The following is a 122,006-nucleotide window of genomic DNA, read 5'->3' on the forward strand; positions in this document are numbered from 1 at the left end:
CGACGTTTTAACTACCACAGAGTCCAAGAAAACTGACAAAAAGGTCATTGGATTTGGCAAATAAGAGATGACTGGTCATTTTCAGAGGGCAATTTCAGCTGAATGAGGTAGGACTTGAAACCAGATCTTTCTGAACCTCTGGTTATCTCTGTCCACCGTGCCATGCTCCCTCTCCAAGCAGGGGTTACATGGTTCTGTATCAGTCAAGTGGAACCAGGTCACATTGTGATCCTATAAATGGAAGTCTGGCTAATGAGCCTTATTTTTAATCTCCCTTCAATATAAACCCCCTCTTTTTACTTCTTGTTCTCAGACTTCATCTGCATTTCAGCTCCCTCCAAGAATCAAGCATTTTGGTAGTGCAGGACTGCCTCAGTCACACCAACTTGCACCCAGGTTAGAAGATCTTCTGGCAGATGTGCATGTCAGTAAAGGGAGAAGTATCTCCTACCCTCTGAGTTTCTTTCTGTAGTGTGTCACGAACCAATAATGTCCCCTCACCTCTTCGGTGGCATGCATGAAATCTGCCTGTCATTGTAAAGATTCTCCTGCAATGTGAGATGCTGTCCTTGAACGTGTCTCATATGCAATTGTCCGCGTGCTGGAGATGCTGAAAAGTGATCCCTCTGCAGCATGGTCCTATGTACAGCCAACACCACCAAACAAAATGGACCCTTCAGTGAGCCTGCTGACATGTCAGAGGTGAGAGAGGACTTGGAGACCCACAAGTCTGGCCCAGTATTTTAAAGGCAAGGAAATGAATGCCCAGAGACTTACCCAAACTCACACAGAGAACAGGTAGCCAAGCTGAGATTTGAACCCAGTGCTTCTGACTCCAAATCCAGTGCTCAGAACTCTAAAAGAATCACAGAGAATTGGAGCCTGGGAGATCATTCTGTCTAGCCCCATTATTTTACAAATGAAACCAGAGCCCTGACAGATTAAGCGCCTTTCTCAAAGACACACAGCTCATTAGTCAGGACTAGAACTTCCAAATGAGAACACTTTGATTAGGTTCTTTAATAGTGTGACATCTCAATGCTAGCCTGCTAAAGGTGAGCTATTTCCTTTAGAATAATATCAAATTTTAAAAGAATTTTTTTCAAATGATTACCTATAGGCTGCCTGTTAGCCCTTAATAGTATCCAGGAGTGAAAGAAAAAAAAATTATGTGAGCAATGACATCTGCAGTTGCATAAGAGACCTAGTATCAAGAATAACCTTGGATTGTGTTCCTGTCTTTCTACACTCTTTGCAAAGGAGGTTGTCTCAGCTGTTTTTTTTTCTATTTGGTTAAAGTATGGTGCTAATGAGATAGGTTGCAGATGTGAGAGTCAGGAGGAAAATTGGGTGAGAAAGTATGGATGCCTCAACACAAACCCATCATCTCATCACCACTGCAAAAGCAGCTCCAGCATGTCCCAGACTCCAGGAGCAGACTCCTGGGATCATCTTATCCTGCCCCCTCTCATTTAACAGAGGAGGGGACCAGGCCAGAGAGATGAAGTCACTTAGCCAAGGTCACACAGGTAGAGCTGTGGAACCAGCCAAGTCCCATGATGCCAAATCCCCTTCTTTTTAATTCTCATCAAACAGAAAAGTAGCTTCCAAGCCTTTTGCTGTGGGCTGTTCCTGCAAATGGGCAAACGATTTCAACTTACTGTTTGTGGTTTACTGATCTGTTGTTCCATGAAAACTTTCTAAGGAATTAACTGGTTTTGAGTAGGTTTGGCACATTCCTAAAAAGCAAAGATGTTCAGTTATATTTTAAGGTAGACTTGTGTGTACTTTTGAAATAAAACGGTGAGAGACTTTCCATATGTTTTTCTTTGCCAGCATTTAGGTAGTTTAAAAGTCTCTGTAGGAGGATGAATGGAGCTAGGTTTATGTCTACTTTATCCTGTCCGGAGGAGACAGTAAAACCAAGAATTCAGCATGAACATTTAGTTCGACTTCAGGTACCTTGTGGAAAAATAAAAATTATTATATGATAGAATAGTCAATTGTTAATGAAAAGCTAAATGAGTATGTAATTTTATCAAAGTTATTCCCTGATTTTTTATCTTGGTGAAAAAGCAAAAGTTTCTATTACACTAGCAAGAATCTGTAAACTATATGGCAAAATCTTTTGATTTCTGAGCCTGGTGAGGGTGAGAAGTAGGTTGAGGGAAAGAGAAAGGAAGGGGTAGGGCAGAGAAAGATTGAGATAGAAGGAGAGAAAGAAAAAGGAAAGAAAAGAGAGAAAGGAGAAGGGAGAAAGAGAAAGAGTTGAAAAAGAAAAAAGGAGGAGAGCAAAGGGAGAAAGAGCAGAGAAGAAGGAAAAGAGTAGACTGGAAGAAAGGAAGGTAAGAAAGAAAGGAGAGAGGAGAGTAAAAGGATAGGAAAAAGAGAAAGAAAAGAAGGCAGAAGAGAGAAGGGTACAGAGAAGAAAAGGAGAGAGAGAGAGAGAGAGAGAGAGAGAGAGAGAGAGAGAGAGAGAGAGAAGGAGGAAGAAGTAAAGGAAGGAGACAGAAAAGAGAGGAGGAAGAGGGAGAGAAAGAAGGAGAAAGACAGGATTAGAAAGAAAGAGAGAAAAAAGGGAAAGAGAAGTGAGGGGAGAGAGAAAGGAGGGAGAAAGAGAAGAGAGGGAAAAGAGACAATAGAGGGGAAAGAGGAAGAAGGCGGAAGAAAAAAAGGATTGAAGATGAGTGGAAGAAAGGAAGGAGGGAGAGGGAAAGAGGAGAAAGAATGAGAACATGCAGCTGTAGCTGCTGAATTTAGAAAGTTAGAGGTGCTCTCTCTCCTCAGCCACATGAGCTGAAGTGGAGATTCCTTCCAATGGTAGGGAGAGCGCAGAGTGCAGACAACAGATGTGAGTGAGCGAGGCTCCCATAGCTGTCAAGTTCCAGCATCTCTGCACGGTGGACAGAGGAGGCGCCAGTGTGATTGAGTGCCCCAGGCCATATATAAAGCCCAGGAATTCTCCCCATCTGCTTGTCAAACTGACCAGCAGCATCTCTCAGCAGGCCTTGGGGTCTCCATCAACCAGCACAGGGAAGAAGAAAGCTCTCCACAATGCCAGAGCCCACCAAGAAAGAGGGTAAGACGAGTCTCTCAACCTTTTCATTGCATTTTAAAGAAAGTCAAAGGTCTTTTTAAAAAAATGCCTGATAACCTAGGTGTCATCAGTGTGGCTTAGGGAGGAAATGTTATGTCAGGGAATTTAGGTCAGATAATTCTGTTGTAGTGAAAATCTTGCTCCCCAAAAAGATAAAACTGAAATAGTCCTGACCTTTGGCATTTTATCCAGTAGAGGGGAAAAGCTGATTCCCAAAATTTGTAAAGGGATTTTGTTTGGAATAACCAGAAGTTTAATCTTGTGTGTCCATATAATTTGGAGCATTTAAATTCTTTATAGTTGGAAAGTTACCTTTTCAGGTGTATTGTTTTCAGACTGCCACCACTAAAATCATTCATCAGAGACATTTCATGTTTATTTGTGATGTTTGAGGTAAGACTTGAAATGCCTTCTTTTAACAGATTGAACTAGTAAAGGAGATAAGGTTTCAAATGAAGAAAGTTCAGGGCAGCCAACTAGACATGCAATATTGTTTTGCTAATGTCAGAAATACAAGGCTAAGGCATTCATGGAAAACTATCCAAATAGAAATCTTTGACAGATTTAAGTTTATTCACAATTTATGAAATTGTGATGTCCACTAGATTATTAAATTCTCTTGGTTGTCCACAGGATATATCAGATATGTAGAAAAAGACTATACCTATGTGGCACACTAATATGATTTGTTTGCTTGAGGATTTTATTGGACATTTTATTTGGTAAATTTATAGTTTTTAGATGACTTAATGGAGAAGAGTACATATATCCAGCAATGAGGAAACATTTTCCCATTATGCAGAAAAAGATTTATCAGCAAAAAGAGCATTCTGGGAATTCATTTCATATATTGGTAAATATTCTCTTCTCCCCCTTTTTGAACTTCATCATTTAAAATGAATAAAAATGATAAAAATTAATAACTTGCTTTAATGTAGCATGACTAAGTTTGGCTTTACATTATTCACATTTCTCCAAATTAATAACACATATGCCAGGCTTAGTTTTGGAAGGGAAATCTTCAAAATGAAATAATTTCATCCAGTTAATCTTTCATTTACTGCTTACTATACCCTTAAAATCTGTCTGTGCAAATTAGAATAGAACTTGATTAGAAGAGACCATAAGGGACAAATTAAGAAGCATCCAGTTCTCGTTTTAAAGTTTCTTAAATGCTTCCCAGTCATTCCTTTGTAGGCCCTTGGGAAAGATTCTGCATGTCCTTGGGCTCCAGCTTAAACTATGAAGGAAAATGCATGATTTGAAACATCTTTTCAATATATTTTCTTTATGTCATTAAGCCGGGAGTGTTGACAGGCTGGGGTGATCAGTTTACTAGTTGGCCTTACTTAGTACTGGAGGACAATGATGGATGAAGTATCCCACCCAAAATAGCTGCACCAAATGCATGCATGAATATGGTAGCTTAATCCAGAATCTCAGGCTGACAGTCCAAACCCTTCTAAAGTGTCTGATTTGTAATGCAAATGATTTGCATGTGCATTAAGTGTCCTCTTTATTTGATCTGTCACTTGACTGGCTACTCCAAGGCTTACTGGTGGAGGAATGCCTTGTGCGATTTCTGACTAAAACCAAAATGTTACTTCTAGCATTTTTAACTGTCCTAAATTTATAGAGGACCAGGCTGGGTTAGTTCATTTCAAGCCCAAAGGAGCATGATTAGCAGACTGAGACGCTCACAGACACCAGTGTTTTTATGTGACTTTCCCTGGTTTTGATTGCAACAACACCCTAGCCAGGGCTGCCTTGACCCCTGAATTTTCTGACCAATGAGAGGGGCTGGTTTAGCATTCTTCACTGACATCTGCACGCACAGTCAGGTTTTAAAAAATATTTATTGAACTGTTCGGGAGTTTGTGGTGGGAAAGAATTCTGAAAGACTTCCTTTTCCCCCAGTATAACTGTCAAGGTTCTGTTATTAACATAGATCTCTATCCATATAAAGAGAAAGATTTTATGCTTTACCTCTGTAAGTAAGCTCATTTCAAATAGGAATTATTTCCTTTATTGCATCTATAGCTACAACATCAAGCACATGTAGCACGTAGTAAGTGGTTAATAAATGCTTGTTGATTGATTGGCCTCTTATGATAGGCTTTCTCATATCCCATAATATGTAGGTAATATGGTGTAGATGGCAGAGTGGATAGAAAGCCAGATTCGGAGCTGGTTTGGAGCTGGGAAGACCTGGGTTTGGGGCAAGTCTCTGCATCCCAGTGCTGGAGGTGGAAGCTTTCTATTGTGTGTGGTTTGTCCTTTGTTCTCGAAGAGGACCATGATGTTAGGAAAATGGTGCAATTAAATTGGATTTAAGTGAGGCAGGGCTGTGCAAAGTCACCAGCTTCACTTTCTCCTCCAGAGCCATCTGGGTCCAGTGGCCAGATATAGATCAGGACAACTGTAGATGGCCCATCTCTAAGATGGCAGCTCTCTAAGACTTCAAGTGGCAGAAGAGATCTCAACCAACTTAACTTGGTTGAGCTATTTCCCTGTACCAATCAAATCAGAGGTTCAGTTCCTATTCCCTAATATAGTATATAGTACAGGACCAGAGGCAATTCCTGTTTCAAATGAAGTGATTAACAGCAGCTAGAATTTTTATATCACTTTAAAGTTTACAAAGCTTTACATGTCTTCTCTTATTTGATCCTGTGAGGATCAACTATTATTAATATCCCCATTTTACAGATGAGGAAACTGACTTAGAGGCAAAGTAAATATTATTATGACTACATTAGAAGATCACAGTTAGTTCTTATTATTTCAAAGAAAGTACAGTGTGGCAAAGCTTCACAAAGTAATTCCCAGGTTATGGAATTAATTATTTGATTTTGATCACTGTGTGATAGAAAATCTCGCCAAATCACTGGCAAATAGCATGACCGGATACATTCAGAATCCTTTTATAGAATCTCAAGACTTAGGGGCAGGGATCTTTAAGGTCAACTAGCTTTATACTTTTTTCCTTTCTTTATTTTTCTTGGGGTTTTTTTGTGTTTTCTTTTGTAACATGGCTAATATGGAAATGTGTTTTGTATGACTTTTACATGTATAATCTATATCATATTGCTTGCCTTCTTAAGGTTCAGGAGAGGGATGGGAAAGAGGGAGAGAATTTGGAACTCAAATTTTTAAAAAATGAATTAAATTTTTTTAATGTAATTGGGAAATATTTAATGAAATCAATAAAAAAATTTTTTAAAAAAGAGGTCAACTAGCTTAGCCCTCTAATGCACATACTTCACAGAGGAGGAAACTGAGGTCTGTTAAGGTTAAACAACTTCCCCAAAGTCACACAGGTAATGAGCAGCAAAGCCAAGCCCTCTGACTGTACACCCAGGGCCTTTTCCACCCACCTGCACCGCCTCTATCCTCGGGAGCCGTAAGGCAATGTTAGACTACATCGAGGCAGTTCAGAGAGTGCAACAGACAAAGCTGCCTCTTGTCGAACAGAGATTTTGAGTTTTACATTTGGTGGAGACAGAAGTTCTCATGACCTTCTACGTGTACTGGCCCTCCTGGGGTCTGCAGGCTTTGTATATGTGCCTTCCAGCTGGCTAGTTCTCATTATTCAGAGAATTTGGTTTAAAAATTGTTTATGTAAAGTAATAATACTGGTAGTGCTAATAACGAATAATAATAATAATGAGAAGCAGTGTAGTATAATGGATAAATAGCTAGTCTTAGAGTCCGGAAGACCTGGGTTCAAGCCCTACCCATACCATGTCCTGTTTGTGTGACCCCAGTAACTTCTCAGGTAATCCTCTAAGATCTCAAGTTGCAGACTAGTTCCTGGCTGGCATTGGTAGAGGGAGTTACCTTATGGGAGATATTTACACCAATAAAATTAAAGGTCCTGTCTGAAAAAATTATACCAATAATGGCTAACTTTATACAAGCTTTAATGTTTGCAAAGCACTTATGCACACACACACACACACATACACACACACACACACACATATAATTTATTTAATTCTAATTTAATTCTAACCACCACCCTATGAGGTCTGTGCTATAGCTGTTATTATCTCTTTTTTGCAGATAAGGAAACTGAAGCTCAGGGAGCTTTAGTGACTTACCCTTGGTCACACAGCCAAAGTCCATGAATAATCAGACAAGATGTTTTTCTTCAAAAGGTTGAAACAGTGATCAAATAAATTACAGAGCCCTTCTATTAATAAATCTACATTCTAGTATTTTGTCCTTGGGAATGCAGAAACTCATTCAATATCCCAGACGATCTTTTTTTTTTTTAATTTTCCAGTTGTGATTTGCTGGCACCGGCATCGATCATGTTCACCATGAACCACTTCCTGAAAGATAGCCGCATGAACCCAGCAGGCCGCCAAGCTGGTGGCCTTTGGCAGCCTTCCCAAGCTAATTTCACACCATTTGCAGAAACCCTCCCACCAGGGCAGGTGTGCTTAGGACTTATAGATTTTGGGTTTTTGTTTGTCTTTTTTAGCTAGAATAGCATTCTACTGTTGACTGCTTCCTGTGACTCAGAAGGGAACCATTGGTCCAATCCAGCAGCCCTTGTCTGTTTTAGAGATCCAGGGACCATCCCTGAAGCAAGACAGAGTTAGTAGCTCAGTAGAGAGAGTTTTCAGCTTTTTCAGGTGCCCCAACCAAAAGGATGTTTCACATGGCTCCCCATCAACCTAGAAGGAGCTAATTCTAAGAGTTTGGCAATGGGCCTGAGTCTTAGGGTGCAGTAGAATTCCAATGGAGGTCTCATTAAAGACAGACAGATCCTAATCCACTGAAGACATTCTTAGTGCCCTAGGGAGCCCCTTTGGAAAAGAAGGAATATTCTTTTTGAATGTCCATTGTTATCTCCACACACATGGGCAGACACTGTATTTTATTTGATATCTGGGAGCCTCATTGTTTGTAATGTCCCCTACTTTCCACTCCTAATGCCCAACCCAGACCAGAACAACAAAAACAAACCCACAAGTAGAGCCTTGCTCTATTAAGAGCAGGATTTGTGGCTTAGTGAAGCCAGTAAAGAATAGGACTTACACTCTCAAGAATAAGCCTTGAGATAGGCTAGAGGAAAGAACTTCAAATGCGTGTAATTCTGTTGCTGTGAATTTGGAAGTTTTATCTCATTGCTCTAGAAAGGATCCTTCCATTGGCCATTTCTGCTCCTCCCATCTCAACTCTGCATTTTTAGAATTATGATACGGGGGGCAGCTAGGTGTCACAGTGGATAGAGCACTGGCCCTGAAGTCAGGAGGACCTGAGTTCAAATCTGGCCTCAGACCAAACGCTTGACACTTACTAGCTGTGTGACCCTGGCAAGTCACTTAACCCTAATTGCCTAAAAAACAAAACAAACAAAAAACAAAACAAAACAAAAAGAATTGTGATATGAAACTGGAACATTATAGCCACTCTTTTCTGATGGTCTTTGAAAGATTGTTAAAATAGGAATCCTCATACATCAAACAAATCTCATTAACAAGCATTTATTAAGCACCTATTATGTGCCAACCACTATGCTAGGTGCTAGGGATACAAATACTTTGTTTTGAGGTGGGCTTTTTTTCCGTGTTTGTTTGTTTTTGCTAGGCAATGGGGTTAAGTGACTTGCCCAGGGTCACACAGCTAGTGTCAAGTGTCTGAAGCTGGATTTGAATGCAGGTCCTCCTGACTCTAGGGCCAGCTTTATCCACTTTATCCACTGTGCCACCTAGCTACTCCCTCCCCCCATACAAATATTTTGAATGAAAGAATGGCTACCCTAAAGGAACTTAATTTCTAATGGAGAATGTCATATCTTAATGAGAGAGACATTCCTAGGTAGATAATCATGCTGCTTTTTTTTTTATATATGTGGAGAAATGAGCTTCCAAGACTAGTTTCTACAGAACAGGCTGGTGGGATGCATCAACATTTATTTTGGAATTAGAAAAGCTTGGTTCAAACCCAGGCTCAACCCAATGAACATTTATTAAGCACTTACTGTGTAGGAAAGGCTTCAAGAAAGAGGTGAAGTCTGAGCTAAGTCTTGAAGGAGCAAAGGGTTCTGAGAGATGGACAGAATACATTCCAGACACGGAGGAGAGCCTGCATGGACACAGAACCAAAGATGGGATGACACGTATTGAAGGGAACATTGGAGAGTCCAATTGACAAGAAGGTAGAGTACATGAAGACGATTAATATGATGCCTGGAAATTTAGGTGTGAGCCATATTATAGAGGATTTTAAGTACCAAGCCAATGAGTCTGAGTTTTGTACTAGAGGTAATAGGGAGCCATTGAAGATTTTTGAGCAGAGAATTGACTCAGACCTGTCTTTAAGAATGTTATAAATTTGGAGCAACTAGGTGGCACAGTGGATAGAGCACCAGCCCTGGACTCAGAAAGATCTGAGTTTAAATTTGACTTTAGATACTCACTAGCTGTATGACTTGGGATAAGTCACTTAACCTGGATTGCCTCACCAAATACATACGTGTGTGTGTGTGTGTGTGTGTGTGTGTGTGTGTGTGTGTGTAATAAATTTAGTCAAAGCTCTTAACCTCTCTGTGCCTCAGCTTCTTCACGTATAAAATGATGGGGAGAACTAGATGACCTCCAAGTCCTTTCCAACTCTAATGTTGTATGCCTGTTGTATTGCATTGCATTTTGTTCTGTTCTGTTGCTTCCTTTTCTTTTCTTTTTTTAATCCAGCATATTGCTTTGATCTCAGGTCTCTTTACATAAGGTCTTTTTTGAGAGCAGGTGGTCAGGCCAGAGACAGTTAGTGGATTATTCTTGTGCCTTCAAAATTTGAAGTATTGGCTTTTTGTTCCAGTTCCTTTGACACTGAGTTTTATGTAAATTTCCTTTTTTGGAAATTTGGATCAGAAGAGTTTCCATAAATTCTTTCCTTCTTGGGCTTTTAAAGATTTAACGTTCCAGTTTGGGGCAAGCATGAAAACTGGGTGTTTTGTGTAGCAGCCTTTGTTACCTCTCCCCTATTTCTAAGCATGGCTCAAAGTTTTGCTAATGGGCCAGGGAAGGAGCCAGGGCCATGCCATGCCCTGTCATGCGAACCCTCCTCTCATATTTACTCTCTGACCTTCATCCTCCACCCTAGTGACACAGGACGATATCTCACTTCCAAAAGTATGAAGGCATTTCTGAGGGAGAAAAATCTTTCTCCATGACTCAAATGGGCCAAGAAACGCTGTTGATTTAAAGGAGTGATTTTGTTTTGGGGGGAAGAAAATATTTTCTTCCTGACTTTGGTGGCAAATCGTAGCCAACATGACCAACATGTCATCTTTTTTCCTCCCATTTTCTCCCCCGAGAAAATTCGCTCTGCTATCCTAACAATCCGTGGGGTGGGTTTCGTATGTCTCTTTACGGGAATGCCCAGAAGGGAACTGTACGCTAGAGGGGGCTTTGCACTTGGCAAGAACCGTCTCCTCAGTAGGCTGGCTGTCTTTCTGGAGCTCCACGCTGCACCTGTTAGGAAGATAAATAAAGGACTGGCCAATTCTTTCCCCTCATAGGTCCTAAATATATCACTTTGAAAAAGCTTTTGAAAAACAAGCTACATCCTCGCTTCGCGTCCAGCATGTCTTCGGAAGAGCCCCTCTCGTTCCTGGGTCTCTCGGAGCTGCAACTGAGTCCCGAGCAGGACTGTGAGGGGCTGTTTCAAAGGCAATGAAAGATGACACCCTGGTTGCAGTAACTGGTCTTCTGGTTGTATGTGTAAGACCGAAGAGAAGGGGAGAAGCAGTGGAGGGTCCTGGGCTTAAAGGCAGGAAGAACTTGGTTCCGATTTCACCACCGACATCAGCTACGCGGCCGTGGGCAAATTACTGATCTCTCCAAACCTCGGGTTCTCTTATCTGTAAAATAGGGATGATGTTGTATGGCAAAGGTAGCTCCCACCTCATGGGGCTGTTGTGAGGTTTCAGTAAGATTATGTAGGTAAAGTCCTTGGCCTACTTGAAGATTCTCTCTGAGCCTCAGCTTACCATTTTCACCTTGTTAGGGAGCTTCCTAGTGCGTGCTTTGTCTCATTTTTGCTATCGGGGATAGGAGAGGAAAGGAATAAATTTTATAGACCGCCTACTATATGCCAGGCACTTTACAAATATTATTTCATTTGATCCTCACAACAATCCTGTGAGATGGGTGCTGTTATTGCCCCCATTTTACAATTGAGGGAACCGAGGCAGGCAGCAGTTAAGTGACTCCCTAGTCAACGTCTGAGACTGGATTTGAATTTGGCCAGGCTCGCTGCTCTCCCTGTGCTTCAGAAACTGCCCTAGGACACAGTTCAATGGCTTCAGGCTTCAAGTGCATCAAGGTGCTGAGAACATTTTCTTATTTGAAGGATTTTCAAAGCAGCCCGGCCAATGAGAGGAATACTGAGATAGATATTCTAACCTGGAAGAAAATCACCTGGGCAAATGTTGCTTTAAAAAACCTAGAGTGTAATTATATGTATGTGTGTGTGTGTGTGTGTATGTATGCTTACACACATATACGTATATACACATATATGCCTACACATATACATATATAGATCTGAAATTTATAAAATTCGAATAATTCAATTCACTTGGATTTCATTTCAATTCAACTAGCACTTATTAAATTACTGTGTGCCAGGCGCTGTGTTCGGTTGTGGGGATACAAAAAAGCAAAAACTAGACCCACCCAGCCCTCAGAAAGGTTACATTCTACTGGGAGAGATACAACGAGATACAACGTATATACTGATAAGTAACTACAATTTATGTACAAAAGAAACACAAAGTAATGGGGAAGGGCATTAACTACTGGGGGGATTGCCTGGGGCGTGGCAGTGCGCAGGGAATCCAGAAGGGTTTCCTGTAGGACGTAGCCCTTAGACTGATCCTTGAGAAGAAGCATGGGCTCTGAGAGGCAGAGCTAAGAAGAGAGAGCATTCTAGCACAGGCAGCAGAACACCCAGAGGCACAGAGGACAGAGACAGAATGTCACCTACAGATAGAGCAAGTAAACCAGTTTGGCTGGAAGAAAGAGTTTAGGGATGTGTGTGTGGGGGGGGTGATGGGGCATAGAGTTATAGTGTAATCAGCTTGGGAAGAGTGGCTGCAGCCAAATCAAAAGAAAAAACAGCTCTTACCCTCAGGGAGTTGTCTTTCAACAGGTTTTGTCTTCTGGAGAATTGTGGGTACATCCAAGAGGGGAAATCATTCATGTCCTCATTTGAGCCTTGAAAGTCTATTACATTTGAATTTGGTTTTTTACAATTCACTTACCAAAGTTAATCATTGAAGTAATTTACCTGTACTTTTATGAATACTTAGAATAATTTGTTTATTCGTTAGAGATTATTTTTGCCTACCCTCCTCTTTAATATGTGAAGTCTATTTTGAGGAGGCCAAAACACCCTTCCCACCCAGGAATATCAGGCATTGTCACCTTTGGTACATCCCAGCCCTTACTGTGTTGAATGGCAAGGGTTAAAATCTCTTTAAATTATTTTTAAAAGTGGCTCAAATTTATAGAGTTCTTATTATTTGCAAAGTACTGTAAGGAAGCTGTTATTATTATCCCCATTTTGTAGATGACAAAACTGAGGCACAAAGAGGTTAATTCAGTTGCCCAAGTCACCCAGGAAATGTCAGAGTAAAGCATTGACTCAAGACTCCTCCATTGCTCTCACTACCATGCAATACTACCTCTCTACTGCCCTGATATTGAAACAACTGAAAATCAAAGCCTCCTCTCCTACTTGAATATGGAAAGTGACTTACCTGCCTTTGCCTTCTCTTTTACCCAGTTTTCAGTACATCCTAATAATAGACAACACCCACTGAGGCACTGCACTCTGTATGGGGCATGAAGGCTACAAAATTTATGGGATGGAACAATGCTCGAGAAACCTTCAGTGTGTTACTGTGGGAATGGGTCAAATATGCAAGAACTTCTGTTTAGTAGAGCCATAGTCTCTGATTGAAGGGAAATTTAAAAAGTGAGTTTCATACCAAAAATAATGAAAAGTGATCTGAAGTTCTGGCCTATTTTATTTTCTGCATGCATGAAAATGACCTTACAAGTCCTGAGACTGGTACGTCTACATCAACAGCTCTTCAATTGTTGGGGGACCATGAAGGCAATATCTGAAGTGATTGAATTTTCTAGTTGCATCAAAGTTTGTGGTGCTCAGATAGATACAAGTTTAGTTTAAAATTAGCAGAGGACTCAGAATATTAAGGTTTTCTACCCTTGCTTTGGAAAGAATAGAATGAAACAAGGAGTTGAAATGGAAACTAGGAGAGAAAATGGAAAGAAAGCACCTACCTTTCCTAAACACATTCACAGTCACTAAGGCTGTCCTGAACAGACAGTACCCCAGAGTGAAAAGATTTATGGATGTGATTGCTGGGCTACTACCACTGAGCTTTGAAAAAGCATTGCCAGTTGGAGAGAGGCCACAGGATTATACATAGGTAAATGCCTTGGCATTCATAAAAGGATGGGGTCTGGAATTTAGAAGCCAATGAGCTTGACTTTGATTCCTGGAAAAGTTGTAAAACTCATTACTAAAGCTTTGATTGTGAGCATTTAGAAAAGGAAGGTATGGACTCTCATGAACAGGTCATTCCAGACTAACCTATTTCCTTTTTTGAAAGGGTGACTAGACCAAGTGATCAGTGAAATTCCATGGACGTAATATACCTAGATATCAACAAAGCATTTGACAAAATCTCTCATTCTATATGAGTGTGCCAGACAGAGATGTGAGCTAGATGAAAGTGCAGTTAGGTGGGTTTGGGTTCTGGTTGAATGACTGGACCCAATGAGTAGTCATCAATTGGGGGGGGGAGATCTCTAACTGAGGCCCCTAGGGATCTTGGCCCTGCTTTAGTCATCATTTTTTATCAATGATTCTGTTGAAAGCTTAACTTAGATAGCATGCTTATCAAATTTACAGATGACATTAAGCTGCAAAGGACAGTTAACATGTTGGATAACAGTCAGGATCTGAAAAGATCTCAACAGGTTAGAATTACAGGCCAAATCAGATAAGGTGAAATTTAATAGGGATAAAGGTAATGCTCTGTCCTGGAATTTAAAAATATTCACTATACAATTGCAAAACTGTCTTGACAACAGTTCTTGTGAAAAAAATAACAAAATTTCTGGGGGCCTTAGTAGATTGAAAGTTTAATATGAGACAACCATGCGATGTTGTGGCCAAAAAAGCTGTTGCAGTCAAGCTGTGTTAAGATCAATTATCAGCAAACATTTATTTATCTATTAGGCAATTGGGGTTAAGTGACTTACCCAGGGTCACACAGCTAGTAAGTGTCAAGTGTTTGGTCTGAGGCTGGATTTGAAGTCAGGTCCTCCTGAACTCAGGGCTGGTGCTCTATCCACTGCGCCACCTAGCTGCCCCTAGCAAACATTTATTAAGTGGTAGACACTGTACCTAAGCACTGGGAATATGAAGAAAGGCCAAAAAACAAAAACCAGTCCCTCTCCTCAAGGAGCCTCATATTCTAAAGGGGGAGACAACGTGCAAGTAACTATGTATATACAAGATTTAGACAAGGCACGGGTAGGAGGTAATCCAAGAAAGAAGCATAATGTCCAGAATTTGGACTGTATTTGAATTATTGTGAATACTACAAGCTGGAACATGCCCAGAGGAGGAGATACAAGGCTGTGAAGGCCTAGACACCATGCCACATGAGGATTAGCTGAAGGCTGTTTAATATGAAGAGGAGACTTAATGGGTGCATGAGATGGCAGTAGTCTTGAAATGGTTCAGTGGTTCTCACATGGAAGAGGAATTAGATTTGGTCCCAGGAGGAAGAACTAAAAACCATGGACAGAAACTTCAGGGGTAGATTGTAACTCATTGCAAGAAAAGCTTCGTAATGGATAGCACTGTTCCAAAATGGGCCTTGAATGTTTCACCATTGCTAGAGGTCTTCAAAAAGTGGCAGAAGGTCTACTTGTTACAAATGTGACAGAGAGGATTCTTGTTACCTTTGATGGCCACTGAAGCCCTTTCCAGTTCTGAGCTCCAAATAATCTGTGACAGTTTCATAGACAAGTTACTCAGCACAGTGTCAACAATGCTATGTTATATAAATGTGTGTGTGTGTGTGTGTGTGTATACACACATATACATATGTATATGTGTGCATATATAGTATGGACTATCTGGCATATATATGTATAGACATATATACATATATATATATGTGTGTGTATATACATATATATACATATATAGTGAATTTCAACTATGAAAACTTGCAATTCATTACACTGAGGCAAGAGGTTAGTGGCAGGCATGGCAGGAGTTGTTTAGTCATTGTAAATGGAAAGTGGTTTCCTGTTTCTTAATTCTTTCTTCCTCTTTGGATCTGGAATTTGTTAATGAGTTCAGAAATAGTTTCTGCTGTTATTTTATTTTCTTTGTGGCTGAAGATGTACAGGTCACTTTCTATGCCACAGTAGGACAGAGCATTGAGGAAAGAAACTCCCTTTTGCTTATACTTCAGTTAAATACAAACTATTACTAATTTATATTAGACACTGAGCTAAGGATTTTAAATCTCTGTTCCCTCTTTCCCCTAGAGCTATTTTCTAAACAGCTAATATTTTTTAATATTGGGATCCATAAAAATTTTTATCAGAAAAACAGGACTTTCTGCTTTAAAAAGTCCATTGACCAAAGAAAACAGAAAAGCTAATTATTCATTCAATTCCTTCTCATTTCAATTCCTTTTTGAAATATATTCTGGGAAGGCAGGGTCTGGCTAAACTACTATTGATTGTTACAGCCCTCTTCTAACTCCCTGGGGTGATTAACTCCCTCCTCTGTCAAGGGAATGAGCTCCGCTTTCCCATCTATTGCAAAATTTATTTGCCGGGTGTCCTTAGGCAGGTGAGTGAATCTCCCTGGGCTTTATTTTCCTCATCTGAAAAATGGGGAGATTGGACTAAATGGCCTCTAAGGCCCCTTCTCTCTAGGCCTCTGGTCTTATGACTAGTCAGAGATTTTCAGCTGTTAAATGGGTAACAGCCTGTCCTTTTGTGCTGGGTACAGTTAGTGACAGGATAGTCCCCTTTTCTAGAAGCTCAGAGTTAGAAGGGACCTTAGAGGTCATGCACAGAACAGAGCCTCTCCTAACATCTAGGCAATTGCTTCAAGATCCCCAGGGAGGGAGCCCCCACAGCACTTCGTGGAGCAGCCTGTTCCACTTCCAGTGGTTTCTTATTGCTAAGAAGCTTTACCTTATAAATCGAGCTTCCATTTGCCTATTTGCAACTTCAGGTCCTTGCTTCCAGTTCTGCTCTTTGGGGTCGAGTGGAAAAAAATCTAAGCCCTCTTCCATGTGAGAGCCCTTCGAGTATTTTAACATGAATTAATTAGTTCTGAGCAAGTGAATGTATATTTCTCTTTCATCATAGCTGATCGTAGGGGTAAGAGCATAGGATTTTTTAATAGACCTTAGAAATCATCTAGTCCAAGGGTTCTTAGCCTTTTGGTGTGTCATAGACCCCTTTGGCCATCTGGTGAAGCCTAAGGACCCCTATGGAAATACTGTTATCAAAATATTTTTCCCTTCCAAGTTCATGGAAACTGAGGGATCTGTAGACAGCAGATTAAGAAACCCTGAGCTACATAAAAAAGGGGAAAGGACCTACAGATGCAAAAGTATTTATAGCAGCTCTTTGAGTGGTGGCAAAATTTTGAAAACTGAGGGGGCTGCCCCTCAATTGGGGAATGGCTGAACAAGCTGTGGTACATGAATGTAATGGGACACTATTGTGCTATAAGAAATCTTGAACAGAAAAACCTGAAAACACTCATACAAACTGACACAAAGCGAAATGAGCAGAACCAAGAAAGCATCATACACAGTAGCAGCAACATCAAGTGATGATCAACTATGAATGACTCAGCTCTTCTCAGCAACACAGTGATCCAAGACAGGTACAAAGGACTCAGGAAGGAAAATTATAGAGAGCTGATGAACTCAGAATGCAGATCAAAACATTTTTTTTCATTTACTTTATTCTTTCTCATGTTTTTTTTTCCTTTTGATCTGTTTCTTTGTCCACACCTGTGATGAATATGGAAACATGTTTCACATGATAGCACATGCAAAAACTATATCAAACTGTCTACCATTTTCAGAAGAGGGGAGGAGAGGGACAGAGGGAGGAAAATTTGGAACTCAAAATCTTGTAAAATTGAATGCTAAAAATTTTTCTTAATATGTAATTGGGGAAAAAATAAAATACTATTTTTTAAAAAGAAACCATGCTCTAATCCAACTCCCTCATTTTACAGAGGGGGAAACGGGTATAGCTAGGAGAAGCAGTTTGCTGAAAGCCACTCAGAAGCATGGCTGAACAAGGATTTAAAGCAGGGTCCTCAGAGTGCAAATCCAGTGCTCCTTCCACCATACCCTGCTCCTCTTTAAATGAATATAATATACTTGAATTTGGGGAGTATGTAGATTTTATCCTTACTGCAGGAATGGCTGAAAATGCCTTAAAGTAATTAGAGTCATAGTATCACGTAGTCAGTCTTCCAGATTCTTTTCTCAGTGGGCACAAGAGAGACTGGGATTTCCTGAGTTAAGCAAATGAGGAACATTATATATAAACATATGTGGATGGGTCAGTGATTGACAGCCACTGTGTTCACTGCTGGCGAATTTTCTTTTTATGGTCACACCTGGCATCAGGCATCTCCTCCCTCTATTTTTAAAAAGGAACCTAATAAGAAGCCCAAAGAAGGCTCGGGGCAAGAGCTACATGGAATCTCCCATGCCTCCACCCTCCACCTTGTTCCATCCCCCTGCCCAGCAATGTCCTTATGGAATAATGTGAAATGAATATTACTTGGAGAATGGTCAAGAGCTCATCTTCTAATCTGGGGTGTTTTTTTCCCCCCAAATGTTGGGCCAAAGCCAAGAGGCTGAGCTACCAATGAAGTAGCTAATGTCTAGGGGCCTGGATCCAATGTAGGTTAAATGAGAGAACAAACTAAATCTTGGTAAACGACGATAATCAGCTTCTGTAGAGTAGAAGCTCCCCAAGGGCAGGTACTATTAAATTTTTGTCTCTACCGACCGCCAAGCATAACTGGTGTTTCGGAAATGTTGAACTGAAAATTCTCTTCCTTGGACTTAGACATAATAATGTTTTTTTATTTTTTTAAAGTCTGGACTCTATACCTATCAGTGTGACCCTGGGGTCACTTCTCTGTCACTTCTGAATTTCTCCATTTGTTATTCTTGGTGACCCTGAAGGTGTGTTCCAGTACTATGGAATGGTCTGCTCCTAACGGGAATTAAAAGCAGCATCAATCCAAAAAGCCGCGAAGCTGAGGATGGCCTCATTTACAAAGGTCTAGTGTTTTTCTTCCATGTGACACTCCATTGATCCAGTATGCTGGACATTTTCTGTCTCACTCCAGGGAGGAGGAATAAACATCAGTGACATTTTTTTCTTTACTTTACATACAAACTGATTTATTTACTGTGGTCCAACGAAAAATTTTAATTTCACAATGTAACTTTTGGGGGGGGAAGCACTTTGTTTGTTGTCTAAAGACCTGGGTTTCTGTACCTGGTTCCAGTGTTTCATAGCTCTGTCATCTAAGCTGTCCTGGAAAAACACCTATAGCTCTGACTTTGTTAGAATTGTAAAACACATTAAGGTTGTGCTCGATGCACATTTTATTATTTGAGCTTTGCTGTGGCACTGTGAAGTAAGAAGAACAGATATTACTATTCTCATTTTACAGAGAACTGAGACTCTGAGAGGTTAAGTGCGTTGCCCATGGTCACACAGCTAGTAAGTGTCAGAGATAGCATTGGAACCTAAGTCTTCCTCCTGATAAGTCCAACGCCCTATCCACTGTGCCATGCTTTCTCTCTCTAGGCTTCCATGGAGAGGCAGAGCAAGGCTTTTGGTTGCTTTTGTGAACAAGAGTAAGAATACTATCAGGTTTGCAAGTGCTTTCCATGTACTATCTCATTTAATTAATGATTACTATGTTCACATTGAGTCATAGAATGTTAGGATTTTAGTGATCATGTGACTCAATGCCCTTGTTTTACAGATGAGAAAGCTGAGGCCAAGAATGAGGCAGAGACCTGCTCAGGGTCTCCCTAAGCCTAACTCCTGTTAGTGGTGTAGGTGGAGCGTGGAGTAGAACCCTGGGCTTCTGACTAGTCTTCTTTCCATGACGTTGGAAGGCACTTTCCAAAAGGCTTATGCAAGGTTTCTTTCCCTTTAAATGACTAATTATGAAACCCTTGACTACTGAGAGCAAGAAGTGGGCTCCCCCTGGAAAGGAGCCAGGCCCTTTATAGAGCTGCAGAAACACCATGTCCAGTCATTCCACTTGAGAGCTGCCACCCGTGTGTGTCAGTCAGGACCCCATGGCACATGCCATGCAGCAATGCCATTGGTGGCATACCTGGGCCTTTTTACAGTAGGTGACCATACGGAAAAAAACAGCCACAAATAGATCCAGCCTTTCGAAAGTATTTAGTGCTGCAGGGTGAGGGAGAGTCTATCCTGGGGAAGTGGAAAAGATGACACATGGGCAGAGGCGCCAACCAAGCAATCTGCGGGGGCTGGGCTCTCCTGCCCCACACAAAGACAATGCAATGGAGGTGGTTCTTGGGACAGCTCAGTTCCCTTCGTTTTAGTCGTTGTTTGGTCGTTTTCCGGTAATCTCTAACTCTTCACGACCCTATTTGGGGTTTTCTTGGCAGAGATACTGGAGTGGTTTGCCATCTCCTTCTCTAGCTCCTTTTACAGATGAGGAAACTGAAGAAAACAGGGTTAAATGACTTGCCCAGGGTCACACAGCTAGTGTCTGTGTCATCTTAATACTTCTAAAATAATCCTTAAAGATTTGTCTTCTTGCAATCTTATTAAGATTAAGAAGGCCTGAGTTGACATATGCACTTTTGCTCCTTGAAGGAGGACATGTTTTGTTTTTTTGTCTCTATATCCCTAGTGCCTGGCACATAGCAGGTGCTTAATAAATGTTCATTGAATAAAGAGCCATAGATTTAGAGCAATGAGGAATTTTAGAAATCATAAAGTGCAACACCCCTTATTTAAAAAATAAATTTTTTTTCAGCAGACAAGTGTTGCTGTAGTTCTATTTATTCGAGGTCCAGAGGATAATTCCATGAGAATTTTTTTTTTTTTTGCTGCCAGGTAAATTCTCCCCCATCAATTCTACACTAAAACATGCCAAAGAATGAAATGTGCATCCATTTGAGTAGTGGGTTTTTTACTTACTTTGATCTGTGATCGCATATCAGTGCATGACACATAGTAGGTACTTAGTAAATGTTTATTGGTTGACTGATAGATAGATCATTATGTTCCCTCCAACAATGCTCCTCAAATATATTTCATCTGCTTGCTTAAGATCTAAGGTGAATTTATATTGCAATACAGAATGCAACCAGCATTCTAAAATGAGGTCGATTTGCTAAGGAAATAGTAGAGCAAATAGGTTGGTAAAGCTACATTATAAGCTTTTCATCCCCAGTGAAAGAAGCCCTGAAAAGCAAGGAATGTCTCATCACAGAGCCACAGCTTGTGCTTTAATCTCTGTCAGACTCTTGTTAAGACAAAGATGGCATGTGGCGACAGTTAAGAAGACACTTAAATGATGTGGCTTGGGAGAATGCATTCAGCCAAAACCAGGGTCATCACTGGAAGACACAGTGTTCCCAGAAGGTAACACAGAATGAGAAACTCGCCCAGTGAACTTTAGAAGGCATAGCTTGCCTTCTTGACAGCTGAAGAGACGAAACTGTTGTATTGAGACAGTCTGTCAGCAAATTGTAAAGGACATTTGTTGTGTGCATAGAGTTATTCTAGGTTTTCTTTGGAGTTCAGTAGAAGGGCTCCTCTGGGCTAAAGGACTTTATGACCTAAAGGGGAGATGGAACCCAATCCACCTTAAAGCATGAAGACCTAAACCATGTAAACCCAATTGTATCTAAGTACTAAGAACTCAGAAATGGGTGTAAGAGGGAGTCACTGTTGACATTTGTCTCCTCTCCTCTCCCCCTCTCTTCTTCTCTTCTCCTCCTTCTCCTTCTCCTTCACCTTTTCCTTCTCCTCTACCCTCTCTATCCCTACCCTACCCTCTCTTTTCTTCTCCCTTCCTAATCTTCTTCTCTACTTCTCCTCAACTCTCCCCTCCCATCTCTTTTTCTCTTCCTCTCCTCTCCTCTCTCCTTTACTCTTTAATTAATTTCAAAAATCATTTTGCAAACTGTGTTTAACATTACTTGATTGTGGGAAAGCAGGGAAGAAAAGAAAGGTTGAGAGGGAGGAAGATAGAAAGAAGTGAGGGAGGAGAGACGGGGCAGTCAGTGGTAACTTGAACCAAGCATGTGTCAGCCCATCTGGTGCACTCTCTGCCCACCTATTGATATAGCCTGGCCAGTGCTTTTGTTTAGTTGAATTGAATTGGTCAAATGAAGGGGAGTGGGCAAAGCTTGTGTCGGAGGGCTGGTAGAGCCTTGCCGGAATGGAGGCATGAGTCAGAATGCAGTGAAATCAGCTAGCACTTAATTTAAGGAAAAATGAGTGGGGATCTGCATAAGGAAAGGTGTGAAGGCATGAGTGTGTCGGGCTGTGCAGTTAGACTGTGAGTCCAAGAGGATTTTCTGCCTTTAACACGCCTCTCTTTGTGCAGAGTATAGAATCCATGAGGTCAAGGGCTGGTTTGGGGTTTGTTTGTTTTGTCTTTATATGCTCTAGCACAGAGAGACAGCCTAGAGGGAGGTAGAACTGGCCTGGGAACCAAGACTGCTGGGCGGTCTCAGGCAAGTTATTTAATCTCCAAGTAAAAAAAAAATTTAGGCAAATCCCTCAGAGTCTAAAGGGAAGTTCCTGATTGGCATTGGTAGAGAAATCTCTAGACTAAGAGTGTCCTACCCTCAATGAACTCACAATTCCTTCTAGTCCTTTTCTTCTAGCATAGTATAATGCACATGGTAGGTGCTTAATAAATGCTTATTTATTGTAAGGGGAAAAATAATTACAACAACCAAAGAACTCAACCTCGAACAATGCATCATTATGGTGATCAAGTTGGCCCCAAAGCAGAGTTGAGAAAGTGCACTTCCCTCCCTTGCCAAGGCAGAGTCAGAATATTGCATGTATTGTCAGACATAGTGTATGTGTTTTGATTGGTTTTGCTGAATTTTTGTGGGGTTTTTTTGCTTTTTAAATCTTTGTGCAAAGAATGGTTAAGCTTGATGGTTAGCTGAGAGTGGAGGGATATGTTAGAAAATGAAGGTTATCTAAAACAAAAGAAATTAATAAAATAAGATTAAAATTTACAAAAAAAAGAGAAAGAAAATAGCAACAAAAAAAAGCTTGTTCTATTGAAATGAAATGAAATTTTAGAGTTGGAGGGACTTCAAGGTCCTTTGTTCCACTCCCTCCTCAGGGAACAAATCTCTTCTAAAATAGCTTCTGCAAGCAATCCTCCAGCCTCAACTGCACTGCTTTCTAATTCCTGATTCCAAACCTCTTCAAATGTTTGAAATCCTATCTCTTCCATTGAGCCTTTGCTAAGTGAGAGTAAGTTACTGAAGACATTTCCTGCTTGTCCAGAAATGACAATAAACATACCAAGTTAATGTATCATACTGGGCATACTGTGAATATTTAGCAGCTTCACCTCTCTGGAGAAAAGTGGTCCTCCTCCTCCCACCCACTGGCGCTACCACCTGTTCCTGAACACAGAATGGATTCCCTCTCATGTTATATGTGTGAGATGTTAAAAGGGAATTGATTTAGTTTAAAAAGCAAAACAATACAATCACTGGGGGGGGAAAGCATTGAAAAAAAACCCCCAGAGGTAGCATTTGAACCCTGACTCTTAGACCTGATTCTGTTCACTATGCCATACTTCCTCTCTTTGTATTAATTTTTATCTTAGTTATAGAGATATAAATATACCCAGTAGCTAGTATTTATATAGTACTTTAAGGTTTGTGATTCACTTTGCAAATATTATTTTATCTTCGCAACAATTCTGTGAGGCATGTGCTATTACCATTATCCCCATTTTAAAGAAAAAGAAACTAAAGCAGAAAGGATAGATGACTTGCTCAAGGTCACACAGCTCCTACGTGTATGAGGCCAGATTTGAACTTATATCTTCCTGACTCCAGGCCCAGTACTCTTATCTACTGTACCAGTTTACCTAGCTTAATGGGTAGAGCCATAGGGGCAAAACTGAATTGTTATTGTTATGGTAACGAGGAACTTACAAATGGGTACCTTTCATGGAGTAACAATCAGTCAACCAATATTTATTAAATTTCTGCCATGTGCCAGGCACTAAGCTGGGTACTGATGATATAAAAATAATGAATGAAAATCCCTATTCTTAAGGAGGATGGATGCTAAATTCAGCATTTCACGTATGAGTTTCAAATTCCAGTGGAACATCCAAATATCTTTTAGGTTTAGAGATTTCCATTTGAGGTTAATCTGCATATACTAAGTATAGAATTGAGGTTTTGTTACTGGATGATTTTTCCTTGGAAAGTGATCATAGACAGGGGCAGAGCCCAGGCCTTAGGACTGTCATGCTACTCATAACAGGACAAAATGGAGAAGAAGGATTAGCAAAAAAGATGAAGAGGGGCCCAAGGATGGTACAGTATAATAGGAAAGAGACATTCAGTGTCATCAAATACCATAAAAAAAGGTGAGGATAGTAGCCAAATTACTGGAGAGAGTGATGAAAAACATGGGAAGGAACAGAGACAAATCTGAAATTTTTAGCCATGAAAAGGAGACAAATCAGACAAGTAGTTGGAAGGAACAGATATTTGCATACATTTCTAAAAATCTTCCTACTATTGAGAATAATGATGCTATTATCCATAAATTTCAGTCATTCACTTAGCATTTCATTAAAATTAACATAACTAGCACTATTCTATTTGGTATAAAATGAAAGGCAGCGTGGTATAAAGGATAGAGTTGGCCTTGGAGCTGGGAAGGTCTGAGGACAAGTCGCATCTCTGACATATTAGCTGTGGGACACCGGTGAAGTTACACCTCTCAGTGTCCCATTCTCAATGGGTAGACAGAATTCTCACTAGCAAGCTCCCTGCATGGTTGGGATATAACCTTAAGTCCAGAATAACAACAACAAGGTATGTAACAAAGTAAATTAGATGCTGGGATGATGGAAAGATAAAGCAGTTCAACCCATTGGTTTTCAGCCACTCTAAGTAATCTAATCATTGATTTCCCTTGTAATTTCAATCTTTCAGCTGTTAGAATAGTTATTTGCATCAGATTAGCAGTAAAATATAAGCACCTTGAAGGCCTGTGACGATTCAGCTTTTTTCTGTATCCCTAGGGCCTAGCATAGTGTCTTGCAGGCAGTAGGTGCTTAATACATGTTTGTTGTTTACTCAGAATACTGGAATAATTATGAATAGAGAGGCACAGTGAACAGAGTGCTGTACTTGGAGTCCAGACACCTAAATTCAAATCCTGCCTCTGATACCTCCTAGCTGTATGACCGTGGGTTAGTCACTTAATCTCTCTGGGCCTCAGTTTCCTCATCTGTAAAATAAAGGTAATAATGCAGTCACAGGGTTATTTGGAGGCTCAATTGAGATAATACATATAATGTGCTTTGAAAATGTGAATAAGCTACATAAATGTCAGTTACTATTTTTCCTGTGTGAAATTCATAGTGTGTGTGTATATGTATATGTATATGTATATGTATATGTATATGTATATGTATATGTATATGTATATGTATATGTATATGTATATGTATATGTATATGTATATGTATATGTATATGTATATGTATATGTATATGTATATGTATATGTATATGTATATGTATATGTATATGTATATGTATATGTATATGTATATGTATATGTATATGTATATGTATATGTATATGTATATGTATATATATATGTGTGTATATATATATGTATATATATATATATAAATACTTATTTTATATATATATATATATATGTACATATATATATATATATAAATACTTATTTTATGGTTCAGCCTGTCATTTATAACACTTTTTAAGGATGTGTGATATCATACACTAGTTGTTATGTACCTGTGTGGTCTCCCCCATTAGGACATGAGCTGCTTGAGAACAGGAGGTATCTTCCTTTACTGTCTCCACACACACACACACACACACACGTGACTTTGCACATAGTAAACATTTAGTAAGTACTTTATTCATTCATATGTAATAGCACACACATAGATTCTGCCTAGTTTAGTTTACCTTAGTTTACAGTACCTTCCCCAGACAGCCAGGTAAGCTATGCAGATCCAGCTTTGTTATTCCCATTTTACAGATGACAAAAGCAAAGGTCCTGGATCTGAACAAGCCGTCGTCTTTGAAAATTCTCCTTGCCATTATCTTTGATATTGGTTGCCCTTCTCAATCACAATGACATTCTGCCATTGACATGCCTAGAGAGCTGCAGGGTCGTTACTAGATTTCCATGTCTGTGCTCAGATCTCTGGTAATAAAATGCTTTGGCTGAGGGTTCATCTTCTGACATGACTAAGACATGAAAGCTTTTTTGGATATGGTATCTCAGTAACAGTTGTACTTTCCCTGTATCTGTTAATTGCACTCCTGGATAGAGTCTCCTCACTGTCTGTCTCCTGCTGGGCTGGTAGGTTACATTTTTTTCTGTCTGCCTTTATGGCTTCGTATACTTCTTTGTGATCATCTTAGAAGTTGCATATGTACCTGATGAATTCTTGCAAGCACCCATCTCTTGATCTATGGTCCAGGAAATATTAGAGTAGATTCTGCTAATACTCTAAGGATCCATGAGTTTTTTGGTGTGGGCACTCCCTTCACCAAGACATCTTGGTTTGCATCTCTTGGACAACTTAGTAACTGGTCTTAAAGAGTTTCTGGGACCAAAAAATTCATCACCCCAAGATCACTCTGGTCATGGGTTTCTCTAGACCAAGAAAAGCTGGTCATGGTACTGTGGTCCATCTTGGGGTCAGATTGTCTGTACCTGAAGGTCTTTAACTTGGTAGGACCTGTGAGATTTTGTGCTCTACTGGAATGATCTCTAATGTGGGCATTATTAACCATGCAGAGATCCCTCGGCATCTGGACTCCTCAGAATCATGGTTTTAAATGATTGAACAAAATACTAAATTTCAGTTAGAGGTTAGTGACAATAATGATGTAGGCTTTTAGGGGTTTTTTTTGCATCCAAGTTCATTGACCCGTGGAATTTCTCTGTGAACCCCAAATGAAGAGCCTGTGTTTTCACAGAGCGGCCTGGCTAGTCCACTCCAGTGAGTCATCGTAAGAATATGTTGGGGGTGGGGAGAAGCAGAACAATGTGGTGCAATGAAAGGTCAGTCAGTCAATAAACATCTATTAAGTGCCTGCTTTGTTCCAGGAGATAAGTGCTGGCTATACAAGGAAGGTAAATGCCGGTCCCTGCTCTCAAAGAGCTCACAGTCTAAAGCAAACAAAACAATTCTGTACAAACAAGCTACACGCAAGGTAAATGAGACATGATCAACAGAGGCAAGACACTAGAATTAAGGGGTGCCCAAGATTTAGTGCCTTTGGATCTGGGTTTAAATCCCAGCTCTCTTATTGACAACTTCCATGATCCTGGAGGAGTCATTTAAATTCTCTGACTCAGTTTACTCATCTGTATAATGAAGGGGCTGGATTAAATGACCTCTGGCATCTTTTTCCAGCTCTAAATCTATTAGAATTTTAAAAGAAATGTGCAAAGAATGTCAGTTTACTATAGAATATGAAACAAACGGTACATAGCCCGCATTAAGATCTGGGGAACCTTCAAATAAAAGTAATCTTTTAAAAAATAAATGATTGGACATTATTGGCCCACAGCCCCCCAAATAGCGCTTAGCTCTGAGTTATTGGTTACAAGGATTTTGTTTTTACTTTTCCCTTCTTAGTTGGATGGGGGGTGGAGAGGAGGACAGTGGGAGAGAAAGAAAATAAATCTTTGTTAATTGAAGAGCAGTTTAATGTAAAGAGTAATCTCTAAAAACAAAACAAAAAACCAAAAACATTTCACAAATACAAAAATATCTGATAATTGGGCAAAGCAAAGCTATATGAGGTAAGAATTAATTACCAAATACTGGCCTGTTGCCCTAGCAATAGTCATAAATAGAAAAAACATTGGGTAAGCAGCAAAGTGTGAACGAGGTGAGATCAGGCTGTTAGGATCCTGCTTAGCATTCCTTTGGGTTAAACGATTGAGTGTTAGTTGGCTTATGTAATAATCACAGGAAAGCTATGCTTTCATCGCTGGTTTCCTTCTGTTTTCCACATTCCACCATCCTTTTCCCCAAGTACTGCATATCTTCCTCTCCTCTCTGAAATCAGTTCAGCAGTTGGCCTACTCAGGTTTCACAGATTCACCTGTTCAGTACATCTGGAGCTATTCAACAAGTGTGAGAAAGTTCTGTTCTTATTAGATCTTTGGAAATAACAGCATTCCCATGGACAGGCTCATAGAGTGGAATGTGACACAGTTCCATTTCTAAGGCAAAATTTAAACCACTAAACCTGTCTAGTAATTTAGAAGAGAAAAAAAAAACCTTCCCCAAGCCCCTCCCCCCAAACCCCCAAGTTGTCCATTGAAAAATTGCCTTTAAATGGTACAAACCAGTTGGGATCATTTCTTTCTTTGTATAACAGAGTGGTTATGGTTAGTAAAGGTTTATAAATTAATAAGTGTGCATAGTAAAAGACAGAGATTGAAATGAGTGGTGACTCATGGCCAAGTTCTCTATCACCTTCAGAAAGTGACAATTGTGTACATAATACTGTAGTAGATAAATGTCTACATCTCCAAAGAAGTGAATTAAATCACTCTGCTTCATCCAGGAAAATATGTGTATTTTTTAAAACTTCATTGTTTCATTTACTTACTTCCAGACTTCAGTATATTCGTGATATCATCAGTCTCAGTATCCCCTATAATAGTGCAGATTGCATTCTATCCTTATATTCTCATCTTTTGTGATTCTTGTCCATATCCTTCATGAATTCTACATAAATGATCTACCCAATTACACTAGTCCAACAGAACTCTTTTAAAATTGTATTTACATAGTACTTGGGCTGCCCATCTGTTATTTCTTGTTCTAACTTAGGTGGTTCTTAACCTAGGGTCATTAACCACAAGGAGTCAATGGTTAGACTCCAAGGGTTTCATAAACTTGGATGGTGAAGATATTCCATTTTTATTTTCACTAACCCCTAACTGAAATTTAGCATTTCCTTATTATGAATTTTGAAGAAAAAAAGTTATTCTGAAAAAGAGTCCTTTGGCTTCATCAGAGAATTGTCAAAGAAGTCCATGACACAATAGCGGTTAAGAACCCGTGCTCTAATAAAAGGGCTTGCCCACATCCTTTTCTAATCATCCATGTGAATACAACATCTTTTACATCATTTATCACATACAAATCATTATTAGTAACATTGTACAACCATTTTCACGGACCACTCCTCTTTTTGTTGCTTTTTGGGTCACCTGACGTTTTTACTCTTCTGAGATCATGATATCCTATGATTAATGGCCATATGGCATCGTTGGGAGAATATTGGTGTTGAAAAAATATATCTTATTTATTTTTATAGCACAAGATAGCTTGGAATCAATGAAAGTACCACATAATTTCACAGAATGGCTGGAGTTTAGGGGACCTTCAGAGGCTATCCCCTTTGCAACCTCTCCAGTAAGAAATCATTCAGCCTTCCCATAAAGATATCCACTGGTGGGGAACATGACACTTTGTCAGGCACCTCATTATGAGCTAAAATCTTGGCTACCTATTGTTCCTAGCTCTGTACTCTGGGAACAAGTAGAAAAATTCTTCTTCTTCCACAAGATAGATCTTCAAATACTTTGAGGAATCTTTCGTGTTTCCCTTAACTCTTCCTTTATCCAAGTTAAACGTTCTTTGAACTCTCACCTGATCTTTAAAGGGCATGTTCTCTAGTCCTTTTGCCATCCTGGTTGCTGTCTTTTCAATGCTTTCTTGTTTGTCGGTATCCGGCCTAAAATGTGGCAGCCAGAACTGAACACGGCATTTTAGGTGTGATCTGACCAGAGCAGAGTATAAGACCTCCTGTGTTCTGGACACCATGTGTTTCAATGTAATCTCAGAGGGTGATAATCAAAGTCAATGTTTTTACTTTTATTCATTTCCGATTAATCAGAGTCAAAATCTTGCTTAAATAGGTCAAGTTGAAACTATGCAGGAATCCTTTCTGATTCATTCAAGGAAATAATTTGCACCTCATAAAGAGATTGACTGTTGCGACCACCTGTTCTAGAATTGGCTAAATACCTCACTGCCATCCTCTTTTTGGTTATTAGCTCCTGGACTTCCAAGGACCACTCCTTTTAATTTCATGTAACCTTCTTTTGTCCTCTTTGTTGGTGTTTTGCTGGCCTGCTGGAAGCTTAGTTTAGTGGCAAGCCTGGCCCAGGGGTTGAGCTCCTTGTCTTACTGGTAGGCATTCACTCCAAAGCAGAAACTCCCCCTGCTCTCAGTCAGCTCCAGCCAAGGTACCCCAAGATCTCCGGACGTCTTAAATTCACAAGGTTGCTTCCAAAGTTGGACATGCCCATCTCAAAATCACTCTTTAGTCACCTGTACAAGGGAAAGAAACGAAACAGAAGTGGCGGCAAAGGACCCAAGGTCCAGGGCTTGAGATTCCGTGTGTCCATGGTTTGCCACTTCCCCTAGGGTAGGGAGCAGCCCTACACCAACCCCTCCAGGGAGGGGCTTGAAGACTCCTCCAGCGCTCAGCAGATGGAAGAGAAGAGGAAGCCGTTCTGTCTAGCGGCTTTGATGTAATGTCTGCTCACCATTTCTAAAATAATCTCTCATGTAGATAGGGAGGTGGCATGCAAACGTGTGTCCCAAACCATTTATCTCAAAGGGTTCTCTCCTTGGCCATAAGAGGGGTGCGCTTCTCCCTCCGCCTGCAGAAGTGTGGTCTTGGAGTCCCCCTCCTCACTTTTGAGCATTCCTTAACAGAGCTACCATTTTCCTGTGAAAATAAATCTTTTCACCAAAGCAATCACTCACTGAATCTATGATAACAATAGCTAACATCAATATAAATATGCTTTAAAGTTTGTAAAGTATTTTGTAACTGTTACCTCATTTGAGCTTCACAATACCTCTATGAGACAAGTATTTAACATACTTTTATTCTCATTTCACAGATGATGAAGCTGGGGCATAGATCATTTAAACAACTTTCCTATAGTCCCACGAATGCATCCATAGTGGAAGTCAGACTTAGGATTCTCCTGACTCCAAGTCTACTAGTCTTTCAGTTATAACATATTGACTATCAGTTCACCATAGTAATGTATGCCTTAGACATATTGATTGGTATATTTTTAGTTGGTGCTTCAGGAATAACGAATAAAGGAATAAAAAACAAGTACGCTGAGCTGCCTCTGCCTCCTACCAAGTCCCTGTCAGTGGAACACCTAAGTAATATGGCTATCTAGAGCTAAGACTGAGCTCTAAGTGTGCGTGACCTTGAATTAAAGCTTTTCCCTTTGTCAACAAAGCCTAGTAACTTCACTACTTTTTTTTTTCAATTTCCAGAAAATGAAGCACCAGCCCCACCTCCTGAAGGTGAGTGAATGTGCTGCATGGTGAGTTGTTAGCTGGTCTGTGCAATTAACCCACCCATCCAAATGTTTTTCACCTGCACTGGCTGCCACATTTATCTGCCAACTGAGAGCTAACTACTGTGAAGGAATTATGGCTGATTTTGTAAGGTATCGTGAACCAGAGACATAACTAGGAAGGGGCAGTCAGGGCTTTGACCTGAGGTGATGAATGTAGAGGGTTCTGATATTACTTGCAGCATGGAAACAACTGAGCTTAACACTTAACTAGTAAGATTAGAGGGATAAGGAGATAAGTACTAGATCTACCATTTCATTAATATGGGGAATTCCTGGGCAATGAAATTACTTTTACCAATGGAGTTCAGCACCTTCTTTGCAACTCATCATCTAAGAGGGTTGCCCAGGACACTGAAGTTAAGTGACTTGCCCAGGGTCATATAGTCAGTAGGTATCAGAGGTAGGAATTGAACCCAGGTCTTCCTGGCTCTGAGCCCAACACTGTCTACTCTGCCATGATGCCTGTGCAAGCAGAATAAGGAGTTAGATCATCTACAAGGATCCCAGAGAGGCCCTTCCCCAATCTCAGCAGCCTCCTCAGCAGCGACGTCACCCTGTATACAGGGTATGTCTCTGCTCTCCCCCTCCAGTGCTGCCAGCTCTGTGGCAGGACGTCCTTGTCCTCCTTCAGCTAATGTGCTTTTGGTGATGACCCTCACATGCATGGTTTGTGGTGGTGCTTCTTGAGGCTGTTAACTTAGGTAGGGTTGTGATGAGCACACCAGGACGTCACCTAAACAAGCAAAGAAAGCCGTACCCAAGCACACAGTGCTTTTCCTTTGGACCCTGCCCAAAGACCAGCCTGTTCTTGTGCAGCGCTTATTGCGTAGATAACTGCTAAAATGATGAACATAAGCTCCTCGAAGGCAGGGACTAATCCCCAGGAAGGGGAAATGGTTTGCTCCAGGGTCACACAGTGGGTAGCGGAGCTGAGACCAGCAGCAAGTAGATGCACGAGATGAGTAAGGGAGCAGTGAGAGAGCACCTAGCTTCCCCTGATGAACCAGGTCACCTAGCCCAGACGGAAAGAACTGGGGGATGCAACTGAAAAATGATGGAAGACAGATAAAGTGCTGCAGAACTGGAGAAGGACAAATTTTGTACTGATTTTTTTAAAAACGCAAGAGAAGAGTCTTCCTATTCTAAAGTAATTAGCTTGACTTAGATTCCTGGGAAAATTTTAGGATGGGTCTTTAAAGAGATGGTTACTGAGCATCTAGAAAAGGAAGCATTGCCTACAAAAAGCCTGTGTGCCTCCATCAAGAATAAGTCATTCCAGAATTGCCTCATCCTCTCAACAGTGTTTCCGAACAGGTAGGGGAAGCTGGGTGGCCTCGAGTCAGGAAGATCTGAATTCAAATCCAACCCTGGACACTTGCTAGCTGTGTAACCCTGGGCAAATCACATAACTCCGTTTGCCTCACTTTCCTTTTCTGTAAAATTAGCCAGAGAGAGAAATGGCAAACCACTCCAGTATCTTTTGCCAAGAAAACCCCAAATTGGGTCACAAAGAGTTGCTTACAATTGAAAAAGACCAAACAACAACAACAGGGTTCAGGGGGATGCTGCTAGATTTTAGCAGAGCCTTTGACAATGTACCCCATGCCAGTCTTGGGGAGAAGAGGGAGAGGTATGGAGTAGCTGATAATGCCACTGGGTGGCTTCTAAGTAAAGGATTCACTCGGGAGTGATCCTCAATGGTTCAGTGACAGCAGGACAGGAGGTCTCCAGTGGAGGGCCCCAGGGATCATAGATTTGTAGATCTGGAGCCCTAGGGGACCTTAGAGACCATCTGAACAGACCTTCATTTTACATGTTAGGAAATCAAGTCTCGGAGAGATTAAACAAATTGCCCAAGGTCACCCAAATAGTGACAGAGAGATTTGAGTTTGGCTATGTACTGTTAAACATTTTTATAGAAGCATAGATGACATGATCATCTGTGCAGATCACACTTAACTGGATGTCAGTCAAGATCTAGAGCACTTTAGGGGCTACTAGGTGGCATAGTGAATGGAGCACCGGCCCTGACATAGGAGGACCTGAGTTCAAGTGTGGCCTTAGACACATGTCACTTACTAGCTGTGTGACCTCGGGCAAGTCACTTAACCCCATTGCCTAGCCACCAAAAAAAAAAAAAAGATTTAGAGTGTTGCACTGAACTTAACAAGATGGAATTCAATAGGGACAAATGTAAACACTTGGGATCAAAACATCAACTGCATGAGCACAGGATGTAGACAGCAGTATGCAAAGAAAAAGATCTAGGAGTTTTAGTGGATGGCAAATTCCATATGAGTCAGCAATATGCTGTGACTGCCAAAAAAGAGAATATGGTCTGGGGCCACGTTAACACAGGCACAGCCTTCAGGAATCAGAAGGGGCTAGAGCTTTGGTATTCTGCCTTGACCAGCTGGAGAGCAGCCAGAGGAGGTCAACCATGTTGATGTCTTGAGTCTTGAGTCCATATCATCAAAGGATCATTAGAAGGGACTTGAGAAAAGAAGGCTCAGGGAGGAGATGACAGCTGTCGTCAAGGATCTGGAGGAGCGCTGTGTAGAAGGCAGAGAAACGGGCGGAAGTTGCAAAGAAGCAAATGTAGATTTGATGTGGCACAATTAGTCCAGAGGTGGAATGGGCCACCTCAAGAGGCGCTGAGCTCCCTTCCTTGGAGGGCTTCAGGCAGAATCTACTGGCTACTAATCAGATCAGGTCAGTTCTAGTGGGGATTCCTTTCCAGTATGGGCTGAACTGGATGGCACTGAGCTCCTTCCGACTCCAAAATTCTATGACTCTATGATTCTGATTCTGAGTATGCCGTGGAGATAAGACAGAGATTCGTGGAAAGTTTTGCAAGGCTGGAATTAAATAATATAAGAGGAGGAGATACGGTCCCAGCTCTGCCACTGATCAACCTTGGACAAATCACTTTTCTTCTCTACACCTCAGTTCAGTTCAGTTCAACTCTGTGAACACGGATTAAGGGCTTACTATGTGCCCTGTGCTGGTCAATGGGGACACAAAGACAAAACTGGAAAACAGCCCCTGTCCTCAGGGAGCTTCCATTCCAACATTTACCCAGATGAGTGAATATAAAAATTTGAAGAAAGAGATTGATCCCTCAGGCTCCTTCCAGCTACTGTTAATTATACTATTAATTAAACCAACTATTAATTATAAAGTTATCACTGTTAATGTTGGTCAAGAACACTGTGGGCTGATGGGGCTTACGAAGTAACTTCTTAGCTTTCCCCCTTATTCTCGGCTTGTTTCACGCATTGTCTTTCCACTTCAGAATGTAAGACCCCTTGAAAACAGAGACTTTCCTTTTGATTATTATATTTATTCCCAAGGGTTAGTGCAGTGCCTGGCACTAATAGATGCTTTAGCTAATCTAATCTGAGTTTCTAGCTACCTTTCCTTCGGAAGTGTCTGTGGGTTTAGTGCCTCTATTTTAGAGGCCATTTGGTTAAATCCAAATATTTGGGAAATTTCAACACCAACAGGAATTTCTCAATCCAGTTGGGAAAAATAAAGCAAGAGAAACCTTGCCATAGCAATACACATTTTGCAGGGATCTGGGGCTTATGATTTCATCCATGTAGGGAACTCCCAGTGAGAAAACTCCCTCTGTCGATACAGAACAACTTTTCGGCTGACAGAGTTGGCCCGGATCTCACATCCAGCTTGTGTCAGAAGTGGGATCCAAACCTCCTCTGAGGGCCTCCCTTTGTTCACCACATCATGCTGCCCTCACGGTAACACAAGATAGGATATCATTATGTGCCAAACTGATCATTAGAAGACCGTAAATGACACGTCTTAATCTAAGTTACTTTAAACCAGACCTCGTAAATAACCTACTTTGGAGCCTGGAGAGGTGTTGCACTTCTTTCCAGGATCCTCTTACTCCCATGGATATTTTCTCCACCTGACAGACATCCTGCCTTCCAAAGAAGGCATGATTTATTTCTGCCCCCATCATGCCACACTCAGCTCCTAGAGGTCGGTACAGACATAACCTTTGCCTTTGGGTTGCTTTTTTTTTTTTTAACTTGTGTGGCTGACACCAAAATAAGATTTCTTTTTGTGTTTCTTACTTAGGGCTGCCCGGTGATCTTTGTGAGAGCATGGATAAGTCATCCCACTCTGCACACGTACACACATATGGACATAAGTGCGTGCACACAATTTTTGGCTAGACCCATCAGTCATCCTTGTAGGGAGCTCCCAGCAAGGATTTTCTTCTATCTGTAGATCAGCACCTTTTCTGGAACTTAAATCTTCTAGAGAATTGCCTCTAATTACAATGCAAACATAACCCAGATAATACTTTGACATATCAATAGTACAGGATTTTGGCAGCATTCGTCGAAGGCATGTAATCAATAGAATATCAGATCCCAGCCTGGCTGACTTACTGTTCAGCCCCTGCCTCTCATGCATACGACTGGCTTTATGACCATGGGCAAGGCATGCCATCTTTCTCAGCCTCCATTTTTCCAACTGTAAAATGGGACATCATAATAACTCAGAGAGTATTATGAGGATTGAAATGCTTGAAGCCCTGTGTCTGGGCTTGGACTGGACTTTCCAGAGCTTGTGTTTCATTGCCCTTCGAAAGCCCACAGTTGCCTCTTTAGTGAGATGAGGCACTGGAGGAAGGCTTGGGTGGAAGAAACTGGACAATGGCATTCATCATTTGAGCCAAGTAATAATGGAAGCTGTCTAATATGCCTTCATCCCTCAGAGGTCCACTGGTATGGGGAGTCCCTTCACCAGTGACCATCGTGACCTTTCTATGTCTTCAGAAGTTGCAGTGATCTCTTGCCAACCCTTGCTGGAAGCATGGTAGGCTCTCGGTAAGATCACCCAGGGCTTGGGCCCTGCTGGCATAGCCTTTGAGGTCTTAGGGTCGCCACTGTGCCAGGAGACAGCTGAGGAGGCCGTTAGTGGAGGCAGCTGGCTTATCTTTCTAGTCTCTGTTTTCTATATTTAGGAAACCTTTACTAAAGGAAGTGCATTGTGTGGACAGAAAGTTGGCCTTGGAGGTAGAAAGGCCTGGGTTCAAGTCCTGCCTCTCCCACATATTGGCTATGCAACCCCGCACGATTCATTTGCAACCACTCTCTGCCCCAGGCAACTATCTAAGATGATAAATCATAAGGCAAGTGCCACTTGGATGAGTGGTTTTTGTCCCTGGGATGTCTCTAAACCTATGAAATCACAGGTCAAGTCCAAAAAGTTGAATTTTCAGCTGTTTAAAAATAAAACCTACATCAGAGAGATAAGCTAGATAAAATTAGACTGAGAAGTGATAGGCTAAATAACAATGAAATCTGAAGTTAGCCTTATTGACACATCACTTAGCATTTTCTTGTGATGTCCAGAGACATGCACAACAGCTCATGTAACACACTTTATGTCCATTATCTTATTTGAGCTTCACAAATGCCTCATTTTCCTTAAAAGCAAAAGGGAGCCATTGGGCTAGATGAGGGGCACGCTTCCCTCCAGCTCTACGCCGATGTTCCTCTGTGACCCTGTGAGAGCTGCCATCATCGCTCTCGTTTTACAGAGAAGGAAACAAAGGTTCAGACCGGAGAGGGGGCTTGCCCAGGGTGACACACAGCTAGCACGTGTATCCGAGGTGGGGTTCTTAGGCTCCTAGGTCTACGAGCTGAAAGATACCACACAGGCCAGCGAACAGTCAGCTGTTCAAAGTGGGATGGCCTGTTTGTTGTCCAAAAGGAACAGACTGTCACTGCTGCACTGCTGCACTGCTGCACGTAGGGACTGAAAAACTGGTTTAGAATTGGAAGGGACATTCCTGGCCCAAGAGTCCAACTCCAATATCAAAGATTAGAGAACCGAAGCCCAGGTGGGATAACTTGCCCAAGGTCACCTACGTACAAGCATCAGAAGGAAGATTCGAACCTTACTCCTCTGACTTCAGGGCTAGTTCTGCCCTCTGTCCTCTGTGGCCTTTCCCACCGTTCTTGCTGGATGCCGTACGCTGGCATCTACCATGACATAGTCCTCAGATGCCATGCTATGTGACCACTGTATGGAGAAGACAGCCTTGAATGGGGGAAAAAAAAAGTTCTGTTAATGCTTCAGTAACTGAATCCCTTTGGGCTGGGGTTGGGGGAGGGGAAGAGAGCATGTGAATCTGACTCATGCAGAATTCCATTCTACACTATTATTCTGAGGACCCAGTCTGGACCTTCTGGTGGGTTAATCTTTTCTTTAGGGTGCACTTGGATTGTGTTACCAGGTCTCTGCACGGACTGTCCTGCATGCTTGGAATGTACTCCATCCTCATCCCCACCTCCTAAAATGGAGGCACCAAGGGGACTTATGTGACAAGAGGGCTGGACCCAGAGTCAGGATACATGTGTTCAGAGCCTTGCTCTGATCTTTTCAACCTGTGTGACCTTGGATAAATCACTTAATCTCTGTTTGCCTCACATTCCTCATCTGTAAAATGGGGATAAGACCAGCACCTACCTTTCAGGATTGTTGTGAGGATCAAATAAGATAATATTTGCAAAGTGCTTAGCACAGTGCCTGGCACACAGTAGGTGCTATGAAGATGATGATGATGATGATGATGGTGATGATGATCATTGGCTTTCCTTTTTCTTACTAGCCCTAGAATTACAAATGTTTTCCATTATTTTAAGATCCTCTCAAACGTTTCTTTGTACTTTCTATGCAGAACAAAGTAAAGAGAAGGAGGGAGAATCTGCACCCCCTAAAGGTAAGTTGGGAGGAAGAGAAAGGAAGGATTGTCTTCCACAGAAGGAGAAGAAGCAAAAGGAGCATCAGTAGCTGCTGTTCTGGTGTCCACATCTCTATAACTCTCTGCTGAGTTTTCCTACTTTATTTGCCACGAGTCTGCTTCTGGGGTTGGGGTTTTTTTTTGCCGTTGTTATTGTTTGCATTTCATCCTCATGACTCAGTCAACATTATTCAGACTTTGAATATGATTCCAACACAAATTTCTAAAAGAGAAAATAAAAGAACTCATGAGATCACATAGAATGTTACTTCCTCTCCTCTTCTTTAACTTCCCCTGGACTTGAGGCAAGGAAGACATGAGTTCAAATTCTAACTGTGTAATGATACATAAGCCACTTAATTTCACTAGGCATCAATAAAATGATGAGGTTGGACCAAATGACACCTAATGTCCCTTCCAGCTCTGAATCTCTGATCCCGTGATCCATGCATGAAAAGAAGGAGAAATGGGTAAAAATGCAAAATGGGGATAATCCCTCCTGTGCTGGGTCTTTGCCCTCACTGGAATGTCTTCCCGTGCCTCTCAGTCTATCCAGTTACCATCCCATTCTTCAAGATTCACCTGATCTTACTTTCTCTTTCCTTTGTTTTAGCCCACACTGGTCCCTCCTTTCTGTCTTCATGCATTTTGACATTCAATCTTGTACTGCCTTGGGTTGTGGCTAAAATATTTCCCTCATGCTCATCTTCCCTCAATCAGATCGTGAGAAAATCCCAACTTTCACTTCTCTATCAAACATGTAGCAGTCGGCTCCCAAGGAATATGTGTTACATGAACCAATGAATTTGTGCCCTATCAGAACTGCTGGTTGTCCAACAGTATTTTAAAGCCCCACCCAAATTAATTTCTATCCAGTTACAAATGAATGGCAAATAGAAAAGTGAGGATACCTTGACAATTCTTACCTAGTTAAAAAAAAAACCATGAGGGTTATGAGAGACACCAGGCACAGACATTCCAGATATTTATTCCTTTTGGCCTCAAAATTGGCATATAATGAGTATCTGTTTGAAGCCATTGAATTCATTTTCACAAGGCTGTTCCTGAAATCTTAGCATGCCACTTAGCCCTCTACCTGACAGTTGATGCATAATTGAATTATCTCTCTCTATAAATGCCACAATATAGAAAGAATTTTCATTGTTAGAGATTAAACTTAAAAGTTTGTTCCTCTACTTTGTCCAGATTAGTGTTAGGGTAGCTTTGGTGGTTTTTTTGGAGGGAGGGGGAGAATTGTTTTCTTAGCTTTGATATTGTGATAAATCTCTTTCACAACCGTAGGGATCACCTGGTGGCACATTAAAGATAAATATTGATGACAAACTCTGCCAGGTTTGCCGAGTGACTGGGAACCCACCAAATCCGAGGCAGAGGCACCTGTCTACCTGTGTTCTGGCCTCACACTCTCAGCTGCCCACCACAATCCTGTGATTCTTCTCCAGCCTACTGTACTCCCCAGTAACCTGGAAGAATGTGTAATCACCACTCAGGCCCCCTTCTGTCAATTCTATGTAGCCACCCACCAAGTTTAGTAGAGTTGAGGTAGAAGGAATATCTATAAGATAAAGTGACTGCCTTTTTTTTTTAATTCATGTACCGGAGTGTAGATAGCCAAATGATTGTTGTCTCATTCAAAATCTTCCCTTTGGGAGGCCATAACATGAACTCACTGGTGCCATCATTATTTGAACTGTTCTTGAACTCCTCTTCTGAAAGTTCCATCAAAACACATTCCCACATCTTTTCAGTCTCCTCAGTGGTGGCAAATCTCCATTCTTTCAGGATAGATTCAGTTTTTGGAGCCAAGTCCAGTGAATGGGGTGGATGGCCAAGCTAGGTGACACCATTCTTGATTAAAAGTTAGGTATGACATCAGGGCCTGAGTTTTCTTCTGCCCCAATCCTAGGGACAGTCCAATGGGAAGCCCTCTGAAAAGGTTCTGAGATGTGGATGTACTGCGTTTGGCCACAAGGCGGCTGCCTATTTGGACACGTCGGGTGTCGGTTCTAGAACATTTGTAAAAATGGAATCGGATCATTTTTATATAACCACAGGCAAACCTGTCTGTCATGGTTGCTGCCTCATATTCCCATTACAGATAATCCTGTTCTTCGTGGGTCTCAGACCTCACTGGTGTGGGCACTCTCTCCAGGAGTGCGAATAGCACCCAGGCCACAGGAAGAAGAGGCGTGTCTTCATGGATGTCGTTCAGGAATGTTGTACTAACAGGCATGAGAACATCTTTGTTCCTTTTTCAGGCATTTGACTGAAACTTTCTCATTAACAGTACGCTATAAACCACTGTGGACTTGTTCCAGATCTACTTTTCTCTATTTCTATAGGCATCTAACTGGTATTTTAGGAAGCTTGGGATTCATGTTCTTCTTTTTATTATGAATCTGTTTTGCAGAGATGGAAATAAGCCTTGAGAAGTTCTAACAAGTCTACTCCCATGTGGGTTGTGTGTGTGTGTCCACCTTGTTTTCTTCCTTTTCTCCTATCAGCTTTCTTTACAAATGAAGTAACGCCCTGGTGCTTTTGACTTGCAGACTGAAAACATATTCTGTGTCCTTTTATTTTAGCTTCCATCCAGCTAATCAACTATCAACTAAAATGTATGCATGTTTCATCTACATAGTTTAATTACATTATTCTTTTTTTAGCAAATGGTATATTAAAAACTAGTGTCAGTCATCAAATATCTCAAAACATAGGCACCCATGTACACAAGTAACATTTTTAGTGTTTTTTACCCTCACCTGGATTTATCACCACCATATAATTTTGTTTGTGTCTGTTGTGTAAATGAACTCGGTCTCTGAAACACAGGGTGGTGTGGTGGGTGGAGGATGGCCTGAGAATCAGGAAAATTTGGGTTCAGGTCCTGCCTTATACTCATAAAAGTTGTAGGACCATGGGCAAGTCAATGCTTTTAATGCCCGGGCAAAAATGCAAATATTTTCTGTCTCACAAATATTGGCTGATTCTATTTCTTTGAATTTTTATTGCCTTCAGCCTTTATCCTAAAAACTCAACACTTAGTGGCCACTGAGTTTAATGTATTTTTTTAAAACTGAAAATCATTTTTAATCAAAGGTAGAAGTGACCACACTCAGGGAATCCTGGTACTTTTTGACTGACAACATGAGCTTTTGATGTCACTAATACAATAAATTGGTTTGGAACGTGATAATAGCATCTGCATTCCACCATCCCAAATCCTGGCAGTGCACTTGCTAGCTTGTGTGACCCTGACCAGGTCACTTAACCTATGCAGGTCTCACTTTCCCCCTCTGCAAAATAAGGAGATTTGGATTACTTGGCTGCTAAGGTCTGGTGTAGCCCTGCATCTCTGATCCTCTGATGCTTTGGCTTTCAGACTCATCTCATCCTTCAGATGCCCATATGCAACGGTCCTGCCCCTCAGTCCCAGCCCTTATCATATTGTTCAATTAAAAATACATTCAGACAAAGACAAAACAGAACAATCCCTCCCTGCCTTCAAGGAGCCTAATATGGAGCCTATGGACTGTGGGAATATTTCCATGGCAAATTCAACCTGGGCATTTTCAGCCACATCCAAGAAACTCATAAATCCACAGACTTTGACTCAGCCAAACCAGTTTTTCAACATGAATATCATAATCAAATTATTGCAAAGCAATTTCAGGACCTAAGCTGTTTTGGGAAGAGGTAGTACATGTTATGCCTGTTAGACACATTGGGTGTCTTTTCCTGAAACTGTTTTCCTTAGTAGTCTCTGAAGTTTGCCATTTTTAGTAGAAGGCATCTTTGAATTAAGTAATTATTCCCTGGGAAACATTTTGGCTCATTTGGAAGAAAGATTTTTTTTTCCAGGAAACCAAACACCAGTATTCTCTAAGCCTTGATTTCATATCTTCCCCATTTCCCAATTTCCACACTCCCATCCCAAGAATGCTTCATATTATAATGCCCAATGTTAAAAATTTTACTATTTAAAAAAAGTTTTTATTGATATTTTCTGTTTCTTACATCGTCATGATTATCCCAAGTGTCCCTCCTCCTCCACCTCCCAAAGAACAAGTATCCCTCATCTTCCCATATGACAAATAGTATTTTTAGAGAGGAAAAAAAATCAGCACAACTGATCAACACATTGAAAGTCCAAAAATAATTGTGGTGTGTAACAACTGTGGGCCCCTCACCACACAAAGGGGAAGGCTGCACCCAACTTCTAAAAAATTCTTTTTTTCAATTATCAAGCATTTATTTTTTCTTTCTTGTCCCCTAAAAAATTCTTGCAAAAAATGTTCCTCATTCTACACATGAAGTCATTGCCTCTGTCAGGAGGTGGGTAGCATCTTTTGTAATTGGTTCTGTGGGATAATAATTGATCAGCATTCTTACATCTTTCAAAATTGTTCATTTTTGGAATATTGTCTTAAATACCTGACTTTCACTAAACTTGAAGGCACTCATCCACTATGATTTGGTCCATCAAAATTATCTTCAATTAATTTTTGTATAATTCTCATGATTTTACAAAAGCATGTGAAGACTATCTTTCCTTCTAGTAAGGAATTAACCCAAAGATCTGAGAGACAAGTTTGATGTTCATTAGGGCCCTCCCAAACCAACCAAATAAACAAAAAAGTGAAGGATGATATGTCTTTTTCAGTTAGTTTTTCATTTTTCATTTCCTTGCCAATATTTATAGAAGTTCTTTGATAAGTTTCTGATAAATGGTAATTTATTTCCATTTTTGCAGCAACACACAAGCCAAATGATAATATAAATATAAGGGACCAGAACATGGCACCATTTTGGAGTAGAGGGAAACAGAGAACGAAATCCTTTAGCTATTTCAGTAATTTACATCCTTTGGAAATCTTTGATTAGAACTCATTTTACACTGAGTTCTTTCTATCATGAATAATGTTGTAGCAAAGTTCCAGGAGATGTGATATAGAATCTCCAGTCATCTGAAATGCAGAATATATTTCAATGACTTTAATAGCCTCTGAAGTTTTCACATTTTTGTGTTGAATGTGCACCCTAACTCCAATTTGGGGCTATGTTTACCAGATATGACTGTCTTCACAGCTCTGGCTATAAAGACAAATTACATATACGTCATTTGTAGCCCAAAATACACCTCTGATGAGGCAGAAAACATCAAAAAAGCATCTCAGGTAGGTGAATCACATGTGTATTCAAATTCTACATTAAATACAAGAAAATGTGGTGTTTGTGTTAAGTAGATAATTCCAAATGATTTTGCTTCTTAAAATGGTCTAATATATGTATTTTTCTTGAGAAAGTTCTCAAAATATTTATTGTGGTAAATGTATAATAGTTTTCTAGATCTAATTTTATGCACTATTTTAGGGTTACTTTTTTAAAGAATTCATACTCAGTCAAACATTTTCACAAGTTTTGAGGCAGCTTTAAAAACCATTTTTAAACAGTGATATTTCATGCTTTTAATTTTTTTTAGCCCAACGCATTTTCAATAGTTCAAAAGATCTGTTGTTTCATTGGTGTGAGTATTCCCTCTACCAAACCCCTTTACACCTTAGTAGGTGGTCCTCATGAATTGTTATGGTCTTAAATGAGAAGCACCCAACACTGCTAGAGTTTTAAGACTCTTTTATTCAAGATCTAAAATTAATATTATTCCTTGGATAATATTGTATTTGAAGTTCAAGCATTTTACTCAGATGTCTAGTGAGTATCCATGCATGAAATACAATAAATATGCTGCCACCATACTTACAGTTTTATCTTTTGTATGTATAGCTGATGAAATATTTATAAATAATATACAGAATTAAATAACAATAACATTCATCCTGGAAAAATTGTTACAAAGATCTTTAAATGGTTTGTGATGTATTTAGTAAGAAGGACAAATTCTTGCGTGAAGGTCATGTTTGCAAATGGACTATGGCCTACTTGCACCCCTGTTCTTCTTCACATTTTCCTTTAGTGTGCTGGGCATTAAATATTCAAACACTTTTAAGGTGTTGGTTAAACATAGGCCAAATTTGCTTATTATTTCTAATCTTTCAGAAAAGATGTATTCTTGAACATTGATTCATGCTTATGTCCAAAACAATGCAAATGTGTTAATAATATAAAGGACAGACATTTTGCTTGCTGAAAAGGAAATTACTGAATTAATGTGACCCTCAGATAAGAGAGGTAATGTGGATTAGTGGGAAGAGCACTGCATCTGGGTTCATAAGACCTGGGTTCAAATCCCAGCTCTGCCACCTATTACTTATGTGACCTGGAGCAAGTCATCCTTACCTCTCTAGGCCCATTTCCTCCTCTACAAAAGATGAGACTGTACCTATATCCCAACTCTAAATCTATGACCCAATGATATATAAAGAGAGGAGGTTAGATCAGGCGATCTCTAAGGGTCCTTCCAGCCCCCAATCTGTGATCTGATCTGCTACTGACTCTGGTTTCACCGTGCGGGGATTTCCATGTTACCTCTTTTCTCAGCCCTGCAGAGAACTTTCCCCACAGCTCATCTTCCCTAAACCTTTGATTCAGTTTAGTGGGTCTGCTGCCTGCGCTTTTTAAATTTATTTCACTGAGTCACCACTTTACCTCCTGAGGGTTCTGAACTTTATCCTTTAGTTTGAAGTTCTCTCTCCAACTGGTTCCTTCCTCTTTTTTTCTGCAGGTGTCATTTTCTCAGTTCATCTCTGGTTCTTCTACTGCCACCTCACTCCCATTCCTCACCCCTCAAAGAAGGTTAATTTGGACAAGGCTCTTTTTCCCTTGATTATTTTCTTCCTATTTCTTTTTTCCAGGTGAAGGTGATGTCTCTCTACCCAGTGCCTTGCCAGCAGGTTAGGATGGTTCCCATTTTTAAATTTAAGTTAATTATTAATTGGCTAGAAAAAAGGAAGTCTAAGTCAGTTGCTACGTGGAACTCTGAGCCACAAGCTCCCTGGGATTTCACCCAGGATGGCTCCATGGCCAGAAACTAAAAGAAAAACATTGGCTTGGACTATAATTTTCACAGTATTGAAAAAGGAAACCTTGCTTAATGAATTAAATAAAATTAATATGACTTGGGATGCTAATTTCACAAAAATAGTAGTGCTTGAGTTTCCAGTCCTGTCATATGCTTTCATGTGTACATATATTTTATATTTACAAAGCTCCTGGTGATTTATCACATAAACCAACTTCAGCGTTCTCTCTATCAATAGAAGAGCCAGCTTTTGGGAGGACTAAGAGGATATGAAGTCATCCCAAATTCTTTTAACAGTGTCATCCAAATTAACTCTTTCCTTTCAGATATCAATGCCCGGGCTCTGGAGAGGAAAGATTCAGGTGAGCGCATTCCTGAATAAACGAGACATTTCATTTGTGTCTTCAAATGACTGACCACTAATGCTCTCTTTCCTTAAAGGTGTTGATTCTATGGTTCGACTTTTAACATTTGTTTTATTTCAGTCTTATCCTCCCTTGTAACCTTCTAGTGTGTTTTGTTGACAAGAATATCACTTTGTTAGGACATCAGTGGAAATTACATACATATATATGGGGGGGGAGGTAAATTTTCAAAGTTCAGTCAAGTTTTATCATTACTTTTGTTTCAAGTCAATTCAGCAAGCATTTACCAGGTATACCAACTGTGTGCCCAGCACAAAGACAAAATGAAACAACAAATGAAAAGGTATTAAGTACTTAATGTGTGCTATGTACACTGCGGTAAAGTCCTAGGGATAAAAATAGAAAAGGAAGCCACTTCCTGTCCTCAAGATGTTTATCTTCTGCCAGATATTATGCTTCTACAATATTTATCAAACGTGGAGATCAAGAAGTCATACAGGAAGGACTATCTGCATTCTTAGCGACTGGCCGCCTTCAGGTGTCAGCTGAATCCTCACCTTCTACAAGGAGCCTTTACTAGTCCCTACTTCACATAAACGTCTTCCCTCTGAGAGCATCTGCAATTTATCTGATATATACCTTCTCCTTCATAGTTGCTTCCATGTTGTCTCCCTCTTTAGATTATGAGCTCCTTGAGGGCAGGGACTGTTTTTGCCTTTCTTTGTATCCCTGGCACTTAGCACAGTGCTGGGATATAGGAGGTGCTTAAAGATGCTTATTGGCTCATAGAGCTTATTTATTAAGGAAACAAAAGTTCATAAACATAATAGGATCAGATTGTAAGATATTTTTTTCAGTAAAATTCTTTTTCTAGAAACCTTTCTAGAAAAAAAAAAGGAAAGAAAGGTCTCCTTTCATTGTCCTGTCAAGGATAAATAAATTGCATTGCCCCTTAATACATTTTTGCCTAATTGAAATTGGTGTACTATATATAGCTATGGAAAAGAAGGGAGTGAAGAAATAGGGAACATTGATTAATATGAACCTAGTCTGACAGGGTTGGAGTTAATCACAGGTGAAATAGGAAGGCCCCCGGGGTGTGAAGGGCACTACAAGTCCCCAAATAAGATAACTTTACTCCTCCTTTTGTATGGCCTTGGGCTTTTACAGTCACTAATGGGTTATGTACAAAGTAGGACCCTTGTCTCCACAAGGCACCACTTAAAATTGATTCTTCTGTTAGTATTTTAGAATGGGGTAGTTACTGAAACCCAGGATACATCAGCATCAATGAAGACCATGATGGGAAGGCATGAGTGCATAGGGCAAGGGAAGGCAGACTTCTGGGGCTGGTCGGACACCAAGGTTGGTGCTGTGCTAACTGCAGATAAACTGCGGCTGTAGAGTTTTGAGCAACGTGAGAAGGGAGACCGAAATAAGAGTGGAGTCGAGCCCAAGGCAGGGCAACAGGAGAACTTTGCCCAGGGGCACCAGAATTTAGGGAGTATGAAGATGTAATGACTCTAAAAGATTGCACTATTTAAAAAATTGTTCTGGGGCAGCTAGGTGGTGCAGTGGATGCAGCACTGGCCCTGGAGTCAGGAGGACCCGAGTTCAAATTCGGCCTCAGACGCTTGACACTTACTAGCTGTGTGACCCTGGGCAAGTCACTTAACCCCAATTGCCTCATCAAAAAAAAAAAGTTCCATGTACAATTTGATAGCATTTTAAGCAGCTGGGGGAGAACTGTACTTAGCAACTGATTGGCGAGAATAATTATTTAAAATACCCTGTTCTACTCCTACCCTAGGACGTGGTCTTCTGGGCTGTTCCATGTACACATATTCCCAATGAATAGTCAGTAGGATACATTGAGGTCACCCTGAAGAGAGACAGTTGCTGTTGCATAGGAACCAATGGAGATCCTCTGAGGTGACAGTTGAGAAAATAAGGAATCAGTAGGCAGATCCAATCTCATCACCCTTCTTTAAAATGAGTAAGCCATCATCTAAGACTTGAAATTGCTGTCATTGCAAAGATATTTTGGTTATAACAGGACATGACCTGTATCCAACCCTGCCTTATATTTGGGCCCTGGAAGCGGCACAGAGTGGATAAAAGAGGGTCATTTGACAAGTAGAGAAATATGTGACTTTCCCTAGTCTGCTGGGAGACCAGGCCCCTTTAACCGTTCCCATTCGTGAGCTTCCTAGGTTGCTGTGGCCAATGGATTTGTCACCAAATGGCCAGCCTACTGGAGATGAGCCTCCTGGCCCTCAGGCAGCAATGCCAGTTGGTTACCTTGGCCGTGTTCAAAGATGTATCTGCCTGGTAGAACCTGCCAAAGCTTGTGCTCTGATGTCTTAACCTTCAGAGCACCCAAGGTCACTTCCACCCCATAATGAGGCAACACAGGAAGATGTCTCTCGAGGACCACCATGCATATCGCTATAAACTAGATGCATTTTTAATTCTGTTCCTTGACAAAATGGTAGACAGCACAGTGAATGGAGAGCCATTCTTGAAGCCAGGAAGACCAGGATTCAAGTCTAATCGCTAGCCCATGCAAGCATGACCCTGGGCAAATTACTTAACATCTCAGTGCCCCAGGGAACCCTTTGAGACTACACATTGCAAGAGAAAATGTCAGCCTGCATTGGTAGAGGGAGTTTCCTCACCTGACAGTTCCATATATCAATGATGTCGCAGGCCCAGTCCCTATCCCTATCCTTTGACAAAATAAATCTATACAGTATAAAACATCAACATCAAAATGCGTGTGAGAACTAGCATTGGGCGACCCCTCTGTCCCAGTATAAATATTGGTCATTGGCTTTCTAAATAACGAAACCAAAAGTTAACAGAAATGTTCACCTTGCTGTAGGCAGTATGTTGTTGGAAAATGAAGCTGCCTCCCTTTCAAATGAAAGTGGAAAGCATTCTATGTCAACTTCCTTATGGTTCAGGAAACAGCTACGACTTGTTCACTCGGTTATGCTTTTTCTCCGGCCATTGAATAACAGCTGCTGAAACTGCTCCTCTTTCCTACAGCTCTCAGCTGGCTGCTTTGTATACAGACTGCAGGGATCAAGCAATGCCTGGCGTTCCCTCTCCAGTCTTTCTCCTCTGAGCAGAGCTGCCTGCAGTTCTGTATGATTTCTAAGCACTGTTATCCCAGTTTGACTTTTTCCTTGGAGCCCCCAACATGAGAGAATTCTCTTGATTAAAAAATAAGAAATGGCGGGGGGGTGGGGAAGGAAAGGTGGAAGGAAGAAAGGAAAAAGAAAGGAAGGAAGGAACAGAAAGAGTCAATACTCTGTGAACTTTTCTCTCATTATGGCTAGGAATGCTGAAGACTTTTCTTGATTCAGGAAGTCACTTTTGGACTTCCTGGTCATAGATGATATGGTAATATCACAGGTAATATTTGGACAAGCCAAAGCTCCTCACCTGTAGCTCGTTACAGAGCCTAAATCATGGGCTGATCCATAGGATGAGAAACAGGATTGGCTAGTTGGCCTTCCCTCATGCATCTATCAAGCAAAGCCATCAGCCTGGGAATACTCACCTAATCTCCTTAATCCTTCTTCCCCTCCCCCTCAGGGATTGATGGGCTCTGCTGGTTCCATCTAACTTTAGAGCAGTCACATGGACATGGACATATCCATTTATGTGCTACTATCGTGTACCTCGAAAAGAAAGATTAGGCTGGTTTAGAAACACGATGATGAAAATAAGACTGGTAAATTCCTACTACTTGTTCGCAAATTTCCCTCTGCCTAGAAATGTTCTTATTCTAATGTCTTTTTTCCACCATCATGGAGAGCTATTTTCACAAAAACTGTAAGATCTCATTTTACAGAAACTCATTACCCTGTGAAAAATGGGAGAGTTAAGCTATTGCCTTAAAAGAAAGTTAGTTCCTGAGTTAATCCAAACACTGAGCACAGGTAAGTCTTCTTTCTGGGGACAACCTTACCTGGAAAGTGATCTGTTTATTTCCTGCTTCTTAGAATGGTCTCTTGGTGAATCCCCAGTCGGGGAAGAACAGGATAAGCAGAACGCCAACACCTCCCAAAGTGTGCTCTTTGTGGAGAAACCTCAGAATGGAACAGTGAAAGTTGGTGAGTGCCTAGAATTTAGTGATGCTCTTGAGGGAGGGAACTGTCCTCCCTGCTTGTGTTTGTATTCCCAGTGCCTGCCACATAGTAAGTCCTTAATACATGCCTTTTCTACCTGTGTATGATCTATCTCACTATCTGTCTGTCTGTCTGTCTATATCATCTATGGATCTATCTATACCTTTGTCATTCTATCATTCTATCTACATATCATTACATCTGTCATTTATCTACCTATTGTTCTATTTATCTATCATTCTATCTACCTAGATATATAGATATATAGACATATATAAAATTTCATCTATCCATCATTCTATCTGTCTGTCTAGCTAGCTAGTTATCTTAACAATGCAGAAACTGATGACCTTCCACTGTCATGATGTTTTTCATTATTTTTTTGGCTAGGCAGTGGGGTTAAGTGACTTGCCCAGGGTCACACAGCTAGTAAGTATTTTGTGTTTGAGGCCGAATTTGAACTCAGGTCCTTTTGACTCCAGGGCTGGCCAGATCTCTATCCACTGTGCCACTTAGTTGCCCCTGGTGTTTTACATTTCATAGGTATGGTGAATATATGCACACAGACCTGTGCTGTGTAGGGTCTGATAGGCAGTTAGGTAGTTTGATTATCCATTCCATCAATACTTCAGTGGATCATCTGGGACCTCGCTGATGTGGCTATTCTCTCTATCTGGGCAGAACAAAGCCCATCTATGCTATTTTATCCTGTGCAATTAGTATCCTTTCTGGCTATGGGACCAGCCCACCTCTCTTTCTTATCATATGCTTCCTCAATAACTTCCCTTCCACCACTCCTTGGACAAAGAACAACCCTAGCACTGAAGCTGACTCAAGACCCTCCTGTCTCCCTCCTATGCCTATTGGGTCACTGGCAACTTTGCTTTTTCAAAGGCAGTTGTATTCCAAGATTCACAAGCATCTAGCATTACTGGGAGAATGTTTGTGATTTTTTAAAGGGATAATTATATTACTAAAATATGTAAAGATTTGAATGTTTTTGAAGGTTGAATAGAAGGTATAGAGAGAGTTCCATAGAGACAGCCCCTGGTATGGTGAATGGAGAGCTGGTGTTGGAGCCAGGAACACTGAGTGCTCAAACCTCACCTCTGACAGAGACTGATCATGTGACCCTGGTCCAGTCCCCTCTGTTCTCAGGTCTCTGGGCCATTCTCTAAGGTTAGAAGTTGCAGAGAAGCTGGTGACCTGCATGGGCAGAGGGATTTTCCTCACCCAAGAGATCCCTATAACAGTGAATTCACAGGCTGAGTCTCATGCCTCTCCTGTTGAGCAGTGTGACAAAGCTAGTCTTTGTAATTGGTGAATAAAAAATACATAAATAAAGGTTTGCAACTTAATTAATTCAAAGGCTACTTTTTCAATTAATTTTAGGCCATGTCTGAAAAGTGTATACTCCTTGAATGTTGTTTGAAACATTCAGTGAATCTTAATTCTGGGATAATAACTCAATATTATAACGGCAGCAAGTTTTAGTTTTCCACCAGTAGGTCCCAGTCTCTTGTCCAGCCATGTAGATAGTCTGTGGTCACTTAATTGGTACATTTGGTAGTACTCCTTCAGCCACGTCCTCTGACTTGTAAAACTGAACATTTTATTTGTAGTTCTAAGGCAGCTTGGTGGCACAGTCAAGAGAGTGCTGAACCTGGAGGAAGGAAGACCTGAGTTCAAATCCAGGTTCAAATACTACTAGTTGTATGACCATAGAAAAGTCACTTAACCTCTGTATGCCTCTCTTTCCTTATGTGTAAAATGGCAATAATAACAGCACCTACCTCACAAGGTTTTTGTGAAGATAAAATTATATAATATTTGTAAAACACTTTGCAAATCTTAAAGCACTATATAAATGCTAACAATCATTATTAGTAGTATTAGTATTATTCTAAAATATCTGTAGGGAATAAAGCATTTTCATTAACTTTTCAAGTATGACAGAATTGTTTGGGTCATTCTGCGTATCTGGTAATGAAATAATTGTTTGTAGCTGATAATGAAACAAAAAAAAATACATTTTTAACCGAAGTTGGAATTGTATGTGGTTTTTTTTAGGTGAAAATATTACCTTTATAGCCAAAGTTGAGGCCAAAGATCTTCTTCGAAAACCCACCGTCAAATGGTTCAAGGGAAAATGGATGGACTTGGCCAGCAAAGCTGGGAAACATCTTCAGCTGAAGGAAACCTTTGAAAGGCAAACAAGGGTATGGTCCTGACCTCAGAGTGCATTTGCTCATTGTCTTTGCCCGCTAAGATGGCTTTCCCTAGAGCTGTGACTGGGCCTTTGCCCAGGAGGCAGCGTGGTGGGGAGGGGTTGTGCCCAGCCCCAGCTCCAGGACCAGCAGTGATGGCAGCTCGTAGGCCTCCCCAGCAGGCACCCACGGGCTTCCCGCTTTCTCATCTGAATCTGATCTAGATACTGGATTTCCTGGTTATCGTTCTCTATGTCTTCTAAAAGAGTGCTTGTCCTGGGCATCCTCCTCCTGCTGACAACAAATCTGAGGCTGTTGCACTTAGTGAAGGCTTCCACTCCATTGCTGTCCCACACGACACACTCCATTTTTGTAGGTCTGCTTGTCCTTCTGGCAGGCAAGACACCTTCTAAGAACTGGATCATAGACGGAAGGGAAAAGGAGGCCAGCTAGTACGACACCCTTATTTTACCCCTCCCCCCCATAAGCTGATAGATGTGGAAACTGAGGCCCAGGAGCTTAAGTCATCTCTCCAAGATCACCCAGGTATGGTGTGATACCTGGAAGGGGCCTCTAATTCCGCAGGTGAGGAAGCTGAGCCCCAGGGAAGTGATTTGATTTGCCAGGATCACGCAGGGAGCCTGCATCAAATGCAGGATTTGAGCTCCCTTCTTCTGGCTCCAGAGCCAGGTGCCCTTTCCACTGTACCAATGACTAGTCATGAGGATGTCCGTCCACTTGTGCTCAGGAGTCAAAGAGTCAGCTTCCAATATATGACCGTTGTGATTGTTAGCTCTGTACTCATAAGACAGGGGTGAATTATGCCAACCCATCTCTTTTCAGATGTACACATTCGAGATGCAGATCATCAAAGCCAAGGAGAACTATGCTGGAAACTACAGGTGTGAAGTGTCCTACAAGGACAAGTTCGACACCTGTTCCTTTGACCTGGAAGTTCATGGTAAGGGCTTGTTGCTCTTTGGATCTTCCTGCTTCTTTGCAAGGAATACCAAGCACTAGCTACCTAGGAAAGGAATTCCTTCATAAAATATTAATTTATGCCTCTGACTGCAATGGATTTGACAAGGCCTCTGAATATTATGGGCTAATCTGAAAGTGAATTGATAACCATCAATTCCTGTGGCTTAAACATAGGACTGGAACTAGGATGGGCCTATTAGGGCATTTCTGCTAGGTGCTGAAATTCAGAGGAAGTTGGCAGCCCTTGCAGTCCATTGGTGAAAAAGAAACTGAGCTGAGCACTTAGCTAGCTAAAGTAATTAGTTAAAACATGAAGCTAACCAGTAGCTTCTTCCTCCTAGCTGCTATACCTTAGATGAGCCCTTCCTAATCTCCCTCTGCCCTTTGTTTCCTGGAATCTTTGCCCGTGGGGATCCTTGTTCCAGGGTCTCTATTGCCACTGACAACTGAATTTGTCTTTAAAGATTGACTTGAGAACCGTTTTTTGTTATTTGCCCAAGACATAAAAATGCTAGTTCTAACTTTGCTTTGAGAAATTACTCACCTCATTCCTCTAAGGAGCCAGCCGGAGCGCATCAAACTTAGTAATATTGTGTTTGCTATTGCCAAAAAGATTGATTACTCGGGGTCTGATTCCTCTTTCAATGTTTTTTGAGGGCTAAGTGACCCTGGGCAAGTCACTTAACTCCAATTACCTAACAAAATATATTTTTTGAGGGCGGGATATTGCTCAAGACTGGAAGGACATCCAGGGTATCCTTCATACCACTGGGAAGGGAGACTTACTTGCCTCAGGCTAGAATTGCTCATAGTTTTTGTTTAGATTTTGAAGCGAAATTAGTAGGAGAAGATATACTTGAATACTACACAGGTACATGATCTTATTAGTGGGAAGACTTTTCCACTAAAGCATATTGCAGCCCAACTATGTCTCAGGAGATGATATTCATAAGATACTATAGCTTTTAAAAAATCATCCTCTGGTGTCCAGCCTCCTGGTGATGACCCTTGCCAAGTTTTTCTGGTCTAGTCCTTGGATGACAGACTTAAAATCTGTACCTGGGTCCATAACAGAAGCCTTCCCAGCTCAGTAGAAACTCTCTGAGTGTTTTAATCATCCAGGTTAGCCTCTGAGAACCCAGATTACCTCCCCTCCCATGATGAGGCCCCAGAGTAGGCCTTTAGTAGAAGAAATGAGACAGGGGTTAAAATTTTAAAGGCTATTTTAAAAAATTATACAGACAAGAAAGAACGTGTGAAACCTCACCCAGAAGCAATTTGTGTGAAAAAGTCCTCATTAACTACAAAACTTCGTTATCAACCAATAATGTGATGCGTAATAGATCTTTGCCACCCCATCAAAAGAACTATGGCAAAGCTTGAGCCACGCTAGTAGGAGTTTAAAGTCCAGAACGTGGGAGGTAATAATCTCATGGCACCCTCAGCTTGTTAGAACATAGCTAGAGGACCACGTACAGCTTGAGGCCAGTGTTGACAAACTAAAGCGTGTCTAGAAAAGCATGACCAGAATGGTGAAGGTTCTGGACTCTAGGTCTTATAAGGAATAAAGATAATGTGGGCTAGTGGAAAGAATTCTGAAGTTACAATCAGGAGATCCAGGTTCAAATTCCAAAATCACTTTACCTTCTAGAGCCTTGGCTTCCCAATCTACAAGATGGGAAGTCAAGTCAACAAGCAAGCATGTATTAAGCACTTCCGTTGGCTAGGTGGTGTGCTAAGGACGAGGGATACAAAGAAAGACAGAAACATTGTCCTTCCTGTAAGAAGCTCACATTCTTATGGGAGTGGGAGACAACATGCAAACTACCAGGTACTCCCAAGAGTAGAGGAAAGGAAATCTGAAAGGGGGGATGGGGAAGGGCCTCTTGGTGTAGGTGAGAATCCTAATAATACTTGCAGGCCTCCACTCGCAGGGCTGTTGAGGAAAGTGCTTTGTAAACCTTTTACAAAAGTGAATTATAAGAAGGATAGTTAAAGAAACTGGTTGTAGTTCAACTGAGAGAAGATAAGCCACCCGTAGCATTTTAGAGCTGGCAGTCTTCAGGTCTTTGAAGGTCATCCAGTCCAGGCCTTTCCACTTTGCAGCTCAGAGAGACTTGCCTATTTTCCTACGCTTCATAAATGAAGAGCCCAGGTCTGGGATTTGTGTCTTCTGACCCCAAACCCAGTGATCTATCCCCTTGTACCCTCCTGCCTGGAAGCCTAAAGGGTAGCACAGCCCTCCATACATTGGGTTGCTCTTCATTTTGTACCCAAAGGACCATACTAAGACCAAGGGATAGAGACTTAGATAATGGCTTACCTTGAAGTATGCCTTAGGATTCAAACTGTTTTCCTGTACTTTCTCATGCAGTCCTTGAAATGATGCTGTTCCAGGTAGTACTAGCCCATCCATTTTTATAGATGAGGAAAGGAAGACCCAGAGAGATGAACTGGTTTTTCCCAACTGAGGTCACACAGCTAGTAAGTGTCAGAGGCAGGAGTAAGCTCGTTTCATTCCCACATTCGAGGGGGAAGATTTAGGTTCATCCTAAGAAAGACCTTCTTATCAGTCAAAGCTCCCCAACAGTGGCAAAGGGGACCTCAGTAGAGAGTGAGCTCCTCATCACTAGCATTTTCAAGAAGAAGCTTGACTTCCCTGTCAGAAGTATTCATGCAGAATGGATTTTCATGCTGTTTGGGAGGTTGAACTAGACGATCTCCAAGATCATCCGAGAGACAGTAGAACCATAGGATTATAGATTCAGAACAAGAAAGAAGCACAGCGGGGTGAAGAAACTGAGGGCCAGAGACACCCAGTGATGTCTGTGGGGTTACACAGATAGAATTTGAATCCAGGTCCTCTGCCTCCCCTGCACCAAGCTGCATGTAGCTCCACTTCAGCTGGAGCACCTTCTCTTCATGGACGATAACTTTGTTATTTTCTCTTCTTTTAAAGAATCTACTGGAACCACTCCGAACATCGATATCAGATCTGCTTTCAAAAGAAGGTAACTTCTCATGGGCATCTTGGGAACACATAGGACTTATGTAATAACATTGGATAGGAGAACAGCCCAGGTGTCCCTCTCCTCCTCACTCCGCATCCCGTTGATAGGACTGCAGTCACTGGCGGGCTCACACCTTCCATGTGTTCCAGGCTAGACCAACCAGAGGGCTAGCGATGGGAGTGGCCCGGGGGTGGGCTGGGGGGCCATGCCAAGTTTAATGTACGATCAGTCTTAGAACGAACTTGCTCCAGTTAAACCCACATTTTCCCAAGGGTCACGTTGGTCTTCAAAAGACAGAGTTTTTTTTCCTGAAACAGATGTGTTTTTCTCAGATTGTGTGTAGACAATGAGCACAGCCACAACCACACACACACACACACACACACACACACACACACACACACACACTCACCCGTTTAAAAATTTTAACTATTGAAAGGATGCTCCCCTCTGTAGTGGCTCTGGCCATCATGTAGAGAATGAAAACAGCTTTCCTTTCTTTGAAGTCTCCTCACCTTAGCTTAGTAGAGACTCAGTTTGCCCAACAACCTTCCCCTATGAGGCAGGTGCTATGATGCCCATTTTTCAGCTGAGAAAATTGAGGTACAGATAGGTTAAGTGACTTGTCCAGGGTTATACAGCTTGAGTATGTGAAGCAGGATTTAAATCCAGGTTATCCTGTCTTCAAGGTGAGCTCTCTTTCTGCTGCCTCACTATCTCCCAGTAACTGGGAGATCCCTAGACTGAAGGACTTTAAGAAATTTTCTTTCCTTATCTTTTTTTCTATCTCCCTAGGTTTAGGAGCTTTTAGATTGGATTGTAGATGAGATTGCCTTTAATACCCCTCAACATCCCTAGATATGAAGTGCACTGTTTGCAGAACATTGTTTAAGTCCATTGTTTATAGTTATAGTACCTTCAAGCTCCTCTGGGACATCTTTGGGACAAATTTACTCCCGGTCCATATTAGAGAAGATCCTTATTATGTAAGCCAAAACGTCCCCTACTAGTCATGTTGAATTAATCGTGTAGATAAGCAGCTTCTGAGAGACTGACAGGGTCAGAGCCGGCCAGGGGGCAGTTGGTTGCCTACCTAGTAGGCTGTCAGCTCAGTGACCATTTTTGTACTTTTCTAGGGAGCAGTGACATGAGTGTTAGTGACCTGCCATGCTCCTAGAGACCCTGTCTGGTCTTGTCTAGTTAGTTGACATCATGGGAATTTCCCCAGGCTGCTTTGGGAAGGTTAAACCCTGCCAAGTTGAGGTCAAATAATCCTGTGCCAATTGGAAAATGATTGTCTTTTAGGCATGCCTTCTTGCCTTCAAGGACTTTCCTTCAAAAATAGCCTAGTTACATAACCAAATCTAAGAAGCCAGTATATAAAAAAATGTATTGGAGTCATGCATAAAGTATGGGCCAGGGTTTGGCTTATAAGGTTTAGAAATGTGTTTCTTTATTCCTTTTAAAATCCATATATTATTTCCTTTACATGGCATAAGATAGGTAGTATGAGAGACTTACCATCTATGTTGCTTTTCATCTAAAGACCACAGAGCCTTCAGTGCATTTAACAAACTCTTAACTTGTATATCAAAAGCCCCCTGACCCAACATGTGACCTGCCATGGAAATTGGCATCATTTAAATATTGCATTGCACAAATTAGACTACTGAAGAGCAGAAAAAAACTAGAGTCTGACAAAACATAGACGCCTAATATGATTTTGACAAATGTAGAAGGGATGAATAATAATGTGGTCAGAATAGATGGATTAGAAAGGAGCTGAAATAGTTTGCAGAAGAAATGCACACCACAAATAGCCCTGCCCCTTACTGCCATTCCTTGACTGATGGAAGTTAATGTGATATGGTACTAATTCTTTAATTAGGTTAAATGTTTTGCCCAATGTAGCATTTATATTTTATTCATTAAACCTAAAAAAAGTTTTCTTGAATTAGAATCTTTGTTTCAAAGCAATGAAAGAAACTATGATTAGATTTTTTAATTTATTTTTTGTTTTAAGCATTATTGCCCTTCTACTGTCTTAATTAGTGAAAATATAAATGTTTGCTTAATTAATGAACCAACAAATGAAATAAGAGTTACTGTTTCCTGATAACCCTATAGGCAACTTTCTTTTTCCCTTTGGGAACAATGACATTGGAACACTTCAAGTCCTGGTACCCTCCCTGTCTCTAACCACAATTTTTAAGCAGGGCGTTGCAAATATTTGCCTTAAAAAGTAGCTTGTATTCTGAACAGGTTTATTCCATAAGGAAGAGAAAAAACCCAATATGCAAATTCATGTTCTTGGAAATATAGAAATGTGCATACCTCAGAAGGGCCTCTCCTTGCTGCAAATGTTTGCTATGAATTTAAAATAAAATTTTTGGAAACGTAAGTTTTTTCCTTGAACCATTATAACTTGTTATTGTATGCACATTGTTTTTTTTTAACCCCACAGACGCTTTCTTAGGAAACTATAAATAACATTTGTAAACAGCAGGAAACAAAACCTCCATTTTAAATTTTAAACATGTAAGTAAATGGTACCATTTTGATGCGATTCTTTAGCTTCTGCTCAGTCTCAGTGAAATCTCTAGCCAAAAAGGTGACTGCATGCCAAATCTGAGATGCATTCTTCTATAGGTGATGATTTACTGAATTAATAGTAGAAACTTCTTTGCCAATTCAATGACGCCCAAAGAACTGTTTCTTTACAGGCTTAAAAAAAGAAAAAAAAAACTTGAGTAAATATTGCTGCTGCAGCCAAAAACGATTCATTCCCCTTAACACCAAAAGGAATGCATCTTTCAATAAGCTGCCCTCTGTCTCCACCTCGGAAGCATACACAATGTTGGATTTTTTTTTCCTTTTGAACATGTCATCTGAGTCATCCGCTCACTGACACCACCAGGGTAACTTGGGCCGCAAGGCTTTCCTCTGTGTATTTGACGTTGGTGTTCTTTAGAACAAAGCCAATCTCTGTCCCCCTGCGTGACGGAGATCACCAAAGTCCTTTGTCTAGACCCCAAAGTTGCAAAAACAAAGTCCTTTCTGCTGGTTGGCTTGAAAGCATTTGTGTTACTCCATTGTAACACAAATCTACGCAACTTGATATATATGCAATCCACGGAATGTGGGTACTTCTCTGGGTCTGTGATCTCATCGATGTGAACCCTCCTTCCCATGATGCAAATCACAGAAACTCTTCTGAAACTGGAGCACAACACAAGTCCTTGTGTTGACTTTTCCACAAGAGTACCTGCTGGAAACGGAACCTGTCCCTTGTGTGAAAAGGAATACAAGTTTGTGTTGGTTTTAGTCCTGTTCCTGGTGTGCCAAAAAAAAAAAAAAAGAATTGCATATACGTCCTCTGTAGAGTGTTTGCGATGGATGGTGGTTCCTGTCTCAGTGAGTAAGCACCGGTTTGCTTTTCTTTTATTAACAACAGCGGCGAAGGACAAGACGATGCAGGAGAACTTGACTTTAGTGGCCTCCTGAAACGTAGGTGAGAGCCAATGGCGAAGTGAGGGGCTGCGTGCTGGGAACCGTTAGCTTCGTGCACAGAAAAGTCAAGTTTAAAACGAATGGTCTTTCTTCCTAACCCATTTTGCTTGGAGAGCATAACAGCGTCAACTAAGAAAATAGAGAAAGGAAAGGCTCGCCTATTCATTTGAAATATTTTAGTAAATGCTTTAAATGTTCAAAAATGTTTTGAAAAATTCATCTGTGAAACTTCACATTTTAACTGTCTGGGGATGGGGAGATGTGAAAATTGAGACGGGTATAGACAGATCTCTGCTGTGCATCGCACAAACCTTTCAGATGAGCCACTGACTGACGAAGACTAGAAATTCGCTTGTAGAAAATCTACTGCCTCTGGCTAATTATCAAACACAGGGCTCTAACTCAGTACCTTGCGCTTGATAAACAGCTCAACTCGTCTGGATTTCTAAGACCTTCCCAGCATCTCTTGTTTCTCTTGCATTGCGTCATTTTCGAGATGCTTTACAGAGGTCACCTTCTTGGTCCTCATCGCAGCCCTAGGAAGTAGGCAGGACAATTGGAGCTTTCATCCGTGCACAGCTGAGACAGCCCAGGTTCAGAGAGGGACTCGCGTAACATCACTGCAGCTGGACAGGGTGGAGTCCTACATCTCCAGACTCCTAATCTGGTGCTCTTTTCAGGACCCTGCCTTTGCCACAGGATCAAATATCATGGTCACGGCCATACCTTTTGGTCAGATTTGACAGAAGGTGTAGCTGCTAAAATACCAACTTTGGGCATGAAAGGTTCTGGCAGACTTTCACGCCTTACTTTGGATGCCTGTCAAGTAGAAAAGAAAGAGCCAGCATATGTCTTACTACTTGTACCCCATTGGTCATTCTGTTGAAACCCTGACAGGTTCAGCATGGACATGATTAGGATCATAGATATGAGGCTGGCAGTGACCTCACAGGCCATCTAGGCCAACGCCTTCATTTTACAGAGGCCCAGGGAAGAGACCAGTGAGCAGCCAATCTGGGAGGCAAATCCAGGTCCAAGGCAGCCGTTCTGGTTATACGTATATTTTACAAAACACATTTGTAAGTGACCTGGGAGGAGACCTCCCCAAGGAGGGCTAGGCTGATCATTCCAAATGAACAATTCAAAAGGCTGACTGTGACTTTCTTTTTACCTTAAGGTCAAACCTTGTGCTTTTTCTTCTATCGAAAAAAAGTCCTAGAATTATCTAATTTTACTTGAAATGAACTAAGCTTATGTTACTTCTGTCTTGACTCTTGTTCTGGATGCTATTCTGAACCTGTCCTTTAAAGATTTTTGGATAGGGATTTAACAGAATCTTTTTCAGTAATCAACCAATTGGCATAATATTGACCACTTATACACTCGGGGCCATAACTAGACCTGGACCACTAGGACTCTGTCCCAGGGTGACAAAATTTAGATAACACACTAGTTACCCTAGTTACTAAACCCTCCTTCCTACTCAACTGAATTTCTCCTAATTGCTTCCATTGTTTTCACACTCTGAATTACAAAGTGGATTTGAGGACATTTTTGTGGTGCTTGTCCCAGGTATGCTGCTATTCCAACACGAAGATTGCTAGTTAAGGTTTAGGCATTTATTTAATATTTGTAGAATGCTATGCTAGGTAATACGAGGAATACTAAGAAACCTAAGATGTGGTCCCTGCCCTTAGGAAAGTATTGATGTCATCCAAGATGTCAAGACAAAAATACATGAAAAAATTAAAAACAGTACAAGATAGCATATGACAAGATACTAAATAAAGAGCATAAGTTGATTTATGAACACTAAAAAAAATTTTTTAAAGTAAACCTGGTCACATCAGATATTTGTAGGGGCAAAGGAAAGCATTATCAAGCTACATGACTGTAAGAGATAAGTGCAAAAGAAAAATATTAGACAAGGTGGATAGCCTGTGTCTCCTTTTTTCATTCTCTTCACATCCCTAATTATGATTTTTTTCATTGACTTGACTGATATTGTCATTTAAGACTATATTCTTTTAACATGCTTTACTAATATAATAATATATTTCAGTTACAATTGACTATAAGTTTTTCTATAGCTTTGTGAATTGCATGCATTTTCATCATAAGATATGGTTGCCATCTCTACTTCTCTATTAATGTATAAAGTAAAATGTCATTAGCATCAATTTAGTTACAACCAAAATTTCTTTAAAATTAAAAGATCTCCAAACTTGGGACTCTTCCAACAACATTTAACAGGACCAATTTTTAGTGTAATTAGATGATGGGGGTCCTCTGTTAAAGTCTGCTCTAAAGGGGTAGGACCTATATAGGTGCTTTATTACTTTATATAAAAAAATTAGTTAATGGAACTTCCATGTTATTTACATTTTATGGAGATGGAATTGTTTATATGAATTCAGCCTAAAGATGAAATTTGAGGAATCTAGATAAGAAATATCATTATTTTTTGTCTACTCTTGCTTAAAACAACAGAGTAGAGATAGAACAAATGAGTGGGAATGTCAAAGACACAAGTTTAAAGCTGAAATAAAGAAAACCTTCCTGACAACTAGATGTATCCCCAAGTGGAATGGGCTGCCTTGGTCTGTAGTGAGTTCCCCATCACTGGAAGTCTTAAGCAAAGGTTACTTGGGTCCATTGTAGACAGACCCTTTTTCCAGTACAGGTAGGAGTGGATGACTTCTGAGGTCTTTCCCGGCTCCGACATTCTGTGACTCTGGTAGGTAGATATTGTCTCCCAGACAAGCCGAGAAAATGCAGTTAGAGTAGTTGTAAGTACTGTAGCTACAAGTGAAAGTGATCTGGACTTTGTTTCAGAGTACCAAAATGAAGGAGCTAATAGCTAATAGCTAATGTAGTCCATTGGCAGCTCACAAATAACTGAGCGTAATCCTTAGCTAGCAAGAAAAAAATCATTTCAAATAGGAAGCCACCAGAAGGCTGCTTCCTCCCTTTCCTGGGGTCACAGTCCAGCTGAAGACGCCCCCCCCCAGCTCACCCTCTGACCTGTTTTGTGCAATTCACTCTAGAGCTCTGAGTGCAATGGTCAGAAGCCCTGCTGTTTTACTCGTGTTTAGTTCAACAGCAGCTTAATGGTGGCTTCTGTTCCTGATTCCTTGTGACCTTGCAGCAGAACATCAGGAGAAGAAAGGAAGAAGGAAGCAGTTCTTGATATTTACAGCATTTACCAACAAGTCTTAGAGTCTGGGAGTGGGTGGAAGATTGGGAAAGCTGGCTTTTAAATCAGTCAGGATTGATTTGCAGGAATCAGGATCATCAGAAATCAGGAAGATCAAAGAGTCACAGAATATAAAAACTGGAAGGGCCCTCAGAGATCATCTAATCCAAGGATTCTTAACCTTTTTTGTACCATGGAACCACTGGGCAGTCTCGTGAAGCCTATGGACCCCTTCTCAGAACAATGTTTTTAAAAGCACAAAACTAGTAATTTTGAAATAGTTGTCAGATTTTTTTTTTAAATTCACAGACCCCAGCATAGGAACTTCTGCTCTAGACCAACCTCCATACTTTATAGATGAGAAAACTGAGGCCCCCAAAGGGTGAGCTAGCTCCCCATAGCACCCCATTGAGTTCAGCATTATTGAATTTGACATTGACACCCTAGATTCTTGTCACACACAGCAGAATGGCTCCCTAAATGTATGCATATATATATATGTATATATATGTGTGTGTGTGTATATATATATATATATGTACGTATATATGTATATATGTGTATATAAACCAAGTCCAAATATACTGACATTGATGGCATGCTGATTTCATGGCGGCCCAGTACCTATGTGTGGACCCTTAGCATGACTTATCACAGCAATACACATTCCTCAAAGCAAAGCAATATTTTAGTGGCACCAATTGCTACAGTTCGCAGAGGCCTGTGACATTTTGACTTGGTTCAGGGGAAAAAATGACATATATATACATACATACATACATATATATACATATGTGTGTGTGTGTCTATGCATGCACATTTTTGGTTTCAATTCTCTAAATCTTCCTGCTGAAAAATTTAGAGGATGTGTTTGTGACAAAGACTGCTTACAGGTTATAGATCTGGGGAATCTTTTGAATGATTACCAATGTCCCAACCTCAGAACAATTTTCTCATAAAGCTTTTGGCTTCCTTCAGTTAACAGAAGGGCTGTAACCATTGCTTCAATAAGCTGAATATAAGGGCTCTGGCCTTAGGATTTTGAAAACATATTCTCACATCACCCTGCCCAAGTCATTTCTAGGTTTCCAGAGGCAGAGCTTGCCCTATTGGAAATTGTTTATACTAGTAATTTATTTGCCGCATTCTGTTTTGCCAGAGATTTATAGCAGCATTCTCTCCCTAGTCTGCTTGTGAGTAGGCTAAAGCTCCAAGTGGATGATCAAGCCTACCAGAAAAAAAGTCGGAGGAGTAGGTAACCCAGCCCCATGTAAATAGAAGTCCCCTTCACCCAACCCCTACTATATTCTAATAGCCCCCAATGCAAGTCTCATGGGATACATCTATGAGAAACCCTGGAAGAAATCTAATTGACATGGCTAATTGTGTAAGAGCATCTATCAGCTTTTACATTGGTTTCCATGCTGCTTTGATTGAATTGCACATAGGAAGAGTCGCATCCAAACCAACCCAATTCACAGTAAGTAATGATAAAATCTTGAAGTAAAACTAACTGAAGACTAAGCAGCCTACAAAATCACTTAAGAAACATTCAGCTGTGTGCTCAAAGATGTGTTTCATCTTGAGCTAAAGTTCAATGTGGATGGCCTCTATACGTGGGTAGGTTGTAGATGTGTCCGTCCCACAGTTGGAGGCCTTCTGTAATCGGTTCATTGGAACGTTCTGGTCTTTCATCACTCGTGTGTCCACATCAAAAAGTCAGTTTCATAGCTGGCCATGGAACTCCAAGAGTTCACTGGCCATGATGGAGATGGAAACTTTAAACTCTCCTTTTCTTATGTTCGTTGCCAAAATGCTCATCCTTTTTAGGGCAATGCATTTTCCAGAGCACATTGGTATCTATAATAAAAATCAAGCACACCAAAATTGTAGTGTAGTGATTAGGGCAACAGTCTGAAATGGTTGATATGTAGAAACCCAGCTTGGCAAAGATAAACTTTGGTATTTTAGTGGCACTTCAATATCGGCAAGTGGACATCCTCTCCAAGCCTGCCCATCCAGTGCTACTATACTCAATACGCTTCCGTTAGTTCACCACAGGAGTCTACCCAATGTTTTGGGAACCATCTTCTGCATCTCTTCACATTGTATGGAGAACAGAAGAACAGGCGGGCTGTCCGTAATTCCTCAAAATAATCACTTATTTAATTTTTTAAACTTGATTTTATCAAATAAGTGGTTTTAAAACCAACTTTTATAAATCAATATTTGTAAATACTATATATGTACACATACACATACATATGGTAGAGACTAGCCCTTAGATTTCATTGTAGAGCCTTTGAAGTTCTCCTAGGGCACTAAGAGATTAAGTGATTTGCCCAGAGTCACTTAATCAGCTTGTGTCAGATACAAGCCTTGAACCCAGGTCTTCCTGACTGAGACTACTTCTCTATCCACTATACCACACTGTTTTTCATGCATAGTACTTATTTCCCTTTATTCTCTGTTAACATCAAAATCTTCTAATATTAAGCCCATTTTTAGTGAATTCGTTATCCAAATATGAACATTTAAACTCTTCTGGAGTATCACCAAACTCAAGTTCTAACGAGATGTTATCAAAGTAGCTTTCAAAAATGAAAAGGGAGAAAATAAAAAACCAAGAGTAGAGTATTTGTAAAACAAAAACCATCTCTTTCTATTTCATGAAGGAAACTTTATGACCAGAAAAACTAAAACACTACTTTCAGTAAGTGACTGTGTTTCTATGGACCTGAAAGCTTCCCTAAACTTTAATTAGGAGGCAATGAGACCCTCTGTCTGCTTTCGTTCCTCAGACCTTCAGTGGGAATTTTGCTATCTTATTTGTCAATGTTCATCTCGGTCTGTCTCTTCTTGAAAAGACGGTGTAGCTGCTCTACCCCGGATGGCTAACGCCCTTTGCCTTTGGTAGGGAAATCAAGCCACAGGAAGAAGAGCCAGAAATAGATGTGTGGGAGCTTCTGAAGAATGCCAATCCCAGTGAATACGAGAAGATTGCCTTTCAGTATGGCATCACTGATCTGAGAGGCATGCTGAAGCGTCTGAAGCGCATGAGGAGGGTTGAGAAGAAAAGCGCAGGTATGTAGAAAGTGGAAATTTTTTTAAAAAAAACCCAATGTTGTTTGGATTTTTTTTTTTTGCTCAAATTAAAAGATTAAGCCAAGTAGCCATATGCAAATGAGATCTGGAGCTGATAGAGGGGAGGGGAGAGGTAGAAATTAACACTGAACCTGATCATTAACTCCTACAGGTGTCATAGCAGTGTTTTTGTGTGATTTCCAAGGTTGCACGGGTACAATTTTTGCCCTATTGATGCAGTTTACTTTGAGAATTTGGAGTCACAACCATAAATCCCATTCCAATTATGCTCGAAGAAGAAGGTCATGGGAATGGCATTTATATATGCTACGCCAGCATGTTTCAATGGAAAGAGCCCTGGCTAGGGAGTGAGAGGCCCCAGGTTCTAATTTCACCTCTTATGCTTACTATCTGTGTGACCTCGAGGAAATCATTTGACCTCTTATGGCCCCATTTTTCTCATTTGGAGAATGAGAGGGTTGGATTAGATGATCTCTGAGGTCCCTTCCAACCCGAGATCTATGATCTGGTTACAAATGAAGTTCAGAGAACAATTTGCCCAGGATCACAGAGCTGGTAAGTGTCAGAGGAGGATTTGAACCCAGGTTTTTCTGACTCCAAGTCTAGCCCTCTGCATACCATGTCGATAGAATTCATCTCTGTGTGAGACTCTTGAAAATGACATTTGTTATGTAGAAAGTGCAAAATCATGCTAATCACATAAGAAGGGATTACACTGAAAGAATAAATGTTTGCTTTCATTTGAGCCTACTCTCACTCTGGGAGACACCGGCAAATTTTCAAAGCAATGTCTCAAGGTCATTGAGAAGATAGTTTCTTTTCCTTATTTTACCTTTTTTTAGAAGTATATTGTTTCTTTTTCAAGCCTCAGTTTTTTAAAGTGTGTCTATATTGCGTCCACAGATAGACATGGAACTAAAGCTTATTTTGAGGTTTGACAATCGAGTGTGGAGGATACAAAAATAAATTGTCCTCAGCTGAGCCTGTTTGCGAGCACTCTCGTTGCTGGCAAATCTATCTATTTTTCCCATTTAAATTCTTGGTCCTCACATTTATTTTTTTCTGTTTCTAATAATCCTCCTTCTTCCTTTGCCTTCTAGCTTTTTCCAAAATTCTTGATCCTGCCTACCAGGTAGACAAAGGTGGTAAAGTCAGATTTATGGTGGAGCTGGCAGACCCAAAGTTAGAAGTGAAATGGTACAAAAATGGACAAGAAATACGACCCAGTACCAAGTAAGTGTCGCATTAACAGATGCTGATGGGATACTGGATTTAGAGCTGAGGGCGGGGCAGGGGGGACCTCCAAGGCCATTTTGCAGGTGAAGAAACTGAGGTGAAGAGGTTTGAAGTCCCTTGCTTGAGATTACCCATGCTGTAAGTGACAAAGCTGTGATCTGAACCCTGGTCCCTGTGTGATGGTGCTACTTGTAAATAAAATAGTAATTTGACCTTACACGGCTTCGCGTTCTGGAGGGCAGGCCCTTGTTTGTTGTGATAGCCATTGCCGAAACAATGGAAGCGTGAGCCCAGCATTTTGGCACATTTGGAATTCTGGTGTTGTGTAGACAAAACACACAGATACAGACTGCAGTTCTCACGCCTCGGCCTCCTGCTTTACATAAGACTGATCTGCCTTCACAGCGCGTAATCCACTTCTAATGGTCCGATTCTTAAAGTGATGCACTTAGGCATGTTTTGTAAGGAGAGGCATCTTGGTGTAGCGAGTCAGCCTTAGAGGCTGCAAGACCTGGGTTCAAGCCCTGCCTCTGACGAAGGCTGTGTGACCCTGGGCAAGTCACTCAACCTTCCAGTGCCCCAAGTGATTCTCTGAGACTATCAGTGGCAGAGAAGAAAATCAATGGGTGTTCTCTAGGCCAGTGAAATTTCGTGTGTGGACCCTACCCCAATAAAGAATTTGTGAGATATAACAGGGGGAAAAGGGAGATGTTTCATAAAAAATCAGAGGAATTCACGATCCCAAGGCGGTATGTCAGGGAGCAGACGAAGTTCTGGGCTTAGAGTCAAGAAGACCTAGATTCAGATCCTGCTTGTGAAGCCTTCTAGCCGTGTGAGGGTGGGCAAGTCTTTTCACTTCGGCTGAGCCTCAGGCAACCTTCTAAAACTTGTTAGTCAGTCAAGAAGCATTCACTGAGTGTCTACCGTGTGCCAAGCACTGTGCTGAGCTGGGATTGCAAATACGAAAAGAAAACTGACAATCTAGGGAATAAAACATATAAAAGGAAGCTAATGGCAGCTGGGGAAGAGGGAAGATTCTGGGCGTGGGGTGCCATGAGCAAGTCCAGAGAATGCAGCCAGGAGGGAAACAAAAAGATGGCTAGCCTGGGTGCTTCCTACCACTATCAGAGGGAGAGGCCCCAGGGGCAGCAGCTGCAGACCAGGGACGTGGGAGTTTCAGGGCTGACGTGGTCTTGCAGGATAGTTTCCTGTCAATGAAGTCAGTTACCAGGTGAAAATATCCATTGTCCTTGAACATTCTGAAGAATTCATGCCATAAATGAAAAGCCGAAAGAATAAGCCAAATTTCAGTGTTCAAAGCTGTTGAATCTAAGAAGCTCAGAGTGACCAATTTTTTTAATTATCATTTTGAATCAAAATAAAAAAAAGTCGATTTCACTAACATGAGTTTTCCCTATTCCTTTTTTAAAACAGATATATCTTTGAGCACAAAGGAAGCCAAAGAATCATGTTTATCAATAACTGCCAGATGACAGATGATTCTGAGTATTACGTGACAGCTGGGGATGAGAAATGTTCCACAGAACTTTTTGTAAGAGGTAAAATTACTTAAATCACATTTCTTATTTTTTCTGTTCTAAAGCAGCTGCTTCTCTCTCTGCTTGGGTTAGTGACCTGAGAATTCCTCCTTCAAGCTAGTATTTTGCCTCATTATATCCTGGATGCACTGGGACTAACTTTAGAAGTCAGGATCTTAAAGATTATATAGGCTACAAGAAAGACAACTGAGGAATTCACTCAGATGTCCTTTAGGTCTTTGCTTCCTAAAAAGTGTTTGGTGACCTTCTGGTCTGTTTGAACAGCTGTTTGCTGATGTCCTTCCTGTGTTTCTTCATTTTCTGCGGCTGCCTCCTTGCCATCCTCTCTGCTTTTCATAGTTATTCCCTGCTCCCCATCCACAGCCCAAAGCCAAGAGATTGGGAATGTCTCTGGAGAATAATTAAGTAGAAAAGAGGACCCCAACCCCTTCACATTCCAACAGGAAATTCTAAAAATTAAGAATATCTCAGTCACACAGTTTGACAACTAAAACTTTACTTCAACAAGGATCCCAGAGTTTTGAAAACAAGCTATTTGATCTTTATAGCAAAAGTGTAGAAGTTCTGTCCTCAAGAGAGCAGAGATTGTTATTAAAATGTGACACAGAGAGGTGATTGCATTTCCACTTGATAAAATAAGTCCTTGGGTTCCCAGAGTAAATGTAACCTCATATCCAAAAACTGTTTGCGTTAGGTGTTACTCCCCTCCTTACCCTGGGGTGGATCCGGTATGTCAGGCCACTCTAATAATTTTGTAGGTGTGTACAGTCTGAAGAAGATTGATAACCGCCACTAATCAAATATGTCTACTGCCTTTGGTTCCCAAACTCAATGGAACTAGGTTTTTAAAAAAGTTAATTTTCTGCTGCGACTTAAGCATATGGACCATATGAGAAATTCTTCAGAGGCAGCATGGTACTGTGGGTTGATGGCTCAGTTTGGAGTCAGAAGACCTGGGTTCAAATCCTGGTTCTGCCACTTACTCCCTGCGTGTGTCACTGGACCCCCCCTGGGTCTCAGTTTCCTCCTCGGTAAAAGGAAAGGAATAGACTACATGGCCTCTGTGGTTCCTTCCAACTCAAGGAAGCCCATGATCCTATAGACCCTTATTCATTCATACCATGAAATTTCAGCCACATGCCCATCTACCTAAGCACAGTCTTTCCCTTACCACCAGCTTCATTAGGGGAGAGATAATGGATCAGCCCCAATACAACACGGAAGCTTCTAGAAGGCTGCCATTTGATGAGAGACCATTTGTAGAGCGGCACTGTTTGAACCCGATTCCAGGATGAATACAGTGCTACACTTTCTATTCTCCTTACTGCAGGTGCGCTCAGAATGGAAAACTTGAGACTATGCCTTCCTGGGTCCATGAAGGGATTTCAGAGTGGCCCTGAAGTTGGATGTGGGGGGCAGGGATCCCATCTTTATTTTCATTAACCTTTGGTTTCCTTCATAATCCTATGTATTTTGTGTATTTAAAAACTATGATTCTGAGGAGAATCTCTAGGCTTCACCAGACCATCTGGGGGGTCCAAGACACAAGAATGGCTGTGGACTCCTGATTCAGACTAGTGGTTTCCACGGAATTTTGTAGAATCTTTCTTTCATCAGAAATATCAACCATAGAAGTCACTTTGGGAACACGAGGAAACTTCTCTTTCTCTTTACCTATTATACTCAAGAAAACCTGAATTCAAATCTTGCCTTTGATACATGCAGCCTTGGTGACCCTAGGCAAGTAACTTAATCTCTCACGGCTCCAGGCAGTTCTCTAAAACTGAGTTGCAGGAAAGGTTCTGACCTGCCCTGGAAGCTCCCTCCATCACCTGAATCATGGCTTATATCAAGCCATAGTCTAGTTCATCTCCCTGTCCCTACATATGTCCCCACCAGCTCAGAGGAGGAGCCACTTGCTCAGCAAGAGAGGGGCCCAGGTCGAGGGGCGGCCTGTTCTTCAGGGCCCTCCAGGAGAGGCGTGTGGTTGGCTGGGAATCAGAAGTCTGTGTGGCCAGGGCCTCTGATGACTGTGGTTCATTTGTCTCTCCCCCTAGAGCCCCCAATACTGGTGACCAAACAACTGGAGGACACCAACGCCTACTGCGGGGAAAGAGTTGAGCTGGAGTGTGAGGTGTCTGAGGATGATGCCAATGTGAAGTGGTGAGCAGCCGTTCTTCTGCCCAAGGGGTCTGGCCGTTTTCAGACGGACAAAAACGAGAAGGCGCCCACAGCCCTTGGCCCACGTGGCCTATTGGGAAAGCACCCCACTCTATAAAAGCTCTCCATCCCTGGACCAGAGTAGGATTTCTTGATACCTCCCATCTTGAGTCTTATTTCCTAACACTTCAGAGTAGGCTCCTCATTAAAATGGTGAAAATTGAGCTCCCAGGACCTATCTCAATCTGAGTATGCCAGGTCTATGTAGATTGGCAGCCAAAAGTTGCCAGAAGCCCTTTTGCAAATGGAAGTTGTCATTGCTCTTAGGAGAGACAGAAATAGTTTTTTTCCATGTTTACGTTGACATTTGCAGAATTGAATCCTGAAACTGAGATGATTTGCCCTAAGTAACACGAATGGCATAGTGGGAATCCATTGCAATAGATGCATTCTAGTCTGGAGCCAGAGCTTTCTTTAAAGCTATCCTTTTTGAAAATGTGGTGAATGTAATTTTTCATAGTATTTTTCAAGAGCCGTATGTGATCATCCTGCCATCCTCTGCCCTCGTCAGTCAGCCTCTGGAGCATGCTCAGCTCTGGCTGCCATTGGTTAGGAAGGGACCCTGATAAAGCGGGGAGCATCCAGAGGAAGGCAGAATCTTACTACGTCAGGCAAGACAATTCTGGCAATTCTGTCAGGCGATTCTGGTTGTATCTGAGGTGCAGAAGGAGTGGTCTAAGCCACCAGGATATTTCTAGTTCTCCACTCACGATGTGGACATTTTTCTCACTTTTCATCAAGGTTTAAGAATGGCGAGGAGATTGACATTGGTCCAAAGTCCAGATACCGGGTCAAAGTAGAGGGAAAGAAGCACATCTTGATCATAGAGGGAGCTACCAAGGCGGACACTGCAGAATATTCTGTCATGACCACAGGGGGACAGTCTTCTGCCAAGCTGAATGTGGGCCGTAAGTCTTCCTAACCTGCATTTCAAATAGCCATGGCCACGTTGTTTCTCGCTTTTGTCAATACTGATTACAGGAAATTAAGGCAGCATGGTGCGGTACAAAGTATGTTGGATTTGGAATCCAGAAGACCTGAGTTTAAGTCCCAGCTTGTCCGATAACTACCTGTGTGACTTCCCTGGGTTCAGTCTCCTCAACTGTAAAAGGAGGGGGTTAAGCCAGATGGCCTCGGAGGGGCCTCCAGCTGGGAATCTGTGATCATTGGGAATTTTCCAACTGTTCATTTTCTGCTTATGTTGAGAGAGGTCAAACTACGGTAAGTTCTAGCCCAATCTTTATTTCGCATTAGGCCAGGGTATCCAACCCGACACAGAACATTAGGTCAGAGGGCAAAGGCAGAGGAGACCAACAGAAAATGAGGGCCAAGAAAGGCTTTAAAAACAGAATGTCACATTTTAAGGTCACTTTAAATTTTACACATGGTGTTTCCTAACTTGAAGAGAGAGCAAGTGGACACTTGCACACAATTGTCATCAAAGCACAGATCAGATGTCATGTCTGCCCTGCTCACCCTAGCAGCTGGGGAATTCCCTCTACCAATACAATCAACACTTTCTCTGCAGTTCTCAGCACCTCAACTAAGTGGCACCATAGGGCACAGAGTGCCAGCACCTGGAGTTCAGATCCAACCTCAGACACTTCCTAGCTGTGTGACTCTAGGCAAGTCACTTAACCTCTGCTTACCTCAGTTTCCCCAGCTGTAAAGTGGGAATAATAACAGCACCTATCCCTCAGGGTTGTTGTGAGGATCAAATAAGACAATAATTGTAAAGTGCTAAGCACAGTTCCTGACACATGGCAGGCGCTTGATAAATATGAACTATTATTATTTCTATTACTAATAAAAAATAATTTACAGTCTTATAGAGGTGCCTGGAGCACCTAGAGGTTAAATGATTTACTTGAGGTCGCAGAACCAGCCTGTGTCAAAGCCAAGTCTTCCTGGTTCTAGGCCAGTTCTGTATTCATTAAAACCATGCTGCTTTTTGTTTTCCACTTACCCCACAGCAGACTGTAATTTTCCTGAGGATAAGGAGTTTCGTTTTTCTTTGCATTTGTATTCCAAACCCCTAGTTAAGTATCAGGCACACAGTAGGTGCCTAATACATGTTTAGTCAATGGAATCGACCAAACTATATTATCAACAACTTGAGCTCCTAGGATCCCTGAGTTTCTCATCCATCAATCACATGAACATGCAATGCTTTATAAAACACTTTGCCAGGACACTTTGGGGCCCAAATCCAAAGTGAAGAAAGTGGGACTCAGCTTGGAGAGGGCCCTGGCACATTCTAGCAAAGAGGTCTTTCCTGAGAATGCTCTCAGAGTTAATGTGTTCTGCAGAATTGATGTCTTCAGGAAAAGTCATGGTGCATGTATCACGTGCCATGACATCACAACAAGACCGGGCCCAGTTGAACATTCATGTTACATGTTGACACTGTCGTAACTGTTTGTGATTATGATGAATGTGCAGAATTGAGAATAAGGTGTAGGGGAATAGAGATGGGGCTGTGGTCATTTCTGCATTACTCAGAAAAGGATGACATCAGGAAAGCCTCTTGATTTCTTCCTAGCTCTCTTAGCTCACATCACTTTATGTATATTATTCTAATCCTTGAAAAGAAATCTCTACAGACAGATCAGGCCCATGCACCACTGCCATCAGGATTTTACAATAATCGTTTCAGCCATAGGCTTGTCTGATACATCCATGCAGAACAGTAGGCATTGTGAGGTTCTGGCATCAAGACCAGCCCACAGTTTCAGTCCTGCATTTCTCCATTTTGTCCATTTCCTTAGTGAAACCCCTGAAGATATTGCAGCCCTTAACAGATATAACCGAGAAACTTGGAAAGGAAATCTGCTTGAAGTGTGAAATCTCTGAAAACATACCAGGGAAATGGACCAAGAATGGTCTACCTGTTCAGGAAAGTGAACGCTTAAAGGTCATCCACAAAGGAAGGTAAGCAGTCCAAGGCGAGCCTTTGATATCACCCTCTTCCCGTGCCTCATAGGAATGAATGTGGTACTTGAACCCAGGTCCAAAAATGGTATTTTGTCCATTGCACCATGACTGGGCTCTCAGAAGTTGTAGCAGTGAGGCACAAGTTCTAGAGTTCCTACCAAGCCAAAAAGGCTTTCATGGAAATGTGCATCTCCTTCCCAAGGACCTGAGTGGCTGTGTCCAAAGAGATTCATCACTTGGCTGGCTGAGAGACTGACTTTTTAGCCATACCAACCGATGAAGAACATCTAACGAGTTGTTGCAGGACTATAATCTGTACTGGTAGAGACAACCACCAATGGAGTTGTGGATCCATGCAGTTTGGAAGATGTGTTATCAAACTATATTCTATAGTTTCACTTATCTCTTGCTAATTATTCCATAACAAATAAAACCTGAGTGAAAGATACTAGATGAGCAGGGAGTTGAGTAGATTGGAAGTAGTTGGAGGGACCGTGGAAGGACATGGACCAGACTGAAGAGGAGCAGGAGGGATGGGTGGGTTGTGATATGCACCAGTAGAGGGTATCCACAGTATCAATGATGTCACAAATCTATGGCCACAGTGTTCAAGTATGAAATGACTAAATAACAAACAGCCTGTATAACAGGCTGTCTGAGGACACCAAGGTCATGAATTGCGTATAATCCAGAACTGTGGCTGAAAATGCCAAAGAGAATAATCAAGGTCCAAAATTCTGTAGCCTGTCTGAGCTGAGCCACTCAATCAGATCATGGCCAACTCTCCACGATGCTTGGCTCTACATAGAGTCAAGTGTGTACTGGCCTGTCTATCCTTTAAGGCCTAGCCCAGATGCCACCTCCTCCATGAAGGCTTCACAGAAACTGCTATCAAACATTTTCTCTCTTTCCTCTGCCTTCATAGAGCACTTTGTGCCTGTTACATTCTTATTACTTCTTAGTGGATGCTATAGTGAGTTGTGTATGTGTTGAACACTCCCTGTTAGCTTTTAAGTCCCAAGAGAACAAAGACTTTTATCTTTTCATCTTCCCCCTTGACAAACATACAACCCAACACCTAGCCCAGGGCTTTCTCCAAATGAAGTGTCTAATAAATGTTGCTGAATAGGAACCTTACATCAAAGATGGTGCGTTGGGACCTAGAAGAACCCAGATCCCCCACTAACACTGCAGTAGAGCTTGAAAAATATACCAGAAACAATGACAAAGAAAACTTCACAGAAATGACTATGAGCTCCTCTATCTCATCCAGCCAAATAAATGGTTGTTGAACGAATAAATGTTTCTGTCTACATAGAATCCACAAATTAGTGATAGCCAATGCTCTCATTGAGGATGAAGGTGAATACGTATTTGCACCTGATGCCTACACTGTGACCTTGCCCGCCAAAGTTCGTGTAATAGGTGAGTATACAAAGTGTACCATAGCTGTCTCTAGAGGTGATTTTTATTCCTACTTTAGAATTTAAAAGTATGTTGTATTATGTGAAATTTAGAGACAAAAAAATAGATAAACCTGGTCAGGCACAAAGAAACTGATGGTGATGGCCCTCCGATCTTTGACTCTTCCCTCTTCCATTGGAAGGTGAGCTCCTTGAGCCTGGGAAGCAACTGACTTTTCAGTGTGTTTTGCTGATGCTTAGCACAGTGCTTCACTGATAATAAGCACTGAATAAATGCTGTATTCATTCATTCTTCTTCAGTCCCCTCATTCAATCACTGAGCCCTGTCTGTGCAAGCTCTGCTATGTCTGTTGTATACGTTCTTTCCTTTTCTATTCCCAAGGCCACCACTGTAATTCAATTTCTTGTTATCTCTTGCCTTAACTCTTATAATAGGCACCTAATTGTCCTCTGTACCTCTGGTCTTTTCCTCCCTCCAAAATGGCTTAAACATCATAGCAAGAGATATGAATACATCACTCTCCAGCTCATACACCTTCAATGGCTCCCCATTGCTTATCAAGTTATAAGTGCAGATTTATTAGCTTGTCAGTCAGGTGCTCTATATTTTGTCCCATTCTAGCCTCAGCTGTTCTCACCCCCTTCACATACCCTAAATACCAGTCTAATCGGACCACATGCCATTCCCTGAACACGTCCCCGTGTCTCTGTTCTGGTCTTTAGTGTGGGATCTTGGGGGAGGTGAGGGGATCTGCTGCTTCCACCACTGACCCACCAACAGCTCTGGTAATCAACCCAACTTTAACCCTTCTGCAGTTACTATTCTCTGCCCTCCCTTTCTTCTCTGCTCTTTGGAATCTTTCTTTGCCATGGGGTAATTTTGAGTCAGAGAAACCTATATTCCAACCCTGGTTCTACTATTTATGGTCTGTGTGACGTGACCTTGGACAAGTCACTTCTGCCCTCTGTGCCTCCGTGTCCTCATCTGTAAAATGAGGGGGTTAGACTTGGGGACCTCCAAGATTCCCTCCAGCTCTCAGCTGAGGGTCCTATGATCCTTGATCCCTCCGTCTCGCTTTCCTTCCAACTGCTGGTGCCCACTGAAGACAACACATGTCTCGGCCCCCTTTCTGAGGCTGTCTGCTACTTTTTTCACACCATCCGACACGCCGGGCCAGGAGGAGGAGTTGGCATACATCTCCCAGTCTGGGAGATCTGGAAAGGTAGTTTGTCTGAGGCAGCAAACTCAGATTCATCAGAGGCAGCTGGGTGGTCTTACTATCCGCCTCCTCATTTCTACCATGTTTTTTGTTGTTGTTTTTTTTTTTTTTTCAGTCCAGGGATCATCCTCCTTGGCAAAGAGAACAGAAACCATATTAGAGCTGGGAAGTCTGCCTTCTCTAAGTCGTCCTTTCTCATTGTAGTTCAATGGAAAGAACACTGGCCCTGGAGTCAGAGGCCTCCAGTTGTGAGCCCACCTTTGGTGCTTATGATCTGTGTGGCCTTGGACCGGCTCACTTCGGTTCCTATGGTCCTAGACAGCCTCTGGGCTCCCTCACAGCCTTGGATCTGTAAGCCCACAAGCAGCAGGACCAGCCCCCTCTGTCATCTTTTTCCCAATAAAGCTTTTTTCAAAATGCATTTTTGTCCTTAGCCTTCGTAGTCATCCTGAGGTCATTCTGAAGTCTGGTGCCCTTGTGATAATTCTTATGGAATGGTGCCAAGCTTATGTATTCATCCTCCATGACCTGCCCTTCTTCCATTTTCTAAACTTTTCTTTTTTACACCTAAGTTTGTCAAAGAACTAATCGTGTATGCACATCAGTCTGTTAAGAGAACTTTCCCTTTTCCTCATTGGAATTCTGTGCGTCTTCAGAATTTCATTCTTGATAACTTCACACCCTTCCTGGACTGACGCCTCCTGAATTTTAATCCATGCAATCCTACCTAACCTTTATCTGAGTCCTTTGAATTCTGTGCTCTCCAAACCTGGATATTGATCGAACTGTGCCCAGCTTTCCTTCTAAGCCTTCTGAGGTTGAGTGGTTATACCTTCAGCCTTGTCAGTCGGAAGCAATTACAGAGCACCAGGTCCCCTCTTCACTTGCCCTACCTCAAGAAGAATAAAAGCATCTTGAAAGCATCCCAATAATGAAACAGATGCTTTTGTTTGTGTGGCACAGAGAGCACACCACCAAAAGGTGGGACAAATGAAGTCTCCCATCACAATATCATTTGCTCAGGCCTGGCTTGTGATCTCTTTCCTAAATCCCCCTGTCCAAAGTGGTCACAATTCTGTCCTCGTGACAATGGCGCTGCTGTTCCTCCCTCCACTGGCATTCACCAATCTGTTCTCCATCATTATCTGTTACCTCTTTTGATTCTATAGTGATGACCTGTGGTCTGTAAGATAGCTATGAATATCGTCATTTTACAGATAAGGAAAAAGGTTTAGAGAAGAAGTAAGGAAGTTTGCCCAAGGTCGAGTGTCAGGCCCAGGTCTGACATTCTCATTCCTAATCTAGAGTTCTTTCAAAGACCGTGTCCTACTTCCCTAAGATCGTGTCATTTCCATAAGAACCATGCCTTGGTCACCTTTGTATGTCAAATGATACCCAGCACCGTGACTGGCACACATTAGATTATCGATCAGGGGGCTCATTGGTATGGGGGCTCCCTCTACCAGCACACCCATCACAGGCTTCTCCAGTCCCTCATTTCACAGATGAGGAAACTGAAGTGATGTGTCCAATGTGTATAAGTCACAAGTATCCGAGATAGGATTTGAACCCAAGCCCTCTGACTCCAGGGAACATTGCTCGGGCCAAATGATGACATGTATTAATGACCACATCTGATATTCAGATCCTCCTAAGATACACCTGGATGGGCTGGATGCTGACAATACTGTGACTGTCATTGCCGGAAGCAAACTTCGCCTTGAGATCCCAGTCAGCGGAGAGCCACCCCCCAAGGCCCTGTGGAGCCGGGCGGACAAGGTATAGCCCATTGCTTACAAGATAAGCCTTTCACTAAGGGCTTCCCACTGATCGTCAGTACAACCAGTGAAGTTTCCCTGAAAACGAGTCACATTTACAATAATTTCAGTGCATAACTAATCATGGTGAGACAGTCTGTATCCTCAAATTTGTATAGCCAGTATATGATAGATGAATTCCTTATGGGATAGTTAGGTAGCCCAGGGAAGAGAAAAGTGATATGATTCTACTCAGGGACATACTTTTTTTTTTAAAGTAATTCTGGTTTGAAAAATAACTGAAGAAAATTTAGATTATGAGTTAAAAATGGGGTGGTTTCATTTGAATCTGATCCGTTAACAAGTATTTACCAAGGGCCGACTCAGTCCTGAACCATGGATTTCATGTGGATTTTCTTTGCCCCTGCCTCCACACTTCTTAGGTTGGTTTGCCTTGTGGAGGAGAATTCATTCTGTCAGACTCAAGTATTACAGCCAGGATCAATTCCTCATCCAGATCATGGGAGAAAGACTTGTTCCTAACAGGGAGACAGACCCATTGCACACAAACAAACCCCTGCTCCTGTGGATTGGACTGGATGTCTCTGAGGACCCTTCTACGGTTGAGATTCTGGGGCTGTGTGATGCAGATGATCTCTTCATTCCCTTCCGGCCCTAGAGTCCACAGAAAACAGATTTTATTTAATTTGACATTTGGGTAGGATTTCTGAACTTTTCCTTTCCTGCCTTTCAAAGCACGGCCACACCCCTGGCTGATGTCCTGCAGCTCCTCTTGTCCATCAGTACCAGGGACCTTGACTTGTTTGAGTTGGGGCCCCTCTGGCAGACAGTCTGGTGAAGTCTACAAACCACTCCTTAGATCATGTTTTTAAGTAATGGAAGGAAATGTTAAATTTCAGTTAGATGTCAGTGAAACCAGATGTATGTATGTATGTATATATATTTTCCACCTAAAAAGTAGAACCGCAGTGAAGAAGCCCTGAGAGAGATAGTGTAGGTCCTTGGAAATCCTCCCTCTCTTCAGTGGAGCTGCCATTTTGTTTCTGTATTTTCTTCCTAGGCTATTACAGAGGGTGGGGGTCGGATCCGAGCAGAATCCTATCCCGATAGTAGCACTTTGGTCATTGATGTTGCTGAAAGGGAAGACTCTGGTGTCTACAACATCAATCTCAAGAATGAAGCAGGGGAGGCTCACGCAAGCATCAAAATCAAGGTGGTTGGTAAGTTCTCCTGGAGTGAGGAGGCTCCAGGACCAAACAGAGCCTAAGGAAGTTAGACATTTCTGGTGGGCACCGCTATCTGAGAGTACTCAGTGGGTCCTGGGCAACTAGATTATGGCTGTTTGTTACACATCTTTTTAAGAAATGTGACTTCATGGCAATAGTGGGATAGAGAGCCAGACTTGGAACCGAGAAGTCCTGGGTTCAAGTCTTGTCTCTGACAAATTGTGGTTGCTCAGTTGTTTTTTACTTGTGTGTGACTCTTCATGATCCCATTTGGGGTTTTGTTGGCAAAGACACTGGAGTGGTTGGCCATTTCCAGAGGAGAAAAGTGAGGTAAATAGGATTCAGTGACTTGCCCAGGGTCACATAGCTAGTAAGTGTCTGAGGCTAGATTTGAGCTCAGGAAGGTGAGTCTATCTAAATTCAGGCCTGTCGCTCTATCCACTGACCCACCTAGTTTCCCTCTCTGACAAATGCTGGCCATGTAACTTTGGGGAAATCACAAAGCCTCTCCGTATTCTAGGCAGCTCTCTAAAACAAAGTTACAAGTGACTTACCAATATATGTCAATGGAGGGAATTTCTACACCAGTGAAATCACAGGTCTGTATAATAATAATAATTCAAACAAACAACTTGGTTTTCGCAGAATTAGTTAACCCTAGCATCTTTATCTCAGGCTGTTTTGTCATGGTGACTACCTTGGGCCCCTCAGGGCAGCCAGCCTGAGTCCATTTGGGTGAAGGCCAGAGAAAGAAGATGCATGTAATACTGTTTGGGAAGGGGGTAGCTTGGAAGAACTCAGAAGACAGTGTGAAGGCATCTCAGTTCACTGTACCCCCTCAGTGCTGTGGGTTTAAGCTGCCATTCTCCATGACATCTATGACCTTCATTTTGAGAAATGGTCTAGTAGCAAAGGCATAAAGGGACTTAGATTTGGACTCTGAGCCCCAGGATCGTCACTTCTGGGATGAGGTGGAGAGACAGACGGGTACAGCTGAATGACCACAGGAGGAAGGACCCTAGGAGCATGGGTTTGAATGCCACCTCCACTCTTTGCAAGCCAGGACGATGATCGAGGAACTGAATGTGTCTGGATCTCATTCTCTTCATCTGTCAAAAAAGAAAAAAAAAATAGAGGGGTTATACTAGTGATCACTAGGGTCACCCTCTTAGCTCTGTGTTACTGATTCTATTACTTCAGGGAATGAGGCTGGCAATTCTGGTTGCTGGTGACAGCATCACCAAAAATACTTCTGTACTCTTTATCTTTGTCCTTATAATTTCATTAAAATCTAATTACTGAACAGATATTCTATTCCAAATAACTGGACAGTAGTATCTATGATGGCCCTTGGGTGACTGTCATTTATCTGTTCAGACTATTAATGTATCTTCTGATTCTATCTCTGAGCCTAAAAACAATAGAAAATGGTCTGGATTTATTAATTCTTTGTTTCCCTGTCTTAATTTTGCTCTTAGATTACAAATCCCTTGAAGGCAGGGACTCTGTGTTACTCATTTTTGCATGCCCCAGCACCTACCATCACCCCCTACATATAGGTTTCCCTCTCTCTCTCTCTCTCTCTCTCTCTCTCTCTCTCTCTCTCTCTCTCTCTCTCTCTCTCTGTCTCTCTCCCCCTCTCTCCCTCTCTTCCCTCTCCCTTCTCCTCCTCAATGCTCTACAGCACTTAGTCCACCATTTTCTCTGATGAGGCCAATGAGTCTCTACAGGGTCCTCCAAGCCATAGATGCCATCTCCCCAATGTAAGATGAAGACAAGACCAGAAGTCAAGTCCCTCCTCAATCCTTTGCTTCTCATTGCTTCTCCCCTCCCCCTTTCTCACTGTGAGCAGTTTCCCTTGTTCGATCTCTTTCCATGTGTGCATTTGTCCCTTTTGGCCGATGTTACTCAAAAGGGAAAGAGAATTGGTGAGGGACTACAACTTTCCTTTCATTTTATCTCTCTCCCTCCCTGCCCCCATTTTGTTTCCTTCACCTCCCCTCTTTTTGTTTACTGAAGTTAGCTTGTTCACTGCATTTAGTACTCTTATGACAAAAGTACTTTAAAAACATTTCTTATTAGTATGATTTTCATAGAAAAAGTTCTTTTCCACTTAACATTTTTCTGTTTTGTCTGTCACAGATATCCCAGATCCTCCATTGGCGCCCAATGTGATAGATGTGGGAGATGACTGGTGCAAAATGAACTGGGAGCCTCCCGCAAATGACGGCGGGTCCCCCATCCTCGGTAAAGGCCTTGTGGGAAATGCGTGGGATTGTCAAAGAACCAGGCATGCTTTGTGTTATCACATCAGAGGTGGCATCTAAAAGTTGTCACGTATAAGATAAGAAGTTACATAACTTAAGATAACACTGTTTTCCATCTTAAGTGGGTTCTTGAAGGCCATGCTAGCAGAGCATAAGGTCCCACCAAGCTAAAAAATTTCAAGTATGCCCCTAATGCTTATTGTACATCTGTTATCTGAGCATGAATTGGAACTAAGATTATTCATTGTAATTGATCTTTAGTGTTGTTCTCATTTGAATTATTGTAGTGTGCGTTGTCTTGACTCTTCTCATTTTGCTCTGCATCAATTCATATGAGTCTTCACATGCTTCTCTGAATTTCTCATGGCACAATAATCCATCACATCTATATACTACAGGTTCCTTAGCCCTTTCCCAATAGATGAGCACTCACTTGGTTTCCAGTGCATTTAGCTTGAAAGTACAAGGCCTATGGTGCTATGGGTCATTTGCAGAGAAAGACCTGTCTTCCAGGAAGCTGTCTTTGCTCCCTGCATTGCCGCCTGGAGAGAGGCACTTTAACTCACATATTGTTCTTCCCCCAGGATACTTTATCGAAAGGAAAAAGAAACAGAGCTCTAGGTGGATGAGGCTGAATTTTGATCTCATCAAAGAAACGTCATTTGAGCCCAAGAAAATGATTGAAGGTGTTGCCTACGAGGTCCGGATATTTGCTGTTAATGCCATTGGCATCTCCAAGCCCAGCATGCCCTCCAAGCCTTTCGTTCCCTTGGGTGAGTAAAGAGTTGTGTAGCACCCAAAAAGCAACAATCACACTGAGGAGAATGTGGCAAACGTGGTAGACAATCAGTAAATGCTTCAAATTTAGCTCACTTCCAACTTGTATTGGATACCCACTCTGTACTTTGCATTGTGAGAAGTAGTACTATGTAGTGGGTAGGGGGCTGAACTTGGAGTCAGGGAGACTTGGGTTCAAACTCACCTTTGATACTTACTATGTTACCGTAATTAATCTCCCTGAGCCTGTTTCCTTGTGTGTGAAACTTAAAAAATATAAAATTTTCTGTGCCTGTAAAATATTCTCTCCCTACTTTATGAAATTGTTGTGAGATTCAAATTTACACGCACTTATTTTATTTTATTATTTCATTTATTCATTCAAAAATACAAAATTTCTTATTATCTGTAAAATATTTTCTCCCTACTTTATGAGATTGTTGTGAGATTCAAATTCACACACACATACACACACTGTTATTCATTCATTCATTCATTCACTTATAGTGCTAGGTTTGAAGTCAAGAAGGTCTCTAATGTTTTAGCTCAATGATTATGGGCAAGTCACTTAACCTTTTTGTGGCTAAGAAAACTCTGTAAGACTGTAACTGATAGAAGGTTACTGTGATAGTGCCCTGTCATTTATGCCTTGGTCAGAACATTTTTAGAGGATTTTGTTCAATCCTGGGCATTACAGTTTAGGAAAGACATTGATAAGCTTGGAAAAAAAAACACAATGGCAGCCAGAATGGGGAAAACCTTTTGAGGATCAGTTGGAGTAACTGGGTGTGTTTAGATTTGGTAGAAGGGGTGAGAGATCCTAGCTGTCCACAACTGTCTACAAGTATCTGAAAACTGAGCATGTGAAAGGGGGATCAGGCTTATTCTGTTTGACCCCAGGGCCAGGAGTTACGAAGAGGCAAACTTGGGTGTTGTGTGGGGAAAATTTGACCAAAAATCACAGCTGCTCACAAGCAGAATGATCAGCCTCAGAGAGGAGAGGAGGCTGGAAAAATGCATGATGAGTCTTGTGCAAAATGTTTTTTGAAGTCTCCCCATGGTAGGTCTCCAGGCAGAAGCTGGGTGACCACCAGTCAGGTGTGTTGTGGTGGGAATTCCTCTCAGATGGGGAGAGGCAGACCAGACGACGGCCGAAGTGCCTTCTGACTCGAGAATTCTGGGATTCTGGGATCTCTCATGGAATGGGTTTTCCCTGTCTTTTCTTTTTTAAAGCTGTAACCAGCCCACCTACTCTTCTGGCTGTTGACTCTGTAACGGATACTACGGTGACGATGAAATGGAGGCCCCCGGACCACATTGGTGCAGCAGGTTTAGATGGCTATGTGTTAGAGTATTGCTTTGAAGGAAGTAAGTACCAACTATGAACGTGTCTTCCTAGGGTTCACAATAATGACAGCAGTCATTCAGGGAGACCTTTCTCACCATGTTTTCTCCTTTCCTTGGGGAGGTGATCTCTTTCACCTAAGAACAAGGTGGAACAGAATTCTTAAAAAAAAAATTTTATATATTATATATATATATATATATATATATATATATATATATATATATATATATGATTTAGCTCCTCTAGGATGTGTTCTTCATTAGTCCTGCCTATACCGATTAGCCAATGCTCCCGAAATAAGCCACCTCTTACTAAGCCTAGTGACCTTGGTGCTGTGCGTTTCTGCTGAGACACCGAAAGTAGAGGTCCCAAAAAGGCAACTTCAGGACTCATGGTCCTTTCATTAAGGGAACTGGTTCTTCCTCAAGATAACCAATGTTTGTTTAGGATGAATGGATTTAGCAATCCTACCACAAACTGCGGTACTGAGAGAGAGAGAGAGCTCTGGATTTGGAAATCGGTGACCTGGATTTGAATCCTGGTTCTGCCGCTCATCAACTGTGAGGCCTTGGGCAAGTCACTTCTCTTTGGGCCTCAGTTTTCTTATCTCTAAAATAAAGAGACTGGACAAGTTTACCTCCAAGGCTCGTTCCAGCCCCAAATCTGTGATCCTATGAGATGAGATATTAGCCTAACTGCCCACCCCAGTAATACTCCAAGGTGTTGAGCCACTGATTCATGTGCAGACACTTCACACTGAACTGAGCTTCCCATCCTTCACAGAATAAACGAACAATAAGTAAATATAAAGAACATTTTTTTAAAAAAGTTCTTTCTCAGTTTGTGAAGTTGACAGCCTTATGTCCTGACAGTCAATGGAACAGGTTCGGCCCCTGATCAATGTGCCTTGCTCTGTGTCTTAGGGATAGAAATCACCCTTAACAACAGGAGGGGAGAGGGAAGCAGTAGAGGCCAGAGAGCAGGGACAAGGGGGGATACAGACCTAAGAGGCAAGGAACATAGAGACGAATGGTCGGGAAAGCACAAACTGGGGCATTTCCTACAACCCTAAGAGGGATGGAATAGGAGTAAGGCCTCCTTAGTTCTTGACTGCATCCTTGTCAAGAGCCAAAGACATAAACATGTCAAGTGCAGAAATCAAGGAGGTCCCAGTCAAAGATCAGTCAGCAAAGCTGACCTTCTGCTAGCTTCCATCTTCATTGTAGGACATCTTAGGTAAGGATCTCATCCGAGAAGCCTACTAACTTTTCCACAAATACAGAAGAAATGAGATTCCCTTTCACCATGTTTAAAATTCACCTTCTTTGAATAGTTCTTGGACCCAAGAATCTTAAAACCATCAGATGAGAAGGATTCTGGACTCAAAGATTCTGGGGGTGGGTTGAACAGAGGCATATAGAGAAGAAAATTCTTGTGCAGAGAGACTTCACGAAGAAATGCCCATCCCCAGGATTAGAGCAGCATCTCTGGTCAGGACGGAAGAACAGATGGGAATGAGATGAATACATAGTCCACCTGGTTTCAGCTGTCATGTGCTTCTCACCCTGAGATCTGCCCCAATACTTCCAATAGAAGATGCCATCCTGAATGAAGGGGGGAAACCATGAGAAAGGGGAGGAGAGATCACAGCCTAGGACCTCCATCACATCACCCCAAGCCACCATCGCATCATAAAGCCACATAAGATGCTTTGAGTGACCTAACTTCTTGAATGCCTCTCAGGGCTGATGTACTGAAATTCCAATTCTTGCAACATTTCGAATAACCCTGAACTTCCTCCTCCCCCATTTAGAATAATGTTTACAGTTAACCATACAGAATTGTTCAGTCTTATGTTTGATGTGACCATTGACCACAGATGTTTGTGTTGTATGAAATAGAGCAAATTCTTTACTCTTTTCTTTCCGATAGGTTTAAAATGTAAGAAGATGCCACAAAATGATAGCTGGCTGTCATTTTGGTGTTACCCACCTTTAGATAAAATACAATGAATGTATTTTACATAATTTTGCGTGTGATCTGTGTAGATACATATGTATATATATGCCCATATATACATATGTATATGTACACAGTCATTATTATGTATCTATTTTGCCCCCCATAACACGACTTTGGAGTCACCTGTCTCTGAAAGTTTAATGTCTATATCTTTCTATTTTCTTCCTGTGGTCTTTTCTTTCTCTCTTTGGCTGCCCTGTTCTTCAGTCTCTCTATGGCTGTGTTCCCCCAAAACTAATTTTTCTATAATGTTTTAATGCTTTTGGAAAATGTCAGATTTTGTTCTGTAAGAAAAACCTTTCTTTGTAAGATGGTGTGTTATTTCTGGCTCTGTCTATCTTTTGTTTATGCCTGCCATACTTTATTCTTTCTTCTATACGTTTTCTTTTTCCCCTCGCATTGTCTATAGTCTTCTCTTCTGTATGACGTGGTGTTCATTCCCTTTCCTCACCACCCACCCACTCCCAGCACTTCTTTCATCTTCTTCTTTAGAGTGATTTACTTTTAAGGGGGGTTGGGGATTTTAATATTTTTATCCCCTCCTTCCTCATGCTTCATTTTTATTCTGCTTCCTTTGTGCTCTCTTCCCCCATTTATTGTTAACTTCATCGTTTCTCCTTTGTTTTCTTTTCAGTCTCCTATTTTCACTCTTTCTTCACCCACCTTTCTCCTCTTTAAGAGACCCACCACAACAGGCATTGCACAATCTCTTTCTTTTAGGACTTTACCCACTTCTCTGCCTCAGCTGCCAGAAAATCCCTGCTCCTGGGCCCTTCTCCCCTTCAAAGCCATGGTCTCTTCTCCTTGTAACTCTCATATCCTCAGGCCTCAGGCCATCAGCTAAACCATCCTTCTTCCCTCCTCCCACCTGGAACATGGAAACTGAGAACTCAGTTGCTTCCTTGGGAGTTTCAACAACTGCTCACTATAGTTTCAGATGCTTTCCAGCTCCTTTTGAAACTCAAACACGAATCCCACAGAACTAGAGGCCCTGTTGTCATTAAATGGTGGGCTGGAAACGAAGGCCCACAGCTTCACCCTAGGACCCTCGGGTGACCCCAGGATCTGAGAGAATCCTGGGAGAGCCCATAGAAGGAGGACTGTGGTCTCTGGGGAGCTTTGGGGCTGCCCCTGGGCCTGTGTTATTTTTCTATGACCTCCTATTGGCCCTCTGACAGCCTTGGAGAGAAAAGGGGGGTGAGTGGGAATTTAGGCAGGGAGTTCCAGACTAGGGACAGGGATAAGTCTCCCATGTGCTCAGCCTCTGTGCTGAGACCTAGTTGTGTCTCCTTCCCTGGACTCTGTCTCTTCAAAGAGACAGCGGAAGAGCTATAAATCACCTCTATCACACTCTGCAGACCATAACGCACTCTGTGGATGCTTGATCTAACTCTTACTGAGAGGCAGTGTGGGGTAGTGGATAGAGACTCGGCCTTGAAGCCAGGAAGGAGACGTGGGTTTAAGTCCAGTCTCTGACACACACTGATTGTGTGACCCTGTACAAGTCACAACTTCTCAGTGCTCTAGTCAGATCCCTAAGAGTTGGGAGGTTGCCGAGAAAGCGTCGACCTACACTCACAGAGGGAGTTTCCTTACCTAGGAGGTCCCTATATGATTGACATCCCAATTCCAGTCTCCTTTCCCTATCATTATTAGTTATTGTAGTTATTATTATCATTATTATTGCAGAGTAGAAAGGCCTGGACAAAGAACAGGGATGAACATGGCACTACAAATAACGTGTGGGGAGGCAAGCTGGGTAGTTTCATTTCCCCTCAGACCTGGATCCCTATTTCCCTTTAGTTTGTTGGTGTTCTTATCTCTTCCTCCCTGCCCTTGGAGGTGCCTCAGCCTCCCGCCCGCTTCCCTTCGCTTTTCTTTTCTCTCTTGCCCTTCTTCACTGTCACTGGGGCCTCAGGCTAAGCATGACCGTGAGGGGGCTCCTGAGTGGGCAGCCACTGGATAGGAAACTTGACCTCACAAGAACTCTACCTAGATATCTGTTGGTGTCTCTCTCCTGATCACTTTCTGGAAGATGGATATCTTTGCACACTTTGCATTACTTACTAACAGAGAATGCTAACTACTGATACAATACTCCTCTTTGTGTGAAAGTGGGTGTCTTGGATTAATTTTAATGATGACCTCTTACAAGGTACATCGGCAAAACAGTCTGATGAAAAGGGGGAGGCTGCGTATGATCTTTCAGGTACAGTATTCTGTGGAAGTATAAAGCTTTTTACTCTGTGGTGTAGATGTTTGGGAATAGCTTATGGCTAATGGTGAAATTAACTGACCCTCTCCCTGCCATCTCTACATATAGGAGCCCCTAGAAATCAGATTAGAAGTTTAGGGACCTAAGTCTTCTCACCCCATCCTTGTGCAGCCAATGGGACATAACTGCAAAAAAGCAGCATAGAGACTGGAATGCTTGCAACCGTCTTCATCTGCAGCTGGGGATGGGCCACCTCCTCACTTGGGGCTGGGGGTGGGCTTAGGGGTGGAACCTCGAAGTGTTTGAGATCTTTAGGCAGAGGAAAGAAAGAGCACTGGGGATTTGGGTTTAAATTCTGGCTCTTCAACTTACTCCCCATGTGATCTTAGGCAAATTGCGTAACCTCCAGGCTTTAGGCATCTCATCTGGACTTGGTCATCTCTAAGCTTCTGCCTGGCTTTAAAGCTATGATGCTCTGAATTATAGCAAATACAGATCAGCTACCTAGCCAATGGACCAAATTTTCTCCTCACCAGTAGTCATACATCAGTCTCCAATCTGGTTCCCCACCCTAATATTTGAGTCTCAGCGATGCCCTTTGCAGAGAGGAAGCGTACGTAACTGTTTATAGCTATAAATTATGCGAATGCTTTCGTCATCCGTATCGGCACTTTTTATTGCTTTCTGAATTTTGAAGAATACAAACAGCTAAGTGGAATGATGCTATCAGTTATTATCGAACCACAGAGAGGAAACAATTGGAAGAGTGCTATAGGTACCTAATATCCCCTTCTGGTGTGTCCTCTTATGGACGTGCACCTGAGGTCCTCAGATGTCAGGCCAGCAAAGCCCCAGTGCTGACAGTACCCGCTGAGCTAGAAAAACACTGACCACAGGCCTGGTTCTAGACTCTATCTGCCTCTGTCTCCCAAGAGCCAACCCAAGTAAGGTGCCTTGGCCACGGGGGCTGATTCTTTTTAGATATATGCACTTTCAGTGACCATCTGCCGAGTCCCAGAGGGCTCATTGGTGGCGGACGTACTCACAGCAATGAAATAACAGATTCAGTTGGATTCATCAGGCGTTTATGAAGTGCCTGCTGTGTGCAAGGTAGTATGCATGTGCTGGGAATAGAAGGACAAAAACCAAGCAGTCCTCGCCCTAGCAGAGCTGACTTTCTGCTGCTATTATAGACTGCACATTATATCGTATAACCAGAAAATTAGAGGGGTATTCAGAAATCTCAGAATTCCCTTCCAATAGCTATTTATCTGAGACCTCAAAATGAAACCATTTTAATGCCATTTTCCATTTAAATTTTTTAAATGTCTAGCCATTTTCTCTGTGTCTAGACCCAAAGTCTCATGCCCTGGTTTCATTATTGATATTAAAATACAATTTGGAGTTTCCACTGTCTAAGACTTCAGGTTAAATACTGCATGAGAATAACTAGAGAATTCTTGCTTCTTTTTCCTTTCTTTTTTACTTATTAGCGGAGGACTGGATAGTGGCCAACCCAGAACTGACTGACAAAACTAAATTCACCATCACTGGCCTTCCAACGGACGCCAGAATCTTTGTGAGAGTGAAGGCTGTGAATGCTGCTGGTGCCAGTGAACCCAAATATTATGGACAACCAATCCTGGTCAGAGAGATTATTGGTAAGTTATGACAATTTTTTATTTCTCACCTGTCCCTTCCTCCATTCCTTCCTCCTCTCCTGTATCCCTTCACCATGTTGAATCTTCTCATGACTTCTCTCCTTAAATGATATATTTACCGATGGCTCCCAGGAGTTAGAAATCAAAGAACCATTGAGCTCTGTTCAAGAAGAAAGAGCATTGGTCCTGAGTGAAAAAGATCTGAGGTTTTCAGTGGACTACAAGTTCCCTATGAGCCAACATATAACATAGTAGCCAGGAAAAAAAAAAGCTAATACTTGGATAAGGAGAGTCATAACAGCTGGCATATAGAGTGTTAAAAGACTTAATGGAGCTTTCAGATGTAGAATTGATATCAAAATTGCTTGCCTTTTCATTGGGTGGGGGAGGGGCAGAAAGGAGGGAGAGAATTTAGAGCTCGATTTTTTTTTAACATTAAAAGTAAATAAATAATAAGTTTTTAAAAATACTTTGCAAAGTACCTCGAACATGGGTTAGGTAGTTCTTCCCCAACAGAGCAATAAAAAGACATGGACAGAAATCAGATGAGATCAGAGATAGTGAGCAAGTTGTATTCTGCACCATTGAAAAGATTCCCTGTATCATTTTACATCATGTGTTCGATGAGGCAGGTGATGGAGGACTAGTCCTACTGCATTCTCCTTGTTCAGCTTCGATCAGAAGCATCTTGTCCAGCTCTGGGCAGCCTCTCTTAGGAAGGACATTGGCAGATGGAGAATGACCGGAGAAGAAGAGCAGGATGGTGATGGAGCTGGACACCATGCTACGCAGAAATGAGGGGTACTAAGTCTAGGGAAGAAGATATTTAGAGAAGATGAGATAGCTGCTTTCAAGTACATGAAGTATTGCCATGTGGAAAACCTTGGTTCTGCTTGATCTCAGACTAGTTCCATCTAGAGAAAACGCTTTGACTAAACATGGTGTAGATGAGCCGCTAGCTGCGCAGACCTGGTCAATGGAAAATATCTCCATGTGGGTTGCCAGGAAGTTTGCTGTTTCCTTCTGTTATGTGTGCTCATTTCCCACATAGTCTGGGAAAAACCTGACAGTTCAAAAATGTCATTTCTTCCATTAGAACCTCCCAAGATTCGTATCCCTCGACATCTGAAGCAAACCTATATTCGAAGAGTTGGAGAGGCCGTAAATCTTGTCATTCCTTTCCAGGTAACAATGACATGGAAGCCTTTTCTCTGTTCTAAGGGCATCTGGTCCAAGATGTTAGGAAATGGGGATGGGGTGACAGTGGGTTTTAGGCTAACCATAAGGAAGCTCTTTCTGAAAGGGAAGGTCGTTAAACACTGAAATTGGTTTGGACAAAGCCCACAGAATCAAGGAAAATTGCTTTTCTGTCTGAGATGGATTAGGTCTGTTCTTACTTTAAAGTTGGAGGTAAGGGGAGGGGGTGGGCTTTAAGGTCCTTTCTAGCTCTATGATTTTGGAAACCTGGCTGTCCTTTTGAACAAAGCCCAAGATTCAGAAAATTATGCTTTCTGCTGTGGAAGGGGCTTCCTGGTTTTAGGTTAAAACTAATCCACTAGAAGTATAATCAGGAATTTTAGACGGTTGTATGAGTCATACAAATATGTGCCTATATATGTCTTCAAAAAACATTTTCAGAAATCACTTTGACCCACCAAATTCTATGTGGCTTATGAAATTAAAATCAGTTTCTACTTAGTGCCAGCCCCCTCCCTTGCCAGTATCTGTGCCTTCGTGGAAGGGTGAGACTCGGTGGGGGCTTGCCTTATGTAGTTGACCACCAGCCTAAGCCCTTCTGAACTGACCTGAATGTATTGACCATTTTTATTGTTGCTGCCCCAAAATACACGTCGAGGCAGCATAACACAGAAGATAAATCCTTGAATCAGGAGGACCTCGATTCAAAACCTACCACTGATCCCTTCTAGCTTTGTGTATTCTCAAAGAACACTGCCATGTTAAGTAGCTTCCTTGTTTCGCTTTGGATTTTTCTTTTCTTTTCTTTTTAGGGAAAACCAAGGCCAGCATTAACTTGGAAGAAGGATGGTGCTGATATAGATAAGAACCAAATAAACATACGCAACTCTGAAACGGACACCATCATATTTATCAGAAAAGCAGAGAGGAGCCACTCAGGGAAATACAATCTGGAAGTGAAAGTGGACAAATATGTGGAGACTGCCACCATAGATATTCAGATAGTTGGTAGGTTTAAAGAAAACAGTATATTTTTGTCAACGCTATATAGAGCTCTAATTTTACCAATGATAATAGCAAGTATAGAAATGAGGCTTTTTAAAAAAAAATTAATGCAGCTATACCCCACTTTCAGAAAACCAGTTACACAAAATTCCAAAATTTAATAAACAAACGAGTTCCTCTTTCCCTTTCCACCCACCACCCAATTTTTCACATTACAATTTTTTTTTCATTTTGCCAAAAAATTATGTCCAGGTGCATGAGGGTATGCTAGGTGACCCAGTGGATGGAGCCCCAGGCCTAGAGTCAGAAAGACTCATCTCCTTGAGTTCGAATCCAGCCTCAGACCCTCACGAGCTATGTGACCCTGGGCATGTCATTTAACCCTGGGCCTTAGTTTCCTCATCTGTAAAATGAGCTGGAGAAGGAAATGGCAAACCACTTTGGTATCTCTGCCAAGAAAACCCCAAATGGGGTCACAGAGTCAGACGTGACTGAAAAACAACTAAACAACAACATGAGCCTTTCCCAATCGCCAAATAATTTTCAGTTGTTGCCTGTAGTACTATTCTAAAGGGGAATTACCACCTCTAAGCAGTTTTATGGATTCTTTCTAGATTTTCATTATTGGAATAGATTTGAGTCATTTACTGACGTTTCTATATCCAGCCTCAGAGCTACTGCAAACCTCAACAACTCAACGGCCCTGCCTTCCTTGCTGTTCTAACAATCTTCTAGAATGCTAATCTCTAACCAAAATTTGGAAAATTGCTAACAGAAAATTCTTCATAATCAATAAATTATAGTCATTTCTAAGCATAGGAGAGTGAAGGAGATGACTTCCCAAAGTCCCTTCTACTTCTGTCATTCTATCATTTCGGCAAGGTCAGCAAGTGTGTTGAAGACTAGCAGAGGTAAAGAATTCTTGTTGGAACTTCTAATTCATCTTTTGACTGCCTTCCCCCCTGCACCCAAAGTAGCGATTTCTTATGGCAAAAGTCAGTACTTTGGGGCTAATTTATGTAAGACCATTATATTAACCATGCTTTTCTGGCTGAAAAAAATTTTTTTAAATGAAGAAGAGCATTGAGGTTGTAATATGTTTTGAGATATGCCATAGTTGTGGTGTAAAAGAAAGCACATTTTCTCAAAAAAGTAAATTATGAGCATCCAGATTATGTACTATTCAAAGTGGGAAGAAAGAAGTTCAGAAATGTTCTTCTGACAACTATAGCTAGAAAGATAGATAAATAGATAGATGTATAGATAGATATAGATATAGATATAGATATAGATATAGATATAGATATAGATATAGATATAGATATAGATATAGATATAGATATAGATATAGATATAGATATAGATATAGATATAGATATAGATATAGATATAGATATAGATACAGATATAGATATAGATATAGATATAGATAGATATAGATATGTGGGAAATGGCCTGACTGTAACATTGTGCCTTTTGTTTTCTCAGACCGTCCTGGCCCACCCCAAGTTGTGAAGATTGAAGATGTCTGGGGAGAAAATGCTGCCTTGGTGTGGACACCACCAAAGGATGATGGAAATGCTGCCATTACAGGGTACACAATTCAAAAAGCTGACAAGAAGAGTATGGTAAGTTTTTATTTCTCTGAAGCAGCAAGGAGAAAAAATTTTTATTTCAAATTTGTACTAATTTCACTGGTGAAATATATGTGTGTCTTTGTGTGCATATAAATAAATGAATCAACCAGTAAGCATTTATTAAGCACCTACTGCATGACCAGGACTGTGCTAGTAGGTGCTGAGAATACAAATACAAACGAGGAAGCAATTTTCAAGGAGCTTACATTTTAACAGGGGAGATGACAAGCACATATAGAGGTCCATACAGAATAAATATAGAGAGAATAAATACAAAAACCACAAAACAGTTAGAGAGGGAGGGCACTGGGAGTGGGGGCGATCAGGAAAGGCCTTGCGTGGAGGTTGGGACTTGATTCTAGGAGGCACAGGTGAGGAGGGAGGGCACTCCTGGTGTGGGGGCCAATGCAAAGGCAGGGAGGTAAGAGATGGAATGCTTTATGTGAGGAACACAGGGAAGGCCAGTTCGGCTGCATCAAAGAGCAGGAGGGGAGGACTAATGTCCAGGAGCCTGGAAAGAGAGGTTTGGGGCAGGGACTTTAAAAGCTGGACAGAGGAGGCAAGAAGGAGACACCCACGCGTACTGAGCAGGGAAGCCACCGTCAGATGCAGGTTTAAGGAAAACCATTCTGGCAGCTGTTTGAATAGGTGGGAATGGGGAGGCCACTGCACACGTCTTGGTGAAAGGTGAGAGCTAAGGGGAGAGAAAAAACTCAGTGCAACAGATGTGGTGAAGGTAGAAATTGCAAGATTGGGCAACTTGACAATTGGAGTGAGGGAGATAAAGGAGTCGGGGATAACAATAAGCTTAGGAATCTGGGGAAATCAAGAGATGGCAAGGCCTTCAACAGAAACAGGGACTTTTGGAAGAAGAGAGGGCTTGGAGGTAGGGGAGAAGTTCTGTTTTAGACATGAGATATCTCTAGGACAATCAGTTCAAAATGTTCAATAAGAAGTTGGTGCTGTGGGTCTGAAGCTCGGTATGTAGATCTGTGAACCATCGTCACAGGGACAAGAATTAAATTCAGAAAGCAGCTGAGGCCACCAGGAGAGTGAATGTGGAGAGAGAAAAGAAGGCAAGCCCAGACGGCTTTGGGGAGGTCACCGGCAGGGGTACGATACAGATAATGAGCCAGCAAAGGACACCGAGAAGGAGCAGTCACATGGGTAGAGTGAAAACCCAGAGAAGAGAGAGTGTCCGGGAGGAGAAGAGGGTCAACAGTCACAAATACAGCAAACAGATCAAAAAGGGCATGAGGAGATGGAGAGATCGTTGGTAAGAGATCTTTGGAAAGAGCAGTCTCCTTTGGGTGATGAGGTCAGGAGCCAGATTACAAAGAGGGGAGAAGGGAGAAGGGGGAGAGTTACAAGCAGAGACAGCTTTTTCCAGGAGTTTGACTGGGGATGGGAGGAGAGACTCAGGATGATCGTTTGAAAGGATGATAGGGTCTAGTGAAGGTTTTTTAAGGCTAAGATTTCAGAATGTTTGAAGGCAGCAGTGGAGAAGGAATCAGTAGGTGAAGGTTGAAGATTAGAGACAAATGATTAAAAGTGCTGGGGCAGCTAGGTGGTGCAGGGGATAGAACACTGACCCTGAAGTCAGGAAGACCTGAGTTCAAATACTGCCTCAGACCAAATACTTGACACTAGCTGTGTGACCCTGGGCAAGTCACTGAACCCCAATTCCCCCCCCCAAAAAAAGTGAAATTGACTGGGAAGGGATGGAATCTGGGGAGTGTTAGTAGAGATACTGGCCTTGACAAAGAGAGGGTTGATACTTCATTATCAGGGATTAGGAGAAGGAAGAGATAATGGGAGATAATGCCACTGGGTTTGAGATGAAGAGGAGAGAAGAGAGGGCTCACAGCAAAGGGCCTCAGTTTTCTCGGTAAAGTAGCGAGGGAGGAACGGCAGGATTGCCTTGCTGGCTAACATCAAATTGTGATGTAACCAGAGTTGTGACTTTCCCCAGCTCTCTTCGGCAGCAATGTAAGTGAGAGCGGAGGATGGGAAATACACAGGAGAACGTGTGTCATCCTTTCAGACGCACTGCCAAATGTGAAGTGTATCTTAATACCTATCGTTTTAAAAAAATCCAGTAACACCAGAATTTTTAAACTGGATTGTTTATATTGAACAGGTTACTTTTGAGGAAGTGCTTTGAATTACTAAATGTTCGTTGGAGATTCTTCTATGAAGAATCAGAAATAGAAATTCCCTCTTTGTCAGAGTTCTTTGACTTGTAATTGCAAAGATGTCCCCTGGCTAAAATAGTCATTTCTGCTGCCATTTCTATACACCTGAAAGTCTGGAAAACACCATACAGACATTGGCTCATTTGAGCGTTATGACAGTCTCATGAGGTAAGGAATATAAGTAATGTTGTTTCCATTGTACTGAGGAGAAAACTGAGATGCTGAAAAATTAAATGAGATGTCCAGGGTTCTGCAAGCCCTTCCCTAATGCTGTCTGGAGGACCACCATGCTTGCGGTCAGCAGGCTCCCAACCAGGTGCCATCCTGAATTCCTCTCTTACACTCCCTGTAGAGTCAATCTTATCTATGCCATCTCTTGTCACATCTACTTTCACAACATCTCTTATGTCCATTCCCTTCTCTTCACTCACACAGACAGGTCCTCATCACCTCTCACCTGGAAAGCAACAGCTTCTAACTAGATTGCCTGCAACACTGACTTGCTGTAAGGAGGAGGGCAGGTGTGGCTGGTGAGATACTGTCCAGGATGAAGTGGTCACTGAACTTAAGTCACAAAGTTATCACTAAAAATCTGCTTTGATTTTTTTCAATATGACCCAATGCCTAGGGAACCCAAATGTACAAATCACAACTCTCAACAATTCAGCTTTGACCTAGAAGCTAACTCCAAGGAAATCCCTTCATAGAAATTAAATGACTTGCCTAGAGTCACACGGCTAGGAAGGTACCTGAGGTGGGATTCGACCTCAGGTCCTCCTGACTCCAGAGGCAGCACTCTCTCCACTACCCTAGGCTGCTTCTAGCCAGAGAGAGAGAAGAGTCGGGGTGAGGGGCAGGGAGCAGCATCATACCACGCATCTTAACAGAATAAAGGCAGGCTAACCCAGGATCAACTTAAAAATAGGTCTGCTCCATCTCCCTTTCCACCATCTGAGCTCATCGCTTTTAGGGTGCTCTGGGTTTCTTTCTTTTTTTTTAGATCATTATCATGTGTGTGCTGTCCTGGACCTGATGATCTTCCTTTGCATCCCTTTACAGCCTCATGCCATATTTCTGTGTGTGTCTTTCGCTTTGACAGCACCATTATGCCTATTCCATTAATACCACAGTAATATGGCACGCTATTAATCTGCCATAATTCATTCATTTAAATTCATATTCTTTCCAGTTTTTCCTATGACACATGAGTAGCTACAAATAGTTTTATACAAAGATACCCTTTACTTCCCTTTCATGATATCTTTAGGATAGATCTCAACAATGAGACCATGGGGTCAAAGTCAGTTTTGTAACATATTGTCAGATGATCTCAATTCAGTTCAAAAACCATTTTGGGCTAGAAGCTGGATACGAAAAGACAAAACAGTTTCTGCCTTCAAGAAGCTTTCAGTCTACTATTGGAAAACAAAAATATTCACAAATACAAGTACTCACCAAAAAATTGAAAAATAAATACAAAATGATTTGGGGACAGGGCACGAAATTAATGTTGGTACAGAGCTTTACATAGATAAAAGCTGAAGACTCAGCTGCGGATCTTTTGACGAGTTGTAGGGCTTATTCACTGGCACTAGAGCTGGCCTTGTCGAGTTCACCCCCTTCTTTGGACAGACTAGTGAAGTGAGAACCTAAACCCTTTTCACTGCCCTTCCTTTCAGTATTTGCATTTTTTGTATTACCACCTCAGACTTGGAAGAGAAGGGAGAGGTCATCAGGTCAGAGCCACTACCCACTGCCAGGCTCTTGTGTTTCAAAGTCAGATAAGTTTCTAGAAGCTTTCCTGGACTCTTCAATGTGAAAAAAGGTCTTTTGAAGTTTCTGCCTAAGTGCAGGGGAGTTAAGACACCCCTGGATTGCCTCAAAGCCCCTGAAAATCAACTCCCAGTAAGAGGCAGTGAAGTTTTCATTCCATGTTCTGAGAAGTCTCCAGGCTCGCGACCCGATGCAGCTTTATTCCAAACATTAGCAGAGGAGATTTGGTCTCTTCAAGATGAAGTGAACAAAGTCAGGTGACTGTACCGCCTCCCTTCTCAGTAGGTCTGTAGACCTTGAGCTGGAGGCAGACCTCAGAGGTGGCCTCACTTTGCAGAGGAGGAAGCTGGGGCCAGGTGGGGGGGGGTTGTCATGTGGGCAGTAAGTGTCAGAGTCAGGACTCGAACCCATGTCCTCTGATTCCAGAGCCAACGATCTTTCCAGCGTACCATGCTAAAGTCCTATTCTGCTAGCTTATCAAGGCACAGAGGGGGAAAGGCTTCAAAAGGTAGCACAGTGGATGGACTGCTAGACAGGAACTCCAGAGGGCCTGGGTTTGAAACCTACCTTGGATGCTTGCCAGACTGCAACCTAGACAAGTCACTTGTCCTTTCTGGGCCTCAGTTTCCTCATCTGTAAAATGAGAGAACTGGACTAGAGTGTCTGAGATCTCTTCTGACTCTAGATTTGTGACCCTGGTGTTTTAACTCCACTGTGTGTTGATAAGCCCAGACAGCTGTGGAGGGGCTCCTCAGCAGACTGAGCACCCTAACCAGAGGGCGAGGAAAGACCACCCACTGAATGGTGAAGTGGCCACAGGGAGTGGCGTAAAACAGAGCGTGGGGGGGGGGTGAGAGTGTGTGTGTGAGTGTGTGTGTGTGCATGTGTGTGGGTATGGGTGTGTGAGAGTGTGTGTGTATGCACGTGGGTGTGGGTGTGTGAGTGTGCACGTGTGTGTGGGGGTGTGCATTTCCCCCCATACAGCCCCCTGGTGTGGAGTATGGGTCGACTGTGGTTGAAAATCATTCCTATTACTGATAGAAAGTCTTTTGGCATTAATACCTCTCAGCGTGGGTGTCTTTACTAAAGGCATAGAAGTAATAGGAGACAAGGAGAAAATTGGAAAGGGCAGCGTGAACGTGCTATGGAAAGAGAACTGAATTTGGAGACAGAGGACTAGGTTCAAATCTTGAGTCTGACATTTACTACCTGGCTGACTTGGGGTGTCACTCCAACATTCTGTGCCTCAATTTCCTTATCTGTAAATGAAATGGAGTAGATGACTCCAAGGACCCCTTCTAGATCTAAATCTAGAATCCTAGACCAAAGGAAGCAGAACTCTGGAGTTTCAGAAATCTCTGTCTGAGCAGACTATTTTTATATTTCATCTTCTTTTCATTTTTCTGGATAGATATTACATATTTTGATCAGATTTGGTATCTGGAGTATTATCTTTCATCAAAACATGGGCCTCCAGGGAGTTGGGCAGATGGATGACTTACAAGCTATGTGTCTGAGCATCTAAGACTTCCTAAGACCTGCGGGCTGTGCCAGAAATCACAAGTTCAAAAATAGTGAAAGGGCATATTCAAAGCTAATTCTAAATGTTGATCCTCAGAGCACTTGAATACAGACCTGGCAAAAGGGTCCACAAAGTATGAGCTGCGGCGTTTTCACCAGCCTTCCCTTCTCAGCAGTGGCGTGACCCTGAGGACCTTTCCTGCAAATGACAACCATCTACAGCTGCTCCACATTGCGCTTGGGCCAGGGGTTCTTCATCTGGGGTTTTGCGAACGTGGTTTTTTTATGCAAATAGTATTTTATTTTTTCCAATTTCATGGTAAGATAGTTTTCAACATTAATTTTTCATTAGATTTTGAGTTCCAAATTTTTTTCCTCCCCTCTTTTCCTCCCCACTCCCCAAGACAGCAAGCAATTTGACATAGATTATACGTGTGCACTCATGTTAAACATATTTTCACATTAGTCATGTTGTGGAAGAAGAAACAGAACAAAAGGGAAAAAAACATGAAAAAAACCCAAAGAAAGTGAAATAGTGTGCTTTGATCTGCATTCAGACTTCACAGTTCTTTCTCTGGATGTGGATGGCATATTCCACCATGAGTAGTTTTGGAATTGTCTTGGATCATTGTATTTTTGAGACAAGCCAAGTCTGTCATAGTTGAACATCACTCAATGTTGCTGTTACTGTGTACAGTGTTGTGAGCTTGCGCTGTAAAAAAATATTTTGATGACTATTTCAACGTAACTGGCTTCCTTTGTACTCCTATGTATTTTATGTTCTGTATTTAAAACCATGATTCTGAGAAGGGGCTCGCAGGCTCACCAGCCCCTGCCCAAGGGGTGAGTCCATGACACAAGGAAGGTGAAGAACTCCTAGCATAGGCTATGTAGGGTGTGTGCTTCAGCGCAGGGGCCCAGGGAAGCCATACCCTCAGGTGTCCCCAGGTGATAATTCTGAGTATTGTGCCATTCTGGGCAGCTGGTGGGGTAGTACAATGGATAGAGCATGAGGCCTGGAATCAGGAAGATCTGAGTTCAAATCCAGCCTCAGACCCTTCCTAGCTGTGTGACTCTGGGTAAGTCACTTAACCTCTGTTTCCTCAACTGTAAAATAGCAGTAATAACAGCTCCATCTTTGTTTCCCCAGTCACTGGCTATTCTAACATGATATCCTTAGCCTGCTGACAATTGATAATCCCCCTCTGGTTCTATATTTCCAGGACTACTATCCTTGTCAGGTCAGTGCCCATAGCACTCAAAGGCCGGCACAAGGTCAGCTAGCAAACCCAATGGCACTCTTGTAAAAGGGCCGTCATTTAGACATCTGGAGCTGGGCAGAGGAGAGAGCAGAGAAGACAGAGTGACCAGAGAGTGGCCAGGGAAGAGAGAATCCCTAATTGCCCAGGCAGCAGCCAAACCACCCCTTTTAACTCTGAGTGTTGAGTTTTTCCCAGTCAGTCTGGGTCCAGTTCCAGTTTAGTGAAAAAGAGTATTCTTTAGAGCCTGGACCTTGTGTGAATTTGTTTCATTATACTTGATAAAATGAGTATTTGACTTAAATGGTCTTTTTCTCACTTAAAATACCAAAACTGCAAAGAAGGGAATTTTCTACCCATGTAGAAAATATATTACATTTGTTAATTAGCCTTTTATCTACAATGCCCCCTATATGTGTATATGTGTGTATTTATACACACACACACACACACACACACACACACACACATATATGCATAGTTTTTTTCTCCATCAGCTGTACTAAATGTGAGTGACAGGAGATATATATATCTATATATATATATATAGATATATATATATATATATTCTATCAGTCATAAAAAACTTAGACACTCTGAATGATTAAGAGATAATTAAAAGTAACTGTTATTTTAATACAACTACTAGTGCTCATTTGTTAATATTATAATTAAGCCAGTTTGTTACTATAAATGATAATTAATTTTTCTCTAGTGATTTACCTTAATTTGCTTCCAGAGATAGATAAGTTGGTACTAAAAAGTAGCACCGCTCATTGGTAAGGGTGCTGAACCTGTGGTCAAATCCTGGCTCTCACACTTGCTGGCTGTTTGAACCCTTAACCTCCGAGCCTCATTTTCCTTATCTGAAGAACCTCATCTGTGGGCTAGCAGGCCCACAGAGATTCTGTGAGGATCAAATGTCATCCTATACCCAAGATGCTTTGCAAACTTTAACGTGCTATATTAGTTGTTACTGTTATTATTTTAAATTACATTGCTATATGATCATATTACTACAATTTTGTTGAATGACAAGTAGCAGAGTCGGTATCTGGACTCCGTTCATAGGACTCCACACTCAGTGTGTTTTGACTGCACTATGCTGGAAAGACAGACCTTTTTGTTTTTTTAAAGGGGGCACCCATGCTTGCCCTGAAGGCCTGAGTTTCACCCGACTCTTTGTGGGCTCTGTTTTCCAGGAATGGTTCACTGTCATCGAACACTATCACAGGACAAACGCTACCATCACCGAACTCGTCATAGGAAATGAATATTACTTCCGGGTGTTTTCTGAAAACATGTGTGGTCTCAGTGAGGAGGCGACAATGACGAAAGAGAGCGCTGTGATTGCCAAGGACGGTGAGGTTGGATGGAGCCTGGGCTCCGAACAGCTGAGTCGGGCTGGAGGGGGCGGGGAGAAGTCACTCTGGGAACGAAAAAAGAAAACTACATATTCAGAGGCATTAAACTAATAAAGTAAATAAAGTAAGTGTTCAGAGATGTTACAAGTAGTATTAAAAACCAATATGAGTTCTCAGTCACCGTCCTTTAAAACACAACCCTTTCAATCCTTTCCAGTTTCTGGCCATCTGTCTTGGCCACTCATGTGCCGAGGCAGAAATCCAAGGGGAGAAGAAATCTTTGTTTCGTTAACACAAGCTGCCTCGAGGCTTGGACATTTATGAAACAAACCCTAGCTTGCCTGGCAGGGAGGAGGGGCAGATTGAGTTCGGGCAACGATTCTTTATTTCTGAATACAGCCTCTATCTGGCACGTAAGCTCCTCGAGGCAGGGACAGAGTCCTCTTTGCTTTTGTCTCTCAGTCCTTGCTGTAGCATTAACTGCTTGGTCAGGAGAATTTCCTGTAGGAGAAAGCACACTGAATCTGTCTTCAGAGAAGCTACTAGCTCACGTTCTGACTCCTTACCTGTACGACTTTGGGGAAGCTCTTCGCCTGAAAAACGACGGCCCGGACGTGCGCTCACATTCAGGCTCTTTCACGTATTATCCGTGCGACTCTGGACCCGTCCACTGACCTCTCTAGCCCTCAGTTTCCTCATCCAGGCGACCTCTCATTTCCCTTTCACTTCTCAGTCTACGCGCCCATGATCACCAGGCCGCTCAGGCCCCTGCAGCCCTAGATCTGCTCCCCATTAGCACCTCTCCCGGGCCTTCGTATGCACGATCCTTCTTCCTAGGCAGGAAGGCCATAGAAAGGAGAGGAGGAGTGACTTCTAGTTTCCTGCTCAGTGCGTGTCTGAATGAGTGCCTCGTTAGTCCGGGGGAGGCGGAAGGGGCAGACCGGGCACAGGGATGCCTGTGGGTGTGCATACTTACACGTACGCACGCATACAGGAAACCAAAGGACGGACTGCACGCGTGCCATCGGGTGTTTGCCAGGCTTCTTTGAGGTTGGAGATCGTGCCGTTCGGGAAGTGCGTGCGCTCCAAATGCTCGCTTTTTAGGCTATTTCATAGATTATTTCCCCTCTGTGTGTGGTTTTCCCCCCTAGGAAAAGTCTACAAGAACCCTGTGTATGAAGACTTCGATTTCACTGAAGCACCGATGTTCACCCAGCCCCTGGTGAACACTTACGCCATAGCAGGCTACAACGCGACCCTGAACTGCAGCGTCAGAGGAAATCCAAAGGTACGATCCATCAGCCCCCGTGCCGCGGGCCGCGTACGAGCCCGCCCTGGCCGAGGCTGCAGGGCAAACCTCGTCTCACCAAAGCCTCCACAGGATGCTAAAAGTATGGCACCGCGGAAAGAGCAGTGTCTCAGGAATCGGAGGCCCTGAGTTCAAAGATCCCGCCCCCGGCACTCACTGCCCAAGTCACCTTGGGCCAGAACACTTCTTATCTGGGAGGCGAGACTGGTTGGACCACCCAGCCTTTGAAGGGGCCTCGCCTCTCTGGGCCTCAGCTTCCTGATCTGTAGAATGAGGTCCCCTCCAGCTCTCCACCTGTCCCGTAAGGTTATTATGACCCCACTGGGCTGCCATGGTGTGCCTCTGGAGTTAATGAGTGGCACTGTGTGTGCTTTCTACATTTGCTACTATGTTATTAGTGAAACAAACAATATGTTAGCCTTTCAAATGCTATTTTCTCTCTTTTCTGGGGATAAGTAATTATTTACACAGCGTAAAATACAGCAATATGGGAATGCTAACAGTTCTTTAACCCTCAGGGCTGGCTTTTTTCAGGAAAGCCAGGTGGTTTGGGGGTGTTTTTTAAGAGAGGGTTAGAGGCGGCAGGATAGTGTGATGGGGAAAAAACATTTGCTTTGGTATCAAGGGTCCGGGGTTCAAATCCTATCTCTGCTGCTTCCTAGCTTTGTGATCAGCTAGTAGATAGTAAGTGAAGTCATTCGGCTGAAGAAGAGCTATTTCAGTGAAGTCTGACCCGGGGGTCTGGAGGAGACTGTGGTGAAAAGAGAATGTTGAGGGGCAGCTAGGCGGTGCAGTGCATAGAGTACCAGCCCTGGATTCAGGAGGACCTGAGTTCAAGTGTGGCCTCAGACACATAACACTTACTAGCTGTGACCCTGGGCAAGTCACTTAACCCCCACTGCCCAACCAAAAAAAGAAAAAAGAAAAAAAAAGAGAGATTGTCCCTCCAAGAAGTTCCATAGTCGGGGCAGCTAGGTGGCCAAGTGGATAGAGCACCAGCCCTGAAGTCAGGAGGACCTGAGTTCAAATCCAGCCTCAGACCAAACACTTGACACTTACTAGCTGTATGACCTTGGGCAAATCACTTAACCCCGATTGCCTAAAAAACACCAACCCAATAACAAAAACAAAAACAAGAAGTTCTGTAGTGAAGGAGAGTAGGGTCTATTTGAAAGAGAGAGTGGATTGGAGCCAGGATCTGAGGCTAGATCTGAGGTTTTAACTGTCTAAACCAAGTCACTTCATGCATCTAGGCCTGTTTCCTCCGGCACTCCTTGTACTCCCAGTCTGTCAGGCTTTGATGTTTGAAACACTTTGTGAGCCTTAACAAAACCTTGGATAGAGAGAGGAGGCAAAAGCAGTCAGCAGCGATGCCTTCTGAAGTGTCTGCCTGCAAGGCGGGATGAATGAGTTAATGTCGGGGCCACTACAGAGCCGCAGAAGGGCGCCATCCCTCTGCTCTAGCAAAGTAGCTCTGAATAAATCGGTCTTCTTTCTCCAGCGCTACTCACGAGCATTCTCTGCACAAACAGTAAATATAATCTGATCACAACTACAATAACAAATGTTGTTGTGGTTTCTTTTTCCTCTTTCCCTATAAATCCTGCTTTGAAATTCTGTGTTACACACCGAGAAGCAGCTGAGTGTTGACTTCTTGTCGTGACCAGATGTGGTCTAGGAGAACAGATGATGCAAACACACCTCCCTCCGTCCTAGAGAGAGAGGGGGGACTCCAGCGGTGGAGCGGCGCATACATTGTTAGGCTTGGTCACTGTACTGCTCAGTGTTGCTCAGGTGTTTTTCTTTGTAAAAGAATGAAAGGGTTCAATGCCAGGGGTGCAGATAACATAAGGAAACGACTGTGACGTAAAACCAAAAACCATCGATACAACTTATTTTCATTGGCTTTGATGCTCCTCTTTTTATCATTGTTTATCATACATTGACCTCCATTTTCTCCCCCTTCCTATCACAATTACAGCCCAAAATAACCTGGTTGAAAAACAAAGTTGCCATCGTGAATGACCCAAGATACAGGATGTTCAGCAACCAAGGAGTCTGTACCTTGGAGGTCCGTAAGCCCAGCCCCTATGATGGAGGAACCTATAGTTGCCAGGCAGTCAATGACCTGGGGATGGTGGAAACTGAATGCAAGCTGGAGGTGAAAGGTAGGCTCTCTAAAAACCTTCCTAATGTGTTGATGCGAACTAGACCCTGCTCTTGTCGTTTTTTAATCATCTCTGTTAAGTCCAAAGACAAAAAATGAGTTTGTCGTGTTTAAAACGGGGGGAAGCTTTTAAATCTCCCTTCATGCTGGTATCATACGTAAGTAATAGAGTCATTTAAAATGGGTCTATGTTATCCTCTGTAAGTCTCATCCGCTCAAGGTACGGTGACTGACGTCAGTGGACTGCCCAGGTGTGAGCAGTTTGGTGACTATAGATGGAACAACAGTGATGACATCCCAAGAAAGTGATCTCAGAGAAATGAATTTATTGAACGAAATGGTGATTCAAGAGGAAAGATTAACTTTTTTTAAGTTTTTGAGCCAAATAATCATTTTAACATCGGGGGAAGGATATAGTATATACCTGGGTAACTGCTACTGGTGTCCTCAAGAACACGTTAAAAACATGCGACGTGTATGGGATGTCATCTGAAAAGCTGATTTAAAACAGTCTGGGAGAACTTGTGTTTCTATTGAGGCATTTTATTTGTATTTGTTTTGAAAAACGTTACTTTAAAAAAATGCATTTTGAGCCATGAGGATGCTTAAGGATCTATGGACTGCAGACTTCCTTGGCATAACTTCCAAATCATGGTTCTTCTTTGTGAACCCATTCAACATGGCCCCTTTGGCCACAATGTCCTAAGAACTCTTTGGGGAAACAAAAAATACCCGAGTAAGTATAAGTATTTTTGTTTACCCATGAGACATAGCATGATGGGTTATGACCTTTATGCTGTATGTTTCTCCTGAAAACCAGAGTGTGTTTTGAGTTTCCATCGACCCCCTTCCACCAACAGGATGACCATGAGTAGAACATCTGGCATGATCCTGAAGCCTCCTTTCTTGCTCTCGTTGCATTAAACTCTTGAGGACACGAGGTTTTCTTACATTTCTATAAGATGGAATTCTAAACTAGGAAATGGGACATGGACTTGGAGTCGGGAAGACCTGAGTTCAACTCCTCATTCTATATTTACTAGTTGTGCAACCCATGGCACTTAATCTAAGTCTGAGTTTCCTTCTCAGTAAAATGAGAGGGGGTTAAGAGAGTGAGAGTGGAAACTTGATGACCTTGGAAGTCACCTGCAGCCCCACATCTATGAGCCTATGTTCCTGGGGTGGCTTGTTGTTGTTGTTTTTTTTAACCCTATTTACTCGTGAAAAAACTCCCTTTTGATGTATATTTCTGAAATTCAAAGAACAAATGCTCAAGGGATTTCAACTATGAAATTGAATTTTTTAATCTAAAAATCTAGTAAAAAGATCTTCAAAAAGTCAAACGAGTAAATATGGCAGAGAATTGAATATGTGCCTTTAAAAAAAAAGAATTGTCATGAAAGCTTAATTTTAAGCATTTTTTTCCTAATGATTTTGTCTTTGGTTATATAGCAGAATTTATATTCACTGTGAATGCATAACAGGAATTATTTTTTTTCTGAATAGGTGACTTTCAAATCAAATATAAAGGCATATTAGATTTTTACAGTTTTACAGCTGTGACAGTCATTCCAATATTTGCCCTGCTGCTTTCTTGACTTAACCAGAGACTTGTTTTGGATTCAAACCAAACAACCAGTAGTTAAACATACTGCATCTTGCATCTCAACTGATACCATTTCAGCTTAATTTCGACAGTTAGCATTGTTATTTTTATTACACTGACAGTGTTTATGTAGAAATTTGAAAGGCACCTTCTAAAAAATAATTCCTCTACACCATGTTTTGAAAGTAAATGAAACCTGCTAATTGTATAAAATTATAATATCATAAAAGCAGTTTAGAAAAATGTATTTTGGGGGGATTAAACAGGGGACACTCCTAATGCTTTGCCATTTGAATTTTAAATAAGCATTTTGTTGTTAGGAAATCATGTATCTGTCAGTGAATTCATGAGAATGTGATGTGAGCTTTGATAGCTTGGAAAACATTGTTGGTTCTGAAGGCAATAGCTGATTAAACAGAGTTAAACTGTTTAAAATGTAAAAGGTAAGAATGTCGGCTGAGAACTGATAAATACCAGTCCCACTATTCTAATTCTGCAGTGATATATCAAGGATTAATTACCACAGGACAACCAGTCTTCTTGGCGGGGCAGCAACAGGTTTAAAAAATTCATATCCCACTGGATATTACTTTCCATTCCATTCCTATTTTACATGAAAATGCGTTTTGCATGTAAAGCTTGCCTTTCCTTCTGCTTTTAAACTGTCCTCATTAGTACTCATGGCATACAACAGCTATGCCATGAGTGAGGAAGGCCAAATTATTCAAGAACAGTAAACTAACAGAGATAAGTTAGCAGGTAGGGAGTTAGGCAGCGTAACGTATCACAAAACTACAATTATGAAGCATCTTATTTTTAACAACAAGGCCACTGTAAGCTTGGGAACCAACAAAATAGTGTCTTCATGTATCTTAGATACCCTTTCGGACAGGTGTCAAACATGCGGCCCACAGCATTCCCGAGTACAGCTGAACCAGATTAAAACATAACTGAAAAAAATGTAATAAAACAAATAAAAATACAAGAAAACATAGATGATATCACAATTTAAAACCAAGTCAGTATTCAGTCTGTGGAATAAGAGCCCCTGTTTCTATCTGAGTCTGACACCACTGCTTCAAGATGAGTTTATGAATTAGCTCCTTTAACTGCACAGCGAGGTTTGGGAGTATGAGCAGCTTTCAATGCCCACATTTTAGAAAGAGGATTTGGGACCCTTTGGCCATAGGTTTAACCTTTAGGGACTTGACAAGCCCTGTCTATGTCTATAACAAGTACTACCAGGCTGTTGGAACATTTTCATGTGGCTGAAATTAGCATGGAGATTTATGTCCTTAAATGAAACCCAAGATCCTTCCAGGACCCTGCATGAAGGGGTGTCATGTATAAAGCTAGGTTTGTTTCATACGTGATATATATATATATTTTTTCAAATCATAGCATAAGCAGGAACAGTCATTTTAATTTGGGATGCAAAATATGTGAAGTAGAGTATCTGAAGGAAAAGAATGCTATGGATAAGTCACAGAATCTGACTGGGCCTCCTCACCTGAAAGATCAGGGGCCGGACTGAATGAGACACCTTCAATGCCCATGTACATCACTGATTTACATATATGTGTGCGTATGCTCATATATGTATATGTAGATACAAACACATTTTTATGTTCAATTCTTCCCAGTCCAAAAGCATCAATTAAGCTTCGGTCTGTGAGTTTGGTGAAGAAAAGATCTCTCACCCTCAGATGTAGAGGCCACAATAAATTTTCCTTGTGCATCCCCAGAGCTTACCATAATGCCCGGCACAGTCAGTGCTTAATAAATGTTTCCTGACTGATTGATTGATTGATTATGAACTTTCAGAAATTATATTTATAGCCTCTAAAATAGGAGGAAATTGAAACTATCTTTTAAAATAAATTTTCTGGATTATAATCATAAAGGCAGCCAGGTGGTATAGTAGATCAGGTTCTGGGCTTGGAGGCAGGAAGACCTGAGTTCAAATCCTACCTCAGACACCTACTAGCCATACCCTGGGCCTCGGTTTCCTCATCTGTAAAATGACTCTTTGGACTCCATGGTCCTTTCTAATTCCATGTCTATGATCCCGGAATCAACCAATCAACAAGCAGGTGACATGCCAGGCACATTTCTAGACACTAGAATTACAAAGGAACTCACATCCTAAGTATCATGTCATAGCCATTCATTCCAGTCACTTAATGCTGAACTCCTCTCAGTCCTCCTCTAGCTTAGGGGTATGCTAAGGGCTTCTGTTCATTCGAACCCTGCAATTTAAAACGTGAGACTTTCTGTATAACGAGCTCAGAGCACGGTTGTCCGACAAGGCCCCGCAGGCTAACCTAGATTTACTTGATAATTTTGCCTTTTTGAGTTTCCACATATATATATGTATCATAGTGCTATGTCTGTGTTTTTCTTTTGTTGAAAAACGCCATATATATATGTTGTAGTTTCTTTTAAGCTTACGGTTTGGAAGCTATTACCATAAACATCCACCTCACATTCTGATTGGCTGTCCCATCCCGCTAAGGCCAAAGACTCGGAGTCAGTTCCCTTCGTCCTGCCTATTAATAAAGCTTTCCCATATTAATGAGTCCTTTGAAGTGGTACTGGATCCTGCCTTTATCTTCCATATGCTTCTATTTTCTCCATCTTTTACATGACTAAGGATTCATTAAATCATCTCCTCATCTACCATAACTGTGAAAATAATTGTATCCAACAAGTCATCCACCTTGGTGTCAGCCCTTTATTAATGCTCATAACTTCTCTCTCTCTCTCTCCCTTAGTTGTAGCGCAGTAAGGATTTTTGAATGTATAGTGTCATCTCAGGTAAGCTTTCATATGGTTTCGGCCTATGAAGCTTATGACTGTCATAAGCCATACAGAGCCTGTGGAGTATGGCATGATTTTCATTATGTGACCTAATGAAAATGGTATGTCCTTAATCACTAACTGAGTAGTTTAAACGTGTATTTCAGAAACTTTGAAATTAACCACTAGTACTCACCCATCACAATAACCCCGACATCCTAAGACACTTGCTTACGTCACAAGATAGAGCATGAGGCCTTGAACGTAGCTGGAGACGGCGGGACGGCATGCTGCAACTAACTGCATCAAGGAATGGACCCATAAACAAAGGGCAGCCTCTCTTCTGAGACGTGATTGGATTTTTTCTTTTTCATTTTAAGAAAAGAATGGTTTTCTGAGACTTGCATTGGGGAAGTTGTCTAAGAATGTCAAACAGCATGCTGCTTTTGTCTGAATTGCACCTCTGTTAGAGATTAGTGAAGCCCTTCCCTAAGAGGTTTTGGTAGGTTGTTCCAAAAGGTTCTCTCCGAAAGGATTTAGTTTTTTAGAAAACAAACAAACTTAGAAACAAAGGTAAGTACAAGGGATCGGTGGGTATTCACACCAAATACAAGGGCAGTCCTATTACTTTCAGTGAATCCAATTTTTAATAAATTTTCAATTTATCATCTTCCCCATATTGGCCCCCAGAAAGAAAAAAAAGAAAGAAAGATATCCTGGTTGGCTTATTTAGGCTTTATTCAGGAGTTGTCCCATTGTCCCCACCTGCCCCTATCGTGCTGGGTCGGAATCTCCACTTAATTAGAAGACTGAAGGTTAAGCTGGAGAGGCAGCATGGCGTGTGAGTAGCCAACGGAGTCGGGAAGACCTGAGCTCCTGTCTGACCTCAGATGGTTGCTAGCTACGTGACCCTGGGCAGGTCACTGCCTCTTAATTACTATACACTGAAGGGAAGATATTGGTCTGCAGTAGAGGAGGGAGTTTCACCAGAAGGAAATCACAGATGGAGCCCTCCATCCTTCCCCTTTCAGGTGAAAGTGGATCTTGGTGTTCATCCACAATCTAGGTGAATTCACTCCACTGTGTGGCTCGTCCATGTACACACGCAGAGCATTCTCACCTGTGCTCAAACAGGAGCCGATATTTGGAAATCACCAAATTTGAACCACAATTGGTTATCCAGAGTGCTTAGGAGGCCTGCTCTGAAACTTGCCTCTTCCTTCCCAGTGCCAGCTGGTTTCTCTTCCTTAAAGCACCAAAGTCAGGACAAGATGCCCTAGCAGGAGCCGCAAGGCTCTTTGTCCCCCCTCCTCAGGGCAGCTAGGCCCCCCAATGATAGAGTCAGCCTGTCTCTCTCAGCTGTGTTGAACTGTTTCCTTTTCTCCTCCTCTGCAGGTGGCCTTTCCTTCTGCAGGCTTCTTTTGCAAGGTGTTCCTCCAAACATAATCGATTCATATTTGCGGGACTTGGAATCAAGCAATCCTGAGGGAAACTGAGTCTGCCCAGTGCTTCCCTGCTACTGTAGTGAAAACTGGTTGCCAATGGGAAAACATTTCTTTTGTTATTCTTCCAATAGCAACCCAAGTGTGGTCATTTCTTTCCTCCTTCTGTTGAAAATAAAATATTCCCATGGGTGGCTTAGAGTGGGCATTCTTGGAAAGACCCAGATTGGAAGTCAGGCCTTTGGTAATGTTCAGCCTTGCTTTGTGTTTGATGATAATTGTATTTTTAAAAAAAAGAAAGAAAGAAAAGGAAAAGAAAGAAAGGAAAGTGGGAAAATAAGCATGCACTGTGATTTGTGTTTGTCAGACTGCAGAGTGCTATAAGTGTATAGAGCTAAGTCAGAGGCAGTGAGGGACAATGTGAAACCTTAAATCTAGCCCTTGGGGAAAATGGATTTTTCTCAGTTCCCAGTATCATTTGCTTAGGACAGCAAAATCCTCTGCTGCCCAATACCAGCGGCCCCCTGCATTAGCCAGTTTCAACTGAATTCGCTAAGTGTTCTGTTCCCAAGACCTCACCTTGAAAATCAATTTGTTCTCAACAGAAGGTAAAATGTGTTCAGTTAATTGTATAATAATAATTTTAAAAACAAAGTGTTTATGTTGGAGAAAAAAAACCTGCCCGCACCTTATTGTGTGTGTATCTTTTTTTTTTTTTGTGGTGGTGGTGGTGGTGGTGGTGATGGTGTTGGGGAGAGGAGTAAACTTACCTCAGATTAAACAGCTAAAAACAACAGGCCAGTGCCTCCACTGATGCCTGGTCCCCCACCCTGGCTGAGGCTATAGGTGTCCCACCCATTCCTAGGGCCACATGAAAGGAAGCCTTACAGATAGATTTGTTTTCAAGTTGAGCAGCCCACAATGGTTTTGCTGTCATCTTTCTGGCAGCTTCTCCCACATTTCCTGGGGTGGTGATTGGCGGGGCAGGGAGAGGGTTGGGAGAGGAAGTTTGCTAGGGGAAGATGAGGAAGAATGTAGTTCTTGCTATTTTTTTTGATAGCCCGCACATCCATAACTATTCAGGAGCCCCAAAGCATTGTGGGCTGATATTTTATAGGCATAATGTAGAACCACAAAATCTTAAGTTGTTCTTATTGTATTGGAGCTGGGGGATAATGGCAGTAGTAATCAATAAACTAATTAATGATGCTTGCTCATATTTATAGAATGTTTTAAGGTTTATAAAGTGCTTTATATATGTTATCTCATTTGATCTTTACAAAAACTCTCTGGAGTAACTGCTATAGGTATTATTATCCCCACTTTTCAGATAAGGAAACTGAGGCTCAGGGCATTAGGCAGCCAGGTGGCACAAAATAGGCTGTGAGATTGGAATCAGGAAGACCTGAATTCAGATGTTGCTTCAGACATTTACGAGCTGTGTGGTCTTGTACGAGTCACTTAACCTCTCTCAGCCTTAGTTTTCTCATCTGTAAAGTGGTAATAATAATAAGAATAATAACATCTATCTCACAGGATAGTTGTGAGGATCGAAAGAAATAATATGCAAAGTGTTTTGCAAAACTCGGAGCACTCCATGACTTGCTCAAGGTCTCATGGCTAATACGTTTCAAAGGCAACACTTGAATCCAGGGCCTGTCGCTGTCCATTATGCCGTGTTAACTCAGTGGGTACAGATGATTGAGACTGGAGTGACCAGGCAGAGGAAGAAGGGGGTGGGGGAGGGAGTGCAGGTAGTTGCAGTGTTTGGGGAGAAGGTAACAAACTGGACCTGGCTGTCCTGTCTCTCCCCTTGGCTGCCCGATTTGAAAAAAGCCCAGTCTAAATTCACTGCCTCTTCTCACCACCACACCCTTCTCACACCGTGGCAATATGGTTTCCCATTGCCAACAGTCTACTGAAACAGTTCTAAGTCCACCAATGACCTCCTTATTGCTCAATCCCATGGTCTCTCCTGTTCTCATCCTGCTGGGCCTCTTTGCATCATAAAATACCGTGGACCTTCACCCTCCACCTGGCCACATCTCCTCCTTTGCCTTCTCTGTCTCCTCGGCAGGCTTCTCTCATCATCTCATCTCTTCATCTTGTGCAGGAGATGGAATATAATGGAATCGCCTCTCAACTTCAATTATCTATATCTTAACTGATGTGGGCATTCCTTCCAATGCTACTACTCATACTCCCTTTGCAATTTAGTAGCTGATAGCTACAGGGGCCAAGGACCTACTCAAAAATGATTTCAACTGGTCCTTGGACACACACACACACACACACACACACACACACACACACACACACACACACAGAGCTACTGGGCCCCTCCTCTAAATATCTTCAATTTTATAACCATAGTGTGAAATAAAAATTTAATTGTATAACCCCAAGATCAATTTAACACTAAGAATTCCAGTTTTTGCCAACTTGTCCATTTGTAATACATGAAACGCTATGTTTGCAATAAGGAAGATGTATACGTTCACAGCCTCTTACCCAGGCTGTCATAATTGCCTCCCACATGGTCTACCTACCTCTAGTCAACCCTTTCTCCATTCCATCCACAGAGTTGCCAAAATAATCTTCAAAATGGCCCTGTCACTCCATTTCTCAAAACTTTTTCAATGGCTCTCAATTGTCTGTAGGATACAATGTAACCTCCTTGGTTTAGCAATTAAGGTCCTTTGTAACCTATCTCCAGCCTCACTTTCTAGCCTTCTTTCATATTACTCCCCTCCACACCTTCTGTATTCCAGCCAAACTGAACTGTTAGCTGCTGTCCAATCTCATTCTGCCCTTTCCCACCTTGATACATCCACGCAGCCCATCCCCTGGGCTTAGAATACTTCTCATCTCCACCAGTTAAAATCTTTTCCCCTCAAGCCTCAATTTATGGTCCCTTCATTAACTCCTTCCTATTCCCCAGCTAGAAGCATGGGCTCTCTCTCTCTCTCTCTCTCTCTCTCTCTCTCTCTCTCTCTCTCTCTCTCTCTCTCTCTCTCTCTCTCTCTCTCTTCTCTCTCTCTTTTTTCACATTTTTCTAGAGTACTTTGTTTTAGTATCCCCTTTGAGCTTAACACATGAGTTGAGCAAATATCTACTTCAAGGAGGCATTCCCCCGGTGGAATGGGAAATGGGCAGCTGGGAACAATTGTTTCCATGACCATGAAGGCAGTTGAAGCAGGCTCTGTGGAGTGATGAGAGGTTGGTCAGACATCAAAGATGCCAAGGTCGTCCACTGCACCCCGAGCCATCCCCAGTCATCTTGACTTTTGTCCTGCCCCTGGATTTGATGAGTGGAAGAGAGTGAGGCACCCAACTTTGCACAACTCTGCCTCAGTTAAATCCAGTTCACACACAAGTCATCACTCCATGATGTCACTGGTCCTCCTCAAAAATAAAAGAAAAACAATAACAACAAACATTCACATATTATCTTAATGGGTCTAAAATATTCCCACACGTAGACCTCATCAAATATTACATCTCTGAAAGCAGGAATGGTTTCATTTTTCTTTTGATACCTAGTATCTTCCACATAAGAAGCATTTTTTAAAAAACTGTTTTGAATTGAAATAAACATTGTTGTCTGCCTCTTCCCAATCCTATTAACAGGAGCAATGGCGAATGGGGGGAGAGGTGGATGGGAAGTCAAATGGTGAGACATGGATGGGGCAGAAAGCACTCCCCTCACTCCTACTGAAGGTCCAGGAGAAAGGGACATAAAGACCATGAGTCATGACTCTCTACTAGGGCTGACCACTCCTCAGTGGCTGACATAAGCTAAAGTCAGAAGCCAGAGATCCCTGGAGAAATCATCACCCTTATGGCCACCATCTTGCAGTAGATTGAAAGTTTGACGCTCCAGGATGAGCTAAGAGCCCAACACCAGAGTCTGTGTGTGGGATGTGGGGTGATGACCACTCCTATGAGAAAAGTGAGTTGAACATATGTGGGCACTACCATGACACTGTTTTGCCTACTTGAGGGAGGACTCAAATGGAACACTGACTAGAAGTGCTAGGTCCACATCAATCCTAGAGGTGATTGCCTAATCCTAGTTTGATGAGGCTTCCAGGGTCAGGACGAGCAGTGTGCTGGAAGCTGTTTGGTGCCCGGTTTATTATTTCATTATGTTGTCTGTTCTCTCATCATTATGTACTATTTATTTGCTTATGGATTCTATGTTAAGAGTAGTTGCATGTCCTATCTAAATGTATTTATCTGCTTCTGTACAAAGCCTACATCATCATGCCAAAGTTGTATGACTAGCACTTACTGAAGTAGAGACAATATTAAAGAATGAAGTGGAGTTAACCACCGGGTGAGGCTCAGAGCTCATTTTGATTAGGTAGATAATAATAATAGCTAGCATTCATATAAGTGCTTTAAGGTTTATACAGTGCTTCTCATGTTATTTCATTTGATCCCAACAAGCACCCAGAAAGGTAGGTGATATTTATAGTCCCTATTTTACAGATGAGGAAAACTGAGGCAGAGGAAGGTTAAGTGACTTGCCCCTTGCCCAGGGTCATACAACTAGTAAGGGTCAGTGGCAGGATTTGAACTTAGGCCTTCCTGACTCCAAATCCAGCACTGACCTGTTGAGGGCGAGGTAGACCTGGCAGATAGAAGGCGAATCCCAAGAGCACAGAACTGGCTTAGCACTTCCTCCTTATCAAAGTGTGCTAGACAGCAGAGGCTTCTACAGAACTGTTAAAGGTACTGTGCTAGCAATACTACCTGGTGATTAAATATGCGAATCAAAAAATCACAGAGTATCAAAAAAGAGTCCCTCTGGCTCCGCATGGGTCTGGTGTTGGACCAGCTAGAGACGTGTTGTAACCCAAGTGGGGAGGACTCTACCTTGTGGAGCTGTGCATTAAAGAAGCCATGACGTGGGGCAGGTAGGTGATGTTGTAGCAGAGGGAGCACCCACCCTGGAGTCAGGAGGACCTGAGTTCAAATTTAGTGAAACACTAACTAGCTGTGTGACTCTGAGCAGGTCAAAAAAAAAAAAGGAGAAGAAGAAGCCATAGACGTGTGTTCTGTCACTTGGTTCTGAATAACTTGGCCCCTTTTTTGTTCTATATATAGATGCTCCTAGTCTTCCCATTGGGCCTTCCAGGACACAGTTTTGTTTTGGAAAAAGTTAGCACAAAACAATACTTGGAGTGTGTGTGTGTGTGTGTGTGTGTGGTCACTCTCAAAACATTCTTCCAGATAAATTTTTAATTTGTAAATATAAAACACAATCATTTACTACACATTTCTTCCTTGGAAATTAAATACTCATTTGTTTTCTTGGACATGCATAAAAAGCTTAAGTTATATCCAAAGATAAGTAAATTAAGCCATTAGGAAAAACAAACAAAAACAGAGAGTTTAATGCTCTCAGTAGAGATGTTTCTACCTGTTAAAGGCATACAAGGGATATTGGTGCCTCCTACATTTCCTGAACCCTAGTACAAAATTCTGGTTGCCTCACCTTTGTTGCAGTTCTACACAACAAAGACAAAGGTCTTGGTTCCCTCACAGGAAGGTATACTTCTATACCTACCAGAAAGCTGGAACTCTAGTAAAGGAAGTGGAAAGCAGCCCTTCTTCAGAGGAGAAAATTGTTTGAGAAATATGTGAAAACAGGATATTGCATGTACTTTCAAAGGGTTGAACCTCTATGTCCCAGAAGCCATGGCTGCTTCCCAGAGAAGGTTCCACACTCAGGACGACATCAGTAAGGGCAGCCTTGTTGGGCTTCGGTCCAGCTATTAGACCCTGGTCCTTGAGACTCAAGAGGCATTCACAGACAGTCCTTCAGGCTGACTGGAGAAGTGTGGAGCCCACTGAAGAATCCGTGACCAATCTCCGCAGCTGCTGTGGAGGCAGCGTGGAAATCGGGTCATGCCTTAAGGAGTGGGTCTTGACCCAGGGAACTGATGGAGCTGCTCGTTGGGTCCTCTTTTTCCACACTCCCTATCCCTAAATGGAGTTTCTCCCCTCTAAACTGTGCCTCCGTGGTGTACAACTGGAACTGGATACTTCCAGGTGGTAGAAAAGGAGATTTATTTTTCTACTCAAATCAGAGAATTACTTTGCTTGGGTTTTGGCCGTGCCTTGAAGGTAGCAGATACTTAAAAAATGCTTGTTGTCACTTACTGGCTCTGTGACCCTGAGTCACTCATTTAACTTTTCTGTGCCCAGCTTCCTCATCTGTAAAATGAGGGGGTTAGAGTCGATGACCTCAAAGGTCCCTTACAGCTCTAAATCTCTGATCTCTTGAATAATATCATTTTATGAACTGGTTTTGTTTGTGGTCAATTCATTAAAGGAACTTAAGGGATATTAAGGGAATTGAATTTGTGTATCATACTCTAATCTTTGTGGAGAGCAAATGGAAATCTCTAATGTCAAAGAATTACTTTTCAACCCATTCTTAGGACTCTGTCTGAAAATTATCATAAAAAGGAAAACACATCCAAAAAATAAAAGGACCAACCTGTACAAAAATATTTATAGCTGTTCAATGTGATAGGTAGAAAATTGGATGGTACAGAGAGTTCAACAATTAGAGAATGACTCCATAAATGACTGTATATTAATAGAACATTCAGTTGCCATAAAAAAAATCGGAACCATATAAGGACAGACACACACACACACACACACACACACACACACACACTCACAAATACCTAGAGAATATGATGCAAAGCCGTGAGCAAAAGTGGCTGTTGTAATGAAACACACCTCCTGCCTCCTGACAGAGAGTGAGGGACAGAGATGAAGAAGGAGATGTGGATACACACACACACACACACACACACACACACACACACACACAGAGCCAATGTGGTGCTGGGATCGTACTCGTTTGTTATGAGAGACGGCATCTACTGGGGAGAAGGGAGGGAGACTATGAGAGCAGATTGGAGGGTGGTCACACACGGGCATGCACATGTATGTATATACACATACAAAGACACACAGTATAAGCATGCATGTGCATACATTACAATGCACACGTATATACATGTCTATACACGTGATGTGTGCACACATATAGTACTGCACATCTACATACACATCTGCATAGAGGCATGCACATATATACAATACAATAAACTTACACTGTGCATAATACATGTAAATGTGTGTACATGTATACATGCACACGTATGAATGTGATGTACATATACACAATATTCATGTATACATATGCACAAGTACTTCTTAATCAATCATTAGGTATCTATTAGCACTCACTATATACCAGGGAACATGGCTGCAACTACAAAGAATCAAACAATCCTGGCTCACAAGAAACCTACATTCAGAAGGTGGAGTCAACATTTTACACACACACACACACACACACACACACACACGTATGTGTTTGTACACATGCACACATGTGTATACACATAAAACATATACACACACATGCACATACATGTATATACACGTGTATGCGTGTGCATGCATATACACCTAGACACATATATGCATACACACATACACATTTGTACATACACACATACAAACACATATGCACATATACACATACACATATACACATATATACACATAAATATACATGTGTATACATGTGTATACATATACACGTATATATGCATATATACAATACACACATTTGTGCACCCACATATAAACACATATACACGCGTGTGCACACATACATATGCACATATACATATACACATGTGTGCAATATACACATATACATATATTTACAGCATTAATATAATGTGAATAAAAATATATATATATAACGTAGTTCAATACAAGATCGTTTGGGAGAGAGAGTGCTGGAAGCTGGAGGGATTGGAAAGTCTTTCATGAGGAGGACGGTGTTTAATCTGTGTCTTGAAGGACGAGAGGCACTCTGATGTGGAAGGAAGGAGAGAGGGCACTCCAGGCATGGGGGCCAGCCAGTGCAAAGGCTTAGAGATGGGAGATGGGCTGTCCTGAGTAAGATGCACTGATCTGGACCCTTGCCCTTGCTGCACAGTGTTTCTACTTGGCTAACCCGGGAGCCTGGATTTCATCACTGGGGCTATACCAGTCATCTTGATTTCTGTCTTGCCGCTGGACTCTGGTGGCTCTGGGGGAGAGAGGTCTATGACTTTGAGCAACTCCGCCTGCCTTAAATCCAATACATGCACACGTCAGGGAATCTGGTTTGTCCGGATTGCAGAGGGCAGGAGGGGGTGTAACCTCTAATGAAGCTATTATGTTGAAACCAGGTTGTCTAGGACTGTAAAAGCTGAACAGAGGAGTTAATACAGTATTTTAATCGAAAAGTAATAGCAGGGGTAGCTAGATGGCCCAGTCGATAGCACCGGCCCTGGATTCAGGAGGATCTGAGTTCAAATTCAGTCTCAGACACATAACATTCACTAGCTGTGTGACCCTGGGCAAGTCACTTAACCCCACTGCCTAGCCAAAAAAAAAAAAAAACAGGAAAGACAAGTAATAGGAAACCACCGGATCTGGTCGAACAATTTGCATTTGCACTTAAGGAAAGTTATTTTGACAGCAGTGTGTAGGAGGAAATGAAGTAGTGAGAGGCTAAAAGCAGAAAGACCAGTTAAGAGGCTGGTACAGAGGAGGAAGGGAGAGAACATCAGGAGAGGTGACCAATGTAGAAACAGCAAGATCCGCATACGAGACATGACTGCCTGAGACAGAAGGCCATCGATTCTTACTAAAATCCCTTTCTTGCTTTTTTTTGCATTGAAATATTTGTGGTACTTGTTGAGTAAGTTTATGATGAAGAAGACCTTTAATTTTTTTTAAATGCGCAGGACAAAAAGGGGACTAGGGCACTTTTGTTACTGACCTTGTTAAACCTAATCATCTGGGAACAGAGACTGGAGCTGTGGCTCAGGGACCTTCCAGATGAGGAAGCTCCAACAATACAGATCAACAGCTTCGTGGAGTGGTTAAGTGACTTGTCCAGGACCACACAGCCGGTAGGTGCAGCTCGTACAAAGCTCATAACATCATAGCTTTAGAGATGGAAGGGGCCTTAGAGGCCGATGAGTCCAGCCCCCATCCCCACTTCCGTCATCTTGGGAAGATAAAGAGCAAGCAGTTGCAGAGCTCTGCATGCAAGTTATTGGATTAGGAGTTGAATCTCTGACAATCTGTTTTCTTTAAAACAGCGGAATTACTTTCTCAAAAACAGATTGAAAAGTATATTTGCCATCCCCTTGGCTCAGAGCTGCGGTTCTAATTTGCACCTCGCCCCCCACCTCTCAGGTCTTCCCTCTGGAAGAGAAAAGAGAAATCATGATTAAGGATCTTCAATCGTGTAAAATGATTGATTCGGGGAGGAGTCCCCAGACCACGAAAGCTTGACTTTATCCTGGGAACTTTATATGACAAAAATATAAACAAAATTTTTTTAAAAATTCATACCACAATGGAGAATACTGATGCTGAAGTCAGAGATACTAGGTTCAAATCCTATCTCTGGTATTTACCTGTATGACCTTGGACAAGTCACGTAACCTCCCTGGGCCTCAGTTTCCCCATCTGACAGAATTGCATTAGATGGCCTCTAAGGTCCCTTCCAAGCTCTTGATCTACGATTCTATTATCCTAACTATACGGTGTTAAATAATACTGGTTTATACCACCTATTTCTTACCGTTTGACCTCAGGCAAGTCACTGAACTTCCTAGGCCTCAGTTTCCCCATCTGTAAAGTGACGAAGCTGGACTAGACGCAGTCCAGGTCTACGGTATTATAAATCTCTTTGCAAGCTCTCTGGTCACGTTGTTAACCTGTCTTGAAGAATAATTAACACTCTAATAGATTGTAAACTATTAGATCAAATGCTGAAGGGACTATGGGAAAACAGGCACTTTGGTGCACTGTTAGCAGAGAAAGCTGTAATTTGGAGCAATCCAAATTGGAGAGCAATTGGGAGCTATGTCCACAGAGCTATTAAACTGTGCATAGCCCTTGATCCAGCAACACCATCCCTAAGGCTGTAACCTCGAAAGATCAAAGTAGAAAAGGACCCATTTGTACAAAAATACTTACCGCAGCTCTTTTGTGGTGGCAAAGGACTAGAAAGTGAGGGGGTGCCCCTGATCTGCGGGTGGCTGAACAAGGAATGGGAGGAAAAGGAAGGCTCCAGAAAATTCTGGAAGATGTGTATGAACTGATAATAGAGTGAAGGGGGAAGAACCAGAACCACTCAGAACAGTAACAAAATTGCAAAGACACTCAACTCTGGAAGACCTAGGAATTCTGATCAACACAATGACTGGTCAGTTCCAAAGGACCTGGGAGAAAACATGATATCCACCTCCAGAGAACTGACCGACTCAGTGCTGCTTGAAGCAGATTCTCTTTCTCTCTTTCTTTCTTCCTTCTTCCCTCCCTCCCTCCCTCCCTTTTTTCTTTCTTTCTTTCTCCTCTCTCTTTTTCCTTCCCTCTCTCCCTTTCTCTTTCCTTTCCTTCCTTGCTCTTTCCCTCCCTCCCTCTTCTTCCTTTTTCTTTTCTTTCTTTCTGCCTCCTTCCCTCCCTTCTTTCTTTCTCCTTCCTTTCTCTCCCCTCCTTCCCTCTTTTCCTTCCTTCCTTCTCTCCTTCCTTCTCATTTTAGACACTAATGCAGGAATTTGTTTCGCATAACCACACATTTTTGTAATAGGTTTTGTTTTTCTTACCTTCTCAGCAAGGGGAGGAGGGAGGGAGAGAATTCAGAGCTGAAAATACAACTGCATTTTTTAAAATACGTAGTCAATGGATTCTAGATTTTTAATTCCCAATTTTTTTCAGCCCCCAAGAAGGGTTAGGCCTTCGGGGACTTCCTTTCTTAATGCATTACTGTTGTGCCTGATTCAGCTCTATGAGAAAGTGTGACATTTTGGGAACGTGGAGGAAGGAATGGCTGGAGAAGAGCTTGAGAGTGCGTGAAGAGTCACACGAGAACAGCTCCCAGTCAGACAGGAACTGTGAACTTCAGCACTGGGTTTCCAGTTCCCAGCATCCTACCACCTGGCCAGGAGCGACTTTCAGAAGCCCTCATCAGCGTCTCCCACCAGAGACACCACGGGATAGAGATGCATGTACCGGCGGCCCTGGGAAGCCTTGCCTTCCCCCTGCATCACAGGCAGCCCCTCCTTTGCAGCTTCTGAGCTTTCTCTCCACCCTGGAAGACTGACTGCCCACCAGTCCCCCTGGGGTGGAGAGCCAGATTGGTAAGCAGGCGGGCCTCCTCATTTCAGGCTGTGCAACAGAGAAGGTCTGTGACAGAATCCTCCTACTCAGCACTTCCATTGTTAGGTATGGGGCCCTGGAGGGTATCTGGGCCAGTGTGCCCGTGGCGTGTGGGGATCGAGGGGTGGAGAAGTGGAGAGAGGATCACAATCCAGAGAATCACAGGCTTTTTGAGGAGAGAGATAGAGAGAGAGAAAGAGAGACAGACAGAGACAGAAACAGAGAGACAGACAAAGAGAGAGACAGAGAGACAGACAGAGACAGAAACAGAGAGACAGACAAAGAGAGAGACAGAGAATCACAATCCAGAGAAGCACAGGCTTTTTGAGGAGAGAGACAGAGAGACAGAAACAGAGAGACAG

At 42.0% G+C, this 122,006-nt stretch overlaps 1 protein-coding gene across 1 annotated transcript; it reads left to right on the forward strand.

The window, feature by feature from the left end:
- The first annotated feature begins 2,893 nt into the window (after positions 1 to 2,893).
- MYBPC1 (myosin binding protein C1) lies at positions 2,894 to 111,068 on the forward strand. Its single transcript, XM_078146791.1, has 30 exons — positions 2,894 to 3,079; positions 30,835 to 30,864; positions 37,642 to 37,683; positions 44,535 to 44,573; positions 45,028 to 45,063; positions 49,080 to 49,190; positions 51,276 to 51,424; positions 52,256 to 52,373; positions 55,353 to 55,404; positions 58,859 to 58,915; positions 65,028 to 65,194; positions 66,316 to 66,448; positions 67,886 to 68,010; positions 70,068 to 70,173; positions 70,972 to 71,138; positions 72,999 to 73,161; positions 74,483 to 74,589; positions 77,454 to 77,587; positions 78,647 to 78,806; positions 80,955 to 81,059; positions 81,664 to 81,852; positions 83,090 to 83,224; positions 88,935 to 89,102; positions 90,199 to 90,287; positions 91,112 to 91,307; positions 92,793 to 92,932; positions 100,892 to 101,051; positions 102,205 to 102,341; positions 104,344 to 104,530; positions 110,330 to 111,068. Exons 1-30 carry the CDS (start codon positions 3,055 to 3,057, stop codon positions 110,428 to 110,430), a joined length of 3,528 nt encoding a protein of 1,175 aa, XP_078002917.1. The 5' UTR covers positions 2,894 to 3,054; the 3' UTR covers positions 110,431 to 111,068.
- Positions 111,069 to 122,006: the final 10,938 nt, after the last annotated feature.

Source organism: Phascolarctos cinereus, unplaced genomic scaffold (assembly GCF_003287225.1).
Source record: "Phascolarctos cinereus isolate Bilbo 61053 unplaced genomic scaffold, phaCin_HiC Scaffold_1;HRSCAF=81, whole genome shotgun sequence".
Classification (NCBI taxonomy): Eukaryota; Metazoa; Chordata; class Mammalia; order Diprotodontia; family Phascolarctidae; genus Phascolarctos; species Phascolarctos cinereus.

What these genes read in the sequence shown, in the direction of transcription:
- MYBPC1 (XM_078146791.1), top strand. Translation starts at nt 3,055, where the DNA reads ATGCCAGAGCCCACCAAGAAAGAGG. An exon ending in AGAGCCCACCAAGAAAGAGG is followed by an intron (nt 3,080 to 30,834) that starts GTAAGACGAGTC and finishes TTCAATTTCCAG; the next exon opens with AAAATGAAGCACCAGCCCCA. An exon ending in TGCCAAGCTGAATGTGGGCC is followed by an intron (nt 71,139 to 72,998) that starts GTAAGTCTTCCT and finishes CCATTTCCTTAG; the next exon opens with TGAAACCCCTGAAGATATTG.